We start from the raw sequence: 144179 nt of genomic DNA on the forward strand, positions 1-144179 counted from the left end.
AGATGAGATAAACTCTTGAACTGGGCAATGATGAGATAAACTATTAAACTGGGAGACGATGAGATAAACTATTAAACTGGGAGACGATGAGATAAACTTTTAAACTGGGAGACGATGAGATAAACTATTGAACTGGGTGAAGATTAGATAAACTATAGAACTGGGTGAAGATTAGATAAACTATAGAACTGGGTGAAGATTAGATAAACTATAGAACTGGGTGAAGATTAGATAAACTATAGAACTGGGTGAAGATTAGATAAACTATTGAACTGGGTGATGATGAGATAAACTATTGAAGTGGGCGATGATGAGATAAACTATAGAACTGGGTGAAGATTAGATAAACTATAGAACTGGGCGAAGATGAGATAAACTATTGAAGTGGGCGATGATGAGATAAACTATAGAACTGGGTGAAGATTAGATAAACTATAGAACTGGGTGAAGATTATATAAACTATTGAACTGGGCGAAGATGAGATAAACTATTGAAGTGGGTGAAGATTAGATAAACTATAGAACTGGGTGAAGATGAGATAAACTATAGAACTGGGTGAAGATTAGATAAACTATTGAACTGGGTGATGATGAGATAAACTATTGAACTGGGCGAAGATGAGATAAACTATTGAAGTGGGTGAAGATTAGATAAACTATAGAACTGGGTGAAGATTAGATAAACTATAGAACTGGGTGAAGATTAGATAAACTATTGAACTGGGTGATGATGAGATAAACTATTGAACTGGGAGATGATGAGATAAACTATTGAACTGGACGATGATGAGATAAACTATAGAACTGGGTGAAGATTAGATAAACTATAGAACTGGGTGAAGATTAGATAAACTATAGAACTGGGTGAAGATTAGATAAACTATTGAACTGGGTGATGATGAGATAAACTATTGAACTGGGAGATGATGAGATAAACTATTGAACTGGGCGAAGATGAGATAAACTCTTGAACTGGGCAATGATGAGATAAACTATTAAACTGGGAGACGATGAGATAAACTATTAAACTGGGAGACGATGAGATAAACTATTGAACTGGGTGAAGATTAGATAAACTATAGAACTGGGTGAAGATTAGATAAACTATAGAACTGGGTGAAGATGAGATAAACTATAGAACTGGGTGAAGATTAGATAAACTATTGAACTGGGTGAAGATTAGATGAACTATAGAACTGGGTGAAGATTAGATAAACTATAGAACTGGGTGAAGATTAGATAAACTATAGAACTGGGTGAAGATTAGATAAACTATAGAACTGGGTGAAGATTAGATAAACTATTGAACTGGGTGATGATGAGATAAACTATTGAACTGGGAGATGATGAGATAAACTATTGAACTGGGTGATGATGAGATAAACTATTGAACTGGGTGATGATGAGATAAACTATAGAACTGGGTGAAGATTAGATAAACTATAGAACTGGGTGAAGATTAGATAAACTATAGAACTGGGTGAAGATTAGATAAACTATAGAACTGGGTGAAGATTAGATAAACTATTGAACTGGGTGATGATGAGATAAACTATTGAACTGGGAGATGATGAGATAAACTATTGAACTGGGCGAAGATGAGATAAACTCTTGAACTGGGCAATGATGAGATAAACTATTAAACTGGGAGACGATGAGATAAACTATTAAACTGGGAGACGATGAGATAAACTATTGAACTGGGTGAAGATTAGATAAACTATAGAACTGGGTGAAGATTAGATAAACTATAGAACTGGGTGAAGATTAGATAAACTATAGAACTGGGTGAAGATTAGATAAACTATAGAACTGGGTGAAGATTAGATAAACTATAGAACTGGGTGAAGATTAGATAAACTATAGAACTGGGTGAAGATTAGATAAACTATAGAACTGGGTGAAGATTAGATAAACTATAGAACTGGGTGAAGATTAGATAAACTATTGAACTGGGAGATGATGAGATAAACTATTGAACTGGGTGATGATGAGATAAACTATTGAACTGGGTGATGATGAGATAAACTATAGAACTGGGTGAAGATTAGATAAACTATAGAACTGGGTAATGATGAGATAAACTATTGAACTGGGTGATGATGAGATAAACTATTGAACTGGGAGATGATGAGATAAACTATTGAACTGGGCGAAGATGAGATAAACTCTTGAACTGGGCAATGATGAGATAAACTATTAAACTGGGAGACGATGAGATAAACTATTAAACTGGGAGACGATGAGATAAACTATTGAACTGGGTGAAGATTAGATAAACTATAGAACTGGGTGAAGATTAGATAAACTATAGAACTGGGTGAAGATGAGATAAACTATTGAACTGGGTGATGATGAGATAAACTATTGAACTGGGTGATGATGAGATAAACTATTGAACTGGGAGATGATGAGATAAACTATTGAACTGGGCGAAGATGAGATAAACTCTTGAACTGGGCAATGATGAGATAAACTATTAAACTGGGAGACGATGAGATAAACTATTAAACTGGGAGACGATGAGATAAACTATTGAACTGGGTGAAGATTAGATAAACTATAGAACTGGGTGAAGATTAGATAAACTATAGAACTGGGTGAAGATGAGATAAACTATTGAACTGGGTGAAGATTAGATAAACTATAGAACTGGGTGAAGATTAGATAAACTATAGAACTGGGTGAAGATTAGATAAACTATAGAACTGGGTGAAGATTAGATAAACTATAGAACTGGGTGAAGATTAGATAAACTATTGAACTGGGTGATGATGAGATAAACTATTGAACTGGGAGATGATGAGATAAACTATTGAACTGGGTGAAGATTAGATAAACTATAGAACTGGGTAATGATGAGATAAACTATAGAACTGGGTGAAGATTAGATAAACTATAGAACTGGGTGAAGATTAGATAAACTATTGAACTGGGTGATGATGAGATAAACTATTGAACTGGGAGATGATGAGATAAACTATTGAACTGGGTGAAGATTAGATAAACTATTGAACTGGGTGATGATGAGATAAACTATTGAACTGGGAGATGATGAGATAAACTATTGAACTGGGTGATGATGAGATAAACTATAGAACTGGGTGAAGATTAGATAAACTATAGAACTGGGTAATGATGAGATAAACTATAGAACTGGGTGAAGATTAGATAAACTATAGAACTGGGTGAAGATTAGATAAACTATTGAACTGGGTGATGATGAGATAAACTATTGAACTGGGAGATGATGAGATAAACTATTGAACTGGGCGAAGATGAGATAAACTCTTGAACTGGGCAATGATGAGATAAACTATTAAACTGGGAGACGATGAGATAAACTATTAAACTGGGAGACGATGAGATAAACTATTGAACTGGGTGAAGATTAGATAAACTATAGAACTGGGTGAAGATTAGATAAACTATAGAACTGGGTGAAGATTAGATAAACTATAGAACTGGGTGAAGATTAGATAAACTATAGAACTGGGTGAAGATTAGATAAACTATAGAACTGGGTGAAGATTAGATAAACTATAGAACTGGGTGAAGATTAGATAAACTATAGAACTGGGTGAAGATTAGATAAACTATAGAACTGGGTGATGATGAGATAAACTATTGAACTGGGAGATGATGAGATAAACTATTGAACTGGGCAATGATGAGATAAACTATTAAACTGGGTGATGATGAGATAAACTATTGAACTGGGTGAAGATTAGATAAACTATAGAACTGGGTGAAGATTAGATAAACTATAGAACTGGGTGAAGATTAGATAAACTATAGAACTGGGTGAAGATTAGATAAACTATAGAACTGGGTGAAGATTAGATAAACTATAGAACTGGGTGAAGATTAGATAAACTATAAAACTGGGTGAAGATTAGATAAACTAAAGAACTGGGTGATGACTCCTCGGAAGTCCGTTGCCATGCACAACCATTCTTCCCTCCATCTTGTGATTCTTAGCAGCGTCTCGCGTGGCGAACTGAGAGAGAGAGAGAGAGAGAGAGAGAGAGAGAGAGAGAGAGAGAGAGAGAGAGAGAGAGAGAGAGAGAGAGAGAGAGAGAGAGAGAGAGAGAGAGAGAGAGAGAGAGAGAGAGAGAGAGAGAGAGAGAGACAGACACAGACCTTCTTCATCTCTACTTCTTCTTCTTCCTCTTCTTCTTCTTCTTCTTCAGACAAAACCTTTGTATTTGTACTCAGCTCTTTTCTGTGCAGGACCGGATCTCCTTAAATCCTAAACACCTGTACACATCCTCGCATTGACGGTGCCTTTTGAGAGCGTCTATCATGAAGTTTTAAATTTATTCGGACATTTGCTTTAAAGTTTCGAAAAGTTCACGTTACTATTTAAAGATTATTACATTTAATGTGTTGTCATTTCGTAAATACACTATTTATATCGTAAATGTACTGTCTTTCGTTAATACACCATAACGGGTCTCGCTATTGGCTTAATCAAGGCACGTGACGAAATATCGGAAGTTGTTGTTGTTGTTTTTTTTGTGGTTTGTTTTTTCCGCCGACACAACTTTTCGGACGCTGCTCTTGGACACATTTGTCCTTGTTTTTTTAATATAATTAACGACTCAATCGCCATTCGTATGAAACTGGACTTTAGGATTAATGGAGAAACCGAATACAGTTCACTTTCATCAGGTATAAAGTGGAGGGGAAAAAACAGGATATCAAAATGGAGGGGAAAAAAATTAGAATGCCGTCTGCTACACCGCTTATATTCATATAACATCCCAGAGAGAGAGAGTAAATACAAACTCAACGAGGCGGAGAAGCAAATAAAAAGTTAATCAAATGAAACATTACTTTGGTTTTGGCGAAGAACGAATCTAAACAAGCGTCGGGTGAAAACTGTAAATTTAAGAAAGGGAGTCCACAGGGCTTCAGAGGCTGCAATTCGAGGGAGAATCACTGTTCCAACAGCCCTCTTTCTTCAAAGGCAGGCAGAGGAGAGTGGGTGGGGGCGGGGCGGAGGAGAGTGGGTGGGGGCGGGGCGGAGGAGAGTGGGTGGGGGCGGGGCGTAGGAGAGTGGGTGGGGGCGGGGCGTAGGAGAGTGGGTGGGGGCGGGGCGGAGGAGAGTGGGTGGGGGCGGGGCGTATGAGAGTGGGTGGGTGGGGGCGGGGCGTATGAGAGTGGGTGGGGGCGGGGCGGAGGAGAGTGGGTGGGGGTGGGGGCGGGGCGTATGAGAGTGGGTGGGTGGGGGCGGGGCGTATGAGAGTGGGTGGGTGGGGGCGGGGCGTCGGAGAGTGAGGGGCGGGGCGTCGATCGTCAAGGGCAGAAGAGAATGAAATACAAAAAAGAACGAGTGAGGAGTAAAACAGTGTGGGTGAAGGATTGATGACAAGTAACCGAATAAATGTGAAAATAATAAACCTTTGGATATTTTTGAAGCACTATGTGCGATGTTTAAGACTCACCAGAGCCTCGGAATGAGAACGGAACAACGCGAAGAACGAGGAGATGTTGTGATTGAAAAAGAGAAAGTGAAGGAGAATGGACGTGCCGTGCTTGTGTCTCGTCTGGCGTTTTGCATCGCGCAGCTGACGTTGCATTCGGGACGTTTCTCTTTGCGGAGAGAGAGAGGGAGAGGGAGAGCGGTGCAAGATTTAAAATTGACACTGAGGAAGAAGAAGTGCGGTGTGTGCGAAGAAGAAGAAGAAGAAGAAGAAGAAGGAGGAGAAGGAGGAGAGGTGTGATTGTGGAGATAGTCGCGGCGGTGTTGTCCAAGCATGGGCCTCGGAGCCCGGATTGTAAACAGGCGGTAAGTGTTTACTTGAACACGAGACGAAGGGGATGAGTGAGCGAGCGGACACGTTGAGAGATTTATAACAACTGTCTTCGTCTGAGCTGAATGGAGGGTTGTTTTGGAAGAGCGGAACAGAGATTTATTTATTGACGTTGCCTGGGGAAATGTGAGGGGGGAAGAGAGGAGGAGAGGAGGAGAGGAGGAGAGGAGGAGGAGGAGGAGGAGGAGGAGGAGGAGGGGGGAGGGAGGAGGAGGAGGAGGGGGGAGGGAGGAGGAGGAGGAGGAGGAGGAGGGGGGAGGGAGGAAGAGGAGGAGGGGGGAGGGAGGAAGAGGAGGAGGAGGGGGAGGAGGAGGAGGAGGGGGAGGAAGAGGAGGAGGGAAGGGGTATTATTATGGGGGAGGAGGGCAGGGAGGGAGGGGTATTATTGTTGGGGGGGGGGTTATTATTGTTGTGGGAGAGGTATTATTATGTGGGTGTGAGGAGGGGTATTATTGTTGGGGGAGGGGGTTATTGTGTGGGGTGGGAGGGGTATTGTTGTGGGGGCCGGGAGGGGTATTATTATGTGCGGGTGAGGAGGGGTATTATTATGGGGGGTGGGGGCAGGGAAGGGTATTATTGTGGGGGCGGGGAGGGGTATTATTATGGGGTGGGGGTGGGGAGGGGTATTATTATGGGGGAGGTGTGGGCGGGGAGGGGTATTATTATTGGGGGAGGTGGGGCGGGGAGGGGTATTATTATTGGGGTGAGGTGGGGGCGGGAAGGGGTATTATTATGGGGGAGAGGTGGGGGTGGAGAGGGGTATTATTATAGGGGGGAGGTGGGGGTGGTGAGTGGTATTATTGATATGAGGGTTTTCCAGAACTGGTAATAACAATGGAATGAGCAGTATCCAGAATAGGGTATTATGATTGGTAATTGATTATTTCTAGAATAGGGTATTATGATGAGGTGGTGATGATTTCTGGAATGGGGTATTACTACACAGTACCCGCCCGTAGGGCGGGGAGGGAATGCAAAGGCAGTGTTAGGGTTGGGGTTGGGGTTAGCTGTTAGGGTTAGATGACCCTAACCCTAACCCTTACAACTAACCCTAACCCTAACCCCAACAGCTCAGGTATGTCATTGTATCCAACGGTTTGGCCATCTATAAAGGACAAACAAACATGAAAAATTGACATTTTAGTCAATTTAGGACGTCATAACTCGAAAACCGGAAGTCGGAAGTGAATGTCATCAATCAACTGTCATTTAATTTTGATGATCTGCCGAATGGCGTTGGTCCCGTCTCGATCGGATGAAATTTACACGGTGACCTTGACCCCGTGACCTTCGACCTTGAACTTGACCCCCCCCCCCTGTCCATTCTCATGTCCCAAGGATCACTCATGCCAAGTTTCATCTCATTCCATCCAACGGTTCGGCCGCCTATAAAGGACGAACAAACATATATATATATATATATATATATATATATATATATATATATATATATATATATATATATATATATATATATATATATATATACAAACATATTCTGTTTTTTTAGTATAGTAGATGATGAGGTGGTGATGTTTTCTGGAATAGGGTATTATGATGAGGTGGTGATGATTTCTGGAATAGGGTATTATAATGGGGAATTGATTATTTCTAGAATAGGGTATTATGATGAGGTGGTGATGATTTCTGGAATAGGGTATTATGATGAGGTGGTGATGTGTTCTGGAATAGGGTATTATGATGAGGTGGTGATGATTTCTGGAATAGGGTATTATGATGAGGTAGGTGATGATTTCTAGATTGGGTTGGTGATGATTTCTAGAATAGGGTATTATGATGAGGTGGTGATGATTTCTGGAATAGGGTATTATGATGAGGTGGTAGTGATTTCTAGAATAGGGTATTATGATGAGGTGGTGATGATTTCTGGAATAGGGTATTATGATGAGGTGGTAGTGATTTCTGGAATAGGGTATTATGATGAGGTCGGTGATGATTTCTGGATTAGGGTATTTTGATGGGGTCGGTGATGATTTCTGGAACAGGGTATTATGATGGGGTACGTGATTATTTCTGGAATAGGGTATTATGATGGGGTTGGTGATGATTTCTAGAATGGGATATTTTGATGAGGTCAGTGATGATTTCTGGAATAGGGTCTTTTGATGGGGTAGGTGATGATTTCTAGGATAGGGTATTATGATGGGGTTGGTGATGATTTCTAGAATGAGGTATTATGATGAGTTCGGTGATTATTTTCTGGAATAGGGTATTTTGATGGGGTAGGTGATGATTTCTAGAATGGGGTATTTTGATGGGGTGGGTGATTTCCAGAATAAGGGTATAATGAATTTATGATAAAGTCGGTGATGATTTCTAGAACAGGGTATTATGATGGGGTACGTGATTATTTCTGGAATAGGGTATTATGATGGGGTTGGTGATGATTTCTAGAATGGGGTATTTTGATGAGGTCAGTGATGATTTCTGGAATAGGGTCTTTTGATGGGGTAGGTGATGATTTCTAGGATAGGGTATTATGATGGGGTTGGTGATGATTTCTAGAATGAGGTATTATGATGAGTTCGGTGATTATTTTCTGGAATAGGGTATTTTGATGGGGTAGGTGATGATTTCTAGAATGGGGTATTTTGATGGGGTGGGTGATTTCCAGAATAAGGGTATAATGAATTTATGATAAAGTCTGTGATGATTTCTAGAACAGGGTATTATGAGGATTTCCAGAGTAGGGTATTGATGTGGGATCGGTGAGGATTTCCGGAATGAGGGACCGGTACCTCTCATTTTTTGTGGGGATTGTGTTCTTAAATTTTCGCGCGTAACTTAAAATCTATCAAATTAATGTGTGTGTGTGTTGTTCATGAAGCATATCTATATTTGTTTGTCTCCGGCTAGCTTGTTTCTGGACGCGTCCGGGCCGTGTTTGTCTCTGGACAAGTCCGGGCGGTGTTTGTCTCTGGACGCGTCTGGGCGGTAATTGACGCTCCACCGCACATCTGCCTTCCCATCCCCCTCCCTCCTGTCTCCTTTCTCCCTGTTCTCGCTCCCTCTTCCCTCCTCTTTTTCTCCCCCCCCCCCCTCTTTAGTATCCCTGTCAGCGAAGCGACGGGTGGCATTTGCTTGTAAGAAATGTTTGGGGTTAGGGAGAACACGCTTTCGAACTTTATTCTTATATCAACATAGTTCACTGTTTACAGTACTTAGATATTACAATTACAATATGTACTACCACACATGTACTGTATTAAAGATAGCAACAGCCTACTTACAGAAAGAAAAAATACATAAATACTTTTTTTAGCAGCGTCTCGTGTAACGGACGCTGCTCATAGAGAGCTCGGCGTTGTTGTTCTTCTTGTGAAGAGAAAACCTTTTATATTAGGACTCGGCTCCTTTATATACACGATCCGGATCTCCTTAAATACTAAGCACTTGTACACATCCTCGCATTAAGTGTGCCTTTTGAGAGCCTCTATCATGAACTTTTAAATATATTCGGACATTTGTTTTAAAGTTTCGAAAAGTTCACGTTACTATTTAAAGATTATTCCATTTAATAAATTGTAATTTTGTAAATACATTATTTTTTTCGTAAATACACGATATTTCGTAAATACGTAAATACACTATGACGGGTCTCGCTATTGGCTTAATCATCGGCTTATTGACGAAATATCGGAAGTTGTTGTTGGTTTTATTTTTTTATTTTTTATTTTTATTTTTTTTAGGACGCTGCTCTTGGACATATTTGTCCTTGTTTTTTAAAGAAAAATAAAGATTTTTTTTTTCTTTTTAACACATGGTGCGACGCTTGAGTGTGCATACTGTAGCTGTGGAAGGGGCAGAGTGAAGAGTAGGTACCATGGTTTGGCAGCTATGATTTTTTTTTTTGAAAGATAAACCTTTAAAAATCCCCTCTGCAACAGCTTGACAGATCGAGGGGAAACTTCACCCACATGTTCCCCAAACCTTTGGGGATACAAGGGTATTCGCAAATAATTAATAGGTCACATGGCTTGGCAGCCATATTGGATTGAAGAAAAATATTGAATAATGCTTTCTCTGGAACTGCTTTGTCTTTCCATATGAAACTTCACAGTTATGATCTAGTAGTCATGGAGAATGTATGTTTTAAATTTCAACCTGATCGGACACATGGTCTGGCAGCTAGAATTATTTAATATTTTGAATCTGGGTTCAGGGATTCAAATCAAACTTGGTACTGTAAGTATGTATAATGATGTAAAAATGTGGGCAGAGGCATATTTGGTGACGTCGAAGAGTACTCTTCTATTGTTTATTGATAAACACTTAAATGGTTTAAAATTTATTCGGGACTTTACTTAAGTTTCCAAATACGCCGAATGCAGATGTAACATAAATAAGTATTGCTGTAATATGTGGGCTGACTTGTTCATTCCCATCTAAGCACTTGCTTCATTATCCACTTAACTTGTATCTCTTGTGCTAAGTTGATTTATCCTTTGTCTATTAAGGGGCCATCTGTTGATCGCAAATGCATGGTGGGGTGGGAAGAAATGCGTGGAGATAAAAGGAGAAACCTTTGATATTGGGAAAATAATAAGTGGGAGGTTTGGGTGGGGAGATAAGAAAAGAGGAGTTTTGGGGGAAGGGAAAGGAGTCTGGGAAGTCTTAAGAGGAAGGAAGGGGTATGTACAAAGTTAAGTGGATCAAATAAATATTCCACCATGTTGCTTATGTACCTATTGTGGATTTGGGGTTGTAGGGATCACGAGGGGGTTCCAAAATCCTCAAACAGGCTGACGATCCTGCAAGCCGACGAACTTTGGATAATTCCACGGTGCAGTGGGTTGTGAAGCAACCATAGATGCCATCCAAGACATTTAATTCAGGCAGGGTCCAGCGTCTAAATCCGCTTTACCTCTCCAGTGGATTAAACCCTCCAGATAAGAGTACCATGCTCTCAACGTTCCACTTTGATTAACAGATGGCCGAGCAATACCGTAAGAGGAAACATTGGCTAATGGTGACCCATAATGAAACGGCCGGGGTGAACTCCCTGTTACTACTCGCACACTATGTCGAAGCAATGGAAAATGACAATTGGACAGTTTGGGAAACGCTTTATAGAGTTAACAAAAGACAGGTATTTACATTATTCAGTTACAGTCACAGTTCTACACCACAGGCGCCTCAGTAGATCCTTCGGTAGATCGCTGGCTTTGAAATGTGGTGTTTGACTTGGTTTTGTAATGTTGGTTCGAGCATGTTGCAAAGCGTGTATGGATGCGCTGCACAGGTGTTGACAGAGAGAGACAGACACAATAGGGTTCAATTCGTGCACGAACCCTATGCATATTCCCTTAACACTGATACGGGGGGAGAGAGAATTTAGCTGCACAATATACTACGGAGATAGCTGCACTCCGGATCCTCCGTGTGTCTTGTATGTGCCTCTCTGGGGTATCTGAAAACCGTCACAATATTACACATCCTCCAATGATTTGGTCATCCCTTTAAAAGTACACTAATGGTGATATTATTGTCCTTCACATGTTATAACCACAGCATTTTCAGTATTCCAAGAGTAAGTAACATTGCATTAAGGAAATAACCTTGAATGCTCTTATGTGTGCAGAGTGTACATGATGTAAAATTTTCAAGGTGTTAAGGGAATCGGTGAAAAACTTTGTCGAATGAAACTGATGCTACATCCTGCCGATGGATTTAGCCACTCGAGCAAATGGAGATTTCCACAGGGCATTTCCACGTACCACTATTCTAAAGGGACAGTATGCAATTTAGTGGGGCAGATAACAGCAATTTTTGAGAGGAATCGTGCAAATGATGATGCAAGCATCAAATTTGGCACATTTGTTCTCCAGGGGATTCTAATCAAATCTGCCTGATTGGCCATTTGAAAATCCAAATTTTTCAAAATTATGATGGGGTATTATGATGAGGTCGGTGATGATTTCTGGAATAGGGTATTTTGATGGGGTCGGTGATGATTTCTGGAACAGGGTGTTATGATGGGGTACGTGATGATTTCTGGAATGGGGTATTATGATGGGGTCAGTGATGATTTCTGGAACAGGGTATTATGATGGGGTACGTGATGATTTCTAGAATAGGGTATTATGATGGGGTTGGTGATGATTTCGAGAATGGGGTATTATGATGAGGTCTGTGATGATTTCTGGAATAGGGTCTTTTGATGGGGTAGGTGATGATTTCTAGGATAGGGTATTTTTTCAAAATTTGGATTTTCAAATGGCCAATCAGGCAGATTTGATTAGAATCCCCTGGAGAACAAATGTGCCAAATTTGATGCTTGTATCATCATTTGCACGATTTTTATACTGTCGACTACACTAATTGTCATATGGATTTGCAAAAGTTTGATCAACACTAGTCTTGGACAGCATTGCTTTTGGACTTTATGACCTCATCAACAGCAAGGCATAATGGTTGATTAAAGTCCTTTTGCACAGTTATGCATAGAGGACATGTCTGACAGCTGAATGGGAGAATCTCCAAATCGTACAACCAAAAAAGGGGTAGTTGGCATTGGCTTCATGAATTTGCAGAAGTTTTTTTAGCACCAGCATTTGGGTCGCTTTCATTCAGACCTAATTCTATCTTTGTTGGGAATATAAATTATTTTGATAGAACTGAAGACTCTTGCAATAGTAGCACAGCTACAAAAACTATAGATTTAGCTGAAGAACACGAGAGAACACCCAGCTTGATATATACATCCGAGGGATGGCACACTTCGTGAGGCAACGTCCTGTCTGCAAAACATCAATGTGACAATTTACATTTGGGTGGAGAATCAAACCCAGACTAAGGACAAAGACCCATTGTCAGGCAGGTACCATTGGTGAGCATAACACTCTTGAGGGAAAAATGGACTCCCATCTTTCTTTCTTCTATTTTTTTTTTTCCAAATGGGAAATATATACTGAAACGCAAAAGAAACTTACCACTTGTTTGAAATGTAATAAAATTGTAACAGTTCAAAATCAAACAAACCAACAATTGCTAATTGAAACATCGGCATTTTATTGATGACATGTCAAGTTTTTGTCCAAGATACATCATCTCATAAGTTTGTTCTACAGTACAGAACAGCACAGGGTGCAATGTCAGTCCCCTTTCAATAGCGTGTGTGGCCACCATTGTTTTGGAAAGAGGCAGTGCATCGTCGCCGCATACTGCCTACCAGTCTTTGGATGGATTGCTGCTGGATTCTGTCCCACTCAGTCCTCGATGTCTGAAGCCATCTGACTTAGGACCATCTGCCTGTCCTGCCTTGCAGTGGTGACTCTTGGCCTCCCTGATCGAGGTCTGTCATCTGCAGAGTTGTGGAGGGTGTCTGTCCATCAGGACCGATATCGTCTGGTGTGAACAGCCAAGGCGACGTGCCACCTCACAGTAGCTCAATCCGCCTTGAAGTATGCCCAAGGCACACTGCCGTTGATCCCTTGACAATCATGGCATGTTGATTGAAATGCCCATTTTGCACTGGCCTTTTTAAAGCAAACATCAAGACATCACGTGCAGCTCATTAAAATCATCCCGTACCCCTTGGCTAATCACTGACAGTCAAAACGGCTGTTCAACAGCTGTGCTATGAAGTGACCATTAAAGGTTCAAGTGACCATCCGTGACCGTTTTGTCTGACAGTGAGGACACTATTGTCCACAAATAAGTTCACACATTTACTAAACACAGTGTTATTGTTGATATTTGAAGGTTTAAAAGGTGGTAAGTTTCTTTTGCGTTTCAGTATATTTTTGTGGAAATTCCTTCTTGGGGTTAACACTGCTTCGTTTGGTTATATCCTTCGCATATGTTTCAGCATAAGCAGGAAGTAATCAATTGTGATATTAGATATGTTGCTTATGTAATACATAGATGACCTCTCACCATCATAATGTCTGTTTAAAAATCATGATCCTCTTGACCCCATTTTCATGTCCTTGGTTCTGTAAATCTGTCTGTCTCTTTTAAGTGTTCTCTTGGCAATGAGGCACTAGTTCTGGTGCAAAACGAATGTTGCACATACCACCACACCGAGCAGTCCGAGTCGTTGGCAGACACCGAGGTGAAAGGGTCACGGACAAGTTTGCCCTGGCGACCAATGGTGAGAGGAGAGGAGAGGAGAGGGGCTTGGCTCACCAACAATGTCGTATTCCGAGGGGATGAAAGGGCGGAGCAAGGAGTTCTCTGGAATCTTCAGAAGAGAATCTTCACCCCTCTCTCGCTCATGGTGAGCCAGAGCCATGCCTCACCAGAGCCAAGAACGCACCCTCTCCTCACCTCAGCCTAACAAGCAGATGGGAAGATCGAGTGCCGGGACTTGCGGCGCATCGTCCTGCCGGGAAATCGAACCACAGTCTCCCGTATAACTCTGACGGGTTTACCCGGGAATTATTCTTGTCTGGTGGATTCCCTATTGTCTATCTCTTGTGGTGTCTGTCGGGCCCTAAGGCTTAGATATTTCAGGATTTCCGATTGTTTGGTTCATTGGGCACATCGGTTGTGGGTAAGGGGTATTGGTTTGTTGTATCATTATTTGTTGATTGCTCCATTTATTCCCTTCCCCGTGACCTTTGGTTATTGCTTAATGATATCTATATATATATATATATATATATATATATATATATATATATATATATATATATATATATATATATATATATATATATATATATATATATATATATATATATATATATACCTGCTCTCGGGGTGAATTCAGGTTGTCATGGTCCCTCCTCTGGTAATTCAGGAATGCCCGTTGAGGGTTGATTGGCAGTGGATATTTACACTGCCCATCCATACAGTGCCTCTCGTCTCCGGCTAGTTCGGCCTAATTAGGACAAGATGTGTGTTGCTAAATAGCGTAGCGCTTGGCTGGCTCTGAGACCCCGTTCAGTACGGTATCCTGACTAGTGGACATGGGATCCAGCTGGGGGTCTTCTTCAAACCGGTCGACCGTTACGGTCGCATTGAGGTGACTCGCCGGATCTCTGTCAGGAATCGGGCACAACCCGACAACTACATCAATATCACTTTACTTAAGTTTGAAATTGTATGTGCTTACGATGTAAGGAAGAGCATCTTAGCCCCCAATTGATTACAGAATTTTACTTGGTTAATTGTCTTTTTCCTTATATTTTCTTTGTGTGGCAATAATCTCTTCAATAGTTTAGGTGTCTGAGGTCTTTAAAGACAAGTAAAGGGAAATTGCTGAAAATTGAGGTGTGTTCAGTAAATTGATGTGAAATTGTGACAGGATAGCGCAGTTGGTAGTTTCCTTATTATTGAGTTATCATGTGTTGGTTCCCTCCCCAATGGGATTGGGTATGTCCTGTGTGCTGCATCTTGGAGCAAAAATCATCCTTTGGATTGAGGTGTTAAGCTGGCTGTCCTGTGTGAAATTCGGTTTTGGACTCTCAACGTGTTATTTCTAATTTTTCAATCAAGAACAAGGCATCATTCCAGCTTTCTTATTAAAGATGTAGTCTTGTTTCATGAATTAAAAAACAAGCAGTCATAGACTGGTACTTACGAAATCGTCAACTTGACCTCTGACCTTGTCCAATAAAAGCTGTCTCTTGAGAAGGTAGCGACACAAACCAGAAGTTTATACGATGATTCTGTACCAAACCATCAAAAATCGAATGTTTTGGATGTTTGACCTCACTGTGACCTTGACCTTTGACCGATTTTGACCAAAATCTAATCAGCGCGAGCAACCACCCTCCTGAATCACGTGGTTTAATTTGACATTGGAAGCCTCTTCCGTTCTAGAGTTATCATTTTTTGGATGTTTGACCTCACTGTGACCTTGACCTTTGACCGATTTTGACCAAAATCTAATCAGCACTAGCCATCAGCCTCCTCAATCACGTGGTGTAATTTGACATTGGTAGCTTCTTCCGTTCTCGAGTTATCTGTACCAAACCATCAAAAATAGAATATTTGACCTCACCGTGACCTTGACCTTTGACCAAAATCTAATCAGCACTAGCCATCACCCTCCTGAATCATGTGGTGTAATTTGACATTGGTAGCTTCTTCCGTTCTCGAGTTATCGTGCCTACAAACAAACAAACAAACAAACGGAAGGCATCAATATACTTACGAAATCTTTAGATTTCGTAAGTAACAAGCTGTCATAGACTGGTACTTACGAAATCGTCAACTTGACCTCTGACCTTGTCTAATAAAAGCTGTCTCGAGAGAAGGAAGCGACGCAAACCAGAAGTTTCTACGATGATTTTGTACCAAACCATCAAAAATCGAATGTTTTGGATGTTTGACCTCACTGTGACCTTGACCTTTGACTGATTTTGACCAAAATCTAATCAGCGCTAGCCATCACTCTCCTGAATCACGGGGTGTAATTTGACATTGGTAGCTTCTTCCGTTCTCGACTTATCGTGCCTACAAACGAACAAACAGAAACGGAAGTCATCTATATACTTACGAAATCTTTCGATTTCGTAAGTAAAAAAAATATAGGGGCAATGTCACTGGGCGCTCACCTGGTAGTGGCTGGAGAAGAAAACCAGGGAACCACTGATAGGTGTGGAAGGGAACCGCTGGTAGGTGTGGAGAGAGATTGGGACCATACTCTGTGCAAACCGTTGGTGCTGCTTAAGCAGTCTCCTTGGCTATTGGGCACAATCCTGGACGGGTCACCACTCCGACACAGTATACCAGCATGCTGGCACTGATTTTGCTGACCTCGGAAGGATGACAGGCCGAGTTAACCCCACCTGGTATTAATTCAACAGCTGGGCGGGATTTTAACTCAGGAGCCGAGGATCCAATGCCCGCCGCCCTAACCATTAAACCAATACAGGCATGGTCGGTGTGGATGACTCAAATATGTAACGAAGAAGAAAGTAAACTCCTATTGTTTTTTGTTTTTTTTATCTTGCCAAAACAAAGTTTTTGCAAGATATGTTAGTCAGCTTGTATGTTTTTATCTTGCCAAAACGAAGTTTTTGCAAGATATGTTGGTCAGCTTGTATGTTTTTTTTATTTATTTATTTATTTATTTCTTTTTTTGTCTGTAATCACGTATAAAAAATTCTGCAGAGCACAGTTATCATTGGAAATTTTTGTAACTTCGCATATCAGAGGCCTATAGAGGTCCCTTTCAGTGCACAAAATTTTGAAGGTCAAAGGTCAAGGTCACTTTGTCGCAAATCAGGGGAGTCGACGAAACCCTTATTTTTTGAGTAATTTTGATCGGATCGTCTTCAAACTTCATGGGAATATAGTTCATGGGCTGGCGCTCAACTGATTAATTTTTGGTGGTGATTGGCCTTGACCTTCATGGTTAGCGCCTAAGGTCAAACATATTTTACCCCAAGGTCAAATTTTCAAGTTTTAGGAACCATATCGTGTAGTACCTCAAATTGAACACCTCGATGAGTGCTTTCTCTATATGTCAAGCTTGAGACATTATGACGTCATTTGGTGATGTTATGAGGCAAAAGCATATTTTTCATGGTTACTCTGTAGAACGATTCTCATCGGAATCTCTCGTAGGCAGATATTCCTCAAGGAGTCGCTCCTGGTGGATAGCAGCTCTGTTCACCTCAGTGTGACCTTAAAGAAGTCACACGTGGTCACCTTTTGGCAAGATACGGGGTTTTTTTACTTTATTTTTTATGCAGTGAATAAACTTTGGAACATGACAGATGAAGGTTGTGGTCAAGTTTCATCGAAATTGTGTGTGTAGTTTCTGAGAAGAAAGCAAATACCTATTTTGGGGGGCAACACCTTTGTAGACCTCCTTAGACCCCGTTTTAAAAAAAAAAAATTTATCATTATTATTTTTATATGCCATGAGCAAACTTTGGTACATCCCGGGTGATGAAGGTTGTGGTCAAGTTTCATCAAATTCGGGTGTGTAGTTTCAGATAATTTGCAAGTGTTTGTGGACGGACTGAATGACAGACGATGTGCCATCGCATAGGCTCCCTGGAACTACGTTGCAGGTGAGCTAATAATAGCAAAGGTGTTTTTTTATTATTATAATTTTATTTTTCTCAATATCCTGCTCCATCGACCAACGCTGCGGTATTCGTCTCTCCGACAATCACATGCAAGTATGTGCTGAAGAAACGGTTGCACCTGCATCTTTACTCTTGCTCTGAGTGGAAGAGGGTAATGCATGGCACCTTAAGTTTCTTCGTTTCTCTTTAAGTTTTGCAGGTTTTGTGGCTCATTTTTCACTACCGAACTTATTCAGGGTACCAGCGTTAACTCACCTGCTCTATAGCCATTTGTCCACTCCGTCAACACCGTGGCATCTTCAAGGTCCATTAGCTATGCAACACCCAGTTCAAATTGACAAATTAATTGTGATTTCTTCGGTTTTTTTGGTTTGTTTTGTTTTTGTTTTGTTTTTTATCCCAAACTGCCAACCCTCTGATGGGAGCATCAAACTGGCCGCTCCAGTTGATGATAATTGGAGCGTTTGTAGAATTGAATTTTAAGAGGCCATAGATGTTGATTGATTTAAAAAAAAAATAAAAAAATATTTATTTATTGTTCTTGACATTTTTGGTGAAGGAATGATGCGATATATTATACTTCAACATGGGTCTAATGGTTCCCAATTGTTTGCGGATCGTAAATGTTCATGGATTTATTGTTTTATGATGGAAGCTCAATGTAAATTATTTGGTGACTACTGTACATTCCTTAGCCTCATGGTAGATAGCGCACGGGTCTCTTGCAAACCTGCAACGCATCAACCTGTGGTACTTCAGGTTTTACACCTTCCACTGTGAATAGTCACTTTAAATGGGTTTTTTGTCGTCGTGTTCAACTCTGTATATTATTGTTAATGATTCTAGAATTTAATATTTAACTTTTTTTGTTTTTTCTTTTTTTTATTTTAAAATGGCTTGTGGGGTGAAGGGGAGGGTTATTGCGGCCTTTTCAGTTGAGTGCCTGACCTGCGGCCTTCTGATTAGCTTAGTTGCCTGCCACTGCTGAGCCACTAACAAGTACCAAGCTCCATTGAGAAACTTCATGCCATCTGCCATATTTTAAAATACGTCCTTGGTCTTTTCATTGTGGTCTGTTTTGTTTTTTGATGCATCTTGAATTTTTTTTCACATTCTTGCTTGGATTTTGTATTTTTGTGAGATTAATATCATAATGTTTTGGTGTGTTTGTTTCCACGACTATTCTGATGAGTGTCCTGAACTATGGATACCTCCCCCAACTCATGAAATAAAAAAGTGAAGTTGTTTCGGGACATTAATCTCACTAAGCCTGATTGCAAGGCAGCTTGCAATGTTTGTCTCATTGAGCTGTGTGGAAACTTCTCGAGAATAACATTCTTGTTCTAAATCCTTTTTTTGAAGAGAAAGTTAAAACTTTTAACCAATATGAGTTGGGTTTCTCGCTCACCATCCCCTGCACATGATCAGTCTCATCTCATCGCCGATCCACTTCACAACTCTCCCGGCTGTAGAAGAAACGTAACGGCAAAGACCATAATGGCTAAAGCTTTCCTGTTTTGAAATCGCCGCAAAGATTAATGTTATCCACTGTTGTATCAGTACCACGGTGTAATTAAGTATCTTTTTGAGAAGCTGATGAGCTGATGCGATCTTGAGATTTGCTTTATTTCTACTGAAAGTTTCTTTAACATTCTTGTGTTCCATCCATCCCATCCATCCATTGGGACCATACTCTGTGCAGAGCGTTGGTGCTGCCTAAGCAGTCTCCTTGGCTATTGGGTACAATCCTGAATGGGTCGCCACTCCGACACAGGATACCAGCATGCAGGCACTCATTTTGCCGACCTCGGAAGGATGACAGGCAGAGTCAACCCCACCTGGTATTAATTCAACAGCCGAGTGGGATTTGAACTCGGGATCCTCGGATCTCAAGCCCACTACCCTAACCATTAAGCCAACACCAGGCACATTCTTGTGTTGTAGCATAGGAAAATGCATTTTTTTGGTTCGGCATTCATTTTCTAGTTTTCGTACCACTTCTTCTTATTCTTATTCTTCCCAACTTATTCCCACATTCGACTGAAAAGCATTCTAGTTCAAGTCTCTCTTGTACTGGCTGGCCAGGCCTGACGTTCCACCATGGCAGGGATATGTGATTTGTCGAGAGTGCCAGGATTACTCGCGTAATCTTCAGGAAAGGTACCAACGTTCATTAACGTCCACCAACAAGTTGTGCTGGCATATGGCTTAACCTGTTTGATGGATTGTGCACGCATTGATGTCTTGCCTTTGTGCGAAACACCAGGGTGAGAGTTTGTAACTGTGGCTCAAGATTCAAACCCAAGCATGCCGGCTCAAAGGCGAGGTGTGCATACCTCTCAGCTTTCTTGACAGCCCCTTTTAACAGTGTTTTTGTTTCTGCCTAATTGGGTTTGCGACATGGAGCTGCATGGTGAAGCACATTCCTCCAGAGAGAGAGAGAGTTTTTCTTCAATTTATTGGAGTATTGACGATGGGCAGAGTATGAGCGAGTGCATCGTGCCTTTCCTTGTTCAGAGTCCACTTTTTATTGTTGAAGCATGTTTCGTCCCAATGGTACGGGAAGTGCTGGCAAATAAATAAAATTAAAAGGCAATAGTTCAGGGTAGGGCAAAGTCAAATGATAAACCAAGCATCTGCTTTTGTTTACCATGTTTATTATGGACAAAAGGCTTTTTTTATTTGATTTTTATTTTTTGCAACAAAATTGGCTGAAAACGGAGAGCACCTTCTTCAACAAATGCATTGGTTATAAATGGATAAGAATAATTGTTGAATTGATGATCATTTTGAACAGCGAGCAAGGCAATATTGGAGTTTGATCATAAATGAAATGCCTCGATGAAGTTGACTTGTCGACTCGTTAATTCAGCCGAACCATATTCTCTGTGACCAGTGTGCTCAAAGCCCTGAATATTACAAACATTTTTTAAAAAACAACAACAAAACATTGGTTCATAAATTATTTTGTTTATCAAGCGTATACTTGAACGATGACAAGTGATAACACTTACCTGCGCCCTCACCATCCGTCCCCTATCAATTGCAACCACTCGCCACATTGAATATCGTAGAGAAACTCATCACTTTTGCACACAAGTAAGTCGTCACAGCAGGTTTTTTTTTTTTGAAGTGAATTTTATTTGGTGGTTATATACATGTATTAAATGAGAGTAAAGGGGCTATTCTGAGAGCTTGGAGGTATTCAAAATCGTCTTTTGAGCTGTCTCGTTTGAGTTTGAATCTCGACCCAGCAATAAACTGTCATCGTGGTGTTTCACAAGCAGGCCATCGTTATGTGCCGCGTCCATCGGAATGACGTTCAGCCAGAAGACTCTTCGACCAGCAATGGTCGTTGATGGATGTTGTGTCTCTTGCGAAGAGTAGGCGAGTTATCCCTGGCATCCTGAATATATTACTAATTCCTCACCTGACTCTCTGTTGGGAAGGCCACAGAAAACCACCCATCATAACCTTTGCCCAGGACCTGCTTATTGTTAACGCCGACATTGTGTGAACTTTTGTATGCATGTATGTATGTATGGGACATTTGATTGATCGATTTGGTTTGTACGAGATACAATAATATTTGATAATTTTACCTCCTACTTTGCTTTGCTTTATTTTTCTTCTTTTCCTTTTTGTTCTCTTATATTAGTCTCATGGTGATTTTTCTCTTTTTCCCATCCCCACCCCACCTTTTTCCATACCCTTACCCTCATTTGGGTAACAGGACAGTTGTATTGAAAATGCCGCTCTTGGAATGAACATTCCGGCACAAGGAATGTGGCAGAGGCTTGTCGAAACAGCAAATGGCTTGGGATTTTGACTGGAATGGTTTAGGGGTGTTGGATGGAGGCTTTCAATGTGATCTGGCAGTTATGGCTTTTGTAGTGGATTAATTTTGTATATAAAAATCACAAGTTGTGCTTGTTATAATGTGAATTTGTTCCTGAGTATTACAGCATTAGTGGGCTGGCAGTATAGCTTTCGAAGTACACACCCTCGCCTTTGAGCTCTGTCTCATCTGGGTTTGAACCCCGACCCAGCTATTCATCCCGCTGTTACACAGGCAGAGTTATTCAACAATGTGTGTGCTGTCCCTCTGATGGACGTTAAACTGGGAGTCACATCTGTCAGCATTAGTTGGTGAACGTTAAAGATCGCATGGTGCCCTTGAAGAGGAGGCGATATTGATTTGCTAACATCGCATTCGTATGCTTTTGCTCAAACTTGAATCTTTTTTTTTTTTTAAACAGGACACATACGTAATATTGTTGCGGGGCTGGGTATCTGTGACGAGCACGGCCGCTAGATGGAGCCGTAGAGTCGACTCCGCCGATCACCCGGAATTTAGATCGTACTTCTTCGGAAAACTCCGAAGAATACGGGTCCCTTATCGGACCATGAAGCGTCAATATTTCTACCACGTGGTACAGGGTTATTTGCCAATTTTCAAAATACCGAGATATCCACGTGGCGATTTACCGAGTCTCCACACCCTCGACTGCACCCGTACGGAACGAGCCGCAAGGGTACTCGAACCGTGTGTGACCCGAGCGGATGGTCACCGAGATCTGTCAGTCCAAAGGTCCCCTTACGGTGGCACGATGGCCTTGCTAATTTTCCAACACTCAGCACACTAAGCCAATGGAGGAAAGGACACGAACGAGCTGATACATTTCACAAATGGGGATATTTATTAAACAATAGGGAAATGAGGGGAGCACGTAAGGGCAGAGTTAACCGAATATTGATAAATGCAGTCAATGTACAAGCAAAAAGCACTTAACAGTTGCTACTTATAGACGGACACACGCACACACACACACGCACACACGCACACACACAAATGGACCCCAATGGTCTTTATTGAAGTCTTCCAGCTCGAGGAAAGGGAGCTGGAGACCAGAGCCTGTGCTTGGACCTGTCCACCTCGTGTGGTCTTCGACAATCTGGCTCGACGGGACTCGAACCGGCAACATGATGCCACTCCAGGCACCAGGGACGGAGAAAAAGCGTCGGACGCCAGGTGGATGAGACGAGAGACGACCCGAGCACTGCCAAGCCGACCAGACTAGACGAGTCGATCTCCGGCACCTTGAACCCGATCGCTGCCAAGCCAACCAGACCAGACAAGTCGACCTCCGGCACCTCGAACCCGATCGCCCAACCCTGACACTCTTTCCAAGGCCCAGGCGTTCCTTATATTGCATTTCTCCTGCGGGCTGGGGTGTCGTGGGAAGGATCGCCGTCTGAGACGTCTCGCCTCCCATTGGTCCTGGGTTCGTGGGAACGTCGGTGTCTGAGACATCTCACCTCTCATTGGTCGAGAGGCCGTGGGAAAGTTCGCCGTCTGAGATGTCTCGCCTCTCATTGGTCGCGGGGAACATTCCATCTCTCTGGGGCGGAGTCGGAGCTCTGGTGGTCGAGGAAACTCTGCCCATGTACCTACTGACACGCACGTAGACAATGGTGTCGGTGTGAGGAAGCGAGGTGAAGGCGTGTTGTTGTAAACAAATCTCCGCAGCGCACACATGTAATTCCCGTTCGACACAGGTAGGGGGCCTAACCATAAACACACACTTCCCGATATAACTGTTCTATCGGGACATCGAATGTTGGGTGCAGTAAGCTTCCAGATTCGTAACAATATATATATATATATATATATATATATATATATATATATATATATATATATATATATATATATATATATATATATATATATATATATATATATATATATATAGTGTTGTGGGATTGGGGGCGAAGACCACAAGGGGTGAACTTCCTTGGGTTCCCACCAGACTCACCGGAATCACTGGCTGTCGCACACGAATAACTTTGTGACGCGGTGGGTCGCTAATCGACCGCGAATGCCAATAATTCGACTACGTGACTTAGGGTCCTCCGTCAAATAAATACCGTTTACCTAAAGGTCACATGATGTAATTAACGGGGAACATACCCTCAGTATGCACTTGCTCAAACCGGATCATCTTACCAGATCTGATGCAGCCGAGCAGAACTGCCAAGCATGTACCGGCTAGTAAACAGATCGTTGAGGAATAACGTCCCAGCTAAACTAGGGTGCGGGCCATGCTGGACCAATGGATGAAAACACAACAACGAGCTGGGAACATTTCTACACAATGCATTTAGTTACAACCAAGCAAGGAAAAGTATGTGGCACAGTGAATGGGGTTTTATTTTATGCACAGCAGGGGAGAGCAAGGAATTTGTGGGGTGCGGCAAAAGCAACAACTTACAAAAGCGGACACAGCGCAGGATTGTCCCGACTATCTTTCACAATCTTACTTTATCTCGGACAGGCTCTCTCGCTCTCGCTCTCGCTATCTCTCTCGTCGGAACTCGAGGAACATGGGCATGCGAGCGTCGGAACCGGTCCTTTGAGCAGTGGAAGAAGGTCGCCTGGTTCGATGAGTCTCATTTTCTTTTAGATCACGTGGATGGCCGTGTACGTGTACGCAGTTTACCTGGGGAAGTGATGGCACCAGGATGCACTGTGGGAAGACGACAAGCCGGTGGAGGGAGTGTGATGCTTTGGGAAACCCTGGGTCCGGCCATTCATGTGGACGTCAGTTTGACACGTGTCACTTCCCTAAACATCGTTGCAGACCAGGTACACCCCTTCATGGCAATGGTGTTCACTGATGGCAGTGGCCTCTTTCAGCAGGATAATGCGCCCTGCCACACTGCACACATTGTTCGGGAATGGTTTGAGGAACATGACGAAGTGTTCACGGTGTTGCCCTGGCCTCCAAATTCTCCAGATCTCAATCCGATTGAGCATCTCTGGGATGTGCTGGACCGACAAGTCCAATCCACGGCGGCTCCACCTTGCAACTTACAGGCCTTGAAGGATCTGCTCTTAATGTTTTAGTGCCAGATACCACAGGACACCTTCAGGGGTCTTGTAGAGTCCATGCCTCGGCGGGTTGGCGCTGATTTGGCGGCACACGGAGGACCAACAGCATATTAGGCAAGTGGTCATAATATTTTGGCTCGTGTGTGTGTGTGTGTGTGTGTGTGTGTGTGTGTGTGTGTGTGTGTGTGTGTGTGTGTGTGTGTGTGTGTGTGTGTGTGTACATATATATATATATATATATATATATATATATATATATATATATATATATATATATATATATATATATATAATATTGTTGCGGGCCAGGGTCTGGGAGAGAGAAATGACCACGAGGTGGGGGAAGTTACGTCGTCTCCCACCAGACTCCCCGGAATTGTAGGCCGTCGCTCACGGATAATTCCGTGACGTGGCGGGTCGCTTAGCCGACCGTGGACGCCAATACCTCAACCGCATGGCGTAGGGTCCTCCTGTCTAGAATCAAGTTACCAAATTAACCACGCGGTTTTCAACTACTGGGGAACCATGCCCTTGGTACACCTTGCCCGAACCGGATCATTCTACCGACTACGGTAGAGTACCAACTACCAACTCTACCAACTACTTTTCCGGATCGGATGCAGCCGAGCGGAACTGCCAAGGACGTACTGGCTGGAAGGAACGGATTATCGGGAATAAAGACCCAGATAAACTCATATCCGAACCATGCTGGACCAATGAAGGAAAAGACAAAGGTGAGCTGGAAACATTTTCTACAATGATTTATTTACACTAAAGTGGGGAAAAGCATGTGACACAGGAAAAAGGTCCCCTGTTATAAAAGAAGGGCAAGATGAGAGAAATGTGGTGTGACAATTATGCAAGCAACTTATAAAAGCAGACACGGTGCAGACTTGACGTGAGATTAATACAAGCAACAATCGCAACAATAAAGATCTTACACAGACAGGCGCCACACACTCAGACACACACTCAGACAAAATAAACCCAATGAAAAGAAAAGGGGACCTTTTGCAGCCAGGTAGGGAGGGAGTTGAGGTCAGAGTTTCTGGTACCTGAGCGTTTCGGGGGAAAGGGTGCTCCCTGGTGCGGCACCTGACAAAGGTCGTGCAGTTCGGTCCACAGCCGCACGTGTGGAGATCGTGTCCGTCAAGGAGCTTGAGAGGAGAGAATAGAGCAGTCGACAGGACCAGGCAAGAGACCCGGTCGATTGTCGGGTGTGCGTGGACCTGCAGTTGGGCCGTCGAGGCGGGACGTGGTCAGAGCCAAGCAGTGGAACGCCTTCACAACGACCCCGTCAATAACAACTGCAACCTTCCAATCCTTCTCCCACTCCAACGAACTCCTTTTCATCCCATCCCACCCCACTCTACTCTGAGGATTGCTTCGTATTTTATAGATCACGGAGCTAGGGGGTAGAGCCATGGTGAAGCCGACCTCATCATTCATCCTGATTGAACCGGGCCTTCATGCGGTCCGCCTTCCTGGGCAGGGTCTCGCCAGAGCCAGCAAGGCCCGCCCACACCACATGTCTGGGTTTGGGAAGGTGGAAGCCGAGATGGAACTGCCACAGCGAACGTCAGGATTCTGACTCGGAAAACGAGTCTTTGGGTAGGCGCTCGTCAGGCTGTGGTAAGCGAGGCGAGGGTGCGAGGCAAGCGAGATAAATACCGTGGTTCAAATAAAAGGGGAAAATGATTTATAATCCTAACTAAAAGCCCATCGCAATGCACCCCCGTATTTTCCCACTACACACAAGGAAGGGATCTATCTGTACGTATACTAATGGAATAACTAACTCGGGACAACTGTATGTTGTATGCATACGGTTCCGAGAACCGTAACAATATAAATGTACATATACATACAGGGTGTTTCAAAAAGATTTATACAACTTGGACTTCCTGCCACTTCTTTGACCTATACCATTTTCCTTTTCAGGGTTTGGTGGTGTTATCGTGGTATTTGTTCCCTGGGATTTCTAGCTCCATAGCTCAACTATGCCTTTGACACTGAAGCAGAAGACAAAAGTGGTGGCTCTGTGGTATGAGACTAAATTATGTGTTGACACCCTTCGCCTGAGGTTTTGCCGGGAATACGACCTCAGAACACTTGATGGACCCACAAATTGTGCCATTCAACTTTGTGTGAAACATTTTGAGCACAAGGGTACACAAAGAGCTGTGTAACGGGTGGACAAACAATTTGGCTCGGTAATTTAGAAAATACGGCAAACGGCTCAGAAATCGGGTGTTATCAAATATATTTTGCTTTGAAACTCACAAAGGGAAACAAATATAACCTTTGTGAAGCAAATCTGATAACCAAATACTTTAGAAACAGGCGCGAAGACAAAGGAAAAATCTGATTAAACTTCCATAAGATACGGGATGAAACTGCCACTACAGCACCCGTAACAGGCATGGCATGTCCACATATCCATGGAGAATCCTTACAAATCCAAATCTACCCATATGTATCACGTCCGGGTGTGCTATATACATACCTCTACCTTGTCATAACTCGACTGTACATCCCGATCAGGACACTAACTGTACCGCTATCGATTGTCGGGCACTCGGTAAGTGGCTTAAGCACTCGAGCAAGTACTCCAGTGGAACGCCTGGCTTGGCAAGTAATTGCCAATGGTTGTCGATAAAACTATGCACCTGGAAATGCCCATGCAATGTCCGAATTGGACAAATTAACACCTTTTTTAGTAATCGGAACTGCTGCCAAGTTCGTTTCTGGAGCTTAAATTTTGTAATTCACCTTTGTTTAAGAGATTCTCGAGGTTGTCGCATGTGCGGAAATTAAATGATGCCACGAACGTTGGCGTCTCCGGGCTTTTATAAGCATTGCAATGTACCCGGTGATTCGATAATATGAGGGACGAAAGTGAAAAAGAAAAGTTTATCATTGAGAAATCATTGTGGCCTGTTCAAAGTGAAACTATGGTTGAGCAGGCCAAAAAACATGGCGGCTTCAGACCCCAGCGAGGTCACCTAGTATACGGCTTGAGACCCCAGAGAGCAAGATGGCCGAGGATTGTATGCATGCAAAGTTTCAGGCTGCTAGGTTTCATGGTTTTGGCGTTATGGAGGAGACAGTTATTATTTTCATGTTTTTCTTGTTTTATTCTTCTCCCCTGAGTGAATGATGGACAAGTCTTTTGTGCAAGTAAGATTGAATAAGAATACGTGTTATGGTTAAATCTGCTCTGACGTGCCTTTTGCTTTCTTGCTTATAAATACTTGCTTTTAAATGATTACTTGCTTGTGTGTTTTGTAATAATTGTTTGTTGTTATTTCCGATCTGTCTCGGTTGTCTTTTCGTTTATTGGTCCGACAGTGCACAAGTGTAGTTCGGCGGGAAGTTGTACCCCAATAATTTGGCTTGTTAGCCAGTGCACACTCACTAATTCTCGGCAGGAATCTGAGTGTGCGCTGAGGGCAAGTGACCCTAATTAGCCAGCCGTCCACAAGTAAGGTATCACTTGAAGTTGTGTAACCCTGCCATGATTGGCCGTACCAATTGGCGTTCATGATTCCCTAGCAACCTGCTGGTGCACGGTGTTCTCTGTGCCCGGCGGCCTCAGGACCGGGTGTTCGGGAGGGATTCAAGTGCTTCCTCTTGTGGCAAGACTTTAACCACGGATCCGTGGAAAAAATATGTACATGTGTATGTATTCGTTTCCAGTATACATAAATAGAAATATAGATATCAAGGTATAAATTTAACTGTTTGATTGCAAGCTTGCACTTTTATTCACATCTTTGTAGTAAATGCAAGTTTTAATTGTCATCTTCCACTTTTACGAATTTGAGATGAGATGGTCATCATTGTCATCTTTAATTGTCATATTTGTGTCAGTTTTAATTAAACATTGTCATCTTTAATTGTCAAGTTTTAATTGTCATTTTTAGCCCCGTCAAACTTTGTCTGAAATGGGGTCTTGTGGATTTAGTCTCGGTGTGTGTGTGCGTGTGCGCGTGCGTGCGTGCATGCGTCCGCAACCATATCTCAGACATTTATGGAGTGATTTTATTCAAACTTGGCACAAATATAACACGTGGTAGTATACATATGGGTCAATCCGTGCCAACTCACCTAAGGGTCCCCAGGTCACCTCCTCAGATTTTGCTGGAAAAATTCTTAAATGTAGATCTATATGGCTCTACCCACCTTGCAAAAGACTAGCTTTCAATTCCTCATAGTTTAAAAAATATCTATCTCTAGAGACCTTTGAAATTTGGCCCTAAAAATGCCAAATGTGAAAAACGCATTTTTTTTTTTACAACTTCAGTGGCTTATAATTTTATAATGGACTCTTCTAGAAAGCTAATATTGCAAATATTTACTAATTGGCATCCAAATTTTTCAATTATGGCATCGGATAGCTTCTGGGATGCATATTCCTCACTCTATAGGAAGCTAAAAATGGCGTTTTGGCCAAAACGAGCTAAAATAAGGTGAAACTATAGGAGCCCTCCTGAAAATATGGAATAACTTAGAATTTTTTCCTCATAACACAGTGATTATAGGGTCATTATCTATCCATAGATACATTTTTGCTGGGATAATACAGTTCGGTGATTAATTATAAAAGTTTTAACATAAGCCTTTTCCTCCGAGGGCTCTAAAATGGACCAATTATGTTCCCTGGTTTGACCATGTGGCTCGGGGATTAGGATCTTCATTTTTTTCGAAAGATTGCCTCATATAAGATGTATCTACTGACCAAATAATTTTATCTAACTCCAATGGCTTCATAGTAAAATAAATTTTTATTTACATGCACGTTTTTTATATTTATTCACTTTTTCATATTCAGAAGTTTATAAATCTTAAATGGAACTATCCAGGAAAGAGTTACTGCAGAATTTTATAAACTGGTATGCAAAATTTCAGATTGTGGCATCAGAATGTCTCAAGAAAGCACATACTCCTAGTTTTAGGAAGCCAAATATGGCAATCTGGCCTACTTGGTAAAAACAAGGTGAAGTTGCAGGGGTATGCATGAGGCTAAATTATGCTTATTAGACATTAGTGATAAGGATGTTATTTATTCATAAATACATGCTAATGATTACTTTCGTAAGTGATTGCAAATTATAAATTAGAACAAATTTGATTAGTTGAGTAGCAGCTTTTTGTATTTACAGATATACAGAGACAATGAATATTAGTAATTTTTATACCTTCGAAAACTCTTTAATGACCTTTAATCTTTTATGACATTCATTATCATGATTATCTTGCACTCAGAGGCACAGAATTTTACATCTTAGTAAACAGGTCAAATTAAAATAACAGGTCTAAAAAATAACTAAAACAGGACATGTTTTTAAAATTAAAACCCAAGCATATATTTGGATTATCATTACAAGAATTTATTTTTGAATAAAAAATGTACTTATAATTATTAATTTATGAGAAGAAGAATCTAAGTTATTACATAACCTCAGTTAATGCCCCCTGCATATTCACCATTTTTGGTCAAAACGACATTTTCAACTTCCTACAGATAGAAACGTATGCATTTATCAGGCATTCTAATAACAGATCCTTAAATTTCATATGCCAGTTTATAAATATCTTCAGTATCACTTTGCTCGAGTGATCAGTTTCAGATTTATAAGCTCATGAATATGAAAAAAGTAAATAATTATAAAAAACGTGCATGTAAATAAAAATTTATTTTAATATGAAGCCATGGGCGTTAGATAAAATTATTCGGTCAGTAGACACATCTTATATGAGGAAATCTTTAGAAAAAAAAAATTAATATCCTAAACCCCAAGCCACATGGTCAAACCAGAGGACAAAATTGGTCCATTTTAGAGCCCTCAGAGGCAAGGGCTTATGGTAAAACTTTTATAATTCATCACCTAACTGTATTATCCCAACAAAAATGTATCTATGGAGAGATAATGACCCTATAATCACTGTGTTATGAGGAAAAAATTCTAAGTTGTTCTATGTTTTCAGGAGTGTTACTTATAGTTTCACCTTATTATAGCTCGTTTTGGCCCAAAAGCAATTTTTAGCTTCCGATAGAGTGAGAAATATGCATCCCAGAGGCTATCTGATGCCATAATTGAAAAATTTGGATGCCATTTTGTAAATATTGGCAATATTAACTTTTTTAGAGGAGTCCATTATAAAATTATAAGCCCCTGAAGTTGAAAAAAAATGCGTTTTTCACATTTGGCATTTTTAGGGCCAAATTTCAAAGGTCTCTGGAGATGGATATTTTTTAAACTATGAGGAATTGAAAGCTAATCTTTTGCATGGTGGGTAGAGCCATATAGATCTACATTTAAGAATTTTTCCAGCAAAATCTGAGGAGGTGACCTGGGGAGGTTTTTGAAATTTAGGTGAGTTGGCACAGAATGACCCATATGCACATTATTTTGTTTCGTGATGCGATCAAAGATGGCTGACTGATGGCCATCTTAAGGCCCAGTCACACCTTGACGTTTTAGCCAGCGATGGCAACGTATTAAAATTTATGTAAAACGCTGGCTTACGTTGAACTTTTGATGTTTTTTTTAAAGATTCGGACGTATTCTTAGCGACTTGGTCTTATGTATAACGCATTAGTAACGGACACAGAACGTTTCATTGTGTTATAGATAACTTATACCAACGAATGCTGAACCTGTTGTCGGCCTACACAACCTATGCCCAACGATAGTCTAACTTAGGCATAGCGCGTTGCACGCATCGCCGACGATGTCGTGACGTAGCCTATTAAAAGGCTGACGCACAACGATTCGAATCATAACTGCCGTAGAAATGGAAGTGTCAACATCGCAGTCACACCTTGGCGATCTTGCCAGCGTATGCCGACCTAAGAAAAATGTGTCTAAAACGTTGGGGCACGTCAAATACGGTATGAGTAAGTTTGGTATACGTGAGTAGAACGCTAAAGTACGCTATCATACGTCGTAGTAAGTAGAGTACGTCAGGAAATTTTAAACATGTTCAAAATTTTACGACGTACTTGGCGTATGACACGTTCCGCATGCGATGGGGATAAGTTGTACACACGATATGCGGACGCTTACACACGTCCACAAAGGCTACTTATAAGCTACTCATAAGTCGAAACATGTCGCGGTAATGTCTTTTTTTACGCGAAACTTATTTCTAACTTATGTTTGACGTGCTTTGAACCAATTCTTTACGTAGTCCCAACACACATTGACGTATGTAGACGTATTCCAATGACGTCTTCCGGTCGACAAAAAAAATAAATGAACGTGTTTCTAACTTACAACTGCCATATAAAGACGTGTTCCCAGCGATTTTGGGAATTGGTATATAAAAATGGTGTTCATAAAAGGGGAACCCAACAGTGTTTTTGAGTCAATGTCCATGTCAGCAGTATCAGTATTAGTATTAGCATTAGTAGTAGTTTGTTCATGTTGGCAATAGTAGGTGAGTGTGAGGGGGAGGGTGTGGGTTATGATGGATCCTCCTTGCGTCCAGGTGTCCACGGGTAGGAGACATCTTTGCACCATTGTTCGAAGTTCTTCGCGGCTAATTTTTTATGGGGCTTTTTCAACAATGAGCTATGGCTTGTTTTTACGATTTAGGTCTATTCATAACGGGTTGGACAAATGCACAATGAACTAATAATGTGCATAGAGCGCTTCGATAACTTGTAGATACGGTATACCAACGAATAATTATCGTGTAGCCGGCGTTCACAAACTATGCCCAACGATAGCCTAACTTATCCATATCGTGTGGCAGTTTATCTTTGCCGGTGACGTGGGGTTTGCTATTCATAGGCTGCCACTCAACGATTTAAATGGCTGCATCTCCACTATTGAAAGTAGACGCTTGCGCTCAACAATTGGATTTTTTTTTTTTACACTCAACGACTTTTAAACGGTACCACTCAGCTATTTTCATTGTTTACAATGAACGATTTAAATTGCTGTCACTCACCTTTGTTTTTTGACGCTGGCGCTCGGAAATTTTAATCGTTTCTATTGAACGTGCTAAATCGCTCAAACTCCACTATTGAAAGTTGACGCTTGCGCTCAACAATTGGATTTTTTTTACACTCAACGACTTTTAAACGGAACCACTCAACTATTTTCATTGTTTACAATGAACGATTTAAATTGCTGTCCCTCGCCTTTGTTTTTTTGACGCTGGGGTTTGGAAATTTGAAGCGTTTCTTCTGAACGTGTTAAAACGCTCAAACTCGACGATTTTAAATAGACGCTGCCGATGGACAATTGGAATCATAGCCAAGATAGACATCGAAGTGTGAACATCCTCGTCATGCCGAAGAAAAGTTTGAAGAATGCTGCAAATAAGTGTCCTGGCCGTGGCCGTGGACGCTGACGCAAGGACGATCCATTATACCGACGTCTTTCAACCTATGAGTAACTTAAAAGTAACGTCTGTCGATGTCTGGCAACGATCGCGTAACGTGCCAACAACACGTTAATCATAGGTTAGAAATAAGTTTCGGGTACGCTAAACATTACCTCGGCGTGTCTCAACTTATTATTAACTTACAAGTAGCATGTGTTGACGTCTGTCAACGATCGCAGACCGTGCATACAACTTGTGGCCAGCGTAGCGGAACGTGTGAGTCATACGCCGTGAAATTTCAAACATGCAAAAATTTGAGGACAACCGAAAAGTACAACGTTTAAAGCCAACGTACAACGACGTATGGCAGTGTTTTTCAGCATGCTCTCAATGTTATCAAAACTTACCCATAACGTATTCAACGTGTGCTAGCGTTTTAGAAAAAATTTTCAAAAATCGGCATACGTTGGCTAAAACGTCAAGGTGTGACTGGGTCTTTAGTTGTAAAGAAAAGCGGTTTATAATTTTTTTTATTTTTGTGTATGAAGTCGAGGCTCGTGTCAGAGCGAAACACGTTCTTAACCATTTCTCAGACATGCCTTTACCGATGTTGTTCAAACTTGGCACACAGATAATGAATGATGGCTTGCTTACATCAACAAGTCTTTTTTTTTTGAGATCAGGTCCAAGATGGTTGACTGGCAGCCATTTTGTTACTTAAACGTGTCCCCAACCATTTCCTGAACATGCATGGTCCGATTTTTGTTCAAACTTGGCAAAACCACAGTAAGTGATGGCATACACATATCCCTCACTTTATTTTACGATCTGATCAAAGATGGCCCGGCCGACTGGTAGACTGGTGGCCATTTTTGTTGGAAGAAACAAAACAAAACAAAAAACCAGTGTTGAACTCTCCCTCGATCATTTCTTGGACATGCATTTACTGATCTTGTTCAAACTAAGCACACAAATAACGAATGATGGCTTATATATGCACGTCATTGTTTTTCGAGATAAGAATAAAGATGGCTGACTGGCGGCTATTTTGTTACTTAAGTGTCCCCAACCAATTCATCTGACATGCATGGTCCGATTTTGTTCAAACTTGGCAAATGGCATATGTCACAAATGTTCTTCTATGTCGCATGACAACTCAAGTCAGTTGTGCATTCACATAAATCTTGTAAATATGGGCTAGCCCTTTAATTCCATGCAGCAAAATTACAAAAACCATGGGGGCTATGACATTTTGTTTTTCTCCTTTTTTATTTTTTTGCTTTCTTCCTTGTTTGTGGTGCCATAGACATTGATGTATAGCTTTCTTTGCTGATTTCCAGCAGTCCATCCCATTTTCTTTCTTCCTTTTGTAATATTCCTTTCTGCCCAAACACAGTCACCTTTTGTGTGATAGAAAATTATGTTAATGTTGTGTGAAATGATAAATATAAACCGGCCATTATAATGAAATTCTGTGCTTGCAGTAAACACCATGGGGTCAAATTTACGAAAGGCACTTTTTGAGTGTCTTACACATGCCTAACCCTCAAACGGTGACACAAACATCGTTGTTCACTACATGGCCAAAAGTATGCAGACACCCCTTCTAATTAGTGATTCAGCTATTTCAGCCACACCCATTGCTGACAAGTGTATAAAATCAAGCATACAGCCATGCAATCTCCATAGACAAACATTGGCAGTAGAATGGGCCGGACTGAAGAGCCCAGTGACTTTCAATGTGGCACCGTGAGAGCCACCTTTCCAACAACTCAGTTCGTTACATTTCTGCCCTGCTCGAGCTGCCCTGGTCAACTGTAAGTGCTGTTATTGTGAAGTGGAAACGTATAGGAGTAACCACAACTCAGCCGCAAATTGGTAGGCCACATAAGCTGTCAGAATGGGACCGCCAAGTGCTGAAGCGTATAGCATGGAAAAATTGTCCATTGTTGGTTGCAACACTCACTAGCGATTTCCGAGTGGCCGAACAGCCGCACACAAGCATAAGATCACCATGCGCATTGCGCATTGCCAAGCTTCGGCTGGAGTGGTGTAAAGCTCACCGCCATTGGACTCTGGAGCAGTGGAAACACGTTCTCTGGAGTGATGAAGAAGAGTGGAAGACTCTGGAGTGGAAGAAATGTTTTGTTGAGATCGGTGTGGAAGAACTTGACTGGCCTGCACAGAGCCCTGACCTCAACCCCATCGAACACCTTTGGGATGATTTGGAATGCCGACTGTGAGCCAGACCTAATCGCCCAACATCAGTGCCTGACCTCACTCATGCTCTTGTGGCTGAATGGAAGCAAATCCCCACAGCAATGTTGCAACATCTCGTGGAAAGCCTTCCCAGAAGAGTGGTAGCTGTCATAGCAGCAAAGAGGGGACCAACTCCGTATTAATGACCATGATTTTGGAATGAGATGTTGGACGAGCAGGTGTCCACATACTTTTGGCCATGTAGTGTATGTGTACAGTTAATCACATCTCAGTAGCGATTTACGAAGGGAGATAAACAGCCGATTAGCTGTGCATGACGAAGCAGCCAGTTAGCCTGTGGAACACCACACACATCCAGACATCCGATTAAAATGATGCACTTGCATATAATCGCAGCACCACGGACAATTGTTGGAGAGGATTCAACGCATTACTACTCATCTTAGTTTGATCCAGGTCATCTTGCACTACATTCTGCAACCAACAAAATGATTCCTTCTAACATCTAACGCCAGACAAATTTGATGTTGTCATATTTCTCCAGATGATTGCATCTATCCTCGAAGATTCTCGATGCACATTGGCGAACTGTCTTAGTCCTATCCTCTTCTGCCTCCTCATGCACTAATTCAAGCAAACATCCCATGTAAAAGACCAATTATAAGCCATGCAATGCTTTCTTCAAGGCCTTAAACGCACTCTTAAACATGCCCTCACCAACATGTAAAAGTTTGTTTGTTGTTTAAACGCTTGTGATTCGGTTTTGATCGTGCAATCGACAATCACTCTTCGCTATTGGCGACTCGGTTTGAACTGGTGATCACGCACGATTCGCGATTCCATACGCGTCTGACTCTTAAACGCCTTTCGTAAATTTGGCTCCATCTGTTTAAGATGCTCCTCCAGCTGTCTGTAGAACCAATTGTACATTTTGCCAGCAAACTCAATTTATCTGTTGAGCTGTTGATTGTAATAGTCTGTTGTCACCTGGTTTCATTTGATTTTACTTGATCCTTTGGAAAGGGATCAAGATTCGAGGAGAGGTGGGTTGAAGGGTGAAAATACTGAGGTTTGTCAGACAAAGTTGGGATCAGGTGTTTGTTTTGATTTATTGCACTGAATGCTTTGTTGAATTGGCCTTACTGTTCTCTGTATGGTGAAAAACGTGCATTGTTTGATGTTGGGGGGGTGTGGGGGTTGAGGGGTGGGGATGGAGACGGGTGTTAGTGGGGTGGAGGAGAAATTATCATTGCTTTATTAAACCATGATAACAGAAAGCAAATAGTTGTAATGTTTTTTTTCCTGTTATTTTAATTCAAGATCGAAACATTTTGACGTGCACATGTGCGACACATTAAAATGTGGGAAGATATCACGTTCGTCAATTTTACAATCGTATGCAATGGCTGGAAACATCAAAACTAACAATTGTGTGTCCATCCTCAAGCGATCCAGGAAATGCCGCCTGGTTAATGTTAAGGCTGAACTCTCGAACCCATTTCCTTCCTAAATGTCCTGGAGGCACCTTGTTAAGTCCCTGTGATGTGTGCGCCCCCTCCATCACCTCAAATGGCTTCACAGCTAACTCCACTTGAGATGAGGCTGAATGGTTTAACTCTGTGTTTGTTTCCAAAGCTCATGCACCAAACCCATCCCTGCGAGAACTGATGCTTACCTGCAACCACGTGCTGCATATGGACGACGACAGTTTCCTTCCCTCTCCTTTCTTCTTCTTCGTCCAATCTCTTGCTTTCTGCATGTGCATTTTCCACCCCTGTGTCATTGTTCTTGGTGCATTACCTTTCTTCTGTTACCTTGTTCTTCCATGAGCTGAAAATCTGTTTTAAAATAAAGCCCATTAAGGCAATTTTGTGTAGCTCGAAATCCTTAAAAAAGTATTATCAAAACTGCTTGACGAAAATGTTCTTCCTATTTTGCTCTCCCTCAATTTCAGTTTTTTACCCCTCAGCCAGAATTGGCTAAGGGGTATTGTCGTCTTGGGCGTTGTCCGTCCGGGCGGGCGTCCGTCTGTCATCTTTTGGTTTCCGTCAATTTCGAGAACGCCTTGTCCAATTAAATCCATTTTTGCAGGATATGTTGGGGTTGAGTAGAGGAAGGTTCCTTTCGAAAATGGGTGCGCTGCGATTTTCAATCTGGCCTTCATGGCAGCCATCTTGAAATTGGTTTCCCTCGATTTCGAGGAGAACGCCTTGTCCCATTAAATCCATTTTTGCAGGGTGTGTTGGGGTTGAGTCGAGGAAGGTTCCTTTCGAAAATGGGTGTGCTGCGATTTTCAATATGGCCTCCATGGCAGCCATCTTGAAATTGGTTTCCGTCGATTTTGAGGAGAACGCCTTGTCCGATTGAATCCATTTTTGCAGGATATGTTGGGGTTGAGTAAAGGAAGGTTCCTTTCGAAAATGGGCGTGCTGCGATTTTCAATATGGCCACCATCTTGAAATTGGTTTGCGTCAAGGGGCTGAGGGGTTACGCCCGCTTTGTGGAGCTATTTTTTCTCATTTGTTTCATGTTTCAAGCATGCGACACGTTCTTCTGACGCATACCTTTATTTGGGTGGTGTATAGGCAACTGACAGCTCTGTATAGGCAACAAAAAATCTGGGTTATGTGCATGAAGCAAAAACATACTTCCTGCTTATCATTCAAAATGCCTCACTGTACAGGAAAACATGGGGACAGGAATATTGCACTGTAAATGGTGGAGACTTGTAATACCCTCCCCCACCTGGAGGTGGCGCTTCACGATACACATTTACATCGAGAATTTGTGTAACCCCCTCCCACGATCACCAAGTAAAGGAAAAACCACCACTATACATTTGTGGTCATGCTGATCCTATGTAGCAAATATGGATGTAATCTGCCCAGAACTTTTTGAGGAGTAGCATGCAAAACACACGCACACATACACACACCGGTCCATGAATTAGAGTAAAGATATGCCTAAGTTGCAGTGTAATTTACCACATTCCTTTGAATCGTTTTCTTAATCGTGTTTAACATCTTAAAATCCCAAACCTCTTGATTTAAAGTTTTATAAAATTTGTACGATTTGACATAATACAGTAGGGGTATCGGGGCAACATTGGGCACAACCGGCAAGGGGATAAATGAACAGGAAAAGAAAGGGAGAGAAGGGGAAACACTGAAATCGGCAAGTTCGAGGGTTGGGTTAGGGAGGGTGGGGGTAATACAGATCATTGGTCATGATGGGGGATGATGATGACGAAGTGGTGTTGCACTACCTGCTTGAATTAAAGCCTTGGAGGGAAGAGTGAGACAGAACAGCCTCTGTTGTTCCATAGAAGGGAGTAGTGAGTAGTCATTTGTGTTGTTGGAATCAAACGTTAATTGGATGAAGGCTGCGTCGAGTTTTGATTTGAGTTCATAACTTATTATTATTATTATTATTATTATTATTATTATTATTATTATTATCTTGCCAAAACGAAGTTTTTGCAAGATATGTTAGTCAGCTTGTATGTTTTTTTTTTGTTTTTTTTTTTTGTTTGTTTTTGTTTGTTTGTCTGTAATCACTTTAAAAAATTCTGCAGAGCACAGTTATCATTGGAAATTTTTGTAACTTCGCATATCAGAGGCCTATAGAGGTCCCTTTCAGTGCACAACATTTTGAAGGTCAAGGTCACTTTGTCGCAAATCAGGGGAGTCGACGAAACCCTTATTTTTTGAGTAATTTTGATCGGATCGTCTTCAAACTTCATGGGAATATAGTTCATGGTCTGGCGCTCAGCTGATTAATTTTTGGTGGCGATTGGCATTGACTTTCATATGTTTTTTTTTTGTTTGTTTGTTTTTTTTTTGGTCTGTAATCACGTATAAATCACTCCGCAGAGCACAGTTATCATTGGAAATTTTTGTAACTTCGCATTTAAGAGGCCTATAGAGGTCCCTTTCAGCACATAAAATTTTGAAGGTCAAGGTCAAAGGTCAAGGTCACTTTGTCGCAAATCAGGGGAGTCGACGAAACCCTTATTTTTTGAATAATTTTGATCGGATCGTCTTCAAACTTCATGGGAATATAGTTCATGGTCTGGCGCTCAGTTGATTAATTTTTGGTGGCGATTGGCCTTGACCTTCATGGTTAGCGCCTCAGGTCAAACATATTTGACCCCAAGGTCAAATTTTCAAGTTTTAGGAACCATATCGTGTAGTATCTCAAATTGAACACCTCGATGAGTGCTTTCTATATATGTCAAGCTTGAGACATTATGACTTCATTTGGTGACGTTATGAGGCAAAAGCATATTTTTCATGGTTACTCTGGAGAACGATTCTCATCGGAATCTCTCGTAGGCAGATATTCCTCAAGGAGTCGCTCCTGGTGGATAGCAGCTCTGTTCACCTCAGTGTGACCTGAAAGAAGTCACACGTGGTCACCTTTTGGCAAGATACGATTGGTTTTTTATTATTATCTTGCCAAAACGAAGTTTTTGCATGATATGTTAGTCACCTTGTATGTTTTTTTTTTTTTTTTAATAATTTTTTTTTTGTTTGTCTCTAATCACGTATAAAAATTCTGCAGAGCACAGTTATCATTGGAAATTTTTGTAACTTCGCATATCAGAGGCCTATAGAGGTCCTTTTCATTGCACAATTTTGAAGGTCAACGTCACTTTGTCACAAATCAGGGGAGTCGACGAAACCCTTATTTTTTGAGTAATTTTGATCGGATCATCTTCAAACTTCATGGGAATATAGTTCATGGTCTGGCGCTCAGCTGATTTAATTTTTGGTGGCGATTGGCCTTGACCTTCATGGTTAGCGCCTCAGGTCAAACATATTTGACCCCAAGATCAAATTTTCAAGTTTTAGGAACCATATCGTGTAGTACCTCAAATTGAACACCTCGATGAGTGCTTTCTGGATATGTCAAGCTTGAGACATTATGACATCATTTGGTGAGGTTATGAGGCAAAAGCATATTTTTCATGGTTACTCTGTAAAACGATTCTCATCGGAATCTCTCGTAGGCAGATATTCCTCAAGGAGTCGCTCCTGGTGGATAGCAGCTCTGTTCACCTCAGTGTGACCTTAAAGAAGTCACACGTGGTCACCTTTTGGCAAGATACGATTGTTTTTTTATTATTATCTTGCCTAAACGAAGTTTTTGCAAGATATGTTAGTCAGCTTGTATGTTTTTTTTTTTTGTTTTTTTATAAAAAATTTTTTTGTTTGTCTGTAATCATGTATAAAAAATTCTGCAGAGCACAGTTATCATTGGAAATTTTTGTAACTTCGCATATCAGAGGCCTATCGAGGTTCCTTTCAGTGCACAATTTTGAAGGTCAAGGTCAAAGGTCAACGTCACTTTGTCACAAATCAGGGGAGTCGACGAAACCCTTATTTTTTGATCGGATCGTCTTCAAACTTCATGGGAATATAGTTCATGGTCTGGCGCTCAGCTGATTTAATTTTTGGTTGCGATTGGCCTTGAGCTTCATGTTTTTTTTTTTTGTTTTTTTTTAATCACATATAAATCACTCTGCAGAGCACAGTTATCATTGGAAATTTTTGTAACTTCGCATATCGGAGGCCTATAGAGGTCCCTTTCAGCGCATAAAATTTTGAAGGTCAAAGGTCAAGGTCACTTTGTCGCAAATCAGGGGAGTCGACGAAACCCTTATTTTTTGAGTAATTTTGATCGGATCGTCTTCAAACTTCATGGGAATATAGTTCATGGTCTGGCGCTCAGCTGATTAATTTTTGGTGGCGATTGGCCTTGACCTTCATGGTTAGCGCCTCAGGTCAAACATATTTGACCCCAAGGTCAAATTTTCAAGTTTTAGGAACCATATCGTGTAGTACCTCAAATTGAACACCTCGATGAGTGCTTTCTAGATTTGTCAAGCTTGAGATATTATAACGTCATTTGGTGACGTTATGAGGCAAAAGCATATTTTTCATAGTTACTCTGTAAAACGATTCTCATCGGAATCTCTCGTAGGCAGATATTCCTCAAGGAGTCGCTCCTGGTAGATAGCAGCTCTGTTCACCTCAGTGTGACCTTAAATAAGTCACACGTGGTCACCTTTTGGCAAGATACGATTGTTTTTTTATTTTATTATTTATATTATCATTATTATTCAGATTTTTTTTTTTCAGTTTTAATCATGTTGATGTACATGCCTTTACTTCTCTGTAAAGTGATCCATATTGGTCATGTTGCAACTTAATTAAATTGCTTTGTCAACAAGGGAAGTTTAAATGCTGTGATGTCTTTTTTTTTAAATCAACTATGACTTCTTCTTCTTCATTTTCTTTTTTTGTTTTTACATTCAGTGCCCAATGGTTCAAGAAGCAACCATGAATGGCAGCCCGGAAGAAAACACGACAAATCGCATCTGTCCGGTGACTCCACCATCTGCAACGCTTGCGCCACCCTTTAACCCCATCTCCACACCTTTGCGACCTGACCCGGCTCCACCTGCCCAGCTCCTTTATTCACCACCCCCGCGCCAGCCAACCGGAGGTGATGAAAAGCCCAACTGGAGTGCGGGGGATAGTGTGGCATGGCGACTATTCTGTGAAAGGCATGCTCGCTCAGCTGCTGCCAACTTTGCTCAACAAGTGTGTGTTTTTGCTGAAAAAGAGCTGCCATTGCAGGATCATGGTGTGAAAGGACAGCCTTTTGGCCCACTTGCACAGCTGTCTCTTTCCAATCACTTTACGCAGGCCTTCCTTCGGCACTTTACTCATGAACTTGGTCATGCTAGAAGCTTACAATGTCGCAACAATAATGATGGCAATGAAGATTTTGCCAATGTTGGTAGAAGCTCTGTAGCATCACCGGATGCCCCTATTGAGTCCGACATGAGTCCCTGGAGTGGAAGGATGCATACTTTGGAGTGGGACATGTACGCTCCTTGTGGGAAAGTGACGCACGAACGCACTGTTCGTCCTGTTTCAGCTGATTTCACATGTGTGGCAGAGAGGCCACCACTTGCCAGGTTAACCAATCTCTGTCCCCGTTCTCGTACTGTTCCAAAAGCTCACAGCACTGATGATGTGCTTGATGTGAGACCAGAGATAACCAAAGCTGGTACAACAATGGTGCGAAGTCGACAAGGAGAAGGACACAGGTTACTCAAGCGTTTTTCGCTTCGCAATGTGGGTCGCAGTATGCGAGGTCTGCTTCGTCGGAAAAGTTCCTCTGATTCCCTGGGAAGTGGAGTGACTGGTACTGGTGGGAATGGGGCTAGCAGTATCGGAGAGCGAACGAGTTCTGACTCTTGGAGTCGTAGATTTGAGCAGCTGCAGCTCACAGGTCGCTCTCATTCAGTAGACCTGCAACTGCCGATGTTGCCTGGTGCAGAGGTAAGCAATGTAATGGACAGCTAACGTGTTTATATGATTTGTTCAAGGTTGACATGGACTTTTTATTATAGAAAATCAAACGGCTCAGGGAGGTTGATGACATATCACCAATTTCTTTAGGTATTCCCCTCCTACAATGTTCGCACTTGTCTCACTGAGATTGTAGCATCTTCATGATTAAGCCTGGTGTTGGCCTCATAGTTAGGGTGGCTGGCTTAAGACAGGTTCTTGAGTTTGATCCCCTGTTTACCGTTGAAATAACACCAGGTTGGTTGACTCGGCCTGTCATCCTTCTGAGGTCGGAAAAATGAGTACCAGCTTCCTGGTGACCGGGGCACTGCATTAGTGGCACAGCCGCGCTTCCAGAAAATGATGCAACCAGCAGCCACAGGTTACAAACGAAACAACAACCTTCATCATTTGCGTAGAAATCTTTCAGATTTTCTGAACTTTGTTAGTACCCACCATGCACTAGCCTTTTCGAATTTCAAGTGATAGTGAATGATTGTTTCCACAATTCCAACAATGACCTCGAAATCTTCCTGAATTTCAGAGAATCAGACTTGGGTTAAATGTTTTGACAGTAATCGGTTTCATGTGAGTGCTCAAGATCGCTCGCCATTTATCGGCCATTTTATTTTTAACCTCTCGCCATTTAAACACAGCACAACGTGAAAGTTGTGGTTCACCAAATTGTGCCGATAGTCTCCTATCATTTGAAGTTGGTTTGATGTTCTCCTTCACAAGGAACTTGATGATGCAGCTCCTTTCCACACTACCCATGGTTATGTTGGCCACCATCTTGGGTTTACCCATAATTGTTTGACCGGCATTGATGTCACTTCCTGATGTCAGGGTAGACAGTATTTTTATTCAAAACTGCGGCATTAAAAAAAAAAAATTAAACTCTTTCTCCAATAAGAGGTTTGTGTCATTGTATCAATAAAAAAACAAATAATTGTCCAGAGGCAGATTATGTTAAAGTAAAAGAACATGTATGACTTTCAAGAGATTTCCATGTTTCTTATGTTTCTAGCAGGCAGTGTGTGTGGTGTACGAGAGCACTGTGAATTTGGCCAGAGCAGATAAAGCGAGTTCTCCCGGCCGATTACACTGGCAGCGCTATATCGCTGCACTGCGCAGAAATGGACAATCCTTCTGTCTGGACTTCCATGTACCAGCAAAGGTGCCTTGTCCTTATTTTTAATTTTTTTTTCTTCTTAAATTTGTCTCCATTTTTGGTGTTTGATCATGCGCCATCTACAGCCTGGCACATGTTTGGTTTTTCTGAGAAATGGGGTGGTCTGCTTTATAATCATAGCACTGAGCTGTGTGCTCTATGCAGACTGGGTATCCTAAACTGAGCATTCCATGTGAGACGGTGACTGAAGTGAGACAGGCAACAGTAACAGAACTTCCTGAACACACTCGTGCTGTTGTGTTGAAGGTAAGCACTTTTTTTTTTTTTGAAGTATGGGGAATTGCCTTTTTGCTCTCTGCCACCTTTCTCGTCTATGAGCATGAAGACCTTGCACACCAACAAAACCCCTCGAGTCTGTCGAACCAATGAATGGGAAGTAACCATGACCACCCTCTCGTGCAGTCCTTACGATAATTCATGGATCGGTGTGTGTTTGTTTGTCGCGCTACTCCTACAGTTCTGGGCCTTTTACATCCAGATTTGCTACATGGGATCAGCATGACCCCAATTGGTGCATAAGGCTGTTTTATCTATGCCGGTGGTCTTGGGGGGGGGGGGGCGAGGAGGGGGACATAAATTATTTATGTAAATTTGTATCGTGTGGTGCCACTCCAGGTGGGAGAGGGTATTAAAAGTCCCCGTCCTTTATAGTACAGAGTTCTTGTCCTCAAGTTTTCCAGTGCAGTGAGGGGTTTTGAATCGGGCAGCAAAAGGAATTTTGAATTACACATTTGAATAAGGATAATAACATAAACCCCACCTCTGGCCGCTCCCAACGGGAGTGGGTGCTTCGAGTTTATGAGAAAACAGCACTTGGTACCAAGAAAATGTTTTTTGCTTCTTTTTTGTTTTGTTTGTCTGTGAATAAACATCAAGCACTTGGTGGTAATCAGAACACAGGTGTCTTAGCTGGGCTGCAGGTGAACGACTGATCAGCGACGTTATCTGGGCTGTAGGTGATCAGCAAACAGTTAGCAAAATACCGCTGCTAAGATACCACTCTAGACCTGTAAATATGAAGGCACCCTCACAGAACCTTTTTCAAAACTAAAGCAATGTGTTATTTTGAAGAAAAAAATTGGCAAAATAAATAATTTGCTCAAATGTTTTAACTGTCAGATTAATTTATCTTCAAAGAAAGCTCCACCCAATGTGCGGTGTTCTGCTGCTATGACTACACAAATTTTAATTGGATTGGTCTCGAAGTCATTCTTACTTTTTATAGACTCCCACCCCCCTTTGAGTGTTCTCTACCGTCTAGGTAACAGACTCCATTGAGTACATAATGGAAGCTGCTGATCCAGCCCAAGGATTGACTTGGTTGGAGAAACTTTTGGATGCCACCAGACTTGGGTGAGAGAATGGACTAATAAATTGGACTGTACAGGACAATAAGTGAGAGGTAGATGCTGATGAAGCTTTTATTCATTTCATTTTGCTCCATCTCGCCCTCACTTAGTTTGTATGAAGATCGTGATAGAAGCTGGCGAGATGATGGAATGTCCAACCAAGACTTCATGATGTCTGCAGGCACTCCTGGACTGGGTATGTTCAGTGATTGTTTTGATGGAGTTGGAGCAGGAAAGTTGCTACTTTATGAATCCAAAATCCACATCCCAAATCAAGATACTGGCCCATCTGCTCATGCAGTGAAAGACTGTTTTGCAATCGCGTGCGTACGTCCGTCAGTCAAGGGCATAACTTTTTTTTTTACCATTTGAGCTTATATCATCAACTTTTGAACAAACCCTTATTATGAGAATATGGAGAAGACTAATAATTGTGTCAAAATGTCAAAGGGCAAAGTCACAGTAGTAGAAATGAGCCTTATCAGCCCACCCGCTGCTGCGCAGTGCGAGATGCCTGGGTTTTGGAATCGCTTCTGTGTTTCTTTATTTATTTACCATTTGAACTTCAGTGTGTGTCTCCATATCTTTCTTACCATTTGAGATTTTTGTCATCAAGTTTTCAACCTAGCCTTTTTATGAGTTCATCGATATATATAATGGAGCAAGTGTTTGTATGAATGTATGTCCACTACAAACTCATTGTTGGACAGCTGGCCTGACGCCACCCTCAATTGTAACCTGAAAAAAAGAAAAATATGCCCACCATTTTGGTAAGCCCAAGACATCTTCGGAAGTGTCATATTCATAATCGCCATGCCCTCCCTAAAAGTTTTCTGTTCAGTGTAAAAATACACAAGCGACTGTTAAAAGTATCATCACATATCGAAGAGTTAGAGCAGAAAGGCATCATAGGACTTGTGAAGGCAATAGTACGCATTAGCCTCAGGCTTTAGGTCTTCTGGGTTTCGCGCTGTTTGGTGGCAGCCTACCGGCCAGTTCAATTGAAATTATCTGAGCTCTCTCTCTCTATTGAGTGTAGCCTGTGGCTGCTGGTTGCATCATTGGTTGGGACGCGGCTATGATGCAATGTCCCCCTTACCAGTGCACTGGTACTCATTTTGCCGATCTCGGAAGGATGACAGGCTGAGTCAACCTCCTGGTGTATTAATTCAGCGGCCCAACGGGGCTTGAACTCGGGACCCTAGGATCCCAAGCCAACACCAGGCTTATTATCTGAGCTATATAACCACAATGTATTATATTTATGCACATTAGCAGTAGGCATGGTTTTGCTTCTTGTACATAATTGGGTTATTTCTATTTTTTGGAGGGGATCAAGGAAGCGGTCTGTTTCTGATACACCGCACAAATATAGTATGTCGGAAGGATGTATTGCACATTTAGAATAAGATTGCCCATAGGGCTGCTACGCTGTTAGTATGGAGAACGCTAATCAATAAAATTTACTGCTTTGTTTCTTTTCTTTATTTTTTTTTTATCTGTTGTTTTTGTTGTTTAGTTTGATTACAAACAGACGTGGACGGGCCTTTGCATTTTGAGATGCTTTCTAGTTTCAGTTTTGTCCCTGTTTTAATCTTCACTACATTATGTTTGTGTTCTTCTCCACCATGAAAGGCTTCCGTTGTGTTATAGGTGATCCTGAGAGTTTAGCCAATCTTCCTCCGCTACCTGATTCATTTGGATCCTCGGAGCTCCTTCCACCACCTACCAGCCTTGGAGATAACCTTTCCAGCAGAACAAGACCATTTCAGTTGCCTGTGGATGCAACAACTGGTGATTTTTTTTTTTATATATATATATAAAAACAAACACAATAAAAGTCTAATAGTTTCACTGGGGGGCATAATGGTTGGAGCATCCGTTCTCGGTCTGGGAGGTCAGTATTTTGATCCCCGGCCGTAGTTGTACCAAAGATTTCTAAAATGGTATGTGGGTAACCTTGCTTGACTCTGAGCATGAAAGTCGGATAGAGCACGGACAACCATAAGTTAGCAATTGTCACGCAGGCTTTGATTTGATGGGCCGAATGGCCTCTTGTGTTGAAGTTCCTTGCAACGGAGCAATATGTGTGTGTATATATATATATATATATATATATATATATATATATATATATATATATATATATATATATATATATATATATATATATATATATATATATATATATATATATACATATATATATATACACACATATTGCGCCATTGCAATTGCAAGGCGTTGCATATATATATATATATATATATATATATATATATATATATATATATATATATATATATATATATATATATATATATATATATATATATATATATATATATATATATATACACATACATATATACAGTGGGGAGAACAAGTATTTGATACACTGACGATTTTGCAGGTTTTCCCACTTACAAAGCACGTAGAGGTCTGTAATTTTTATCATAGGTACACTTCACTTGTGAAAGACGGAATCTAAAACAAAAAATCCAGAAAATCACATTGTATGATTTTAAAATAATTAATTTGCATTTTATTGCATGAAATAAGTATTTGATATTTGATTTGATATAAAACAGAACTTAATATTTGGTACAGAAACCTTTGTTTGCAATTACAGAGATCAGACGTTTCCTGAAGTTCTGAACCAGGTTTGCACAGACTGCAGCAGGGATTTTGGCCCACTCCTCCATACAGATCTTCTCCAGATCCTTCAGGTTTCGGGGCTGTCGCTGGGCAACACAGACTTTCAGCTCCCTCCAGAGATTTTCTATTGGGTTCAGGTCTGGAGACTGCCTTGGCCACTCCAGGACCTTGAGATGCTTCTTACGGAGCCACTCCTTAGTTGCCCTGGCTGTGTGTTTCGGGTCGTTGTCATGCTGGAAAACCCAGCCACGCCCCATCTTCAATGCTCTTGTTGAGGGAAGGAGGTTGTTGGCCAAGATCTCGCGATACTTGGCCCCATCCATCCTCCTCTCAATACGGTGCAGTCGTCCTGTCCCCTTTGCAGAAAAGCATCCCCAAAGAATGATGTTTCCACCTCCATGCTTCACGGTTGGGATGGTGTTCTTGGGGTTGTACTCATCCTTCTTCTTCCTCCAAACATGGCAAATGGAGTTTAAACCAAAAAGCTCTATTTTAGTCTCATCAGGCCACATGACCTTCTCCCATTCCTCCTCTGGATCATCCAGATGGTCATTGGCAAACTTCAGGCGGGCCTGGACATGCGCTGGCTTGAGCAAAGTGACCTTGCGTGCGCTGTAGGATTTTAATCCATGACGGCATAGTGTGTTACTTCTGGTTTTCTTTGACACTGTGGTCCCAGCTCTCTTCAGGTCATTGACCAGGTCCTGCCGTGTAGTTCTGGGCTGATCCCTCACCTTTCTCATGATCATTGAGGCTCCACGAGGTGAGATATTGCATGGAGCCCCAGACCGAAGGAGATTGACTGTTATCTTGAACTTCTTCCATTTTCTAATAATTGTGCCAACAGTTGTTGCCTTCTCACCAAGCTGCTTGCCTATTGTCCTGGAGCCCATCCCAGCCTTGTGCAAGTCTACAATTTTGTCCCTGATGTCCTTAGACAGCTCTCTGGTCTTGCCCATTGTGGAGAGGTTGGAGTCTGATTGAGTGAGTGTGGACAGCTGTCTTTTATGCAGATAACGAATTCAAACAGGTGCAGTTAATACAGGTAATGAGTGGAGAATGGGAGGGCTTCTTAAAGACAAAACTAACAGGTCTGTGAGAGCCGGAATTCTTACTGGTTGGTAGGTGATCAAATACTTATTTCATGCAATAAAATGCAAATTAATTATTTAAAAATCATACAATGTGATTTTTCAGGATTTTTGTTTTAGATTCCGTCTTTCACAGTTGAAGTGTACCTATGATAAAAATTACAGACCTCTATGTGCTTTGTAAGTGGGAAAACCTGCAAAATCGGCAGTCTCAAATACTTGTTCTTCCCACTGTATGTGTATATATGTATATGTATATATATGTATATATATATATATATATATATCATCGCTTCCGGTTCCGGTTTTGAGCGGCAAGAGGTCTCCTTCGGGGCTCCCTGCTGACATTCTCAAAGTTAAGTTCCGGTTGTTATTTGTCCCGTTTTAACTGTTTAATTTTCTCACCTACATGTTAATGTGTGTTCCTAGTTCGGTTTTGTTTCAAAAATCGTGCTATTTTGTGAGTATTTATGTCGACGTTCTTACTTGGTGTTTGAGGCCTAGTCCTAGGTTTGAGGCCTACCGGTTCCACTCGGTGTTCGATCGTTTTTTTTTGTTTGTTTTTTCTCCCCATTACCTTCAATTTCTATCCTCCCCATTACCTTCAATTTTCATCCTTCCCACTTTCCAAACATCCCCCATTCTCCCAACTAATCTCTTTCTTATCTCAAAAACAAAAAAAACAAAAAAAAAAAAAAAAAAAAAAAAATACCCAACAACAACAACAACACGCTCACCTTCTCCCGATTCTGCTACTTCTTCTTCCTCTTAACTTCCTCCTCGTCTTCCTCGATTTCTTTTTTTTTTACACTTCCATGACCTAATCTGTTGAACTCTCTCATACATTAATATTAACAACAAAAACGATCTTATAATGCTTCATCTTCCTCTCTCACACATGTGGTACTCTTTACTGTTTCACAATGCACTTCTCTTCTGCTATTTTAACAGACTGCTCTCATTTCGACCTCTCCTTCATTCCTTGCCTAAAAAATCCAACTATTACAGCGCTTCTTCTCTCCATGCTCTGAATTAGCCTTCATTGCATCCATCAAGAATTGTGTTAAATCGCATCTCTGACCTAAAACTTTTAAAAACCACAGTTTGCCATGGATGCTCGCTTTCCATCAACCATTCTTTTTTTCCAACTTCAGTGCCAACTCACCCCCCTCACCCCTCACTCTCACTCTCAAAGCAACCATCCCACTCTTCTCCTCCAAGCCTCCCTCTCACCTCTTTCAAAAATTCCCCCCTCACCTTTCTCCCACCTTTCATCCCCCTCACTCTTCCTTCTCTAAGTTGCCCCCCTCTCATCCACCAACCTGCCTCCTCCACTGCCCTCTCACCTCCATCTCTTCACTCCACCTCCTCAAATCCTCAACTGCCATCTTCCTTGTCTCTTGTCCCCCTCTCTCCCAGCACCACAGAGCCTTTTCTCCTCCTCATTCGGCCCCCTCCCCTCGCTATTCTGCAATACCCCACACTCCTTCAGCAACCCTCCTTACCTCCCCCCTCGTCCCTCGTCCTACCCTCCCCCGCCCCTCCACCTCCTGCACCCAAAGCCTCCTCCCCTACCTCTTCATTAAAAGTGTGGACCTCAAATATCCGGGGCCTTCGCTCAAAACCTTCAGATCTTTCCATACAGGTTGCCACTGACAAACCAGACATCATCTGCCTAACAGAAACTTTCCTCTCCCAAGACGTGTCTGACTCCCAAGTATCACTCCCTGGTTACTCCCTCTTACGGTATGACAGACCTGAGCCTCGTCCTGGTGGAGGTGTTGCTCTCTTCATCAAAGACTCTATTCCTCACTCTCCCTGCACTGCTCTCACTCCCCACACCCCCAGGAATACCTCTGGCTTCGGCTTCCTCCACTCCCACCTCATGTTTATATGTGTACTGTACCGTCCACCGAACAGTGATGACTCCATCTACACCTCACTCTCCGAAAACATGGACCATCTTCTATCTTCTCATCCAAACTCTCTCTTCCTCTTATGTGGCGACTTCAATTGTCATCACGCCAGTTGGCTAGGTGTGGGTACCTCTCTCACCTGCCATGGGACATCAGCAAAAGCTTTCTCTGACTCATTGGGACTGACTCAATCGGTCAACTTCCCGACCCGGATCTCAACCAATGGTACTCCATCTCTTCTGGATCTGATTTTGACAAATTTCCCTGACAATATCTGCTGCTCTTCCTTCGCTCCAATTGGTTCTTCTGACCACGTCCTTGTTAAAGTGGACATCTCTCTGGCTGTCATCAGAGAACCACCTCACCGCCGTCGAGTCTGGCATTTCACTCAAGCCGACTGGCAGGGTCTCCGAGCAGCCATCAAACTTACAGACTGGTCTCCTATCACTACTTTCTCAAACATCAACTCATCCTGGGAATTCTTTCAAAGAAACTTGCTCTCCCTCATGCACAGATTTATCCCCTCTCATGTTCAGTTGTCTTACCCTTCCTCCCGCCCTTGGTTTACTGAAGCTTGTGGTGAGGCAGTTGTCCTGAAACAACTTGCCTTTGCCTCATGGAAAGCAAACCCAACTGAGGACAATCTCAGTTCTTTCCACAAAGCTCGGAACAAGTGTGTATCTACCCTCAGGAGAGCCAGAAAACAACATCTTTCTCATCTCAAGTCTGAACTCTCAAACATCTCTCCCTCCTCAAAATCCTGGTGGCGTTTAATCAAATCTGTTTCTGGTGTATGTTCCCCCTCCATCCCCTCCCTTACCTCAAATGGCCGCACTGCTGATTCCACACGTGATAAAGCTGAATGTCTAAACTCGGTGTTTGCAGCTAAATCTTGTGTCCTAAACCCATCACTATCTCTACCCACTTTACCCAGTCGCACCCAACTGTCCCTGGACTCTGTATCCTTTTCTCCTGACAAGGTGGAGAGCTTGCTTTCAAACCTCGAGTCAGATTCTGCAACCCGGTCCAGCCGGCATCCCAGCCCACGTGTCCTCAAAGCCTGCTCTTCTGCTCTTGCTCACCCTCTCTCTGTTCTATTCACCCTCTCATTTTCCCAAGGTCATCTGCCATCTGCTTGGAAATCTGCTAACATCACTGCCCTGCATAAAAAAGGTGCAAAAACAGATCCCTGTAACTACAGACCAATCAGCCTTCTCCCAATCATCAGCAAGGTTATGGAATCCATCATTGCTTCAGACATGAAAATCCTTCCTCTTCTCCAATGGCTTGATTTCCAATCATCAATTTGGTTTCAGACCAGGTCACTCTACCCTGGATATGCTGCTACTGCTCTCCCATCAATGGATGGAGGTCCTCAATGCCAGACAGGAAATCCGAGCATGTCCCTGGACATATCACGTGCTTTTGACACAGTCTGGCACCCTGCCCTACTCACCAAACTCTCTTCCCATGGTATTCAAGGCCATCTCCACTCATGGCTCGCAGACTTCCTCTCCTGTCGCAGTCAACGTGTGGCCCTAAATGGAGTTCTTTCATCCCCTCTTCCTGTGCAGGCTGGAGTTCCTCAAGGTAGCGTTCTGGGCCCTGTTCTTTTTCTGGTTTTCATCAATGATCTCTCGGACTCTCTGGAAAATCCTCTATTTCTCTTTGCCGACGACTCCACCCTCTGCCGTACCATCTGTCATCCCTCAGACCGGCAAGCAGCAGCTTCTTCGCTCACTGCAGATCTGGATAAAATCACAAACTGGTCCAACACGTGGAACATGTCTTTCAATCAGACAAATCTCACACTCTCACTATGTCTCTTCGAAAGGACCGTTTACAAAACCCCCCCATCCACTTTCTCAACAATCCTCTGGAAGAAGTCTTTTCTTTCAAGCTTCTGGGTCTCACTATCTGCCATGACCTTTCCTGGGAAAGTCACATTTCCAACCTTGCCTCAAAGCCAGTCGCCGACTGGGAATCCTCCGTCGTGCAAAGTCCTTCCTCGGCCCTCTTGAGCTCCTGACTACTTACAAAGCTTTTGTCCGTAGCCTGATGGAGTACTGCTCTCCCCTCTGGGCTGGTGCTCCTGCCTCCCACCTTTCTCGACTTCACGCTGTCGAAACCAGGGCTTTAAGATCATTAGCATCTCCCGCAATGAAGCTGAGTCTTTGGGCCTCTCACTCAATCACCGCAGGTTGGTCGGTGGTCTTTCTGTCTTCTACCGACTCCTCTCCAGCCTTGCCCCCCTGCTCTCTCTGCGATTTGTCCCAACCACATTTCCACAGGGCGCTCAAGGTCCGCCAACAACCCCCTTCTGGTAAAACTACCAAAATCACGAATCACTGCTCATCTTCACTCTTTCATTCCTCTTTTTCCCGCCTTTGGAATAAACTTCCTCACTCTATTCTTTCCCATTCTTCCCTCCAGGCTTTCAAAACAGCTGTTCACCACCTCTTATCTTCCCCCATCCAAATCCTGGAGCTTTTCTACCCCCGATAATCCACCCAGGCTCACTTCCTTCACTTGTGCTGCTTTCCTTCCTGAAAGACCCTGTAATGCCCATCTTCGCGTCGCCATGTTCCCCGTCCCATCCCCATCCCTCTCCCTTCCACAGTTCACCTGTGTCTGTTCCCCAATGTTTTGTCCCTTCCACTCCCACCCCTCTTGTCTCATGCCTCCTTGCTGTGAGTTGTGTGTTAGCTCTCATACGAGCCTCGACCAAGGTATACAAAAAAAAAAAATAAAAAAATAAAAAAATATATATATATATATATATATATATGTGTGTATATGTGTATATGTATGTATATATATATATATATATATATATATATATATATATGTATATGTATATATATGTATATATATATATATATATATATATATATATATATAGCCTGGTGTTGGCGCAGTGGTTCGGGCAGCGGCTTGGGATCCAAAAGGTCCTGAGTTCAAGCCCCGTTGGGCCACTGAATTAATACACCAGGGGGTTGACTCAGCCTGTCATCCTTCCGAGGTCGGCAAAATGAGTACCAGTATACTGGGCCGGTGTATACCCCGGTTAAAATAGGTGTACCATATCCCTGTGTCGTAAGAGGCGACCAGGGTTGCGTCAGGAAGGGCATCCGGCATAAAACATGTGCCAAATCACTATGCGGATCATACGGATGATCCGCTGTGGCGACCCCTAACGGGAGCAGCCAAAAGAAGAAGATATATATATATATATATATATATATATATATATATATATATATATATATATATATATATATATATATATATATATATATATATATATATATATATATATATATATATATATATATATATATGAGGCCCCGTGAGGAGGAGTGATGTAAGTGACATTTTTTAATGATATGATGATGATAGGGTAAGGGTTAAAATAGTGCTATATGGCATTAACTGCAAAATGGCCGATGTGTCCCTTACATCACTCCTCCTCGCAGCGCCTTATATGTATATGTATATGTGTATATATATATATATATATATATATATATATATATATATATATATATATATATATATATATATTGATTTATCGTTACGACTCAGGCAGACATGAGCACACAACAGACAGGTCCCCGTAGATCAGTTATATCAGTATGTTTCTAGTTAGAATCCATCCCCTGTGTCTAATGGGAATTAAGTGTGTGTGCACTGCGGAGTTATTTTTATAGTTGGGTTATTTAAATCTCCAGATCCCCTCCACTTGCGGCCACAGAGTCTTTCAGCACTTGCGCCCTCGCCTCGTGGCCGTTGCATATGAGGCGAGGTCCTCGCGTGCCTGATTCGACTTCCTCGAATTGGTCTGCATTCCAACGCCACGAGGCAGAATTGTTGTTTCTCTAGCAAGAGGGGTACAGACACGCGTAGAGGGGCGGGGTTTTCCCGGCTCGGCCATAACCCCGCCCAAAAACGGCTGATCCATGGAGGTCCCTGTCCAATCAGGGCGATCAGCGCGTGAGCTCCACCAAGGCCCCGCCCCGCTCAGAGCGGTCGATAAAGGATGACGCGACCCTCAGTGAGTGTGTGTGGAGAGTTTCTTGTGGTCGTTCGAGTTCGGAGAGTTCAGACTTCAGAGAGTCCTTGCGTGTCCTTGGGAATTCTTAAGAGTTCTCTGAAGTTCTTTGGAGGGAGTAGTTCTTGGAAGGCAGTTTGGGTGTGATGTTGTCATTGCTGGAGCTCTCAGGCCTGGAGTCTCCGTTGGCCTCCTACAAGGAGCGACCCTGGATTCACTATCCACAATCCAAGCTCCCACCGACCACGGGTCCCACACGTGCAGTCGCGGGCCAAGTCTCACGAACTCGGTCAGGTACCCCAACAGACCTCTGACCCCCAGCTGGACTATCCCCTTGGCTGTAAGGGTCGAATAAAGACCAATTGGGTCCTATTTCTTTTGAGTGTGTGTGTATGTGGCGCCGTCCTATAAGTAAAACTGTTTAAGTGTTTATGATAATTGTACATTGCATTGGAATATAGTCGGTTAACTCTGCTCTTCTGTGTTCCCCTCCCTGCCTATCTATCTATAATTCCAGCAATCTCTGTGTGTCTGTCTGTCTGTCTGTCTGTTTGTCTGTCTGCGACCACAGTTTCTCGACGACCGCCGGTCCGATCTCATTGAAACTTGCCAGGAATATTGCCGGGGACCCGCGGATGTGCCTTTTCGGGGTTTGATATCTATCGGACGAGCGGTTCCCAAGTTACGGCCATTTATCTGTCGACCAATGACAAGACACGGTCCTATGACGTCACGAACAACGTCACAATGTTTATTAATTTATTTTTTTGCACGATCGATGGTCAGATCTGATTGAAACTTGCCAGGAATATTGCCGGGGCTCCGCGGATGTGCCTTTTCAAGGTTTGATATTAATCGGACGAGCGGTTCCCAAGTTACGGCCATTTATCTGTCGACCAATGACGAGACACGGTCCTATGACGTCACAAATGACATCACAATTAATGTTTATTTATTTTTTTGCACGATTGACGGTCCGATCTGATTGAAACTTGCCAGGAATATTGCCGGGGCCCCGCGGATGTGCCTTTTCAAGGTTTGATATTAATCGGACGAGCGGTTCCCAAGTTACGGCCATTTATCTGTCGACCAATGACAGGACATGGTGCTATGACGTCACGAATGACATCACAATTAATGTTTATTTATTTATTATTATTTCTTTTGCACGATTGAAACTTGCCAGGAATATTGTTGGGGACCTGCGGATGTGCTTTTTCGAGGTTTGAGAGAGGGAGGCTGCACATACTGGCACGCACCTACGGGCACGCACCTATGGGCCCGCCCCTACGGGCCCGTACTAGTTGTAAATAAATACCCCTATTGTTGAATGTATCAGCTCGTTTCTATGTTTCTTTCATTGGCTTAGCATGGTGCGTGTTGGGAAATTGGGAAGCGGCAAATTGTGCATTTGGACCGACGGGTCTTGGTAACCATCCGCTTGGGTTACGCAGGTTCGAGCACGAAAACGGCTCGTTCCGCTCGAGGCCTGCCAAGGGTGTGAATTCCCCGGTAGCTCTGCCACATGGATACTTAGGTATATTGAAGTTGGCAATCAACCCTATTCCACGCGGCCGAATTATTGGCGATTCACGGTCCTGTAAGGGACCCGTGCCTTTCGGAGTTCGCCGAGGAGCACAATCTAAATTCCGGGTGTTCGGTGGAGCCGACTCTACTGCTCCACCTAGCGGTCGTGCTCGCCGCCGACGCCTGGCCCACAACAATATATATATATATATATATATATATATATATATATATATATATATATATATATATATATATATATATATATATATATATATATATATCCTTTTAGCTGTTGAACTCTGGGAAGGGTTTGAAACGGAATAGCACTTACCTTGTGAAGGTCTTCTTGGGTTGCTTTATGCGGCTTCTTTGGCTAGAGGAGTGTGGGAGGGGTCGTGTGTGTGTGTGTGTGTGTTTTTGTTGCGGGCCGAGAGTTTGGGTGAGAGGACCACCAGAGGGTTATGCTATCTCGGGTTCTCACCAGACTCCCCAGAATCGCAGGCCGTCGCACACGGATAACTCCCTGATGCGGCGGGTCGCTAACCGACCGTAAACGCCAATAACTCAACCACATGACTTGGAGTTCTCCATCTAGCTTATCTGGTTACCTAAAAAATAATTAGGGGACACGCCCTCGGTACGCCTTGCCCGAACCGGATCACTTTACCGGATCAGATGCAGCCGAGCGACACTGCCAAGGACGTCCCGGCGAAAAGAACAGATCACTGGGAATAAAGTCCCAGCTTGGCTTGGATACGGAACATGCTGGATCAATGAAAGAAAAGATGAAAACGAGCTGGGAACATTTCTACAAAAGGATTTATTGTAGGCAGGTGAGGAAAGATATGTGGCACAATTAATAGTTTTTATTGTTTATAAGTAGAGATAAAAAGAAAAGTGTGATGCGACAATAAAACAAACAACTTACCAAAGCAGACACAAAGCAGAATTATCCGGATATAATTCTTCTGCAATCTTAACTTGAGCGAGGACAGGCGCCATGACATATACACACACACACACACACACACACACACACACACACGCACACAAATCCCGATGAAGAAGAGTTAATGAGAAGAAAAAGGAGAGGAGATGAGGCTAACGGTCTCGCAATACCTTGCATGATTGACCGACCACACCACCCAGTACGTTTTGGGGAGATGCTCTGCTGGACGATACCTCCCTGACAGCTGGCGTGTCGTCTCCTGCTTCGTGCAGCTAAGCGTCGATCTTGAGAATGGGGTGTGACCGTCAGGCGTGAAGGAGGGACTTTGGGTGGAGCCAGCAGCGAGTGGGTGGAGAAGGCGTAGTCGAGAGCGAGTGCAGGACGAGCAGGAACTGCAGACGGCCTCAAGACCCGTCCTTTATAGACCCTGTGGTGCAGGGCATCACCCCGAAGTGATGTGTCGTCACCCGAATCGGGCGCTCTGATTGGGCCCCGGCCACCGCACAACCCGGCCGCCATGACCGGAAGCGGCCTCACTGCACATCCAGCTCGCCATAGCTGAGCTGCGGAATCGTCTCGCTCCGAACCCCGTGATATAAATCGCCCTGCATCTAACTCCCGGGCCGTGCCCCAGCGACCGGCCAAGGGTCGCGTCGGTCCCGCATGCCCGCCTGGGCACCCCCGGCGACCTGCGGTTAGCGCTGGTCAATGTGCTTGCTTTGTCGTTGTGGCCATTGTGGTGTGGACATTTGTGGCCGTTGTGGTGAGAGAAGACCGATGGTAAGATGTTTTTGTAACCCCATGCACAGACCCAAATGAAGATATGCGCTATGCATACAGTGCGCGCGGACCAGCTACCATACATGCAGTTATTTATCAAAAGCTGCGCCAGTGTCTGCTCTGATCTGTGTCAGGAATTGAAAGAAAAGATTGGATATAATTATTAGATGGAGATTTGGATTGAAAAAAGTATAGATGTAATTATTTATCAGACTCAGAAAAGGGTTGAAAATAGCATGCCACGTGCATCCTGTACATTAGGGGTGAGGTTGTTTGGTTCTTCTGTTGGCCTCCGACACCGCATCCTCGCAGCGGCACCGTCGTATAGTTGATGCTTCTCTATCCCTCCGGGAATGGTACTCCTGCTTTTCCCATCGCGCTGTCGATGCTTGTGCTGACTTTTGCGAAGACGCATTCTAACAGTGAAGGGCGTGGCCGCGGCTTTTACAGGTGGCTGTTGCTTGGATTCATCTCAAGAATAAGAGAAAAATAGTAGGAATGAAGTTAGAGATATAATCAGACCTAACTATGAAATTCAAACAACGTACTTGTCCCGTTTGACCCATTAGACATGAGGGAAAGGTCTAACTGTATGTATATTAATGAAATGACTATCTGGGGACCACTGTATGATTGATGCCATTGCCTTGGAAGCATACGGTTTCCAAAACTGCAAATATATATATATATATATATATATATATATATATATATATATATATATATATATATATATATATATATATATATATATATATATATATATATATATATATATATATATATATATATATATATATATATATATATATATACATATATACATATATACATATATACATATATACATATATACATATATACATATATACATATATATATATATATATATATATATATATATATATATTATTATTTTCTTTTATCGGGGCATTTTCAATGAGCATCAACTTTCATCATTTCTTGGTGCATTATTTGCTAAAAATATGAATAAATAAAAATGTATATAATGCTCACAATGTATGGCCAGTGTGATGTTTACCCTGTTCAATATGTGTCCAAGAGATAGAATCTGGGTTTAGCATCTGATCCTCCCTTTATCTTTTTCAAATGAAGCAGAATCCAGCTCCATGCTAAAGTCAAATGTATTGTGCTCATGGAGCAGATACTACTGAGGCAAATCGAATGATTTTCACTGGCACTCAAAGCCACCATTTTCAGGATATCTGGTGGGTGTGGACAAGTGTTGGAAGTGCAATTTGAAGATTTGGTTTGGGTTCAAAGTGCATTTTTGTTCATCCACATTTGCACCAATTTGGTGTGGGAATTGAGCATCTGCAAAATAGGAAAGCTTTAAAAGGCTCACACCTATTAACTTTGTAGGCTATAGATAGGTAGCGGGCCACAACAATGTGCGCGTACATGCAGATGTGTGGTTTGTATCGTTTTGAAACGATTCACAGTATTGTTCAGAAAGTTGTGAATTTTGTGTATTTGGATGGCTTAAGTGATGCCGTGTATTACTTACTTGATGATTTTGTTACAGCTGTAAATATTCAATTATTGAGCCGTGCAGGTTAACTTTTAGTGGTCCAGCAGTTGGTATTTAATTTTGTAGGTTCATTAGTGATTTTTTTTTGTGCCTTTTCACTCACCTTGTGTTAACTTTTGGCCTAGTGACGTGACGGGAACAAGCGTTTGCACGTCAAGAGCTATGGCCAGTTCCAACTGATCATTTATTGAGGTGGCTGACTGATTGTTGGGCTGGTTGGAATGGGGATTGGTGGTGAAACATGGGGAAAGGGAACTTGAGAATTCCCTTTCCCCATGTTTCACTGCAATTCCATGCACGGGAAGCATACTGGGTTTGGTTGGTGACAGACGCAATTTGATTATTTTTGCAAAGTTTCCCGATAATAATCAGATATGGATCAAGTCTAAATGTCATGCACTCACAAAAGTTCTTCGATATAAATTTTTCCCAACTATTGACTGTATATTTTGAAGAGGAAGATTGCACAGACATTTTATCCTGTTACACTTGTGAACAAATCAGGAAGCACCTCCCTTACAGAACTCGGTGGTAAAGATTTGTATTGTACTAGTGTTCACATGAGACAGACTTCTGCCTCGTAGTGTATTTCTTCTTAATCTTTTTTTACTTTGGAAAATTGAGTCAATCGGTGGATTTTATTATTTCAATTCCAATGTTCTGCTAATAATAGCTGTCTTCAAATCAGCTTGTACATACCCACCACATACCTTCAGACTTCCCTCTGTTATTAAAGCATCGATGTCAATCAAGCTTGCATGCAAAATTGTCATTTTAAAAAATTCACCCCTCCCTCTCCCACTCGGTCACCACTTGCACACCTGCAGATTGTGATATAATTGTGCTTATCATCTGAAACTCATGCTGGTCAAATGTTTTAATGTTTCTTTCACAAATGATGCACCTTTCTGCTAGCCGTAACTTTGAACCGATAGTCCGATTTCTCGAAATTTATAACTATCACTCACATTCCCAATCATGTGCGTAGAATTTCTGCAGGACGGACCTCACCCACTCACAACTTTCCCCTGGTTCCACGGAACGCTGTCTCGGCTACGTGCGGCTCAGCTGGTGCTGGCCAGGGGGCCAAGCGGTCACGGAGTTTTCTTGGTGCGGCAGAGTGAGACACGTCGTGGGGAGTACGTCCTGACTTTCAACTTCCAAGGACGTGCCAAGGTCTGTGCTAAGTTTAATGAAGGTGGTCATTTTCTATGCACTAGCTGTTCAAAAGTTTTGTTTGGTTTCATTTATTTATTTTTCGACAATTATTGAATTTGCATTCGTTATTGACCCATGTGATAAACAACGGACTATTGCATTATCACAGCTGGCAATACGACTCACACTATCACCTCGTATTAGTCGGGAAATGTTCATAAGGTTGAGGGGAGGAGAATGGAAGGTGTTGATTCTGAATGAAGCGGTTGTGTTGTCCCATCCACAGCACCTGCGCCTTTCCTTGGCAGAAGAGGGTCAATGTAGAGTCCAGCACCTGTGGTTTCAAACGATATTGGACATGCTGGAGCACTTCCGGCTTCACCCCATCCCACTCGAATCTGGAGGCACCGCCGATGTCACCCTCACCAACTATGTTCTCGCTCCCCTGTCGCTCGGATCCCATGGTAATTTGCACGTTTTGCTCATATTCGTTGTTGATCCTCCATCTGACTAATTTTGCATCCTTGCTTAAAATGGGGGTGACAAAGTATCCCAGTGGTCTCGTGTATTCCTGTAAACTCTTTGGTTTGGGTGTAATCTTTAGTGGAATGTAAGCTGACTGTAAATCAGTTTTATTTTTATACAAGGGTTTTGGCTCCGAGAAGAGCTGAATGACAAAACCCAGCAAATTCTCAAACTACCAAAGGTTATTGGGGGAGAGATGGACATGCACAAAGAGAAAAGAAACGAGTAACAATGGTAGATTGGGAATGGAGAAGGACATTTTGGGGATGCCGTTGCATTATGCTGTCTATAGGAAGCACTGTGTTGTGGCACATGCTGTTCTTCAGAAGGATGGCATGCTCTACAATGATGCATCTTAATGGCAGCACAGACTGGCTCTCCCACCTGAAATTGTGTGAAGTGGTTTGTAAAAGATGACATATCAACCTTTCCGATATGAATGCTAACGTTCATGGAGTAACTTTGACACCTGGTTTAAATCATTGGACACAAAAGTATTGTTACGAATTCTGGCCCGCCTGGCGTGCGATCGGCCGCGTACCTCTAATGGCAGCCGCGTCGCCCACCGGACGGACAATTCAGTCGTGACCCTCCTGGAACTACCGCCAGGAGCCAGTCACGGGTGGGGGTTTAACCTCACCACAACCCAGTCCACATTCTACCCGCGCGAAATAGGGTGAATCGCCGAATGCCGATATACCTAAATACCTGCGCGGGTAACCTACCGAGGTGTTGCACCATGCCGCAGGTCGACTTAGGACACGACCCGCTTAAGCGTTCGTTCCGTGCTACAGGGATAACCGAGCGGTGTTATCGCCGACCTCGACGGTTCAGTGATTCTTCTTTAGTCGGGTGTTCAAAACCCACTACTCATTCCACGATGCAAGATGGAACTTTCAATGTGGTGAAAGGTGGACGCGACGAATGGGATACGTTGCACACAAGGACATTTATTATAGAGCACACGTATTACACACACAACACAAGCAAGGGCAGTCATGCAATTTACAAGCAAGGCAAATAGAAAGCAAGACAACCGACTATAATTATTATTTACAAGCACTTAACAGTTTTACTTAACAGACGGCGCCACGACAACATTCACACAGAACAAAAGAAATGACCCCCTCATAGGCAAAGGGGTAGACGGGGTTCGTAAACCTTTCTGGCCGTGAATGACCGAATGGGCCCACGAGACCGACGCTGGTTACCTGCACCCTCGTGGTGCGACGGTCGGCGAGCTCTCTCCGGCACTCCTCACCAGGCGCGCAGGTTCGCACCAAACCGCCGGCAGGGCTGCGCCTCCCGTCTGCGTCTCCGAGGCGTCGCCCAGACTCGCCACGGGCCCGCGCCATCACCGACAGGTCGCTCAACGCCAAGACGAGAGGGAGGGAGAGAGAACTCAACCTCGACGACAAAGAACGACGAAGGCCACCCTGACGACGACGAGAGAGAGAGAGAGAGAGAGAGACAGAGAGAGACAGAGAGAGACAGAGAGAGACAGAGAGAGACAGAGAGAGACAGAGAGAGACAGAGAGAGACAGAGAGAGACAGAGAGAGACATATATAGAGATAGATAGATATCCAGCACGACCCCGACAGAGAGGATGACGACGACCCAGACAAAAAAGGACTTGACCTCGACCACCGAGAGAGAGAGAGAGAGAGAGAGAGAGAGAGAGAGAGAGAGAGAGAGAGAGAGAGAGAGAGAGAGAGAGAGAGAGAGAGAGAGAGAGAGAGAGAGAGAGAGAGAGAGAGAGAGAGAGAGAGAGAGAGAGAGAGAGAGAGAGGTAGAGAGAGGTAGAGAGAGGTAGAGAGAGGTAGAGAGGTATAGAGAGGTATAGAGAGGTATAGAGAGGTATAGAGAGGTATAGAGAGGTAGAGAGAGGTAGAGAGAGGTAGAGAGAGGTAGAGAGAGGTAGAGAGAGAGGTAGAGAGAGAGGTAGAGAGAGAGAGAGAGAGACAGAGACAGAGACAGAGACAGAGACAGAGACAGAGACAGAGACAGAGACAGAGACAGAGACAGAGACAGAGACAGAGACAGAGACAGAGACAGAGACAGAGACAGAGACAGACCGAGACAGACCGAGACCCGCGTGCGGTCCGCCTTATATAGCGTGGGGAACCGCCCTTCGCTCCTCCCTGTTTTCGGCTCCGCCTCCCTTCGAGAAGGTTCCTGAAAAGGGGCGTTCCCTCACCCCGACCGCCTCACGCCGTGCATCCACCAATCGGCAGCGAGCTGCCCTGCCCCTTCCCTTCACACCAAGCGCGGGGAAAATAGGCGGGAAAAAAACCCCACAGGCTTCACAAGAGCTTTTGTTCTGCCAATCCTTCCCGGACAGTTTCCGACGTGGAAACCGTCTTACCGTGGTCCACGGAGGACGGTGTTTGTAAGTGGGCATAGTGGCGAAGATGGTGGTGATTGTTGTGGGGGTGGTGTGAGCGTGGTGGGCGTTGTGGCATAGTTGGTGGCGGTTGTTGTTTGCGTGGCCGTTTGTTGCAATGGTGGCTCAAAATAACGACAGATAAAGAAAAAACGGCTATCTCAAAGAGTCGCAGCCCGGTGAACACGAAGAAAGCCCTTTATACAACGGTGGGGACCTATCTGAACACTCACTTACCGGCATAGTTAATCTAAGGAACCTTTATGGTGTATTGCAAATTTCCACAGCCGTAACAGTATCTAAGGTAATTACAAATAAAAATAAAACACTTCTTTTCCTGAGCTTGGCAAATAATATTTTGGCTTGGGGATAACTGTAAAGCTTTTAAATTGCAAATACATGTTTTGTTGTTTAAATTGCAGACTGAAAATGTTAGCAGCTTGCATCCTGGAGTAGCTGGGAAGAGGTCATGTGGAATTTGGATGTAGTCATCAAGCATTTCATTTGGCTTCTGATAATAATTGAGAACAATGCTGTTTTTGAGTGTTGTTTCTTCCTTTGCCCTTGTTAGGAGCTGATGCCAACCCAGAATGTTTGTCGACGTCCTCTCAGCTCCCAGCCCCAGAAGATGGGCTCGACCTATCCCACTACAGCCTTGGGAGCTCGCCAGGAGAGGCCACAGTCGATGGATGTCCACTTTCTCAAAATCTGACACAACCAGCCATGCAAGTGCAGTCTGACCTGCTGTCTGAGCCTGACGCTGAGCCTGACATGCCTCCTGTTGGTTTAACAGTACCTAGTGTGCCGTTGCAACAGGATACGAATGCCAGAAGCATAGCGTCGACTCGTTCTGTTTCAGAGCAACCACCAGGCCAAAGCCGGCAGGACAGAGACAGCCCACTGGCCAGCACAAGCTCGGTGGGTGAAGATTATCATGAGGTGGATATGGACAGACAAAGGGAAGGTGGAATGGCTGGACGACTGCGGGCTGTCGATAATCAGTACTCGTTCATGTAACTGGACTAAATGCTCTCTTGCTCGAACCGACAATGCTAACGGTTTCATTCTTGCATTGCTTCCTGGTGTCATCTCAACCGCAAACATTTCACCACTTACTCTGATTTCCTACACTCACCGCCCCTCCTTCACCCCTCACCAGCACACCAACCAGAAGGTACCACATGCTCACAGGCTGTGTACAGTTGTATTGACATATTTTGGTGTAAAGACGATGGTACAGACTTGCATACAGTGCCTATAGAAAGTCTATACCTCCTTTCAAAATTTTCACCTTTTGTTCCCTTGTAGCCGGGAATTAAATTGCATTAAATCAGACTTTTTCCACCTTTACTTACACATCGTAACCCACAACTTCCAAGTGAAAAATAAATTCGACAAATTTCAGAAAATTAATTACAAATACAAAACTAAAATACCTTGGTTGGATAAGTGTCCACCCACAACCACAACACCACAAGGTTTGGTTTCATCAGACCACAAAATGTTTTGCCACATGGCTTCAGAATCTCCAGAATATTTTTGTTTGCATACCTCAAACGGGACTCAAGGTGGGCTTTTTTGAGTAATGGCTTCCTTATTGCCATCCTACCGTACAGGCCAGACTTGTGGAGTGATTGGATATTGTTATCACATGCACACAGTGACCAGTCTTTGCCATAAAGGCATGGAGCTCTTTCAAAGTTGCCATTTGCCTCTTGGTGGCCTCTCTGATCAGTCTCCTCCTTGCTTGGTCATCCATTTTGGAGGGACGGCCTGATCTGGGCAGGGTATTGGTGTTACCATCTGCCTTCCACTTCTTAATGATTGTCTTGACTGTGTTCCAAGGGATATTCAAGGTCTTTGAAATAGTTTTATACCCATTCCCTGATCTGTGCCTTTCCACAAGTTTATCCTGGAGGTCTTTTGAAAGTTCACGACCCAGCAGAGAAAACCGACAGAAACAGCTGATTTTATTCTGAAATAATCAGAATCACTGCAATTTAATACAGGTGGAGGCCAATTAATGTGGTGTGTGATTTTGAAGGTGATTGGGTACACTTGAGCTAATTTATATTTGATATTATAAGGGAGGTGGACACTTATCTAACCAAGATATTCTAGTTTTGTATCTTTATTTTTCTGAAATTTGTAGAATTTGTTTTTCACTTGTAAGTTGTGGGTTACGATGTGTAAATAAAGGTGCAAAAAGTCTGATTTAACGCAGTTTAATTCCAGGCTACAAGGGAACAAAAGGTGAGAAATTTGAAAGGAGGTGTGGACTTTCTATAGGCACTGTACATACATACCATAAAACCCAAGTTTAATCGACAATATCTGACCAGTTTCATGGTGACCTGCTACCCTTCCCATCATTGACGTGTTCCCTGGCGTTTTGGCTGGTCATTGGTATGGATATCCATCGAAACATTGCTGCTATCAAACGGTGAGGTTGGGAATGGGGGGGGGAGGGGGGACGTGTTGCCTTCACTTTTGTTGTTCATACCACCAAAATTTGCATATCAGATCATGTGATGGGTCGCCTGACCTATTAAGAGAATTTTCTCAATTTGTTTCGTAGCATTTCCGTTTGTTGATCACAGCGATTGTGCCTTGTCATTGTCACAATCCAGAAAGCTCCATGTGTACCATAGTTTTCTTCATTTTGCGAGCGTTTTAATTTTCGGATCCATACGCAACTTAACAGTTTGGCAAACTCCGACCCTCCACCCCCGGTGGCGTTTTTAGTTTTTATTTTTATTTTTTGTGAATGGGGATTCAAAGGGAAGCAGTATTTTCTTTTTCACTCGAATGCTCATATCGTCGTACTTTGTCGAGCGGTACAAACCCAGATGAAGCTATTGTTTTGTGCGCTCTGCTTTCCCAGCACATATTGTTTACTCTGTATAAGAACGGTACTATATTGGCCAATCGTGGTACTTTTTTGATACCAGTTTTGTCTTCATTTTGCATGTTTTGTTTTGTTCTCTCGTTCCTAAACTATTTGCCACAAAAGCAATCCAGCCAGCGAAAAATTGTTTTTATTTATTTTTAATCTCAGAGGCTACGCTTTTATTATGAGTTTATCATGTCAGAGATGATTGATGGAGCAGTGCGGCACTTGTGGAACAAAAAGTCTTGAAACGTTTAGTCCTTCCGACGTCTCAATATTGTGAGAAGGCTAAACCGATTTTTCTCGCAGCACCAACATTGCATAACGATGGTGTGATGCAACATGCCCACTGATTCCTAACACGCTACGTAACATGTTGTATAACAGTGTCGTTTGTATAAATCGAGGTCTTGCCATTGGTACTTTGGGATTCCCTGCTCGCTTGCTGTGGGCACAGGAATTGGTGTAGCAACTTCCACTGCTCACCGGCCTGTTTTACACAACTGAGTGCGACATCTCATTAAAAGCAATTGCTTTCAAATAACCACTTTTTTATTTTTTGTGAGGGTGGGAGATGGGATGAGAGGATTTGTTATGCGAATACAGTTTATACAGTACATCGAAAAATCACAAGTGTAACCAGAATGTATTGCTCCCAAGAAGCGATTGATTAAACTCGTGCGTTATTCATAACTGATTGTTACAGCCGTACACAAAAGGCTTCTAATGTGGGTCCCCCATTTCCAAAATTCTCTATTGTAAAAGACTGAAAATGAGAAGCAGTCTGCGGTATTTTGGAATTTTCTTGCTTTTCCAAAGTGAAAGTTGAACTATAAATGTAAATTAAATTGCTCTTCTTGCATGAACCCCAAACCCCACCCACCACCACAATGCGTGAACTCTTTCCCCTTCACTATCCTTACTTAACCTTCCAACAGAGCCTTGTGCTTGCAAATTGAAAACTGACGAACATCAGAAATGCAATATTTTTTTTTCCCAGATGCTCTGATGGTGGGACCTCAAAGACCCCATAGTCCTGGTGGAATGGAATGCTTCAATCTTGCTTGTCGACAACATTTGAAATCGCCAATTCTCAGACACTTTGTGGCCATCTCTATTGGAAAAGCTGATGCTATTGGTGCACAAATGCTAATGATTGTTCGTCACCACCTGCAGTCCCACTGCCCAACCTCCACCTGCAACCCCATCATCCTGCACATCATCCCCTTTACCTTACCCACCACCATCCCCGTTATCTCACCCCGCATCATCCCCTTTCATATCCACCCCCCCCCCACACGTTACTTCTCACCCAACCCACATTATCCTCCCACACCTCTGCCTATCCCACATGAACACCATCCCACACTCCATTGGCCACCACCTCCCCAATTTTACCACACCACCACGCTCACCTCACCTACCCACACCCCCACTCCAATTGTAATGAGCAACTGTCTATTAACTTCTTAAAACGGTCTTGTCAGTCCGAGAGATTTTTTGTTGCCCACCACGCTCACCTCACCTACCCACACCCCCACTCCAATTGTAATGAGCAACTCTCTATTAACTTCTTAAAACGGTCTTGTCAGTCCGAGAGATTTTTTGTTGCCCACTCAGTGGCCTCTGCCCTGAACACCACCACGAGTGAGAACTTTGCCTCATCAACTTGTACAACTCAGTTTGGTGGTCTTGCCTGCATCATTTTGAATGCAAAGCAGTCACTATTGTAACTGTAATTCCCAGGCGAATCATCCTTCTGATTTGGACACTGGGAAAGCCATCGTGTGGTTAGAGAATGCCTGGATCTCTCGGCTGGGCTCATGCGTACACAGCCACATCCCACCCTGGAGTGCTGTTCAACCTCCCACTCTTTGCACTCTCTTGCATTTCATGATCTCTTTTTGAGCCGTTACCTCACCTTTATTCGGTCGTCGTCATGCCTCTCTCACTGGATCCTCATCCAGCAGAAACCTGCATTCACAGATGAACCATTGATGAGCTGGGGTGCTGGGCCCCTTTTGCTGCTAACTCGTCTTCCCAAAACTTGGAATTTTAAAATCTTCATACAGTTTAAGCATCTCTGACCTGTTTCATTGGCCTCAAACTGAGGTTGCTTATACTTTGAAGCAAGGATACTTTGATATCTAAATTGAGGACTGTCACAGCACACGTAAAAGCAATGAGGATTAACTCTGTGGTGTCTTTTTATTTCTACATGGTCAGTTCCAATAACTTTTAATTGCTTCATATTTGCCTGATTATCCTTCAATTTCCATTGCAGATCATAACAGGAAGATTCTGTTTGTTAAATGCTATTTTATTATTTTTTTGAATACAAAATGAGAACCAAATGACTGAGAGAATTTTGACAAACATCCTGACTAATGGTGGTTGAAGGGGGATGGGGAGGGATCTTTTATAATGAGCACAATTTCAGATTTGGTTTTCATTTGGTTGCCACAATTGTAGTCCTAAACATTTCCACTGCAAATGAGAATGCGTGTCATGACACGCCACCCCCCTCACCCATCCCCCCCCTCCCCGCCACCACATCCCACACAACATCCCCCCCAAATCACCCCTCCTTCCCCATATCCTCACCACACCACCCCCAGCCGTACTCCCTGCCACCACAACCTCCATCACCCTACCCTACCACCACACCCCTCTCCCCACCCCCTCGGCAAGAGACCCTCCCCTCACCAACCGATCCTCCCCCGCCGCTTCGCCAACCGACCCTCCCCCTGCTGCCTCGCCAACCCCCCTTCCCCGCCACCTCACCAACCCACCCCCCTTATTGCTCATTTTATGTGTTCATTATTGCTAGTTTTATTCTGAATTATTTTTAAACCCCACGCCCTATCATTTGACGAGTATGTGTCCAAGTCCTATAATGCCTTAAATGTTTACAACAGCACATTGTGATGGTTCTGGCTGACTTGAGTTCACATATCCTGTCCACACAGGGGCAGCAAGGCCTAATTTTTATGACTTTATTTTATTACCCCACCTCCTGTCTCATTTTCTTTAATTTCCTGATTGCAAAATACAGGTTTTGTAAAGGTTCTTGATGCAGTTTAAATTTTTTTATTTTCAATCTGTTCCTTTTCTGCTGGTCCCTGTAACCCAGTTTGTGCCACCACTTCCAGTTTTGAAACGGTTTTTGTACCCACCCAGACAATTCCCTCCGTATTTTTGTCTAACTTTTTTTTTTCCTTTTTTTTTTTTTTTTACTTGCTTCAACAACTATATTTGTAATAAAAACAAACAAACAAAAAAAAATTAAAACTATTGCAATAAGAAAATGGACAAACGTTATTTATTAAACCTCAGCAGATGCATTTAGAAGTTTCATAGTACAAGTGCTAAAATTACTTGCAGAAATGTATTTGTTTGAAAATTACATTAAAGGTACATAACTGTGGCTTTGTTTTGTCCTTCCCGGAGATGGGGAACAACATTAGTGCAAGCACGTAAAACGTTTTTATCCGTGACCAACGCAGTATTTGTTGACTTTTTTTAATGCTTGTGAACCCGTCCGCTCGCACAGTGCGAGGATGGGTTTTGTAGTCTCTTCTGTATATGTGTTTATCCATCTGTCCAGGCCATAACATAACCATTTCAGCTTTTGTCATCAAATTTTCAACAAACCTTAATTCATGACAATATGGAGAAAATAATTTAAAAAATTGGGTCAAAAGGGCAAAGACGATAAATTGTCCTCATTCGTCTCACCACAGTGGGTCAAGCGTGAGATTCCACGTTTACCATCGAGGTTAGGGTGTCTTCTGCACAGGTAATGGCATTTTTACCATTTGAGCTTTTGTCATCAAATCTTCAACCAACCTTTATTATGGGAATATGGAGAACACAAATTGATAAAATGTACAATTTTTTATGCTCTTTTATTTCGTCAACTTTGGTTCGAGTACAAGGCAGACGTAGGTGGGCTTTTCATTTTGCAATGCTTTCTAGTTTGCTTTTGCTGTATAAATGAACCTTCAGGGCAAAAACCAAAAACAAAATGTGATTTACCATGCGAGAAACTTCACCGACAAATGTCTTCTTGATATTATTCCCTTGTACGTTGCAACCCTTCATATGTGAAGTCATTGAAATGCCCTCAACAATGCGAACAAAGATAAAGTATGTAATTGTTTTCATTGTAAGACTCTATCTCTGAAAGTGCAAAAGTTTATTGTTGTGATTGCGATATTCTCCCTATTAAACTAGTTTTTATTCCAGAAATTACTCTTTTGCAATGTAGGCTTAGTGGAATGTTGTACTCGCATTTTCATGCATTGCACCATGCTCTTTACAGAGTGGCTGTTTTTCTGAAGCGGTCTCTTGGCAAGGGTCACCACTCTGACAATGTGTCGGGTCTTGTAGTTTTTCTTCCTTTAACCTTTGATGAACATTGTTATAACCCTTTGTGCAATAATACTGTTAGGTTGTGGGGTCGATGGAGGAATTTCATAGCAAAGTTAGGATTGTGTGGAGTTGTTCAGTCCGTGGACGAGTAGGAGACATCTCGATGTAAATTACTTATGGAAACTGAGCTTGAGTGTTATGTGTCACCACATGAGGAGTGGGGGGGGGGTAGTGCTGTGTTTATTAGATAGGGATTAAGACCAACTTTCTCCCAGTATGTAATTGCCCCCTGTGACCTTCCCCTACGTTTTTGTATTTACAAGCAAGCCATGAAAAAAGTGCGTTTTTATAACAACCACCATACCATAATACCACGCCAAACATGCCGAGCAGGCAGAAGCACCACCTTCCTGGTTTTCTTGCCAGCAAGCCATCCATGCCTGGAGGTGGATGACTGATGGGTGTGACATCAGAAGGAAGAGGTTTTGGTTTGGTTGGTTTTTGGAGTTCGGTGTAAGGGACACATGCGGTCGAGAGACGAGGGAACTTGGAGATGGCGTACAAGATCAGGGAATTATGGCTGGCTTTCCTTCGACATTTGAAGAAGACGGCACGATTCTCGTATTCATGCTGAGGCCAATTGGCTCACGTGATGGGGCAAGACTCTGGCCATTGACTCTTGGATGGTCGTGAGAGATGGACCTCAAAGCCTCGTGTATATCACCAAAGGGAGCGGCGCCATTCTGCAAAGCAGCGGGTCGGTGAGGACGATCGAAGCAAGAAGCTGCACAGCGTTTTCTGAGCCTTGGCATTGAGAAATTGCCACCCAAATTACCTGACATGAGTTTCCCTCCCAGAGAGCGGCTCGGTGCCATTTTGGGGTGCATCTTCCCATTCGGGGCGAAGCACCTCGATCCAAAAGTTCAGTAAAGACAATCTCTGGACAAAGCTAAGTGCCAGCATAAAGGGAGGATTTTCTTTTCTTTCGTTTTCCCCTTGTCTGTATTAAAGTCCATGTGTTGAGGTGCCTCGACTTTCGACCTTAATTTGCTTCACGTATTATTATTATTACTTTTTGAATTATTAACCTTGTAAATATTTCTTCTATTTTCATTGAATCTCCGTTTATTTTAAATTGCTGTGTCTATGTATCTGTCGTGGGGTTCAAGTATAAACCCCTTGTGCTGTGCTTTCGTCGCTCCACCCGTGCCTCCAATGCCTTCCCGCATGCGCCATAATCTCTGAAGATCACGTGTCCACCTCCGAAAGAAAAACGTTTGGCGATCCGGGCCTGGTCGGTGTTAACCATCCGGGGGGATTAAACTTAACCGCCAGACCTGCGACAATACTTTCAGAAGCTACCCATGAAAATAACATTTTGAAAACAGATCGCTCGATTGGCAATAAATTGTCCTGAGTTACATCCATGACTGGTTCAGATGAAACAAAAAACTGCCATTCTGGTGCATTGCCACTCGAGGGTTGAACATGCCATCCTCTGGATGATTGCACCTATGTTTAGGTTGTCGATGATTATTTCACCTATGAAAGATTCTGAGGTATTTCTGAGTAGGCTATTATGTACTGGTACCCTGGTCAAATCTGCTTGGGTTGTTGTATAATTAGCACTATCTGCAGCAGGGGAGAGTGGTGTGGTATTGGTGACGTGAATGGGAAAAATGGTGTTCTCTGTATTCTGGTTTTCTTGGACTCTACGATTATAGCAGTCTGTCTTTGAGACAAATTTTGTAAGTAATCACAAAGTGATGTTTTTTTTTATTTTTGAAAAGTAAAACAAAATGTTGCTCAACCTTTAGTGATAATTATCTGGAAGATGATTCCTCCTAATGAGACTGCTATAGTGTTGTAGAAATGACTCCTCGGGGTTAATAATGGTTAGTATAATGCAGTTATATCCTTAATTTATGTAATGCCGTAAGCATGACTTAATCATTTGGGATATTAGAAATGCGTCTCTGTTAGCGGTCGCTGCTCTATTGTTGCTCCATTGTTGCTGCTCCATTGTTGCTGCTCCATCTAGCGGTCGTGCTCGCGGCTGACGCCCGGCCCCGTAACAGTATTTGGAGGGGGATCATTTATAAATCAAAAGAGGTGGTGTTAACATTGTACAGGAATTTAGTGAAGGCCACATCAAGAACATTGTGTGCAGCTTTGGTCACAACTCAGGAAGGACATAGTATAGATGCCATAGAGAGGGTTCAGTGCAGGGCCACTGCATTGATTCCGAGCCGAGCGAGATTTAACTACGAGGAGTGGCTGAAGGCAACAGGGCTTTATTCACAAGAAAGGAGGCGGCTATGAGGAGATTTGATAAAGATGTTTAAGATAACTAGTGTGGGCCCGTAGGGGCGTGCCAGTATGTGCAGCTTCGTGCCTGCAGTATCAGGTCCCCAGCATCAATTGTGACGTCATATCAAACGAGGAAGAAGAATTGTGATGCCCCCCCTCTCTCCCCCCTCCTCTCTCGCCCCTCTGTAAATTGTGACGTCATATCAAACGAAGAAGGAGAATTGATGCCTCCTCTCTCTCGCCCCCCCTTTCGTCCTCCTCTCTCATCCCCTCTCTCGCCCCTCCTCTCTCCCCCTCTCTTGAATTGTGACGGCCCCTCTCTCTCGCCCCTCCTCTCTCCCCCTCTCTTGAATTGTGACACCCCCTCTCTCTCTCGCCTATCTATAATTATAGATAGATAATCTATATAACTCTCCTCATCTCTCTCGCACCTCTCTCCCCCTCTCTTGAATTGTGACGCCCCACTCTCTCTCCCCTATCTATAATTATAGATAGATAATCTATATAACTCTCCTCCCCTCTCTCGCACCCCTCTCTCCCCCTCTCTTGAATTGACGCCCCCTCTCTCTCTTCCCCCTCTCTCTCGCCTATCTATAATTATAGATAGATAATCTATATAACTCTCCTCCCCTCTCGCACCTCCTCTCTCCCCCTCTCTTGAATTGTGACGCCCCCCTCTCTCTCCCACCCTCTCTCCCCCCCTATCAAACACACATACATTAATATTAATATTAACACAGACATTAATATCAAACCTTGAAAAGGCACATCCACGAGTCCCGAGCAATATTCCTGGCAAGTTTCAATCAGATCGGACCGTCAATCGTGCAAAAAAACTAAAGATAATAAAAATAAATAAATAAACATTAATTGTGACGTCATAGCGCCGTGTCCTGTCATTGGTCGACAGATAAATGGCCGTAACTTGGGAACCGCTCGTCCGATTGATATCAAACCTTGAAAAGGCATATCCGCGGGGCCCCAGCAATATTCCTGGCAAGTTTCAATCCGATCGGACCGGTGGTCGTCGAGAAACTGCGGTCGCATACAGACAGATGCACACACACACAGATTGCTGGAATTATAGATAGATGAAAGGTTGAGATAAAATAAGTGCAGATTAATTATTATTCAACAGAGTGGACAGTGATAGGACCAGGTGCCACAACCTAAGAGTAAAGAAGAGGAGAGTTAAGCGGTAGCAAGGCAGGGGACTTTCACTCAGAGGGTAGTTAATGCATGGAATGGTCTCCCTGGAAAGGTTGTGGCAGCAGAAACACGAGATAAGATTAAATTACAATTGGATATGTACCTGGAAGTATTGGAGATAGAGGGGTGTAGGGATGTTTGCAGGACTCTTGGATAGCTTGAGCATTGATGGGTGATTGTGTGCATGTGTACAGAGTGCTGTTGGTGGGGGTCTCGCCAAGGGGGTGTTGTGTGGTTGATGTGTGTTTTTCAACCAAGCCCACGCCCCCTCCCCTGAGGAGAAAAATAAATACAAAAAACCCACAAAAACACGATTTAAAAAAACATATATATATATATATATTTTGCATTTTCTTCTTTCGATGTTGTGTTGATAAAGTAGTGTGGTATTCACACAGGCATGATGGGCTGAATGGCCTCCACCTGTGTCTGATTTCCTTTTATAACACCTTCCCTACAGTCAAACATGGAGGAGGTTCAGTGATGTTTGGGGTTGCTGTGCTGCCTCTGGCACTGGGTGTCTTGAATGTGTGCATGACATCATAAAATCAGGAGATTACCAAGGCATTTTGGAGCGCAATGTTCAACCCAGTGTCAGAAAGCTGGGTCTCCGTCGAAGGTCATGGGTCTTGCAGCAGGACAATGACCCCAATCACACTTCAAAAAGCACCCAGGAGTGGTTCAAGACAAAATGCTGGACTGTTCTGAAGGGGCCAGCAATGAGTCCAGATCTAAATTCCATTGAACACCTGTGGGGAGATCTGAAAACAGCAGTTGGGAGAAAGCACCCTTCAAATCTGGGAGAACTGGAGCAGTTTGTACAAGAAGAGTGCGTCAAACTGCCAGTAGAAAGGTGTCGGAAGCACATTCATGGCTGTAGGAAGTGCTTGACTACAGTTATTTTGTGCAAAGGCTGTGCTACCAAATATTAAGTTGAGGGTGTCAATAATTTTATCAGTCATTTAATTTTATTTTCTGATTTTTAAAGGATCTATTCTATTACATTCTGAATCAAAAACAATGGTTCTGTAATATTAACAGTGAAATAAAGAATTGTGGAGACCAAATACTTTTGTCAATTTCAACTTAGTTTTAGAGGAAACTAGATGACCCGTGAACTTGGGTTCCCGTTGTGACAGCGGTTGATAAAAAAAAATCATTTAAAAAAAAAAAAAGATAGCTCCAGCAAACGATACCGCTGAGGTTGTTTGCATTGATCAAATTTTCCCGAAGAGTACTTGACTGAATCGGGAATTGATTTTTAAATAATTTTTTTCGTTGCCCGATTTGAACGAAACTTGATACTGCACACCGCAGGAGAATGGTGAGTGAGGTGGGCTGAAATTTTTTGCTCTATCGTGTACCATTTTGGCTGTATTTTGGGAACATACACACATATATACAAGATGAGAGTTTTAGTAATATATAGATAGATATATAGATTGTGACTTATTTGGAAAAAGTGCAAGGGTGCCAATATTTTAGCCACGACATTATATAATTGGAGCGAACCCCGCTATGGTCATGAACAGGCGGCAAGTGGTCCCAGCGACCCGCCATCTTGGAATACCCAAGAAACTGGTCAGCTTTCAAAGAGTTGAAAGTGAACAGAAGCATCACTTTTCACAAGTAAGGGAACTTTATTTTATGTTGAATAAGATTTTGAAGTGTTTCACGATGTTATTTTTATTATATTATTGTTTAGCTCTCAGTGTTGAAGTTTCAACTCTAGTATTTGCCTGATCAGTCGCTGATTTGTTTTATGTTTATACTGATTTGTTTCAATTACCATGTTAACATATATTGCTATAATCACCAATAAAGTGATTCACAGTTGTGTGCGTGCGTGTGTGTTTTTATATTTTGTTTCAAAGCTGCCTTCAAAGACATATCTCGTGCTTTCGATACATTCTGGCACCACGGCCTGTTCACCAAACCCTCTTCCTGTGGTATCCAAGAACGTCTCCAATCGTGGCTCGCAGACTTCCTCTCCTGTCACAGACAAAAGTGTGGCCCTTCATGGAGTTCTCTCATCCCCTCTTCCTGTCCAGGCTGGAGTTCCTCAAAGCAGCGTTCTGGGCCCTGTTCTTTTTCTGGTTTTCATCAATGATCTCTCCGACTCTCCGGAAAATCCTCTTAATCTCTTTGCTGATGACTCCACCCTCTGCCAGACCATCTGTCATCCCTCAGATCGGCAAGCAGCAACTTCTTCACTCTCTGCAGATCTGGGTAAAATCACAACCTTGGCCGACACATGGAAGATGTTTTTCAATCCTGACAAATCTCACAATGTCTCAAAGGATCATCTGTACCCCCTACCCCCATATACTTTCTCAACAATCCTCGTGAAGAAGTCCTTTCATTCAAGCTTCTGAGTCTCACTATCTGCCATGTTCTTTCCTGGGAAAGCCACATTTCCAAACTGGCCTCCAATGCCAGTCACCGACTGGGCATCCTCTGTCATTGCAAACTCCTTCCTTGGCACACCTGAGCTCCTGACCACATACAAAGCTTTCGTCTGCAGCCTGATGGAGTACTGCTCTCCCCTCTGGGCTTGTGGTCCTGCCTCTCATCTTTCTCGGCTTCATGCTGTGGAAACCAAGGCATTTAGGATCATTGGTATCTCCCACGATGAGGCTGACTCTTTGGGTCTCTCACTCTCTCACCGCAGGCAGGTCGGTGCTCTTTCTCTCTTCTATCATCTCCTCTCCAGCCTATGACAACAAAACACGATGGCATACATGTGACATCACTTTATTTTGTGATCTGATCAAAGATGGCTGACTGGTAAACTGGTGGCCATTTTAGTTGACCATAAATGTGGGCTTGCCCTTTAGCACCGCACAGCAAAATTAATAAAACAACGGGGACTTTGACATTTTCTGTCTTTTTCACTTACGAGTGCATGCCCGTACGTGCAAAAAAAACTCAAACCGCATGCTTGAAACAACCACACAAGCCGTTCCTTCGCTCTCGCGTGCCCGTAGGTGCGTGCCCATACGTGCGTGGCTGTACTTGCAAAAAAAAAAACAAAAAAAAACTTTCAAACCGCGTGCCAGAAACAACAACCACACAGGCTGTTCCTTCGCTCTCATGTGCCCATACGTGCAAAAAAAAAAAAAACTTTCAAACCGTGTGCCAGAAACAACAATTACACAGGCCGTTCCTTCGCTCTCGCGTGGCCGTACGTGGAAAAAAAAAAAACTTTCAAACCGCGTGCCATAAACAACAACAACACAGGCCGTTCCTTCGCTCTCGCATGCCCGTACGTGGGTGGCCGTACGTGCAAAAAAAAAACTTTCAAACCGCGTGCCAGAAACAGCAACCACACATGCCGTTCCTTCACTCTTGCATTCCCATACATGCAAAAAAAAAAAACTTTCAAACCTTGGGAAACAGCTGTTTCCCTTGGGAAAATTCAAACCTTGGGATTAATTAATAATTTGAACAATTAATTCAAACCTTGGGAAAATACAGCTTTATAACCTTGGGAAACACTTGGGAAACAGCTGAAACGGTTGAAGAAGGATATTGTTGCGAATTCGCGCCCGCCGGCGTGCGAACGGCCACGTGACTCGAATCGCGGCACGTCGCCCACCGGACGGCCAATTCTGTCGTGACCCTCTCGGACTAACGCCGGGAGCTAGTCACAGGTGGGCCTTTTGGCCTCACCACGATCGTGCCAATCGGCCACCCGCGTGGGATAGGGTTGTTCGCCAAACTCGACCTACCTAAGTACCCACGCGGAGGGTAGACCGGGCGATCGCACCTCGCCGCAGGTCGACCCCGGACACGGGCCGCTTAAGCGACCCGTTCCGTACTATCGGGATAACCGAGCGGTGTTATCGTCGGCCTCGACGGTTCCGATTAATTATCGGGCGCATTAAGCCCACTACCAACCCTTTATGTGAAGCAAGATGGAGATTCAATTAAAGAAAAGACGAAGCGAAACGGGAAAACAGTTCAACATGATGCACATTTATTCCGCGGCACACGGAAAGCACACATATACAATTAAACAGAATGCACATAAAGCAATTGCAACAAAAGAAACACAACAACGCACATCTACAACCGACTACGCATACACACGGCAACACTTACACAGTTTTACTTTACAGACAGCACCAACAACACATTTACTCAAAAGTAAAAGAAAAGGGCCACCCTCAAAGACAAGGGGGGCAGATGGGGCCTGTGGGCCAATATTTGCGTGGGACCTGAAAGAGCGGTCAGGTCCGCGAGACCGGGTGGATCCTACCCGTGTCTTTGTGATGAGCCGCAAATGTGGCAGCGCGGCGGTGCCCCGACTTCGTGCTCCTTCGCGGGTTTCGTTGGCACTACTTGGAGTGGGGTGGGAACGGGGCCCCCTTTTCGCACTATCTCAGCGCGGGGGAAAAAAGGGGGGGGTTGTTGATGCTCTGGGGAAAGCGGATAGCTGGCTTGCTTGGGTCCCGTGACGAGCGATTCCACCGCGAACTCGTCGCCGACCGCCGTCTTCCTTGCCTCGGACCCGAGCTCTTCGGTCTCTTCCCCAATTCTCCTCAGCCGACTGCAGCAAACCACCTGTACGCCCTCGCCTCCCGACTCCACTCCGCGCTCCAACCCGACTCTGCCCAAAACACTCTCCGCTCTTCTGAGGCCGACTCTGCCCAAACCGACTCGACCGAGACCGACTCGACCCAAACTGACTCTGCCGCTGCCACACTCCGCTCTACAAAACTGACCCAGATTTGCCCCGCGCTCGGGCTTTATAGGCCGGCAGGAGAACCCATATGCAAATTTCAGGATCAGAACGAGCTCGGGGGTGGAGCCACGCTCGCCCATTGGACGGAGAAAAAGGGGCGTGAACCTCCCCTGATCCTAGAATTTGCATATCGAGATTCAAAACCAACGCGCCTGGAGGCGGGGCCAAACCGCCCCGCGCTTGTTGATTGGACGGATCAGAAGTGGGCGTGTAGCATTCCTGATCCGAATTCTCCTCGGAAAGGCCGCATTTCGCATTCGCGGCTCGGCGCGCGTCCCGTACGAGCCCAGGACAGCCTGACGCTTGGTGCTCACAGGTGGAGCGGGAATGGCGGTCGAAAGAGGAGAGGTGAAGGTGGTGGAGGGTTTATGGTGGTGGTTTATGGCCATGGTGCCGTTTGGAATGGCGGTGATGCGATGTTTGCGGGAGCGAGTTGTGAAGGTAAAGGTCATGGCCGTTAGCGTTGTTGTTGTTGTGAAGCGGCGTTGTGGTTGGTGGTTGTTGGGTGATGGCGGTTGGTTCGTGGTTGGTTCAAAATAAAGATAGAACAGAAAAACGGCTATCTCAAAGGGTCACAGCCCGAATGAATCACATTTATTCCCTCTAAACAACGGGTTTGGGGCTAACTACACATGTACTTACAGAGATATCTCACCTACGGGACCTGAATGGTGGTTTGTGAATTTCCACAACCGTAACACTACCCCCTCCCCTTTTTACAGACTCGTCCCGAGTCGTCAAATTCTCGTGTGCCATCATGTGTAGTTCCCCCCTAGTACGTTTTACCTACGGATTCATGGTATTCGTGTCCCCAAAATAAATAACCTGAGGGGTGAGTAACTAACTAAACAAACCCACTCACACGGACGACTTAAATAAAATTGCCGGCGCTAAGACATGCATGCCGGGGGCGCACTCATATGTACAGTATATCTTAACCTTAACTTACAAATTTTACACTAAACTATGGCCCAGGATCAATGGACTCTGCAAAAAAGAAAGCAGTTCGCAGGGAGCCAGGTTGCTCGCATGCAGTCTCTGGCCCAAGCAATGCAGGTGGCAGGGAACGTGGCCAGCTGCTCACACGCAGTCCAAGGCCTTCCCTTTTGAACTGAACGCAGTGAACCACAACGGTGCATGGGCTGCACAAACGCAGTCTCCTGGTGCGGCTGCCCGCAAGGCAGTCCCTGCAGAACACTGAACGGGCACTGACGCAAGCAACAAAACGGTGCACGGGCTGCACAAACACAGTCTCCGTGCCAGCTCAAGCGGCACACGCAATGAACACAACGGATGGATGGATGGATGGATGGACGCAAACACGGTGCACGGGCCGCCACTGCAGGCCTGTGTTGTAGCTGCCAACAGGGCAGTTCTCGCAGCTTGCAAACTGTTACCTTGATCCTGGCGCACATTGAAATGAACAGGGGGGGGGGGCAAAGCAAAAATTGAACGGGGGGCTGGTGAACATGGGCCGTGGGCATGGCATGGCAAAGGTAAGCAGGCAAACAAAGCCTGCAGAACCAGGCCGCTGCAGGCAAACACAGCCGGCAGACGAACTGGCCGGCACAGGCCTTGCAGAAAACAGCTGCAGACGATCCGGCCGGTACAGGCCTCGCAGCAAAACAGCCGGCAGATGAAACTGGCCAGCCTTTGCCGTTCAGTGGAGGGAGTGCGGTGGTGCTGGCCACTCGGAAGGCGGGCTCGGACCTACCCTACGGTCTCCCTCCCAACCTATCGCCTTTGCCTGTCACTGTCCATACCCACCCCCTTGATTTGTAAAAAACCCAATTTAGCCCCCACTTATTTTTGATTTTTTTTTCCTTTCTCCCACTATAAAATTCGTCCCTTAACCCCCTTCATCGTCCTTGTTCAGCTAACCTATCGTCTACTAGCCTACTCCCAACCCCTACGTTCCCTTCCCAGAGGGGAATAAGGGAGAGCTAGCGTCCTGTGTCGAGGCCCAACGAAGCCTCAGAATGGCCTCCCCAGAGTTCAGCGATCTACAACACAAAGTGGGTCCAGCGGCCCACAACGAGAGCGAGGGGATGGATGGTGCGGAGGGGTACATCTCCTAATCTACCCTATCCATTTACCTTTAAACTACCCCGGGGCTTTCAACAAGCGCCTCTCGCTTAAGCTATTGGTTCTAAAAACCCAGATTCCCATCGCCTGTGTTGGGTCCTTACAATTTCGGGCCTCGCCCCCCCCCCCAATTTTCTTCCCGTGCCCTCACACGGTCTCATGGCTGGGACGCGTGGCTCCCCTTGGCAGGCACTACCCTCTGCCGATCCTCCGGCCATGGCACCCCCGGGCACTACACTGCCTCCGAGCCTACCAGCTCCCTAAACACCGGGGAGTGCCCCCCATGGCACCTCCCCTGAAACGCACACGTGGCAGGCTGGCTTCCCGGGCCCCTTTCCAAGGGTCACCCGTGCCCACAACACTGCCCACGCGGCTAATGGTGCCCCGGGCCCCCGCACCAAGCGGACGCACCCGTGTCCACTATGCTATCCCGGCCCCCCATGGGCCCTTGGCCTACTACGGCCGACTTGCCTGGTGCCCGGGGTACCCACTCAGCGATACTCACCTTTCGCAGCCACGCTCCCAGCCCGTCAACAGGGCTCTTGCACCCCTCCAAATGGGTTTCGAGCCTACTTTCCCACCAACAACAAAACGACCTCCATTTTGTCAATTTGACTAACCCCCTAACTCACTCTACACTGACCCTGGGGGTCCCTTGGGCGGGAGTCACTCCTCCCCCCAATCACTCATCGCACCATGCATTTCTCATTCGCTCCATTCACACAGACCCGCTGGCCTCACTCACTCAACATGTACACATTTCCACTTCACAACCCTTCAACACACACACCGCTGAGCTCTGCCATCCTTCTAACTACCTCCCCTAACTCGTGCTCCCATGTCGTCCCTTAAACTATAGCACGTTCCATTTAACACTACGTAGCTAAACTACGTCCCCTCTACACACTCACTGCCAGTCACTGTCTCCAAATAATCCCTTTAAATCCATTCCCCATCCTAAATCTCAACTACAATCCCTGTAACTAATCCATTCCATGGGCCCCATGAGGACTTACCCCTGCTCCATGGAGCCGGTCTAGCTAAGCTAACCCTTCCCCCTAGCTGGTGTCATCCTGTGCCCTGGCCAAGGGGATCATCCACCCCTTGCCCAGGGAATCCTGTTCACCCGAAAGCGAGGCTTGCTGTTTTTTTTCCATCGCACAGCACCAGCGTGGAAACTCACAACCTGCACACAAGCGGCAATTCACAGCCGCGCACCTGTGGCGAGACGTCATGGCAGCTGTTCGCGTCCCTTGTCCCTCTTGGACGGTACCATCCGGCAGGGTTTCACTCCCCTGCCGGATTCCAACTATGCACGCAGCCATGACGTCACCCGGCGCATAAAAAAAACACAAGCCTCACGTCTTGAGGGGTCCCCACGCGAACACATGTGCTCTGCCCGTTGGAGCTTAACACACACGCCCGCGTGGAGAACCCGTCCGGTCCAAATCCGAAATCCTGCCTCAACTTTTGTCCGTCGCGGGATCAGCAACATTCACCGCGCTCGTTTCCGGACCGGGCTTCACTCCCGCAAGCGAGCACGTGGCGGCCTCGTGCGTTGCATAGCACGGACCTCGCGCTCGCTGCTGTGTGAACCCGGCGCGGTGCTCAAAACCTCTACAGCCGCTACCCGGCTTTTGTCCCTCTGTCGCCGTCGTCGTCTCCATTCCAACCTCGCACACCTGCGTATTACGACGCTCACACACCACTCCATTACATTCACACCGGGAGACACGGCAGCATGCTCACGCATGCCGACCGACATCTCCCTCACACACAGCGACCTTGCACACGCTGTATCCCTCACACTCGGCCGCTCACTCACGCATGCCATTTCCCTCACACAAACCATACCACTCACACACGCGGGGGTACTCGCCCGCGGTGTCTCATCCACACACGGCGTGCTGGGAGCACGCCCTTCGGCACACTTGCCACCACACCACTCACACACAGGGTCGCACTCACACCTGGGGTCTCATCCACACACGGGGTCTCTGTCACCCACCCGGTCGCTCTCACACACGCCCTTGCACCCGCGCTATGCTTGCGTTGCAGCACGCATTTCGCCACACTCGTGAACACACAGGGGAATCGTGTCCCCACAAGGGGCTCCGGGGCCTCTATACCCCCAAGCTTTCCGTGCACCTGTCCACAGCACCCGTCCCCTCAACCTCGCAAAGCACGACCGAACCCACCTGGTCGTGACTCGCTTCAAGGGAGCATACTCCCTCCCCTCGTTCCTGGAGGAGGCCATCCAGCTGCTCGCACTGGGTCTCCACACAGTACGCCAGCTCACTCCCATTGTCCTCCACTACGTGTGTGTGTGTGTGTGCGTGTGCGTGTGCGTGTGCGTGTGCGTGTGCGTGTGCGTGTGTGCGTGTGTGCGTGTGCGTGCGTGTCTCTAACCCCGTCCAATTCATCCTATCTCCCGTGTCTCGATACATTTTATTCTTTCTGTCGTCACCTCGTGTCTCGTCTCACACGTTTTGGTCTCCCCATTTAATTTTTCCCTCTCGGTCACCGTCACTTTTTCCGTCACGACCCTCGCCCAACACGTCTCCCAAATTATTTTGTCCTCACCCGCCTCCACCGCGGGCCTGACAGCCGTTGCACCCCCTCCCAGCTCGTTCGTCCCCACACGTGGCGTCGCCATTTTAAGCTCCCCGGTTATTGCCTTCATGCCCGCCTGCAGGCTTCGGCCCATGTTCTGCGTCTCACCCCGCAGTTCTTTCATTTCTTCCTTCATTCCTTGCGCATTTGTTTCCATTTGCTTGTTCATGCCTTTTATTTCCTTTTTCATTTCATTTGTGTTTGTATCCATCTTCGCATTAATTGCCGCCAGCATGGTTTATAGCTGGACCATGTCGGGTGCACTCAGCTGAGCCGATTCGGCAAGGATCGGGGGGTTTTGGCGGAGGGGGGGAGGAGAGGTGTCATACACCGCGGCCTCTGCCACTGCCGCGCCCATTTCGGGTTCTGGGTTCGGTCGAGGGAGAAATTGTTCCTGCACAAACATCATTTCCTGCACGGGGATTTCATCCTGGACCATGGATTCTACACATTCTACATTTATTCCTACTACCCCCGGCTCCCGCTTGCCTTGAGACGCCATCTTATTTCTTGTAAGGGGTTAATTTGAATCGCTCGTAATTTGGAGGGAATCGGGAGTCGGTCCTCTCACCCCTGGACCGATTCCCGTGAATTTAGCTGGAGACAGGAGAGCCCGTTTTCCCGCTCTCCGACACCAGTGTCGCGAGGAGGGGGATGAGTTTGTATCCCACTCCTGTCACCAGTGTTGCGAATTCGCGCCCGCCGGCGTGCGAACGGCCACGTGACTCGAATCGCGGAACGTCGCCCACCGGACGGACAATTCTGTCGTGACCCTCTCGGACTAACGCCGGGAGCGAGTCACGGGTGGGCCTTTCGGCCTCACCACGATCGTGCCAATCGGCCACCTGCGTGGGATAGGGTTGTTCGCCAAACTCGACCTACCTAAGTACCCACGCGGAGGGTAGACTGGGCGATCGCACCTCGCCGCAGGTCGACCCCGGACACGGGCCGCTTAAGCGATCCGTTCCGTACTATCGGGATAACCGAGCGGTGTTATCGTCGGCCTCGACGGTTCCGATTAATTATCGGGCGTATTAAGCCCACCACCAACCCTTTACGTGAAGCAAGATGGAGATTCAATTAAAGAAAAGACGAAGCGAAACAGGAAAACAGTTCAACATGATGCACATTTATTCCACGGCACACGGAAAGCACACATATACAATTAAACAGAATGCACATAAAGCAATTGCAACAAAAGAAACACAACAATGCAGATCTAAAACATATACAATTAAACAGAATGCACATAAAGCAATTGCAACAAAAGAAACACAACAATGCAGATCTAAAACCGACTACGCGTACACACGGCAACACTTACACAGTTTTACCTTACAGACGGCGCCAACAGCACATTTACTCAAAAGCAAAAGAAAAGGCCACCCTCAAAGACAAGGGGGCAGACGGGGCCTGTGGGCCAATATTTGCGCGGGACCTGAAAGAGCGGTCAGTTCCGCGAGACCGGGTGGATCCTACCCGTGTCTTTGTGATGAGCCGCAAATGTGGCAGCGCGGCGGTGCCCCGACTTCGTGCTCCTTCGCCGGTTCCGTTGGCACTGCTTGGAGTGGGGTGGGAACGGGGCCCCCTTTTCGCACTATCTCAGCGCGGGGGAAAAAAGGGGGGGATTGTTGATGCTCTGGGGAAAGAGGATAGCTGGCTTGCTTGGGTCCCGTGACGAGCGATTCAACCGCGACCTCGTCGCCGACCGCAGTCTTCCTTGCCTCGGACCCAAGCCCCTCGGTCTCTTCCCCAATTCTCCTCAGCCGACTGCAGCAAACCACCTGTACGTCCTCGCCTCCCGATTCCACTCCGCGCTCCAACCCGACTCTGCCCAAAACACTCTCCGCTCTTCTGAGGTCGACTCTGCCCAAACCGACTCTTCCGAGACCGACTCGACCCAAACCGACTCGACCGAGACCAACTCGACCCAAACCGACTCTGCCGCTGCCACACTCTGCCGCTGCCACACTCTGCTCTCCAAAACTGACCCAGATTCGCCCCGCGCTCGGCGCTTTATAGGCCGGCAGGAGAACCCATATGCAAATTTCTGGATCAGAACGAGCTCGGGGGTGGAGCCACGCTCGCCCATTGGACGGAGAAAAAGGGGCGTGAACCTCCCCGATCCTAGAATTTGCATATCTCGATTCTACACCGACGTGCCTGGAGGCGGGGCCAAACCGCCCCGCGCTTGTTGATTGGACGGATCAGAAGTGGGCGTGTAGCATTCCTGATCCGAATTCTTCTCGGAAAGGCCGCATTTTGCACTCGCGGCTCAGCGCGCGTCCCGTACGAGCCCAGGACAGCCTGACGCTCGGTGCTCACAGGTGGAGCGGGAATGGCGGTCGAAGGAGGAGAGGTGAAGGTGGTGGAGGGTTTATGGTGGTGGTTTATGGCCATGGTGCTGTTTGGAATGGCGGTGATGTGATGTTTGCGGGAGCGAGTTGTGAAGGTAAAGGTCATGGCTGTTGGCGTTGTTGTTGTGAAGCGGCGTTGTGGTTGGTGGTTGTTGTGTGATGGCGGTTGGTTCGTGGTTGGTTCAAAATAAAGATAGAACCGAAAAACTGCTATCTCAAAGGGTCGCAGCCCGAATGAATCACATTTATTCCCTCTAAGCAACAGGTTTGGGGCTAACTACACATGTACTTAGAGATATCTCACCTACGGGACCTGAATGGTGGTTTGCGAATTTCCACAACCGTAACAATATCAAACCTTGAAAAGGCACATACTCAGGTTCCCAAGCATCAATTTTGACGTCATATCAAACGAAGAAGAATTGTGACGTCAATCGTGCAAAAAAAAAAAAGAATTGTGACGTCAATCGTGATGTCATCGCACCGTCTTCTGTCATTGGTTGGCAAATAAATGGCCGTTGAAATGAGAGCGAGAGATGAACCTTCAGAGTTTAGGCTTTATTCCATTTGATTGGAGCCGCTTCTGTGGGCACACCAGGAAATACAGGTTCAGCTAGGAGTACATAAGCAGTAACGTATACATGTGCAGTTAACCATTGCAGACTAAATCCGCGTAAGCACGGAGTTCGATATAATCTCCATTCTCACCAGTCAATGAGCACCTTCAGTTAACGAGCATCAAGTGGACAGCCGATGTCAATAGCAATGCCCCGGGGACAATCACTCGTGCCGCAGAGAGACATCCCCTTATACGCGAGACGCACAACATGTGATCCCGCGTCATGTCCCTCGATTCACGTTAATTCACCACATTCTCCCCACCTTTAAAATGTAACTAGGGGCCCATCTTACACACCATGATTGCTTTAGCACTATAGGAGTATACATTTCAAGCAACGCGGACTAATAGATCTACAGAAGCATACATGCCAAGCAGTGATTATTTTGAGTTGTAGGAGCATGGAAATGAGCATCGATATATGATATAATGGGCATATAGGAGCATGAGCAGCGAGAATGCCGATAATCCCCTTTACAGATTGAGTCGTCGAGGGGGCCTTATTCGTCGACCTCTCCGGGAGTAAACGGCAGTTTCACTTGAGGGAGACTCCCGATCCTCTTGGTGAGCCTCGACTTGTGCCGGGGATGACTCCTCGATCGCTCTCGGGTGGAACGCGGCAGCCCCGTCGCCTGGCGGAGTTCCTGGGGGGGAAATGTCAGAAGGAGGAGTGCCAGGAGGTGGTGTACCGGCGGGAGGAGTACCTGAGGGAGCCAGATGGCGAACCGACACAGTGGTCTCCCTGCCATCTGAGAGCCTGACATGAGCATACTCTGGATTAGTGTCAATGATTTCGACCCCCTCCACCAGCGGTTCATACTTGCTTTGTCGTACCGGGCGTTTCATGAACACTGTACCGGGGTGGGTCAGCCAGTTGGGCACCGTTTGACCGTCAACATAACGTCGTTGGTGAGTAAACATACGTTCGTGAGGAGTGGCATTTGTGGACGTGCAGAGCAAAGAGCGTATTGAATTCAGAGCGTCAGGAAGAGTAACCTCCCATCGCTCGGGGCCCAGTCCTCTCGATTTCAGCGCCAGAGTTACGGCTTTCCAAATTACTCCATTATACCGTTCCACCTGCCCGTTTCCCTGTGGGTTGTAACCCGTCGTTCGACTAGTTGCTATGCCGTGCTCTAATAGGAATTGTTTTAGCCCGGCCGACATGAAACACGGCCCTCTGTCTGAATGTATGTACGAAGGTCTCCCAAACATAGCGAAGAGGTCAGAGAGACATTTTACGACAGTGCCCGAGGTCATATCCGAGCACGGAAACGCGAAAGGGAACCTTGAATATTCATCAACAACGGTGAATATGTATCTGTTGTCTGTTTCGGTCGGTAGGGGCCCTTTGAAGTCGATGTTTAGTCTCTCGAAGGGGGAAGTAGCCTTGATCAGTCTGCCAGAAGCCGCGCCATAGAATCTGGGTTTTAGTTCAGCACAAACAGGGCATGAAGCATTCATTTGTTTAATATCTTCAACAGAATAGAGAAGATTTTGTCTGCGTACGAAATGTGCCATCCTGGTTACCCCTGGGTGGCACAGAGACACATGGAGGTCTTGCAAAGCCTGACTGATTGTTGCCGAACTGTAGACCCGGGAGAAGGTATCTGCAGCAGGGTTTTCTTTCCCGGGCCGGTAAACAATGTCGTACCTGTAGCAAGCTAGGTCTATCCGCCATCTCATAATTTTTTCATTCTTAATTTTCCCGTTATTTTTCCCATCAAACATGAAAGCCACGGATCGTTGGTCCGTAACGAGCGTGAAGTGGTTTCCCAGTAAATAATGTCTCCATTTACGCAGCGCTTCGACGATGGCGTACGCCTCCTTCTCTATTGCCGAGTGTCTCTGCTCGCTTCTAGAGAGAGTTCTCGAGAAGAAAGCGACCGGCCGCCCAGACTGATTAAGTGTAGCAGCTATGGCGTGATTTGAAGCGTCGGTCTCCACCACGAAGGGCACCGAGCTGTCGATCGATAAAACCACGGACTTACTGATATCATCCTTGAGATCGTGGAAAGCTTTTACGACAGCGGCATCTGGTGGAAAGTTTTTGCAATGCACTAGGGGATGTATTTTCTCGGAGTATTGCGAAATCCATCTTGCATAGTAAGCAAACATCCCGATCACCCGGCGCATTGTTTGCAAGTCCTGAGGTGGTGGAAGCTCACGGAGCGGGCGCAATCGCTCAGGATCAGGCTTAATTGTGCCGTCGGCTATCGTGTAGCCGAGAAGGTCAATTGACCTTGCCGAGAATACGCATTTCTCGTAGTTGAGAGTCAGATTATATTTTCCAGCAATGCTCAAGAATCTGTCCAGATTCCTATCATGTTCCCTCTGATCCCTACCGCACACTGTGACATTATCCACGTAAACAAAAGTGTCTTCGAGGTTTTCATCTGAGATGATGTCGTCCATAACCCGTTGGAAGCAAGCTACTCCATTCGTGACACCGAATGGTATCCTTCTGAACTGGTAGAGGCGCCGCCCTGCCTGGAATGCAGTGTACGGTTTGTCTTCCTCTCGGATGGGAATTTGATGATAGGCGCTTCGCAAGTCGATGGTACTGAATACCTTATAATTGGCCACGCGTTCGACCATCTCATCTATGCGCGGCAGGGGGTAGGCGTCGAGTTGGGTGAAAGCGATTGACCGTTTGGGAATAATCGACAACCATCCGTTTCTTATGGTTCTGACTGCTGGTTACTAACACCTGTGCGCGCCATGGCGAATCGCTCGGTTCTATAATTCCCTCCTCCAGTAATCGCTTGGTTTCCGAAGTGATGAAATTCATGTCAGCAGTGGTATATCGCCGCTTGATTTGATCGCTATCGGTTTGCAGACCGGCGACAAGTTAGCGAACAGCTGGGGGGACGTCACCTCCGCGGTGGTCAACGCATTTAAAATTAGACGAGGCTTGCTTCCTCCAAAGGGTATTTCGACACTCGTGTGCTGCTTGAGGACATTATGACCCAGAATTACGTCTGCGCACAAATCACGAAGCACCAGCACCTTTACATCCCGATGCGTGTACCCTTTTACGTCCAATTCAACATTGCAGTACCCTCGTACGCGGGATTGTAGTGAGGTGGCGGCCATGCATACCGTATTGTCAGTCGGGTGGATTACCCATTTCCTGCCCTTCACTAGCGAGCTATTGACGAAACTTTCAGAGCTACCGGTATCAATCAGTGCCTCAGCCATATGCCCGTTAATTCGCACGTTGATGATAGCCTTGGATAGATTCCCCGGGGAGGCTGCAGTCAATTTATTTTGCGAGTAGAGAGCCGCAGAAGTGGGTTTATTCCTCCTTAGAGTAGATTTACATACCCTGGCATAATGCCCTTTCTTGTCGCAATTCATGCATGTGGCATCTCTGGCGGGACATTTTTGACGAGGATGCCTTTTGTACCCACAAAAGAAGCATTTACCGACCGGAGCAGTTGCTGAGGAGTTTGACGAGGTCTGGGTATCCGGCTCCTCGGGTGTTTCTCCATCCCTCATGTCTGGCTGTGTCTGTGCCAGTGGGGTTCCTTGGGTTCCCATCGTAGCAGCGTTCATGAGCAGCATCGGTGTCCCAAATGACTCAGATTGCTGCTGAGCCGTATCCATCGCTCGAGCCTGATCGACTACCTTGTCAAGAGTGGGTTGCGCTTTCTCTAGTAAGCGTTGCCGTATGTGGGCTGATCTGAGTCCTTGGATGAATGCCTCCCGGGTCGCTTCCTTTCGGTGTTCCTCGGCGCTTACCGCCCGGAAGCTGCAGTCTTTTCCCAGCTGATTCAGAGCTTGCAGGAACTGATCGATTGTCTCCCCGGCTGCTTGCTTGCGTGTGTTGAGAAGATGTCGTATGTATACCTCGTTCTTGGGCTTCACGTAGAGCGCCTGCAGCACGTCGATCGCTGCTTCGTAAGTGTCGCACCCCGAGAAGAGCCTGTACACGCCGGGCGAGACATGATTCACGAGAGCGGCAAATTTGTCAGCTCCCTCCGCGATGATGGTCAGATAGTGTGAGAAGGAGCAGAACCAATGTGACCATTTCATTTCTGCGTCAGTCGCGTTCGGGTCTGCGTCGAACCTCTCTGGTTTGTAGATCTTGTCCATCTTTGGTTGAGAGAGCCGAGAAAATCAAATGGAATAAATTGAAATGAGAGCGAGAGATGAACCTTCAGAGTTTAGGCTTTATTCCATTTGATTGGAGCCGCTTCTGTGGGCTCACCAGGAAATACAGGTTCAGCTAGGAGTACATAAGCAGTAACGTATACATGTGCAGTTAACCATTGCAGACTAAATCCGCGTAAGCACGGAGTTCGATATAATCTCCATTCTCACCAGTCAATGAGCACCTTCAGTTAACGAGCATCAAGTGGACAGCCGATGTCAATAGCAATGCCCCGGGGACAATCACTCGTGCCGCAGAGAGACATCCCCTTATACGCGAGACGCACAACATGTGATCCCGCGTCATGTCCCTCGATTCACGTTAATTCACCACAGCCGTAACTTGGGAACCGCTTGTCCGATTAATATCAAACCTTGAAAAGGCACATACTCAGGTCCCCAGCAATATTCCTGCAAGTTTCAATTAGATCGGACCAGTGGTTGTCGAGAAACAGCGGTCGCAGACACACAGAGATTGCTGGAATAAGATAGATTTTTTACTTAATTACGGAACACAAACACCATACAAAATACACTCCACAAAACTACACAAACACCACACAAAACAAGTCCTGGTGAGTGAGGGTCTGCAATATCTGATTACTCTTTTTTCAAAATGTTTTTAAAATGCAGTTTTTGTTCCAAAATGGCCGTGTCCATGGCAACCATCGGTCAAAATTGATGGAATTCGCTCAGAAGAAATTGCAGATAGTTAATTAAAACCAACCCAACAGGTAACCCTGTCACCAGGTAACACCTGCAATCAAAAAACGAAACCCTGTCACCAGGTGTCACGGAGAGATCGTGGATCACGCCGCTGACACCAGAATGATGAGTAAAACAAACACCGAATGTATCGCAGGAAAACAAACGGACACCAAATTGGGTATTTTAGTCTGATGCTACAAGTTAGGTCCCAGATTCGAGTCCACATGTTAAGTCTCACCAGTCTATTGCTGACAATTCCATCATTCACTCATTACCACCGCCACCAAAGGTAGATGGATGTTATATTTTCACCCCTGTATGTCTGTTTGAGAATATCTCATAAAGTTAAGGATGGATTTCGACGAAATTTAGTGGACAGTTTGGGTGTGTGGTCGGGAAGAATTGATTCGTTTTTGGTTAAAATCCAGATCCAAGAATTTTGTTTGAGTGATTGAGACATAGGGACAAAAACAATATATAGCATATACAAAAACAATATATAGCATCTATCTATAATTCCAGCAATCTCTGTATGTGTGTCTGTCTGCGACTGCCGTTTCTCGACGACCACCAGTCCGATCTGATTGAAACTTGCCAGGTATATTGCTGGGGATCTGAGTATGTGCCTTTTCAAGGTTTGATATTAATTGGACAAGTGGTTCCCAAGTTACGGCCATTTATCTGTCAACCAATGACAAGGCACGGTGCTATGACATCACGAATGACGTCACAAGTAATGTTTTTTTTGTTTTTTTTTGCACGATTGATGTCACAATTCTTTTTCTTCGTTTGGTATGAAGTCACAATCAATGCTGGGGACCTGAGTATGTGCCTTTTCAAGGTTTGATATTAATCGGACAAGCGGTTCCCAAGTTACGGCCATTTATCTGTCAACCAATGACAAGACAGTGCTATGACGTCACAATTAATGTTTATTTATTTGTTTTTTTGCACGATTGACATCACAATTCTTTTTCTTCGTTTGGTAGGAGGTCACAATCGACGCTGGAGACCTGAGTATGTGCCTTTTCAAGGTTTGATATCCTTCTTCATCCGTTTAAGCTGTTTCCCAAGTGTTTCCCAAGGTTTGAAAGCTGTTTTTTCCCAAGGTTTGAATTAATTTTTCAAATTATTGATCCCAAGGTTTGAATTTTCCCAAGGGAAAGAGCCGTTTCCCAAGGGTTTGAAAGCTGTTTTTTCCCAAGGTTTGAATTAATTGTTGTGCTTGGTCGACATTTGTGAATAAATTTACAGAGAGAGGGTCGGGGAGGGAGAGGGGGTGAGAGAGAGGGGGCGTCACAATGCGAGAGAGGGGGACGGGAGAGGGGGCGAGAGAGGAGGAGCGAGACTCGGGGGAGAGAGGGGGCAAGAGAGAGAGGGGGCGAGAGAGAGGGGGGCGAGAGAGAGGGGCGTCACAATTCTTATTCTTCTTCGTTTGATACGACGTGACAATTGACACTGGGGACCTGAGTATGTTTCCCAAGTTATGGCCATTTGTGATACGGTTGGTCCGATCTAATTGAAACAATTCCCCAATCCAGTCGTCGTTTACGAGAGCGAAGGAACGAAGCTGCACTTACTGGCCGCACCTATGGGCCCGCACTAGTATACAAAAACAATATAAAGCATATACAAAAACAATATATAGCAGGAACAAAAACAATATATAGCAGGAACAAAAACACTATAAAGCATATACAAAAACAATATATAGCATATACAAAAACAATATATAGCATATACAAAAACAATATAAAGCATATACAAAAACAATATATAGCATGTACAAAAACAATATATAGCATATACAAAAACAATATATAGCATGTACAAAAACAATATATAGCATGTACAAAAACAATATATAGCATGTACAAAAACAATATATAGCATGTACAAAAACAATATATAGCATGTACAAAAACAATATATAGCATGTACAAAAACAATATATAGCAGGAACAAAAACAATATATAGCATGATATCTCAAAATGTTATGGCGCATGCCTGGGCAGGGTGTGTGGAGATCATGGGTTGCCCAAGCATCAGAATCCCCCTCTCGACCTTGCTGGCGGAATCCAAGGGAGTGCAGGACATGACGTTTGGCACCAGTTTGATTGCAGGAGTTGCCAGAGATGTGTAGAAAAACTACCACGTAACCACCTTTGGGGGTCCACTCCGGGTTTTCTGTCAGGGTTTGCTCCCTTAGTCTTGGTCTATCCCAAGACCCCCACAAGGAAATGGGGATACTTACCTATAGCTCGAGATCTGGTTCATGGGCACCAGGGCACGTCCTCACGCCGGAGGGCTTCCATGCCACATATCTCGAGCCAGATCTCTTCCGTGTCCCTTGGAGTTTAGCCTGAGCCCGCAAGGTGCTCAGTTTGCGTGTGTCACCTCGAGGAGGGACTACATGAGGCTTGCTGATGGAGAGGCTATGTACTGACAGGGAAAGGCTTACACACTCTGCTCTCCTTTTCACATTACTACTAGTCAGCGGTGGAAGCTACACTGAACTACCACACTAGACGCATCACACCAACCATTTTGACACACTCAGTAATACTCGTACATGGTAAAATCCCTTATGTTGAGCGAGTTAAGGTATAGTACCACATGGTAAAATCCCTTATGTACAGCTAGTTAAGGTATAGTACCACATGGTAAAACCCCTTATGTAGAGCTAGTTAAGGTATAGTACCACATGGTAAAACCCCTTATGTAGAGCTAGTTAAGGTATAGTACCACATGGTAAAATCCCTTATGTAGAGCTAGTTAAGGTATAGTACCACATGGTAAAACCCCTTATGTAGAGCCAGTTAAGGTATAGTACCACATGGTAAAATCCCTTATGTACAGCTAGTTAAGGTGGAGTACCACACAGTAAAATCCCTCATTTGGAGCTAGTTGAGGTGTTCAAGTCAGGATTGCCGGGTAATCCCGTTTGGTTGTTTGTTTTCTGGAGTAAAAGACGACGTCGTTGAAAACGTGTTTCGGGATCCCACTCGCTGTGTTTCTTCTCACTCAAACACTCACATTCCCACCGTTTCTCGTCCCGTCGAGCCGAAGCGAGGTCACAATTCATTGGAGAATTTGTTGAGCGTTTCCACGACAGGAAATCTTGTAAAAACGTCATTGTTTAAATTCCCTTTAAACTATGGTGTACGAGGTGCAGTGGAACACGCGAAGCAAGAGTGTCAGCATCAACTCTGCTTTATTGCGCGTCCGGATGTACATTCCTGCCACCCCTAGCGGGCGAGGCATGATTTACGAAAACCCAATCACGTGATACAACACACTCCTCCCCTCGTAAAATGACAAGTCAAATGATGAAAGGACAAGCATAACATGACCACCTGAAACCAATCAACACTCATAATCCTCCAAGTACCGCGGCAGCACCCTGACCCACCTCGGACGGGCAGCGCCGCCAGACAGCCCAGGCTCAGACGCCTCCCGGCTCGGTCCAGGTGACACCCTCGCCGGACTCGCGCCATCCACAATAACAACCGCCCCTGGCCGACCAGCCTGCCCGACGTCCCCGGGCAGGACAGAATCAGGCGAAGACCCCCTGAGCGTCGGCACATCCGGCCCTGGCGATATAACGTCTGGCCTCGGCGACATTACAGGTGGGGGTCCCACATCGTTCGGCCCGGAGGGGTGTGGGGGTGACGCTGGACAGCGATCATGCATTTGGTCCACGTGCCGCTTCCACACTTCCTCACCATCAGTCCGCACCATGCAATACACCGGCCCCAGTACCACCGAGACCACAGCCGGCACCCATTTGGAACTGTGGAAATAATCGCGCACCATTACCCGCTGCCCCACATCGAAGCCGCGGAGCAGCGTCGGACGCGACACCGCCCCACTCCCCGACCCTCCAGGTCGCAGCAAATCCAGTCTGGACCGAAATGCCCGTCCATAGAGACGAATAGCAGGCGAATCACCCGTGACAGGATGAGTTGCGTTCCTGTAATGGAGCAAAAAGACATCGACCACCGTCTGCACAAGTGCAACACCCCCTCCCCCCCTGCGCAAAGCCCGTTTCAACATCTTAACAAACGACTCAGCCTGCCCATTCGTCTCAGGATGATACGGTGCGGACCTTAGATGTCGAATACCATTTTGGCGCATAAACTCATCAAATACACCCGCGATGAACTGCGGACCGCTATCAGAGACCAGGATCTCCAGTAATCCTTTATTAGCAAAGATCGTCCGCAGTTTCTCTACTGTAATGTTTGCTGATGTATGCTGCATTACTACAACCTCTGGCCATTTAGAGAATGCATCGATCACAATCAAAAACGTTTTGCCATTAACCGGCCCCGCAAAATCTACATGGACCCTCTGCCAGGCTCTGACTGGGGTAGGCCATCATCCCGAAGCTCGACGCGGGTTATCAGCATCTGTTTGACACGTGGCGCAACGCTTAACCAACTACTCAGTGTCTTTGTCCAACCCCGGCCACCACAACAGGCTACGAGCAAGACTCTTGGTCTTCACGATGCCAAGGTGACTGACATGCAGTTCTTCCAAACACCGCAGCCTGAACTTCAGTGGAATCACCGTCCTCATTCCCCACATAACGCACCGTTGGACCAACGACAGCTCCGCTGCGCGTGACGTGAAAGGTTGAAATGCCGGTGTCGAAGGCAGATCGCTCCAATTCCCCGTAGAAATCACCTGGACGACACGGGCGAGCACCGGATCACGAGCCGATTCCACCGCGACCTGTCTGGCCGTGATCGACCCACTTTGGACCTGGCCCAGCGCGAACACATCGACCCGGTCGGCCGACTCAGACGCCGCTGGACCCTCCGCACACGGCAAGCATGAGAGCCCGTCGCAGTTAGCATGCTTCTCGGTGCTTCGGAACTGAATATCATAATCGTAAGCACCAAAAACAGACACCACCGCTGTATTCGCGCGGCTGCTACCACCGGCACCCCGCGTTCGGGTCTCAGGATGAATTGAAGCGGTTTGTGATCCGTCTGCAAAGTGAAATGCCACCCCAGCAGGTATTGATGAAACCTCCGCACACCCCAGACGAGGCTGAGAGCCTCGCGCTCGATCTGGGCATATTCCCGCTCTGCTGCGGACAGGGTCCGGGATGCAAAACAAACAGGCCGCTCGGAACCATCGTCCATCCTGTGGGAGAGCACTGCCCCGATGCCATATGCAGAGCTGTCGCATGCCAATAGGAGTGGACGCGCAGGCTCGTAGTGCACGAGGACCGTATCCTCTGTGAGCAGCCGCTTGACGCGGTCAAACGACGCCTGGTGTGCAGGCCCCCAAGCCCAGCGCTCGTTCTTCCTGAGCAAACGTGTTAACGGTGCAAGTTGTGAGCTGAGCCCGCGCACGAACCTTTGGTAATACTGGGCCATACCAATGAATGAGCGCAGCTGCGTCTTGTCGCGAGGCAGTCATGTGTTGAATCGCCTCCACCTTCCGAGGACCTTTCAACAGCCCCTCCGGCGTGATGATGTGCCCGAGGTATTCCAAGCGCTGCTTGAAGAACGCGCACTTGTCCCTGTTCAAGCGCAGGCCGCACGCTTCTAGCTTTGTCAGCAATCGGGCAATGTTCGCAAGGTGCTCGTCCACCGTTTTCCCCACAATGAGCACATCGTCCAGGTAGGTCTGAGCGGGCAGGCCAATGCAAACCTGATCCATGGCTTTCTGCCACAAGGCCGGGGCTGAAGCAATCCCAAAACAGAGTCGGGTATATCGATAGAGCCCTTGACACGTGTTGATTGTCAAAAGTTCGCTACTCCCGGGATCCATCGGAAGGTGAAAATATGCATCACGCAGGTCTAGCTTCGTGAAGTATTGACTCCCCGCCAATCACGCATATATTTCATCGATCGACGGCAATGGATATTGCTCCACGCTGAGCCCCGGGTTAACCGTGGATTTGAAGTCCCCGCACAATCGGACGTCTCAATTCCGTTTCAGCACCGTGACAACCAGGGTGGCCCAATCCGAGCACGACACCCGTTCGATCACTCCACAGGCCTCCAGCCTATCCAGTTCACCCTTGACCTTGTCCCGCAGGGCATACGGCACCGGACGCGGTTTACAAAACCGAGGAACCACCACCTCCTTCAGGAAGAGCTTTGCCTCCATGCCCTTGAGTTTCCCAAGGTCGTCGCAAAACAAACCTTGATGTCTTTGAAGAATCTCCTCCAACTGATCCTCCCACCGGCTTGGCACGGGTTGCACAAGGTGAACTGTGGCCCAGTCTAGCCTGATGCGGCCCAGCCAATCTCGGCCGAGGAGAGACGGCCCCCTCCCCCGCACGACGTACACCCGAAGCGTGGTGACCTGGCCTTGGTACCGCACAGACACGTCTGCCATCCCGACTGGTGTTATCTTCTCGCGGGTGTACGTGAATAGCGTGAGGTTTGACCTGATAAGCTTCTGGCCGTTGAGTCTACGTGCGGTCTGTTCACCTATGATCGACACAGCCGCTCCCGTATCGACCTGAAACGTGATCGGCGTTTCGTTCACTTCGACTTCCACAGTCATCGGGCGCGCCGTCGCCGGGCCAATTGAAAACAGGCTCAACAACGGCCGCCGGTTCCGCCCCGGGTCGCCTCGCACATTGCCGTCCATGACCTTAACGGTGGCCGGCGCCCCACGGCACACACGCGTCAGATGACCCACCTTGTGACAATTCAAACACACGTTGCCTTTATACGGGCATGCACGGCACAGGTGTCGACCTCCGCATCCCAAACACATCCGCGGGGTCACCTTGCCGCATGTGCGGCCGCGTGGCGACGTCCGACCCGCACCGAAGGTCGTGCGCGCGTCCCGGGGTGCTCGCGACCCCGCGTGGCCGGTGATGGCTCGAACATCCCCTCGAGTCTGCTCGACCGCCGTAGCCGTGCTGACCGCCGAGTCGAATGTAATGGCTTCACCCTTCAGCCGTAAAACCGCCGAAACCATCTTCGCATCTCGTAAACCAGCAATAAAACGATCTCTGAGCCGAGCTGGCCGCTCCCCCGCCGTGAACTTGCAGGCCACGGAAGAACGCTTAATCCGCGCCACGAACTCAGCGGCGCGTTCCTCCGCACCTTTCGAGAGGCGATCGAACTGGAATCGAGCGAGCTGCAATGACTTCTCCGGCGCCATGTGTGCTTTCATTTTCTCCACAATGTCCCGAAACGACAGCTCGTCATCCCAGGGCCTGTCCGGCGCCACCAAATCACTCAGTAGTCGATAATGCTCCGGCGAAAGCGAAGCGAGCAAGATCGACTTCTGCTTGCTCTCGTCGACCACATCGTTCGCGTGGAAATAGCATCCCAATTGTTCTGAAAACAATCCGAAGACGTCTCCGACGAAAACGGGCATAAGTCCGTATTCAACCATCCTCGTCGCCAACTAGAGTGTACGAGGTGCGGTGGGACGCAAGAAGCACGCGTGCCACCATCTACTCCGCTTTATTGCGCGACCAGAAGCACACTCCTGCCACCCCTAGCGGGCGAGGCATGATATACGAAAACCCAATCACGTGACACAGCACATAAACATCCTCAAGAGTTTGTAAAACGAGGATCGTCGAACACAAATAATCATTTTAATATCTCGAACCTCCTTGAACCGCGTTTTTTCCCGCAAATCAAATAACCACGTGTTCCTAATTTAATTTTGGTTTAATTAGAAGACGGCACACGTCACGTTTTCAGGGTGTCGACGTTTACATGAACGAGTCATCGTTTAACGGTTAATTAAATAACACACACAATGGGAGAGGAGGCGTGGCTTCACAATATCCCGGCATGCTTCGCGCCTCCAACATTTGGTTGTTGTTGTTGTTTTAATTATCGTTTACCGGTTGTTTATTACAATTAATCCTCGAATCTGGTTGTGTATTGATGGCACTGCGCATGCCTGACCGGATCACCTCACACCAAACGTGATAAAACGCCATTTTCGGGAGCAGATTGAGGTGAAGTTCCCGGATGCTGCTCCAATCGCGAATTCGATGTTCCCAGAGTACATGAGTGTACTTTAGTCCCGTGTCGTCGAGTTTGCACTTTCATTGAATCGTCATGGCGTCTGTCCTCGACATCCCCACACGTGCAGAGTTGTTGTACTCCGAGCGGTTGCACCACAAGATGATCCTGCCCTTGTATTCTTCCATCATGAGGCACGTGTGGCACGTCGACGTCACACTTCGTCACACTTATGTCACACACGTAAGAATCGAGAATTGTAGGACATGACGGTTAAGAGGAAGTGAAAGAAAGTGGGACGTAAGTAAGGTTCATGTGTTGTTACAATGCGTCCAAATGCAATATTGTTACGAATCTGGAAACCATTTGTATTCACACAGTCAGCAGTCCCACAGTTCAGTTATCTCGTTAAGTATATGTGGATAGTTAGAATCCCTCCCCTATGTCTAATGGGTTAGTTTCATGTGTGCGCTGCGGGTTTCTTTTATAGTCAGGTTTTTTACATCTTTAAATCTGCCAACCCCCTCACACTCCTCCTCCCACTCTGCGGGCGAACAAGCGCTCCACCCGCCCAACCTTCACTTCACACCACGGCGCCATAAAAGGCCACGAACATCGACGGAGTTTCCATCGCTTCAGGGCCGACTCCGCCCTATCAAAGAAGAATGTCTCCCCTCTCGACACTGGGGAAGACAGAAGAGTCTCTCTCGGGGGAGGAGCACCGAGACGCCGACACGCCCCTTCTTCTCCAATCACGGCTGGCCACCACGACACCTGAAAACGCCCTGTCCAATCCAGAGGCGAGTTACCCGAGAGCGGATCCCTCCACCCCGCACGGGGGAGGGATAAGAAGGATCGCGAGCTGTATCCAGTGTGTGTGTGGTTCCTTGGAGGTCGCTCCTTGCTTCTGGTCTGCTGGGCTCTCCTGGTCGTCGATCATCGTTCGTGGCTGGCCGGGTCGTTCGTAGGATCCTGGCTACGCCCATTGGATTCCGGTTCATGGGTTCGAGTCCTACCGTGGTGGGTTGTGTTTGGAGCGCTTGAGCTGGGGATCCCCGTTCCTGTCGACGGACTCCGAGCTCCACAAGTGCGAGTCGGTAAAACCGCACAAGGTGGCCAGGTACCCCACCAGACTCTGACCGCCAGCTTGCCTATCCTCCGTGGCTGGAGGGTCCAATAAAGGCCAGCCAGCTCCATTTCTTTTTGGGTGTGTGTGTCCATCTGTGGCCAGTCTTGTAAGTAGAACTGTTGAGTGATTGCCATTGTACATTTACTTGCATTAATATTCGTGATTGAGTCTGCTCTTTGTTTCCCTCCCTATTGCCTATTGTAAATAAATAACTGTTAAATGTTCCAGTTCGTTGTCTGTTTTCTTTCATTGACCCAGTATGGTTCGAACTTGAGAATTAGGGAGGCCGATTGTGCCGTAAATTGTTATTTGGACCGGTGCGGCTTTGGTAATTTCCGCTCGGTTATGCCGGATCGAGTCGGTAACAGTGACTCTGTTTGGACAAACCCGGCCAAGGGTGTGGCTTCCCCGGTAGCTAGACCGCGTGGCTAATTAGGTAAATTGGAATCGGACAAAAAGACTCTAACCGCGCGGTCGAAGTATTGGCGTCCACGGTCCATTAAGCGACCCGTCGACTTTGGAGTTATCCGGAGTGATGACCTTCAATTCTGGGTGTTCAGAGGTGAGACGGCCCAACTGCTCTATCTAGCGGTCATTCCTCGCCCCCGAATCCGGCACTACAACAATATCTCTGGATCAAGAGCTCTGATGTTGATAGACATGATACAGGATGATTTTAGATATTATGTTGCATCATTGCCCAGGTACTGATTTATTGCACTCGTGTGGTGTTTCATGTTAACTTTTTATTATCAGCACCATCAGAACATGAAACATATCATTGAAAGTACAGAACTCTTTTTAACAATTTGAATAGGAGGGAAAATGTACTAGGTGGTATGGCATGTATCTTAATAATTACATATTCTGCTTCAAATAAATGTTATTCTAAGGAGGTACAATGTACACTTCAAAAAAAATCTATATGGTGTGCAGATTTGAATGCAATTTAAGTAGTAACTTCAATCAGTCACACTCAGCTGCATCCCTGGTGAATGAAAAATTGCAACAAGGTGAAAATATGTTACTTTTGTACAGCGATTGATGGGGGCTTGAGACGTAATACTGTTGTGGTGCCGGGTTCGGTGGCGAGGACGACCGCTAGATGGAGCAGTTGGGCCGTCTCCCACCGAACACCGGAATTGAAGGTCGTCACTCCGGATAACTCCGAGGTCAACGGGTCGCTTAATGGACCATGGACGCCAATATTTCAACCGCGCGGTTAGGGTCTTTTTGTCTGATTCCATTTGTGGAGCTCGGAGTCTGTGGATGGGAACAGGGATCCCCAGCTCAAGCGCTCCAACACAACCCACCACGGTGGGACTCGAACCCACAAATCCGAATCCAACGAGCCCACGATCCTGGCTGCCACGAACGACGATCGACGACATGAGCACCAGGAAACACCTCCACCACCACGAGCACCAGCACGACCACCGACCACCAAGGAACCCCGTACAAGACCAGACCGCTGCTGAGACAGCTCGCCACCCTTCTTATCCCTCTGAGGTAACTCGCCTCCAGATTGGTCGGGAGATCGGTGTCCTTCCCTCATTGGACGAGGCGAACATTCCATCTGGCTGGGACGGGGTCGGCTCTGAGATGATCTCTTCCCCGATTGGACGAGGGGAACATTCCTAATTGCTGGGGCAGAGTCGGTCCTGAGGTGATCTCACCCCCGATTGGACGAGGCGAACATTCCATCTTGCTAGGGCGGAGTCGGTCCTGAGGTGATCTCACCCCCGATTGGATGAGGGGAATATTCCATCTTGCTGGGGCGGAGTCGGCCCTGAGGTGATCTCGCTCCCGATTGGACGAGGAGAACATTCCATCTTGCTGGGGCGGAGTCGGCCCTGAGGTGATCTCACCCCCGATTGGACGAGGGGATCATTCCATCTTGCTGAGGCGGAGTCGGCCCTGAGGTGATCTCACTCCCGATTGGATGAGGAGATCATTCCATCTTGCTGGGGCGGAGTCGGCCCTGAGGTGATCTCACCCCCACCTATGTCCGTGGCCTCGAACACGTGTGTGAAGTGAATTGATGTAGAAAACTACCTAGAAAGAAACTCACAGCTCACACATGAAGTTAACCCCTTAGATATAGGGGAGGCATTCTAACTATCCACATATACTTAACGAAATAACTGAACTTCTGGTCAACTGTATGTGTGAATGCGAAAGGTTTCCAGATTCGTAACAATACTTCAATAATGAGAAAGCAATATGTTTGACTATGAACTGAAAAGATTTTTTATTTCCTTTATCTATTTAAACAAAGAGCACCTTGAAAGTCTTGGAAAGGAAGGCAGTGTGTCATTGTCTGTCTTGAGTTAGACTGGAAAATGCTGTGCATGGCTTTGTGTATATGTTAGGAACATGCAATCACCCTTTCATTATTATTTTCATGTTTATACAATGTATATGTCACCAAACTTGCCAAAACTGTGCAACTTTGTCTCGATTCCAAGGATGAAAGAATAATTTATGTTTATTCTTTACTATGTTATTTGAAGTCAACCAACAGCATTACAAATGCCAATGACGGGATACGTCGATTCATCAGATATTTACAATGTTATGCAGATTCAAAGCATTTTTTTTCTTCACAATTTGAGACAAGGTGTATGAAATTTATCTCAAGTAATAATTCAAGAAAGTAGTCATCCAAAAAGTGGGAATAACTTTTTCAACTGACATTATTTAAAACCATAGAAGCGTCTAAGGGACGGAATGCCACAATAATTATTATTTTCTTCACGAGGCATGTTTTCCACACAAAATTATGTAAATTGTGCAAGTTTTAATGGTTATTTTCTTTTTTTAGTTTACATGTTCCCCCTGGGGTGGCCGGTGGATGAGGGGATGTGTCTCAGAGCTGTTAAAAAAAAAATAAATGTGCATCGCTTTCTGAATGGAAATTATTTTCTTCACTCGGCCTGTTCCCCAGACCAAAGTATGTAAATGCATGTTTTAATGATTATTATTTTCTTTTAGTTGTATATTTTCCCCCTGTGGTGGCTGGTGGAGGAGGGGGTTTGACGAAGAACTGTTTTAAAAATGTTAAATTTTGCATCGCTTTCTTGGGTTAGATGATGTACAACCCTTTATATCACACACACTGTATGGCTCTTTACCATGAATGATGAAACTTTTTTTAAATGCCATGCTTCTTTATGAAGTTCAATTATACATGTATGTAAAATTCAAAACTAAAATATGGCAGAAATGTAAATTTTCATTGCTGGATCGAGCACTCTTGTATCAATGTATGTACATGCATTACATTTTATCACACGGACATAGAATGAAAAGGATGAAAGAACTTGTCTATTCTTACTTATTTTATGTACAATATCAAGAATATGATCATGATTGCAGCAGATAAGATTGGTGATGATATTGATTCCAAATGTGTATGGGCAGTGAAATCTATGTGAGAGAACATTGATCATCAACGAGGATGAGAACCATGCAGTGAGAAAGTGTGTGTCTGATGATTCTGATTGAGGAGAGAGAGAAAAAAAACACAACGGTTTGCAAACAAGATGAAAAAAATTAAGAAAAAGGAAAATGAGAAGAGAGCAAGAGAAACCAGGATGCATGTGTATATAAATATATAGACCAATATATATGTGTGTATATATATATATATATATATATATATATATATATATATATATATATATATATATATATATATATATATATATTTTTTCTTTTTTTTAAATTGTTTTTACTCGTACTACTATACATTTGTGCATAATGTTTTACTTTAGTTATGGCGACATGGGGGCCGGGGAGGAAGGATGGGAGGGGAATGGGCATAAACAGTAAGAAAGAATCAATTAAGAGATTCTACTTCCATGGATAAATTAAGCGGAGAGGGGGAAAACATGTAAAACAACAAGATAGTGATTTCATAGATGGGGTATATTCTACATGTTTTAGGCTATCATCACACTCCGTTCCCAGATACCCACTATATCAATATTACTCTGCGGCGGGGCGAGCGCTAGTGCGTGGGGATCAGGAAGTTGCTTCCTAAAATGCCGGATGTTCCGCTCTGTTGCGTACTATACTCTATTGTGCGTAGTTTCGCCTGAGTGGACCATCTTGCGGTTACGGCGCTTCATCATCTTTGCTTCACACAGATCACGTCAACATTTCCCTCCAAAATAACGACGTGTTACCCAGTAGACTCTCACTTGCTCGTTAACTCAGACACAAGCGTTCGTTTGGGGTTTTTATCTGGAGTTATTTTACTGTGCAGTCGAAAATCATTAAAGTAGTTTGGAATTTCATTCAATCTTTGCAAAACAAAGTCGAGGCAATACCACAGCAAAAACGGTCGTAATGAATCACGTGTTGCATTACCTCCAAAACAAACACGAAAATCTCAGGATTCCACCCCCCCAGGATGGCTGACAACGCAGCCCCGAACAGGCTTCCAAATATCCGTTACAATCCTGACTGATCTTCCTCAGTTCCGCTCACAATTGCGTGTGGTCAACTCTCTTAAAGGGACACTTAAAATGATGCGCTGCTTCACATTTTGTGGTCAAGTTGGCCTCCAAAGCCAGTCGGCGAGTGGTCATCCTCTGTCGTACAAAGAACTTCCTCGGCACATCTGATCGCCTCACCACGCACAAAGCTTTCATCTGTAGCCTGATGGAGTACTGCTCTCCCCTCTGGGCTGGTGCTCCCGCCTCAACTTTCTTGGCTTCACGTTGTAACCAAGGCATTGAGGATCATTGGTATCTCCCTCGATGAAGTTGAGTCTTTGGGTCTCTCACTCTCTCACCACAGGCAGGTCGGTGGTCTTTCTGTCTTGTACCTTCTCTCTGGCCTCACCCCCCCCCCCCGCTCTGTCTGCTTTCTGTCCCCCTGCCCCTGAAACCCTGCACTTCCGCAGGGCGCTCAAGGTCTGCCAACAACCCCCTTCTGGTAAAACTACCAAAATCACGAATCGCTGCTCAGCTTCACTCTTTCATTCCTCTTTTTTTTTTTTTTTTTTCCCTGCCTCTGGAGCAAACTTCCTCACTCTCTTCAATCCCACTTTTCCCTCCAGGTCTTCAAAACAGTTGTTCACTACCATCTCTTGTCTTCCCCCATCGAAAACCACGATCTTTTCTACCCCTATTAGTCCACCCCAAACCCACCTCCTTCAAATTCCCTGCTTTCCTTCCTGAAAGTCCCTGTAGTGTCCATCTTGTTTACTCTGTGTACCCTGCCCCATCCATCTCCCTTCCACAGATCTCATGTGTCTCTTCCCCACTGTTTTGGCCTTCCCTGTCCCACCCCTCCTGTCTCCTGCTCCGCTTGTTATATGTTCTAAGTGTTGTAGTCCGGCAGATATGTGAAAAAAGTGCCTTTAGTGATACAACCATGAAATTTGGCACACTGCCAGGGCAGTATCTTACAAAGATTTTTGGATATAGGGACATTCCAGATTCTTCCCAGAGCCAAAATGGCGGCCATTTTACAAAATAGCCGATTTTGTGTTGTACAAGGAGGATACAACTATATTTAAGAAGCATACCAGTGGTTTAATTTTAATAAATATAGATTCTAGCAAATAAGAAATAGCAAATAAAGGTGACAAAGCGTGAATGAACCATTTATTTGGTCATTTTTTGGTGCATTTTTGCACTTTTGGACAGTTTTCTACAACAATCTCTTCAAAAAACTGTTATCAAGCACCATGGAATGACTGTTGTTCATTTAACACTCTTGAACTCGGAGGAAGTGCTTCTGTTTGATCCTAACATCAACTTACAGAGTCAAAATTATACAGTGGAACCTCTAGATCCAGGTAACAGAGTCTACTATGATGCATGGATACATGTGTACATGTTACATAATTATCATCTGTGATCTCTCTTGTCCCAGCTATACTCTCTTGTACACTCCCCACCACAGTGACATAGAGCTGTGCACTGGAGTGCAGCCTTGACACACTTGCACTGTCCTCTGCATCCCTTTTTGCAGCCGCACCTTAGTAGTTGCCGACATGCCTCAGTTGCCTCTGGGAGGGTTGTCCAGTATATGTCCCAGCCATTATCGGTGTGAACCCACCCCCAGTCACTGGGCGATGGGAGCTCTGGTGTGGACACCATCATCTGGCCCCAACAGTAGCCGGCTTGGTAGGTAGCTCTCTTGATGTGCTGTTTCAGGGCTTCACGAGTTGGTGGGAGAGCATCTATTGATCTGCCATTCTGGGTGAACAGATGCTTGCGACACTCGTTGACATGTTCCTGGCTACTGGTGCGATCATAGAGCACAACAACAAAACGCTCCAGTGCATCCATGTCGTCATCTACGGCTGAAGGAGTTGGCGTGGCAGCCAAGGCACAGAATGCTGCAGTGACATCAGTGACCTCATCACAGGCTTTCCAGGTTTCCCATGCTTTTTTCTTCCCCCTGCCTCCGAAGCTTGAAACGGTGTCGCATCCAGTGAGGCATGGAAGAATGGCAAACCTCGACACTTGTTAGGTCCCAGTGCCACAGACATCTCGTGAGCTGCCAAGAACCTGAAGTTCTTTCCTGTGCCAAAAGCAACCCAGAGCTCATCAATGTCCAGACGTCCAGCTGCTGTCACCGCAAGGACCACGACATCAGTGTCTACTGTACGGATCGACACTTTGCTGTATCCCTGCCTCACAGTGTCTTCAGCATGGAGTAGCATTCTTGTGTCAGCCTCTTCATGGCTACAAGGGTCATGACCAGCAACATCTCGGGCCTGCATACAAACCACATCTTTGTGGTGGGTGCTGATGACTTGTTTGTCTGTGTCTGTTGTTGCTACTCTGGTGGCTAGGAAGTCAAACAACTCCATCTTGTTCTCATCTGTGTGAAGAAAGGTCTGCCAGTTTCCAGGAATGGAACTAGATGGCTCGACTCGTCTCCTGATGCCTTTGCCTCGCTTCTTCCTAGTGTCTGCCTTCAAACTGTCTGTGAGGTATTCATCCCAGACAATATCCATCCTGCTCGTATGCTGCAGCTGAGATGTGATGTATGGCAAGAATACTTCTGATGCATACTCGTTGAAGGTCTTTGCTGTGCCAGGTGGCAGCATACTGATGATCGCTGCACCATCAAGGATGATGACTTCAACTGCTGGACTAGCAGCAGCAGCAGCATTCTACTGTTGAGGGGACCAGATCTTCTAAGCAGCCAACCAAATCAGACTTTGTTCCAAGTCTCATCTTGCCCATGTGTGACAGTGCAGGGGGACATGCTTGGTTCTCATGTGCGAAGAACTCATCAAGATCTCCATCACGTATCTGGGACGCAATAAACAACCTGGAGAACAGGGAGCAGTCGTTCTTCAGAGATGAAACCTGCAGCTGTGCTCTTGACTTCTCTCTGACTGGAGGTCGGCTGAAGAGAGGGAGGTTGTTTCTCTTGATTGGGTCGGTGATGGGCTTTGTCTGGTTGATAAGTCTCTCATGGACATAGGAGTCATGCGGTTATTGTCCCAGCTTCTCGATCTGGCGTACAGTATTGATAACTGTTGGGTCTGCCAGGCCTCTGCTGTCTAGCACCAGGAGATCCTTGCTGTCATCACAAAATGGGTTGCCCATCTCCCCCATGACTTGAGTGAGTGAACGCACATCTCTAGCAAAGGCTACCTGTGTGTGCTTGGTCTGCTCGTGGTGTTTGTGAACAGCCTTCATGGTCTCTGATGTGGCCTGGAACTCAGCGATCACTTTGGCCATCTCTGGACCAGACACCATCCAGCGGCGTAATGCAGCGGGATTCTCTGTCAGGCCTACAGCTCCTCCGTCACCCTTAACTAATGCGTTATTCTGCTCGTGGGCTTGGTCGATGGCCATCGCAGAAAACGCATGAGTGGTCTTCTTTACTGTGAAGCTGCCGGCAAGAAACTGCATGTATACACTTGCATGTTTGGTCGCCAGTGTCACCATGTCGTGCAGGTGAACTGGTATCCACCTGGCATAGTTGGTAAGAACCAGGGGACAATCTTGCTCAGGGCATCAATGTATAGCAGGAAGTTCCCTTCACAGACCGATCTGACGTAGATTAGGACAGTGAGTTCCAACTGTAGAATGATCCACCAGAAGTGGAACTGCGGACTGGCTTGCACACGTTCAGCACACCAGTCTTCTAGATCCTGTCCCTCATCTGCTCCTTGGCTGAAGGCTTTCTGTAGGAGAAGATAGAGGCTACTGGCTGTGACCTGGTGAGCTCACCGAGTGCGTGTAACATGGGCAGCCTTCAAGAAGGAATCAGCAGTACCAGTTGTAGCAACTCCTGCCTGCACCAGAGCTCCTGTCCACCCACTGCTATCCAGAAGATCACCCAGAGTTTTCAGTGCAGCCATCTCAATGTGGAGTCCACCAAATAGGATGACGAAGTGATCTTCTCCATGTGTTTCTGGCCATCTCCACTGGATCTGTTTGGCGAGTGCGTACAGTGGCTGATCGACTGTGAGGACTGGGATCTGACCAGGGTTCAGAATCTCAACTGCTGTCTTGATGACGTCCATGGAGTGACGAATCGTAGCCACGGACTTGGCCTGGTCGTCGAAGAGAGGCAGCAATGAGGTGAGGGTCACGCCACACTCTGGTTCCTCTGGAATGGACTGCTTGCTGGCATGATATGCAGCCCATGACACAGTCTCGTCTCCCTGTAGTAGTGTCTGATGCTACACTAACTGCCATCTGCTCTAGCCACCTGTCAAAATGACAAGAACTCATCAACACAATTAACAAGAGACAGGACCGGACCTCAGCACCACACACAGTTAACAAGAGATTGAGGCACATATATGAATACAGATTATGTACAACTTTCAGATTATATATTTTCTGTGGCGTACCTGTATTCCACCTGCATTGCTTGAGGGATCAGTTGGCAGTCACTTCTGTTGGGACCAGCCAACTTGGGCATCGGTGGTTCACGTTTACCGAGAACCACAGGAGGTACAGTGGTGTATGACTCTGGCAGGTGTGCAGTGGTTGCTGTTGTAGTAACATCATCTGAGAGTTCTACCCGCAGCCGTTGAACTCCACGCACTTCACTATTCGGGTGCTGGAACAGCGAGATGCCAGTGCCGTGGGACGAGTCTTGAGCACTAGTTGAGCTGGGATTGTGGTCGATGTCATCCACTGCGCCAGTCGTGAACAGACCACTCTTCAGTTCAGGTGGGCAAACTGCACCCTCCTGCTGGAAGAAGCGGCAGATACTGTTCCCCAAGTCCGTAGAGATGCTCAGCACCCTATCATAGGAGACGGAGAGACCCAAGTGGAACAGAGTGTCAACCAGGTCTCGTTTGCGAGTGTTTGTGTGCATCAGCATTCCCAGGTACACAGGCACGGGGGTCTCCCGATTGTGGCCGTGCTTGGTAAACTCAATACTCGTACTCTGTCGGCGGCGTGCGTAGCTGTTGAACATGAGGAGCTGTGAGATTGTAAGAGTGGGTGTTGATACAGATGAGTGGTTTGACTGCTCTTGGATCGTGGGACCATTCAGGATCATCACAACTAGTGCCACGAGAGAATTTGGCACGGATTGTTCTTGGCAGAGGGCGTCAAATGAACCACTAAAGGCTGTCTTCATCTTCAACATGTCTCTTCGGACTATGTTCGCGGCTCTCGCAAGATGAACACTATCAGGATCGTGTTCACGGGCCTTGTGAAGAGCTGATCCGATGTCCTCGTTGAAAGCTAGCAGAACATCTCGGCCAGGCTTGTGCTCCTCCGTGTCCGGAAAATGTCATGATCCGGTGCTTGAGTTTGGTCGAGTGAACACGTCCAGTCAAGACTGCTCCAAGCTGTTTCAGCCGGTTGTTGTACAGACTTGTTAGGTCTGCCAGCTTGAACACTGGTACCACAAGAGCATCCATGCGGGCATCATCGATGTAGGACACCAGTTCTCCGAGAGCTATGCCATGATTGATATCATCCTGGTCATCCAAGGTTCTCTTTGTGTCCCTTGCTTTGTTATAGAGGGAAACCAGACACTTCACACGGTACAGGGCATGTTGCGCCATCATATCTCCAGCACTCAGTTTAGCAATAAGTGGCTTGTCTTCTAGTTTCAGAGCACATTTCCTGACTCGTCTGTCCAGGTCAAAGGTAGAAGCTTTGCGCAAAGACTCGTTACCTGCTGGCTTGTCACAAAAGAAACACGTTTCGAGCAGTGACTCTGTGCGGTCCACAGTCTGACAGGTATACTTTCGTGTCACGCCTTCGGTATCCCCACTGGTTGCTTTCCTCTTCTCTGCCCGAATCAATTGAGTTTTGTTGTATTGTAGTCTGCACGAATCATGCCACTTAGCCCTGTGGTGCTGGAAGGTGGACTCAATACCCTCACCATCGTCCAAGCGGGACATGTCGAGAGATTTTGGCAAGCAGTCGATCTCACTGAACCTGAGGAGGTTGTCTGCCAGAGTCTGGTATCCAGACCCTCCTGTGCTTCGCTTGGAGTCAGCTGGACAATGAAGAGGCTTAGTTGTGTCCATCTGACACAGCACACATAGGTTCCAGTCTGTCTGGTTAATTGATGTAACAGATGTACTTGGCCCTCACTGTTGGGGGTCTAATAGTTTGAAATGCTTGGCCATTGTCTTGAACCACCACCAATCAGTCACTGTAAAATTGGGAAGAACCACCACCAAGCAGGGGATTAGTCTTTGGGTACACTACAGTGGAGTTATCACCTGAAAACAGAATAGCAGAGTTAAAATGTTTTCAACTACGAACCCCAGCCCAGAGGAGATGCATATATACACAATGGCGATATTGGGTGATTGTCACTCGATGTCCCCAATAGGCCACCATACATTATTTCTTTGCGCTGGACAGGACCATGTTAAACCCAAATCAATATGAACACACCATTGTAGTTTGAACATTTCTATTATGCAATCATGAAAATTAATACAGTGAGTACATCAATATCGATTTCGCAAATTTATGCATTTAATCGCGACATTGCCAGTATGTAATTAATAATGGAAATATTCATGGAGTCTTAGTTCCTTTCACCAAATTTGATTTTTGATCTATTTATATTTCCAGAAACAATATTCAGGTAACATTCACATGCATGATCATATTGCAGAGCTCTTGTTCCAGCCATGCATTATTGCGATGGTAAACTGTTATCTGTGTCCCTCATAGACCACCGTAGATGCATTTTTTAGTCAAATATGAAGTAGATAATGAAGCATGTGCATACTAGTTGATAATAATCATATTATACTCACTACATTGTGTTTTGCACCAAGCACATATGACTTTGCTGACCTTGTAGGCAGAATTTGTTATTTGTGGCAGCCATTTTGTAAAATGGCCAACATTTTGACCCTAGGGGTAATCTGTAATGTCCCTATATCTAAAATGTTTCCTAAGGGTATGCTATAACTGTGTACCAAATTTCATGCTTGTATCATCAAAGGCACAAAACTACCAGAATATTTCACATATCTGCCGGACTATTGGCTCTTAAACGACCCTCGACATTGTTTTGTTTAATCCCCACATTACAATGAAAAGATGTGGAGGGTGGGTTGTGTTCTTTATAGGGTTGGTGAAGGAAGACAAAGAAGGTTACATTCACACAGAGGAACCAAGGATCTGGAGACAGCAACAGGCAATACAACATGAAATGCAGAAAGGAGGAGAAAGAAGGAGAAAGGTTCAGTCTCATAGTTTTTGGAGCATGTATCATGTATGTGGGAGCTGTTGATCAAAAAGACCCTGAAGAAAATACCATGGAGAAGCATGCTTAGACAGGGGCAAGACAATTTATGTGCAGCCCCCGTTTCACTCAAATGACCACTTGTGCAGCTGTGATGCTAGCCCGTCCACTGGCTAAAGGACAGCCCAGTGCAGGCCGTACTAGTATCGCAAAATGAAGCAGGAGACAGATTAATGTATGACCGACCAGATTCTACACCGTGAATCGCACAGCAATGTGGCTCCTCAAACAGTGAACAAAAACAGTTTCCAACAGTCTGCACCCAGAACAACAACCAACTTGTACCATTGTCGTGCAACCATCAAACCAAATGGCTGACCAAAGCTCTCTTCATCCAATAAAGTGATTACCACTGGCAAGTACATGTGTCATTTAATGACCTCATGCTTGGGCTTGTACATCATCTTCTTAATGCTTGTGTTCCTGTGGTTGTTTCATCAGCATTCTAACATGTTATCTCATCTCCTTCCTCTCTTCACCAGATCAGATGGAATGCAACGTAATTGCATCACTAGCTTTTGTAAAGCCAAAATGTATTTTTCATGAGTATTTTTTTCCCCAAACTTTTACAAGTCTCAGTGTACAGCTCTGTGAAAGGCACCTCCTCTGGTATGAGAACTTGTATGCCATTGCACATTCATCTATCACTAAAAGGAGCAGCGTCTGTCCATGTGTGTGTCCATCACGTTTTATTCGTAATGGTTTCTGTTGTGACAGAATCATAAAAAGCCACTAATCGATTTGGAACAACACTTTCAAAGATGAAAATTTCCGACCCAGCTATAAACTGTCATCCCGATGTTTCACAGGCAGGGTGGTCCATCAATGTGTGTGCCGTCCCTCAGATGGACGTTAAATGGGTGTCCTGTCTGTCGGCATGCATTCGTTGGTGAACGTTCAATCCCACGGTGTCCTTCGCGAAGAGTAGATGAGCGAGCACCCTGAACAAATTCAAAATTCCTGCCCTAACCAGCAGAGGGCATTGCATCAGGGGGACAGCCATGCTCTCAGCCTTGTGCTGCACATGGAACGAAAATGAGTTCCAGAAAGGAGGGTGTAACATTTTCAAAGATCCTAGTTGGGAAGTTCACGAATCAGACCGATGGTTTTACATGAGGCTAGAGCAGCTCCAACTGGCTGGTTGTTGCAGTGCAAATTCCCAACCAACTGGCTTAGTGTGAGTTGAAATCACTGCAAATGAGGAAGAGAGCAAGAGCGAGAGATAGATCATCAGATGGATGGGTTGTTAGTAAAGAGGGAAGTGTAAATGGAGGAATCATCTTTTGGTAGATTATAAACTGTGCAGATGAACATTAGGTGGTTGTGAAGAGGAATGTGAGACCAGATATATTCCAGAGGGTTATGAGAGTTAGTATAAAAGAAGAGCTGTGGAGGATGGAGATCTTGAAATATCTGACAGCACCACCATCACTGGAATAGAGGTTTAGAATGTAGAAGTGGTCAAGAAAAGAGCCACCGAATCAGGAATATCCTGTGAAATAAACAAGCTGTTATGTCGGACACAATGGCTGGAGCAACAGCAGCAACAAGTACATGAAGAGATCCCTAACGTTAGCTCAATGTTGCAGATTCAAACTGTTTGAAAAAGGTTTTGCTTTAAGACCCTTTTTTTTTTTTTTAGGTCACTAGACCTCTGACATCTTCCAGTTGTAGGTCGTTTGTTGTGATATTTCCGAGGATCTTTTTCAAGTAATACTCGGACATGATGGTGCAGGGATACTGCAATGACGTTTGAACGGTCATCTTGGACCCTCGGTTCGATTCTCAACCCGACTATAAACTGTCAGATTGTTGCATCGAAACGCACGTAGTCCTTCAGATGGACATTAAGCCGGCTGTCCCGTATGCTGGAATTATCTGGCGGACTTGAGAACCCACGGTGTCATTCACAAATGATCGGCAGGTTATCTCCGGCATTATGAACAAATTACAAATTCCTACCCAAATCAGCTCCAGTCGGACCAGCTGATCTGTGAAAGACTTGGGCCAAAAACTTTTCTGGCCGATTCCACAATAATGGAATATAAGATAATGGAATTCCACAATAAGAAGATTAAAATAATGGGATGTTGTTGTTTTCTAAACCACAACTATTTGTCATGTGACGTCGATGTGTGGTGCGACGTCAACTAATTGAGTTTACACGTTCTCTTTATGTGGTATCGAGGTTCCTGTACTTGACCGTTTCAGTTATTTCTGATGTATTGAAATAAAAAGCCACTGGGTGCAGGCATTTCAACATGTTTTTTAGCCCTTCTTAGACCCCTGTGTAGTCCAAGGTGTTTATCACTGGATGCACTTCTCATCCATCATCTCAAATCTATCTATACAAATAAAATTGTGTGTGTGTGTTTTCTATAACTCCAAAACTATAAAGCCTTGCAGCTTGAAACTTTGCATGCATACGAAGAAAACTCCAAGGATGGTACAGGAGTGAAAATTGGGTGTTTGGGTTAATTAAAACACCCCTTTTGAAGATGATTAACGGCCTTATTTAATTATATCCTTCATCAGGTGATCCTCGGCCACCTTACTGTCTGGGGTCTTAAGACGTTTCCTGGGTAACCTTGTTGGGGTCTGAAGCCGCCATGTTTCTTGGCCTGCTCAACCTTACCTAGACTCGGAACAGGCCGCAACGACTTCTTAATGATAAAGTTGTTGTTTTCACTTTCCTCACTCATTAATTATTATTGAATACCTGTTCATCATAGCTCCGAATTGCTGGGTATGTTGCAATGCTTATAAACATCCAGAGATGTCAGCGTTCAGGGCTCGACATTTTGTGTGCCAAACTTGCCCTTTCTTTAATCGCGTGCCAAACTAGCCATTTCTTTACAACCATTTCGTTGGAGTGCTTGCTTGAGCACTTAAGCCACTTGATGAGCGCTCTCCAAGCTGTTTAGTTGTTCGTTTCGGGAAGGTACCCATGCTCTCAAGGGAACATCGATTAAACAGACACACGTTTCCGCCTGTGTTGGGCCCTGCGGTGCCGTACAGTTGGTGTCTCGCGAGGTGCAATTATATTTTATAACGGAAGTATGCATGTGTGCATTTGCAAGTTGCTGTTGCCTGCTATCTCTACATGTGGGTTGGGTTTCAGGAGGTGAAACAGAGACCAGCCAGGTGTGTGTGTGCGTGTGCGTGTGTGTACCTATGAGGTTTCAGAATGTGTAATGGAGTCCTCCCAGGGTGGGCTCAAAGTATCCACCTTCATTTCGGGAAAGGATCACGATCCACGGACCAAGGTGAAGTGTTTTTGTATATGCGGGTTTCAGAAGGTGGAATGGATCCCTCTCAGGTCTCGGAAGTATCCACTATTGTGTGTGTGTGTGTGTGTGTGTGTGTGTGTGTGTGTGTGTGTGTGTGTGTGTGTGTGTGTGTGTGTGTGTGTGTGTGTGTGTGTGTGTGTGTGTGTGTGTGTGTGTGTGTGTGTTGTTGATTGGTATCTCCATATATGGGTTTCAGAATGTTGAATGGAGTCCTCCCAGGGCGGGATCAAAGTATCTACCTTCATTATGGTAAGGGGTTACGATCCACGGACCAAGCTGTGATGTTTTCTGTTTTCAAAGTTTTGTGCTGAGGGCTCTCTTAAGGATTGTTACTGAGCCCCGGATGGCTTTCAACCGCAGTTCCTTTGTAATAATATTCCCAGGGATGGTTTTTAATATCTCTGTGAGGTTTTGTCATCACTGGTACAACTTTGGCATTCTTCACCTTCCACGATCTTTTCACATCATGCTTGAGATCTTGGCATTTGGTCATTTTCTTGATTTCTGCATCGTTAGTCCAAAATCACCAATATTAACGTGAGCAGTTCTTCAATGTTTTTAGTGATTGCTTTTGATTTGATTTTTTTCAGTGATTACCATAATGGAACTGTGTGTGTGTGTGTGTGTGTGTGTGTGTGTGTGTGTGTGTGTGTGTGTGTGTGTGTGTGTGTGTGTGTGTGTGTGTGTGTGTGTGAGTGATCACGGAACCCACCATCAGGCAGAGCACTGTTGTGATGGCATCAAGGAAACAAGTTTTTTCCCAACACTTTTACAAATCGGTTTATATAATAAACTTTATTTAAATAAAATATAAAAAAACCAAAGTTGATCCGAAGTACAGCCACACATTTACAACAAGCAAAAGGACAAAAGGCCGGTCACCATTGTGAGGAAGAATGAAGTTCTAGTTCCAGCGAGTTGGACCTCCCATGTGGCTGCACAGTTTGAGTACCCGGAAAATGGCAGAAAGAAGTCAAGAGGAGCCTTGTCTTCAATGGCTGGTATGGAGCGGGCAAGAGGAGGAGGCTGAGATGTGTCGGTGAAAGAGATAGCAGTTGTAAGTGACAGCGACAGGAATGGATGGCACTGGTGGTTGGAGAGAGTGGTGTCAGCCATTTTGTTTAAACATGCAACCTGAAGGGCCATCATGGTCCTGAGATGTGGTTGTTTTTTGCTTTGGAAACAATGTGTAGCCTCAGTACGGAGTGCATTCTGGTTTGTTAAAAGTTAATAGCAGGATTCATCCCAGAAATGCACTGGCATAAAAATTTCATTCATGTGTTAATTTAAGAACAACACATGAATGACAGTAACATCTTAGGAAAGACACTTTTGCTAAAATGATGAAAGGAATTTTTTTTAACTACTTAGCGATTCTTAACCTTAAATGGGTCTGGTTGACTGGTTTTTATTTGTTGTTTTTTTGTTTTTTTTACTTACCGAGATGTTTACAGGAGGAGAGAAGGCGTAATGTGCTGTCACTAAGTGAGCCTGGGGATTGTACACTGTGCCTGTATATGCCCAGAATACTTGCACTTGCACACCCAGCACCAGGCTACAGGCGTCCTCACACGTTCCTGTCTGCAGGTGGGGAGTGGATATAATCACACTAATCACTAATCGCAACACTAGAGACATCCCTTATGATAGAAATACTTATGGCAAATGTAACCAATTCTAAAAGAAATAATACAAGTTTGCAAGAACAACCCAGGAAAAATGCTACAATTAGAACTATAGTATACGAGAGTTGTACTCTTAAGTACTATAGTTGGTAATAGGTCCCACTGCAGTCGTCTGCACAGAATTACTACAGGAAAGGAATGCCTGGGGAATCCCGCACCCCACCCCCATCGTCAGAAATGAAGTCTTACAGCATTGGGAAGGGAATCTGCACCAAAAATTGTCAACCATTGGTCAGGATCTGTGGGGTGAGAATTCCCAAACTTCCCGAGCAGTGATGGGATCTCGTGGCCCAGTAGCTGTGAAGTGATGACTCGTTGAGCTTCACTGCATGTTTTTTCATGTACCCTGCCCACAGCACAATTGATAAAATAAGTTATGTACACAAAATCAAAGCTTGTGGAAGAGCTCGAACACAATGGGTAAGAATGCAACAGAAATGCAGGGCTGAGAGACAAAATAGATGGAGACGGAAAAAAACAAACATTGCAGGTAATAATGAAGGGTAGGAGAGATGCTGCATGGGGGTGGCCAAGATGGATACAGTAGCAAACTCTCAGGAAGGAAAAACTGGAAATTCAGGAGGAGGTGGGTTTGGAGATGGTGGGGTGGGGGGGGTGAGAGGTGAGGAGAGTGGACGTGGGAGGGGGTTTGACATGGGAGGGGGTTTAACGTGGTGAGAAAACATCATGGTTTTGAATGGGGGATGGTCTGATATGGTGGTGAACAGCTGTCTTTAAGACCTGGAGGAAGAATGAGATTGAAGGGGATGTGGAAGAAGGTTCCACAGGTCAGGTCAGGTCAGGTGTGGGAGCATGCGCCGGAATAGCACGTTGTTCCACAGGTGGGGAAAATAAGCTCAAATAAGCTAAGATCCTCGTCCTCTTAATGATGACGTCATAAAAACAAATATGACGTCATTGTGATGTATCAGGTTTGCGATAAATTATCTGTGCTAATGCCCGGCTTGATTCCCGCAAACAAAATTCAAACAGCTTGCCTCGATTCGGAGATAATGGTATAGGCGATTTCCATTAGCGGTGCTATTGTGACGTCAACTTTTTTTTTGAGGAAGACTTTCCAAAATCGGAGATGGTTACTGCCTGCGCGTGGGCTTTCTGCTTTTTCTAGCAAGTTTCACGAAGATCCGATAAACTCTGGGGTGTGAAACAAAAAATGTCAAAAAATAGGAATGACGTCATAAAAATTGATATGACGTCATAGTGATGTATCATATGTGTGGTAATTCATCTCTGCTAATGCCCTGTTCGATTCCCGCAAACAGAATTCAAAAAGCTTGCCCAGTTTGAGAATTTTTTTTGCGATTTCCATTAGCGGAGATATTTTGATATCATAACTTTTTTTCGAGGAGGAATTTTCAAAATCGGAGATGGTTACTGTCTGCGCAGGTTATTTTTACATATATATGCCAAGTTTCAGGAAGTTTGGATGAAAACTGTAGGCTGTGAAACAAAAAAGTCCCCAAGAAGAAGATGAAGAACAACAACGTAAGTAAGACTTAGAGATCCTCCACGAGGATCTAAAAACAGGAACGAACAAACAAAACAACGAGAGGGGGAGCACTCGGGAGAGTGCAAAACCTCCGCCGCCAATACTGCGAGGTCACTCAAGTGAACCTGATATCCTATTCATTCAATTTGACATCAACAGTGCTCACTGAGTTATGGTATGCAATTTTCCCTTTTACTTTTAACTTTTACATACTCAATTCATTTGTCATAACTAGATTCCTTGAGACAGAAATTGATTTTACGTGGGTATATCCACCTGAAGTTCCGAAATCAGCCGCAATTATAATTTTGGCATGTTTTCTTTGTTGGAAATCACTTCTAACATGTAGAAATGCAAAAAAAAAGAATTCGAAATTTTTTTTAAAAAAAAAGTTGCAAAAATTTTTTTTGGGGGGGCGGGGGGTGTTGGAAATCACTTTAAACATGTAGAGATGCAAAAAAAAAAAATTTCTCTAAATTTTTTTTTTTGGGGGGTTGGAAATCAAAACATGTAGAAATGCAAAAAAAAAAAATTTTTCTCTAAATTTTTTTGGGGGGGGGGGTTGGAAATCACTTAAAACGTAGAAATGCAAAAATATATATTTCATTTTTGGGGGGGTTGGAAATCACTTAAAACATGTAGAAATGCAAAAAAAAATTTTTTTCTTCTCTGACAATTTTTTTTGGGGGGGGGGACCAAGTCCAAAATTTAATGGCATGATCCTTGGACCATACCTAACCCCCCCCCCCACCAAGTTTCGTCGAAATCCATCGAGGAGTTTTTCCGTAATACTGTTCACAAACAAACAAACAGAAAGGGGTGAAAACAGTAACCTCCATCCATCTTTGAAGATGGTGGAGGTTAATAAACAGGAAGGGGTGAAAACAGTAACCTCCGATCTTCGATGGCAGAGGTTAATGAGTGTTGGTGAGCAGTGACACTGGATTTTGTGTTTCAACAAAAAGGGGTTGATGGGAGACAGCTTGCACCCTGTAGAAACCTGGGGGGTGGTGGTGGAGGGATGGAATGAAGCACGGAAAGGTCAAAGGGTCCAAGACCAGAAAGAAGGCAGTACAAAACTGAAACCACCGACATGTCTGCGATGTGAAAATGATGGACACATCGACTCAGTTTCATCGTGAGAGATTCAAAAAAATATTTTTTATTTTTGTATACCTTGTCAAGGCTCGTTTCAGAGCAAACACACAACGCACAGCAAGGGGGGTGGGCATGAGACAAGAGGGGCATGGGAAGTACAAAACAGTGGGGAACAGAGACATTCAGAGATCTGTGGAAGTAGTCCAAGAGTCTGGGCACTTTTATTTACCCGTCTGAGGCCATAAGGTTTGAGGATGTTTTCTAATTCAGAATTTTATGCAGATTCAGAAAATCCATTTCTTAATGGTCAAAGCCTCTGCGTTCTTTGCGAAAATAACGTTTTCTTTTTGTTATGAGTGGTGTTTTTGGTGAAAGTGAGAAAAAGCGTTTTTGGTCTACTTGATACAAAATTGCCAGACAACATGGCCATTTAGGGATCAAATCATAGGTAGTGACCTGAACAATACAAATATGTATAAACAACATCATTACATTGTGTTTAGGTGAATTCATAGGCAGTTTCAGCTCAAAATAATTGATAAAAATTCACTCGCTAGTATATATTTGTATTAAAATATCGACATGATAACTTTATCTTTCTCAGACTAGCTGTTATTATTCCAGTTACATAACAAGTGTCTGGTATAATTCGAAATATTTCAATGAAAATACATAAAGGAAAATGAATATTGACAACAATGTTTGAACACTACTTTTCTGGTTTTCAGGCAAGGCTGACAATTCAGTTGCATCACACAAATATGAGGATGAATTGTCATATTTATGATAAGTTTAAACATACTGATATTATTATTGAATTTCCAAGGTGAAATAGACAAGTGCATTTGAAAACCATTAAGTGTTAGCTTAAGAACCATAACCATTAATATATCTTCCCCAAAGTTTCTAGCTTAACCATCACCAAGCAAGTATGTATGGTACAATCAAGCATGATATATGTTTGTGCTTTTTTTTTGTTGAGATGTGTCACTAATTATTCAAAGTCATCTTCAGATTCATCTGAGGAAGAGTTGTATTCCACTTGGTCATAATCATCATTGATCAACTCTGCATCTAAGTCATCATCAATATGATTGCATACGTCTTCTGGTACTTGTCGGCCTTCAAACCACTTTAGGGCATAATTGCCATCCTCGAGTATCCATCCATTTTTTGTGGGTCCCAGCTGCAGGAGTGTGAGATTATTGCTGTTTTCCACACTGATACTACCAGATTGGTACGTTTCAACTTCTCAAGTAGTACAGATCTACAAGGAGGCAGGTTGCTAGGATCCGCTCCTTTGATTTTATACAAAGGTTGAAACCGGTTCTTTGGGGCAAAATATTGGTGAAATAGTGCATTCCTGGCTAAATTGACTGATGTCAGATGTGGTTTCCCATACATGCTACACAGAAAAGCTTCAAAGTCTGTCAATAAATCGAGTGGTATGACAGGAGATTCACCAAGTTTCTTGAATGCTGTCAATAACTTTTCATTTTTTTCCATCAAAGCCAGAGTGCACACTTTCCCTTTGCATAAGAAACTGGCTGTAAAGTCACAACCTGTGAAGGCATGCAATCCTGCAATGGCACCACACAACTGGGCCCACACTAGTAGCTAACTGAGATACATCAATGTATCTTCTGGTGTTGTTGGAGCTAATTCCAACATCAAGCCATAGATGAGCTGGTAAGAGGTGGCTATGTGTGAGCAAAATAACAAGGACATCAGTGTCCGAGGCTCTGATAATAATGTTGCCATCTTTGAGAGCATCACACATGTTTTATGTGCCAAATCGGCCTGGTATCTGCCTCCTAATGATTGCAAAACAGACCGGGGACCTCTTCCATCTGGACTTTGTCATCAGTTACTTCATACTTGTATGCTTTCTTACCCAGTCCTATAAAGAGTACATGGCCACGGAGTTGCCCTGTGTATGGTTTTGTTTGCCACTCTCTAAAGAGGAACTTCAAAAGTGCTGTCTTGAATTTAGGGGACTTGAGTGCAGATTGAAAATCTTTTGGACACTTCTGATCTGGTCCCAAAATACTGTATTCAGCCTGTCTGCTTTCAGACCCACGGATGCCATGCTCTATATCTTTAATTGATTGAGTTTTGTATGAATCACAAACAAAGTCTCTTCTCTTGGCAAATTCAACTAATCTTGTGAGGAGAACTTTAGCAATTCCACCAAATGTCACAGGCACATTCACAAGCGTGTGTATCAGAAACATGGCATCAACTGCATATGCATCTCGAGTAACTGGTTTATCACTTTGAACTCTTCTTGCTTGTGCATGTGTTTTGATTTATCAGTTTTGTTGATGAAACTGGTAAAATGTACGGAGTGAATTCTGGTTTGCATCGACTGCTTAGCACATATTATTGCATCATCTTTAGACGTATTTCTGTTGTTCAAAACATTACCCTCCTTGTTACTGGACTTTCCTCACACCAGATCAGTTCCAAAATGATGCAGTATCTTTTCAGATAATAACTGAACTTTATATGCTGCATCATCAAGTCCGAAGTCATCCAATATTGATTTGTAACGAGCATGAATGGAAGTTATGAGCTCAGCACGCTTGTCATCTATGACATGTTCTTTTATGTACTGGACAATCATCTCAAAGGCTTTTGTATGAATGTCCCTTGATTTTCCATAATCAGTCTTTTCACTTGATGAATCTACTGCCCTGTGGGCTTTGTTGACATATGCTTCACCACAAGAATGGTGATATTTGACTTCCTTTGCAACAAAGTCCACATGTCCGATCTTGGCAAGAAGATGTGTGTCCTGAAGTATAATCGCAGCATCTTTTATGGTCTGCTCAGCATCTTTTGTTTCACAACTGCCTATCAATTGAACTTGATGAATCACAGTTTTACATTTGTTGTTACAGAAGATACAAATGGCTTGAAACACCCCAGATGATGAGGCTTCCTGATGCTGTATATGTGATCTTCATAGTTTGTTTGGCAGATCTGTTAAAGGTGTGCTAATGGGATTAACTGTGTCTTCTGTAGTTTTAGGAATTCCTGTGAAATTTTTGTAACAGATTGTGTGATATCCTATACTGTCACTGTCATTATAGTCTGTGGGTAAACTTTCACATATTGATGAATATTTGGAGCTTGTACTGAGTTTGGATAGTCTGGAAGTTTTAGCAGCCATCAATTTATCCCAGGTTCTACTGTCAAATGGTTTGATTTCATCTTTGCTGCGATCTCCCGTGTGCAAAACACAAGAACGTGTTGTTGATGGTGATTTTTACCACGTCAGCTTCTGAAAAATACAACAAACACTCAAAGTAAATTTACAGCAAAAACTTCTTCATTGCTCTGGACATGCTTTAACCACCAAAGGTTCTATGTGCTCAGCAGAATTGGTGCACATCCAAGACATCATTATTGATACTAGTCGACTTATTTATACAAAGGTTTGGAGTATTTCATGATGAAAATATAGCACAGATTAATTTTCAAAAGACCTTTAATGCTAATGTTCTATTGACAAGGCTTCAACAATTCACTAGATATATAACGCCAACCCTAGTATGTAAGTAAGAATGTACACTTAATGATTTTTCCAAAATGACATCAAGAGATTGGATATTTTTCTCTAATTTTTGGCCATAAACAGCACTAATAACCATAAGGATCATCCCATATGCCATTATTTATATATAGTATCCTTCCCCAGGTCATTAGCTTTAATTTGATACCCTACATGCCTAGGTTGCCATGTGATATTGGATCATGAAAGCTGAAACTGATATTTTCTATTTTTGTAGAAAATGCAACCCGCAACAATAAGAAAATGGTCTTTTTCACATAGAACGCAGAGGCTTTGACCATTAAGAAATGGATTTTCAGAATGTACACAATTGTGATTTTGAAAACATCCTCAAACCTTTTGGCCTCAGACGGGTAAATAAAAGTGCCCAAGCTCCTGGTCTAAAGGGAGAGGGATGGGGCAGGGAACATTGGGAATACAAGATGGACATTACAGGGACTTTTAGGAAGGAAAGCAGGGAATTTGAAGGAGGTGGGTTTGGGGTGGACCAAGAGGGGGAGAAAAGATCATTGTTTTGGATGGGGGACAATAAGAGGTGGTGGTGAACAGCTGTTTTGAAGGTCTGGAGAGAAGAATGGGATTGAATGGAGTGAGGGAATTTATTCTAAAGGTGGGGAAAAAGAGGAATGAAAGAGTGAAGGTGAGCAGTGATTTGTGATTTTGGTAGTTTTTCCAGAAGGGGGTTGTTGGCGGACCTTGAGCGCCCTGCGGAAATGTGGTGGGGACAAATCGCAGAGAGAGCAGGGGGGGGGGAGGGCGAGACTGGAGAGGAGACTGTAGAAGACAAAGACCACCGACCTGCCTGCGGTGAGAGTGAGAGGTCCAAAGAATCAGACTCATTGTGGGAGATACCAATGATCTTTAAACCCTTGGTTTCAATGGCGTCATTCCATCAAGCTCAGCAAGATGTGAGGCAGGGGCACCAGCCCAGAGGGGAGAGGGGTAGACATCTCCCACAGACAGGGCCGGATATACCATGTGGGGGGCCATGGGCACAATGATTGTGGGGGGCCCCCAAATTTGGAGATTAATCAACAACTTAAATTATAACTGCTTTTTCATCAACAACTGAACTTGTATCTATAGATTTGGCAGATCCTGATCAGGAATGATTTGGCATATATGTTCACAAATTACAATTAAATATGACAAGATGGACGGATTGTTCTTGATATGGCTGGTGACTTATCTATGAGGTGATGACTTATCTCTGAGCTCATTCTAAAATCAAATCACAAAAATGCTGTTGCTGCAAGAGTAAGAGATAGAGATGGACTAATACAAGAAAATAACAAACGACGAACTTTGACTAAAAATCTTCTAACTTCTAAAAACCTCTGGGCAAGAGAAATCCGAAATGGTGATTAATAGCCGACTTCCAGCGACCGCAAACATACGGCAGTGTCATCCACATCAATGAAAATACACATGGTGCCTTAATCAATGGACAAGCTTCCTGCACGACTTCACGGCAGCGAACTCGGATATGATACTGTCAATCTGCATGGAATTGAGCACATCGGATTCGGTTGAAATGATGGTCAGATTGACCAGTCTCTGCTGCCCCATCGTGGAGCGAAATGGTTCTTGATAAGCTTGAGTTTCGAAAACGAGCACTCCCCGGAGCAGTTCGACACCATCAGTGAGAGGTAAATCTGAAGCAGCACTTCCACGTTTGGGAACATATCGGTGAGTTTTCGCTCGATGAGAAAACTGTACATCTCGAGTTCAGTACGACCCGAGTCTGGCTCTGACTCCTTCATCATGGCTTGGAACTGGATCATTTCTTCTGTGAGGTCAGGTGATAGATCTTCCTGATACCGCTCGACGAGCTTCGAGCATGGCTTTCGAATCTGCTCCACTTCGAGATGAACAAGAGCATGCAGGAATCCAAATCTGTCACTCATCTCGCTGTAAGCGTTCGTACGCTTTTCCAACTGCGACAGCAGTACGTCGATCACTGCAACGTATCCACTGATGCGAAAGGACTCCTTGGCGTCTAGTTCTACTTCTGGAGTGTCCGTAGTCCAAGGGAGCGAGGCGGACATTAAGCTTTCGTCTATGCGATCCGCGAGTGAATTCCTCCTTACCTGAGTGCTCCACTCCATCAACAACGAATGTATCAAACGGATCATGTAATGACTGTACGAAGCTCGCCAGTGACTTGAAGAGCTGCACGGCTGTGTTGAGATCGGTCGCTTGCAACTGAAGGGTTTTACACGTACGATCAAATCTACCAAGGACTGTAGACCAGAAACCAGCATAGAACCCTATCTCGAGCGTGCACATAGTTTGGTGAAGTGTCTCGGCGGTGTTTCTTGTTTCACTATTCAGTTGTTCATCGTTTGCGACTTCATCGAGGACATCCATGATTTCTCTGGAACCATCTACAAGAGTTCGGGTTGCATCAGAATGAGCCGACCAGCGAGTGTCACTGAGGCGCTTTTGTACGTGCAGACCTTTGGCTTTCAGGACATCAAATAATCTGGCGTAGCGCGACGTGGAAGTTGTAAAAAAATACATACACTTGTTCAAAGAATGCTGCTGCAGGTCTACAGCATCCCACAGCCGACTGACCGACTAAGTTCAGTGAGTGCGTCACGCATGGCACAAATATTGCGAGAGGGTTCTCTTGTCTGATCATTCCCTGCATCCCATTGTATCGGCCACTCATATTGGATGCGTTATTGTAAGATTGTCCTCAGCAGTTAGCGATGTCCAATCCAGTGGCTTACAAAAAATTCAGTAATGCCATCGCTTGCTGGAGTCCAGTGTGTCCTGTGTTGCTCAGAAAGGTCATGAAACACTCCACTGGAGCCTCGTTCTCGATGTATTGTAGAATAACTGTGAGCTGGTCGATGTGGCTTATGTGAGGAGTAGAATCGACTGACACAGAGAAGTATTTTGCCTCTCACACGAGCGACGATGTTATCCAGAACAGATTTTCCGATGATGGAGACCAACTCTTCACATGTCGTAGATGATAATTAGTTGGTGTGGCCACTACCTTGGGTTGGCATATTTCTGAATGTGCTGCGACAAAAATGGATCGTATTCCGCAAGTAATTCCATTCAACCAAGTTAGTTACCGATATCACGATTGTGGTGATATCGGTATCAGCGAGAAACGATATCACGCTCGCACTTCGTTTCAGCACCTCCCTCCAATAGGACGCAATCTCACCTGTTTGACGAGTTCAGTGTCCACACAACCTGCGGATGTTTCTCTGTCTGACAAGCGGATGATATTCACACAATGTACATGTGAACGCTCATGTACCTCGATAGAACGACTGGCATGCTTCCAGTCATTGAATCCTTCCCTGCCCAGGGCAGTAGCGCCTCCAAAGAGCTTGCAAGCGATGCAGTACAGTTTTCCGGTTGATATGGAGAAGCAAAGCCAGGACCTTTTCACGGCCTCTCCGTTTTGTAGTCTACGGTAAAAAAGATTCTTGGAGCAGCAGCGTTTCCTACCTTCAACGAACTGTATGGATGAATCAAAGGGACCAGTCAAATTCTGCAGGGGCTCTAAATCTCGTGATGCCCAGTAGTCTATCATCTCTAACGACGGTCGCTCAGGAGGCTAACATCCAATGCAATTGGCAAAGCCAGATCCACGATCAGTCAATATATCTTGCGCTTCTTCATCTGATGCATGTTCTTCATCGGTGGAACCTTCCGAGATGTTGGGCGAATCTTGACGCGGGGATTGCGTTGCCAAATCCGCTTGTTCTGTCTCTGTTGGTGTTCCAGCCTCTGTCATGGACGAATCCCCTATTTGTGCAGGAGTGAAAAACACTGAGATTTTCTCGGTCTTGTCGACGACAGCCTTGTGTCTTTCATCTTTTTCCTTGGAACGTTTCCGCTTTTGCGTACCACTGTCATATTTCCGTGTAACCTTGGATTTGTGCCTGTCGTCACCGAAGCCGCCCGTTGTGGTTTCTGCAGCTGGTAGGTATCGAGTAACCGAGATAATCAGAGTGCACGTGGGACGTACCAAAATCACGAACAACAAGTACGTTTCACACACCTGGAACATAGGAAGTCACACCGTGTTACTGTGCTGTGCGCGCCAGTAAGCAGGGTACTGACAGCGTTCCCTGCCAGCTGCAGTTTCAGTGTGTACAATACTACCCCTGCCGGCCGTGTGCTGTGCTGGCCTGGCCTAGTTTTACCACGTCGACTTTCACCTTTTCACCTCTCCTCTGGCTGGACCTCTGTATTCCGTCTGTGCTTGCTGGGCTCTGGCGGGCAGTGCCGTAGTTAGTTGGTCACGCTCAACCATCCGAAGCATCGATGATCGATCCAAAAAAAGATCCGAATGCGGGCCCCCAATGCCCGAGGGTTTCCCCAGGAATTTTTGACCACGTTGGATCCATTCTGTGGACCGCGGAAGAAACGGATTGAAAAAGTCAAACCTTGAAAAGGACCCTCACAATGCCGGACAATTTTGAAAAGATATCCTTACAAAGAGTTTACAATCTTCATTCACCGACAATAAAACTTTAGAAGCACATTTTCAAGGGATTTTCAAAATGTCATCAAAATTGTGGGGGGCCCCTAAATGTGGGGGGTCCCAGGGCCATGGCCCCACCTGGCCACCCCTAAATCTGGTCGTGCCCACAGGCAGTTATTTCAAAAGTATATGTCTTAGTTAGTCCCTTCCATATGTCTAGTAGTTAAAAGGGGAAAGATGCATTGTATGAGACTCTTGTAGTTGGGTCTTCTCAGTCTCTTTAACCTTTTCTTTAACTTTTGACATTTTCCTTTTTTATTACATGAAACATGCAAGCAAGCATGCATGCCAAGCAATAAGAATGAGCAACACGCTCTGAGTGTCTCCAGCATGTTCATGCTGCGAACGCTTCCTGCCGATAATGCACCAGTACATCGTTCCTTTGGAGTTTGCGCGCCCATTCTCCATTCAAATTTGCGTGACAATTCCCAACCACTACCTTACCTCAGATTTTATTCTGCTCACCAAACCTTACCACATTCACCACAACCGCTTCATACAACTGGTAAAAATACCCCCCGCAACAACTCATGCCAACACACGATTTTTATTCACCAATTTCACTACGAAAGCCATGTAGCAATCACCCCTCTCCATGGATGCTACGTGTGGCAATCATCACTTGCTACAAAAGTCACATTGTCACCATCTCTCACTACGAATATCACAACAAGAGCTCCCGACTCTACAACTGCCCCATTGTCGCCAAATCCGCACCGAAGCATCAAGGGACCCGGAGGCGATGCAGATTGAGCTATTTCAAGGCATAATGCGAGGCGTGAATGTGTGCTGCAGCTCGTAAAGGGACCGACGAGCAGCGTGGGGATTTCTCTACAATTCCATGTTGGAATGAAGTTCAGGGCCGGAAGTACTTGGCAGGTCTGCTCAGATGCATCTGACTCGGTAGGTAATCTGGTTAGCACAAGTACGTACCGAGGGAACGTTCCCCAGTAAGGAGGTAACGTGACTTTGGTAAACGATTGTTAGACGGTCGAGTACCCTAAGTCATGTGGTCGAGTTATTGGCGTTTGCGGTCGATTACCTGCCTGCCGCATCACGAAGTTATTCGTGTGTGACGGCCCCTGCCACGCAAATATATTGTTACGGATCTGGGGGTGGGGTGGGGGGTTCTGGACGAGTGTGTCAATCGCTGTCCAGTTTGGGTTTTCACACCCGACTCTCGAGGGGCAAAATGTTACAGATTCAGTGCCACCCTAACCACCGCCGTATCCGGGGTTATAACGCCGGCTGGTGTGGCACAATTCTCGGCTTACGCGTCTCGAATCACGATACCAAAGTACACCTGTTCCTTGCCAGCTGGGGGAATAGACCCCAGTTCCAGACTGGTTTTGTCAGAGACCGAGCGGAGTCTACCATTTTGGTTTTTATATCCAAATCAAGCTCACAGTTTCACCACCTTTTCCCGGCGCATGCTCGCCTCGAAAAAAAAAAAAACACTGGCTCCTCCCTTCAGTTTCACTTCCTTCTCTAGGCCACTCCCCCTCAGAACGTTGGGTGGGGACTATTGTCTGGAGAGGAAGGAAGAAGAAGAACCTCTCGGTCCACCACCAATGTACGAACAATGAACTGGTTCTTTCATCTCCCGACACACATGTTGTGTCCATTTACTGAACAACCTGGCTAAACATGCATTTAATGGGGGATCTGGGCTAATCCTATATTTAGTAACACACTTATACTTTACTTACTATATTTATATTTACTATATTTAGTAAGTAACCTTACTATATTTAGTAAGGGCCATTTCTGCAACACTACATATATATATATATATATATATATATATATATATATATATATATATATATATATATATATATATATATATATATATATATATAATATGGATTCAGCGGTGGCAGGACTCTCATCTGACTCTTGACCCCAGTGTTAAGGATTCGGACGAGTGATGGGGCTCGCACCCGACTCTCAACAGCCAAATGTTGAATATTCGGCGTCACTTAACAGCACTGCCGTCTCCGGGGTTATAACGCCGGCTGGTTCAGCACAGGCCTCTGGTCACGCGCCTCAAATCGCAATACCAACGCAGAGATGCCAACCTTTGGAAATCAGAATTAGGGAGGATTTGCAACCGACACCAAATAATGTGCGCGAAGCACACATCTCGAGCGCAGAGCGCTCGACCCTTGCGGTGGGGTCCAGGGCCCGCCTTTGGGCCCTGGAAGCTCTGGGGTTCTAGACGCTCTCTAGTGCCCTCTGAGCCCTATTTTGGAGCATTTAACATGTTAAGAATTCCCACTTTTTGAACAAAAAAAAGGGGAAAATTTTGCACTTTTTAATGTTACATGTATGTTAATATTAGTAAGTTAGGGGACAATCAAAGATTAACAAAAAGCACAAAAGAAGCAATATTTTTCTTACCTTACTGGCTGGTACTACTGCTGATTGCTTTTTCCATGGCAGCTTTGCTGAGTGACAGCTGTGTGGCTCTTTTAGCCCTTCTGATTATGTCTTTGCTGTATTCTCTCTGGTAGCAAGGGGTGCTATGAGCTAGTTTTTCAATTAAGAGAGCTTCCAGGGTTTTGACACTCAAATTGGGACGAAATTCAGTATGATTCTTCCGTACAAGACTGAGTGCCCGCTCACATGATGCGTTCGAATGAGGAATGACCAAGATTCCCTTCATCACTTTGCTCAAATTGGGATACTTCTTGGCACCAGTGCAGGGATCTGTGGGCTGTGAAATCCGATGCCACTGCTCATCCACTCTCACTGTCTCAGTAGCGATTGTAGCTATGGAGGCGTCTGCCTGGTAGTGAGCGAATTCACTCTCAAGACTGTCTATGTCACTATCACCGCCACTGAACAGACAGGGGAATTTCTTGATGAAAAACTCCACACAGTCAAACCCCACTTCTTGGTGTAGCTTAACATCCAGCACCTGAGCATGCTTGGCTAATTCATCATCTAGCGGCCAGGTTTGGAAGATGTAATTGCAGGCTTTCACATAATATGAGCGAACTGCACTGAAGAAACCTTGGATGTCTGACTCACTCAGAGTGAAGGTGGATTTCTTGAGACTCCTTTGTTCCCTTATATACAGTTTGGCATCGTTCCCAATCATGAGGTCCTCATCATTCTTCTGATGATTTCTGTCAGAGAAGGGTACATTTACCAGAGCAACCGATGACACCGATGGTTTCAAAAACCGTACGAAGATATCTTTCAGAAGACCATTCAATTCTCCGTGCAGGAGATGAATACAGGGTTTGTCTCTTTGGAGCAGAAGATTCCCCTTCTCAAAAAGCTTGTTAGCATATCGAAGGAAGAAACAATAGAGTTTTGTTTGTGGAGACAAGAACATCCTGTTGACACGTTTTTCTCTAGATTCCTGCATAGTGTTTGAGGAAGATGCGCTTTTAGTTGTAGAACTCGTAGTACACTTATCCGCAGGGTGATCACACTTGCGTTTACTGCCAGCAGAAGAGGTCAGACTCGTAGTACCAGATCCAATTTTACGTTTGAGGAGAGAGCTTGAGGTAGGTGCAGCCAAGGAAGAAGACCTCTGATTCGAAGGTTTTGCTGAGCTTCTATCAAGTGATTTGGCAAAAGCAGAACTTAACTTGGGTCCTTCTTTGCCTGTAGATGGGACTATCACAGTCTTTCTCGACTCTGAAGGGATCTGCTTTGTAGATGAACGTGATGAAGGGCCGGTGATGCTACCTGCTCTCAGCATTGGTTTTGATGCTGTCCCTGCTGTCTTCTTCGCAGCAGATACTGCAGTGGTAGTGGTGAATGCTGCTCCCCTAGTGCTTGATCCTGCAGTGCCAGTACTGGCAGTAGATACAGTGCCGTCCTTCTTGCTCGTTGTTAGAGTCTTGGCTACAGTTGGTTGCATTTTTCTTCGTACTTCTTCTTTGAAGAAGAGGCGAAGTGGCTCCCACTGTTCAATCAGCCTGTCTAGGCACTGACCAAGGGACAGCCACCTTGTTGCGACATGCTTCAGAATCTTGTGTGTCGGGGCATCACAGAGTTCTTGCGGTGCTTTCACTCCTTTGACGCGTTTACTACTTTTGTCCAAGTAGTAGTAAATATCGATGAGAAAGTCATCTAATTCAATGGGTAAGGCCTGAGCCGCCTTCTTGGCCGTATTGTGCATCATATGGCAAGGGCATCCCATGATGTAGCACTCTGGATTTTGTTTGTGGATATAAGCAGCGACTCCTTTGTGCTTGCCCACCATGACAGAGGCATTATCAGCACAAAAGTAAACACAATTTCCCCACGGAATTTTCCTGTCACTGAACTCATGATCAAGCAGTTTGAAAATGTTTTCTCCAGTGGAATCTTGTTTGCACGCAGGCAAACTTAGCAAACCTTGCTTCACAATCCCAGCACTGTTGTCATAGTACGAAATCAGGACAGGATATAGCTGGGCCTCACCACTGTCATTGCTACCGTCTGTAGCTAGGCTAAATGGAGCTAGTCTAGCAATATCGGCAATAGATGAAGCAGTAACATTTGACAACTCACCAATTATTGCTGAAGTTTTTGTTCTTGCACATCCATACTTTGAAGCAACTTTTGAATCTGGAAACATCTTTTGAAATAGAGGTCCAGCATGATCTGAGACTGATATGGGCAAGTTATGTTCCACAATAAATCCACTAAAGAGAAGTTCCGCTCGGGTAACATCCTCTTCCTCACTTGTCCCTTGTTTGGTGAAATAATTCAGAAGTGTACCGGTACTCGTGCTCGAAGATCTCTCCTTTGCAATGTCTGTGTGCCGTTTGCTTCCAACGTGCTTCCGAATATCATCGCGACCTCCGTGCTCAACTGAAATATCAACGCTGCATACTGTACAATACGCATGATGAATTCCTCTTTCAGACTTTCGAATACACGGGTATTGGAGACTGTATTCGGTCTTGTACTTCTGAGACCATTTCTTGGTCTTCGTAAGCTTCTTTTCTGCCATTTCGTAATCAACATCGAGGGCTTGAAGCATCGGTAACTTCGAAGTCGATGTTCCACAGCTGCAGCGCGACTCGTAGAACTCTAGCGGCTGTTAAACACCGCACGGTGGTCGCGACCGCCGGGCTGGTACGGGGCCCAGCTGCATGCAGTGAGCGTATCGCATGCATATACACTGTGCATACATACCGCATGCACTGTATTGCACACATACCGCATGCACTAAATCTCAGTGCATGATCGCATAAGCGAGATCCAGACCCAATGTTTCGCTGCTCCTCATTTGAATTTGCAATTTTTTACGTACAATTTGGTAGCAGCGAACGTTATGGAGTTACCACATGCTATACGTAGCAGACGATGCTTTTCATTCAATTCTCATACTAGTACATTCTGATTAGTGAACAGTGCAAAAATATCAAAATTTCGGGAGGATAAGGATAGTGATCGTAAGGGCGGGAGTTTGGGTGAATTTTCGGAAGCCTCCCGATGAAATCGGGAGGGTTGGCATTGCTGCCAACGTACACCTGGAACTTACCAGTTGGGGGAATAGACCCTGGTTACATACTGGTTTTGTCAGAGACCGAGCGAATTCGCCAGTCTGTAACCATCTTGGTTTTTATATACCAATCGAGTGAATTGTTTCTCAGCACGGCAAGAACAAACCCAAAGCGGCAACTTCATACGAATCAGCCAGATTTATTGGGGACAGATCGGGGAACACAACACAAGCAAGCATGCACGACAATGTTATAATCAATCTATAACCCATTCTTAACTAGGGAGCTGCGGATTATGGGTTTCGAAGGGGACCCTGGCGAGATAAAGCTTAGACAACATGCAGACAAGACACGGACAGCATGCAGACAAGACACAGAGTACTTGGTGATTCTTCATGGACGAGAGGAAAAGTGTCAAAGGCCCGAATGTGGCTCTTGACAAGCCGATGTCCACGGATTCGAGCACCCAAGCTCAAACACGCCGTGTGGCAAAATGGCGGCGTCGTCGTCCTTTTGTCACACCGCCCACGCACGCAGCCTCAGCACGTTCAGCCCCCGTAAGGTCGACGGTACCAGAGTGGAAGGTCCACGTATGCTCCAGCTGGCCCTTCACAAGGTCCAGCATATAAATCCAGGCCTGGCCTGTTCACCAGACAAGGCCAAATTGGGGTGTTGGGCTCTTCAGGCGGATCGACAAACGTGTCGAGGACCTCCTCATAAAAGTTGATCGCCGACTCCCCTCATGCAGTTCCTCCTGCTTCTTTCACGGAGCAGATCGCAGACTCGACACTAGCAGCCTCTCTTGCCTCTTTCACGAAGCAGATCGCAGATAGACACAGCCGTCCCTTACACAGCTGATCGCGACTCCCACTCGTTGTTTCTCTCCAGCAGAAGGCAGACTGACCTCATTCAGTCCCTTCCTTGCCTTTCTTTCAGCTCGCTCTTTACGAAAAGCCGATCGCAAAAACCCTCATGCAGTTTCTCCTACTGCCGATCACCCGACTCGACACTTGTCGTTTCTCTGTTACCTTCCCGGCGCTCGCTCGCCTCTAGGCCACTCCCTCTCAGAGCGCTGGGTGGGGCCTATTGTCCGGAGAGGGGAACCAAGAAGAAGAACCTCTCGGTACACCACCACCACTGCACGAACAAATTAACAGCCTCCTACACCTCCCGACACACATGTAATGTCCAATTACCGAACAACCTGGCTAAACATGCATTTAATGGGGGATCTGGGCTAATCCTACATTTAATAACACTATTAAGGCCATTTCTGCAACAATATATATATATAATTGAAACGTGTGGAGTGTGACAAGCACTCCCCCGACCTCCATTGTTCATAGCCCTACACCAAAGCATCACCTCCAACCCAGAGGCCCTGGCCTGGCGACTCTGTCAAACAGACAAACATTACATGGTCAACATCAGGTATTGAGAGGTCGTTTATCCTCACCTGCTTGTTTGTTTGTAAACATCAAACGGAGCCAACTATCCGGATTTCGTGCTTGTTTGCTCTAATCAAATGATGTATATAAAATGATCTACCAATTCACTTCATCTTTGCTTTTTGCTTGTTTTGGTTCCTCCATTCCTGCAAAAGAAGATCGAGATTCAAGATACTGAAGGAAATGAAAATTGAGGAGACATTCAAAGACTTTGGAAAGAGTATAAGGCAGAGCAATAGGATGGTAGTTGGAAGAGTTTGAATGATCATCCTTTATTGGCTGTACTAATGCAAATTTCCAGAAAATGGGGAAAGTTTTGGTTTTTAAACAGAGCGAAATAAATGAGCAAGCACAGGTGCAAGTTCTGAAGCACACTCCTTCAAGATGCCATCTAGTCCATAAACCTTGTTTGGAGAGAGACAGAGATTTTTTGATAGTCTGAAATGTCAATTATAGTGATGAGCATGGGATTATTGAGGCACCCACATCAGGGGGTGTTGGAATGTTAGTCATCCAATGTGGAATTAGAGGAGAAAAGAAGAATTAATTTTTTTTCTTCAGTTGGAGAGACAGCTATAGTATCATCGGGTGGGAAAAGCGAATGAAAGGTAGTGCCACAGAAGTTTGTGGAGATACTTTCAGCGAAGGACGAGAAATAACTATTCATGAAAGAAGGGGAGGGTTGTCAGTCCTTTGCATAAAGGAATGCTTCATCTCACGAATAACATATTTGCAAGGGCTTTGTGTGGGGATGAATGCTGAATACAAGTCAGAAGAATAAGACTTTTTCCAGGTCGATATGCCACATCCCTTCAGCAGAGACAGACTTCTGCTGCGTTCTTTGTTTTCACCTCTTCCACTGAAGGTGGATGGAGGTTATGTACTGTAGTCGCTCCTGTTTGTGAGCACGATATCTCAAAAAGTTATGCACTGATTCGGGCAAAACTTGGTGGACAGGTTGGCTGTGTGACAAGGACGAATTGATAAAATATTGGTGAAGATCCAGATCCGGATGCAGATATGAGAATTTAATTTTTTTTTTCATGATTTTTCACCATTGAGTGCTCGGGCCAAAAATGATATACAGCACGATATTTCAAAAGGTTATGGACGGATTCTGACAAAACTTGGTGGATGAGTTGGGTAGATGACAAGAATAAGCGGATTAGATTTTGGTTCAGGTCCGAATGCAGATCCAGCTTATCAGTTGGATTCAAAATGTAAACTGTTCAGCCTGGCGGAGTTATGCGATCTCCCGAGTGCCATTCTCGTTACCCTCACCGGAGGAGAGGGTAATTGCATTTGGGTCCGTTTGTCTGTCTTTCTGTTTGTCCACACAGAACTTTAGTGTTTTTATCAGCAACTGCTTGTTGGATTGAGACAATTTTCACCATATGAACGACTACTCATGTAGAATGTCTTTTAAAATTTATAATTATGACGTCGTAGGTCATGTGGTGTGGCAGCTATGATGGAAAAAAGAAAAACTTTGGACCTCTGTAACTGAAACCGCACCATGGAAAAATTTAAACGTGGCACACGGCAAGTACTCCTCATGGGGAAGAAGTGTGATTTTTATGTTTTCGGTGCCTTCATTAGATGTCATCATTGCATAAGTAGAATGCTACATCTGATCAGAATGAAAAATGTTGAGGGTCATCTAGCGATAAAATGATCCACAGAAAAAAAGTTGATGACGTCAGTTACGTGATTCGGCAGCCATATCGTTAACAAAAACAAAATTCAAAAATCTTCTCTGAAGTGGCTGAACAGATCGAGGCGAAACTTGACACGTATGACCGCCTATCCATGACAAAATGTTCACAAATATGTCATTGGTCACATGGTTTGGCAGCCATATTGGATTAACCCTAAAATCTATTTTTTAAAATCTCCAGAATGGGTGGATAGATCGAGGGGAAACTTCACACAAATGTTCCCCAAGCCTTGGGTGTACAAGATTGTTAAGGAATAATTGATAGGTCACATGGCTTAGCAGCCATATTGTATTGAAGAAAAATATTAAATAATGTTTTCCCTGAAACTGCTAAATCGATTGAAGTGAAACTTCACAATTATAATCTCGTAGTGATGGGGCATACATGTTTTAAATATCCATTTGATTGGACACATGGGCTGGCAGCCAGAATTATTTAATTTATTTGATCTGGGTTCTTTTTTCTTTTGAATATTGCTCACTTGTCTGTGCCTGGATGGTTTTGAAGATAGAGGAGTAGCAGCTGAAATGCTAATCTTATCCAGGTTACTCCTGATGACTTCATCTTTGCTTTTTGTTCATTTGGGTTCCTTCTGATTACTCCAATGCAGGACTGTACCTATTTGGTCTTCCATTTGATTTGAATTGAATTTATTTTTATCCCATTCTAAATTCAATTAAAAAATAATAAACGTCATGGGTCAGGGTCAGATGTCCCATCAAAGTGGGACGTCTTGGGACCCGGTCATCACTGCCAGCAGTTATAAAGTGGCAGTTCTTGTTATGTCTTATGATGTAACACACCAGTACACAAACACCACACAAAATACATTACACAAAACAAGTCTTGGTGAGGGTCTGCAATCTCTGATCGCTCTTTTTCTTGTTTAAATTGTTTTCAGTCTGTTTTCCTCATCAGCCACGAGACTTAGATTTATTTAACTTTAACAGAATTTATTTATTTTTTACAGAATTTAATTTATTTAACAGAATTTTGGAATTTGGTCAGGGTACCGGCACTATAGGATCTTTAACATCCACCAGCAAATGTTTAATTTATTTAACCATCTGTATTTATAAAAGCAGCCACAAGCAATTTTTCCCCATGTAAGCTGGGTAACAACGAAGACACTGAAATAAAAATATCCCTCAACTAAAAGCACCATTATTTTGCTGTTCAGGCGGAGTACTGCTGTTTACAGTACCCTCAGGAAGTGATGATCTCAAACCTATCTGTGCTTTGTTGGCCTGACTTACAGGTGGAAAAGCAGTGTTATTGTAAGTCCACAATCGTGTCTCATTCTCCAATAACTCATCATCACTTTATGTAATTCATTGTATCTGCGTTTAAAGCTCCTTGAGTTAGTGGTGGTATACAAAAGTTATGCAATGGTACATAGTAGAGGTAAAGCACCTCAGGGTGCAGCCGGTGATTAAATCCTCCCCAAAGGTTGCGATGGTCCTGGCACAGGTCTCACCCCCAATGCCTGATGGCACCCTAAGATGCCATCTCATGGTATCGGTCACCAACCCTGTACTCAGAGTGCACCACAAAAGGTTAAGGATTTCATTGTAGACTGTGGAGGTTCAAGGGCAAGGTATGTCTATATTTTTCAAACTGCATCAATGTGTTCCTGACAAGTCATCAATGAAAGTCTGTGGCTTAGGACCAACTCTGAACAGGTTGTTACTCCATTGTAGGGTGTTGCAGATTAGGGCAGAATTTTGGAATTTGGTCAGGGTACTGGCACTATAGGATCTTTAACATCCACCAGCAAATGTTTAGTACATCTCATAACCAACTTCACGTCCCTCTGAAAAATTATGTAAACCGATTCAACACTCTACCTGTGAAGCACCAGGATGACAGTTTATATAGTTGGGTAGGGAATCAAACCAAGACGAGATAGTTCAAAAGCAAATATGATAGAGGCTAAGTTTGATAAATTATCTTTGAAAAAGAAGGTTCCACTTGAGATTACATCTATTAATATGCCTTGACCTGAAACAGCATTTCTGTGGGGAATTCCATCCGGCAGTGGCCATCCTGACAGATGTATTTATGAGGGAAGGAATTTGGAATTTAGCCAAGGTGAAAAGAAAGCATGCAAATGCTTAATATTTCAGGTTTGTGGGGGTTTTTTTTTTTACATCCATAAGTGTCGGCATGCAGTCAACTTACTATCCTGAGATGGAGGAGGACTTGTCTGATTATAAATCATCACCTTAAACCCACTAACCCCTTTTCCCACATTGGCCTTTGCTTGAGGATATGAACTGCGTGTGGCAGCAAGCAGTGGTTTGCCCACCAAGTAGCCAGGGTTTCCACTGCGCTGAAACACATGATCCACTTGCACCTGCACGAGTACAAATGCATTGAATAACACATTCCCCAAATACACCACTTTATTCAACATCAATTTAGGTTTGAGGCTTTGGCTAACACTTATCTTGGAGAGAACAGATAATCAACTTGGCACTTTTGCATATGTTTACCTGTCGGAAGCGAATGGTAAAAGATTGTACGAGGCTGTGCATCGTAATTGGTACAGTCGTCAATGTAACAACAGCAGTAGCACCCACAATGCCCTTCATTCCATTGTAGAATAGCTCATATGCCACCTGGTGAGAAAACAAATTATTTAATGTAATATATGCAGAACTTTTAAGCAACAATGAATTCATATGTTGTTGTTTATAATTCTTGTTTATGGAAATAAAACACATTTCAAAAAGCTGAGAATTACACAATACCTGGTTGTTATCAAAATACCTGATTATCACCGACCAGGAAAGTCATGCGCAAGCTGACTGCTCAACTTAACTTAGCATGATGAAGATGGCTTTGAAAAAGGCCCAATACCAGAGCTGCTTTTGTCACCTTGTCAGCAGCATACTTCTGCAGATCTTCAGTTCAGCACAAGATGCCCACCCGAAAGAGTGCATACCAACCATGCCTGGGCATCACAACTTCTTTGTAGAGTTAAATGAAAAGAAAAGCCACTTGCCCAGACAATGGAATGGGCTCCCCGAAGGAACTATACTTGCACCGATGCTTTTCAACATATATAACTAATGATCGACCAATTAATCTTAACACCAGAGGTTTCTTATGGAGAGAAGACCTCCTGTGTTGCTGCTCAAAGCAGAAGTTTTGATGACCTCAAACCAACCTTGAACTCGAGAGTTCAAAGAACACCTTGCCCCACGCAGTCTTGAGAAAAAGGACATGGGAAGGGTCTTTTATGCTCTTGCTTTGCGTTTTCGACCATAATTTATATTTCCTACGAACTGCAATTTTGGCTGAATCTCCAACACAGAGCGTGAGTGACAAATTTGATTGGTCTCGATGGTATAAAATGGCATAATATTCTGTCCAAATAATGCTAAACTGGATGTTTTTGGAAGTGCCAACAAGGAGATTTGTATTCTCGTATTCAAGTAGTGTTACGAATCTGGAAGCCTTGTGCACAGACATTCAGGTCCACATAGCTCAGTTATTTTGATAAGTAAATATGGATAGATAGCTCCCTTTCCCTTGTCAAATGGGTAATTAAATGTACATGCGCTGTGAGTTATTTTTATAGATAGGATTTTTACACTTCCAACAACGATAACAACGCCATCTTCACTTCCATCCTGATGCCATAATGCTCGCGGCATTCTTCGCGCACTCGCCAGCAAGCGCACGTGTGGGCGGAGCCTACCATATGCATGGCATCCTGTTAGCCAATAGGCCAGGAGCGGGCGTCTCACCCACCCCGTTTCCGACTCCACACGATCGCCATTAAGCACACGGTCAGAGGTGAGCGGAGCCACGAACGCCTCCGCTCTGGACTCCGCCCAGAATGGTGGGAGTTTCCCTGCCTACCGTGCGTCTGTCCAATGGAGGGTGGCCAGAGAATCGCGCGATTGTTCCGGCCAATCAAGAAGCGAGTGGGGAGAAAAAGAAGCCCCTCCCTGCTGGAGGAAGAAGGTTGGTGATTTTGGACGAACGGGGGAGATTAATCTCTTCCTGTCGCTGGCGTCTGCTCTAATCTCGTCCTGTCGCCGGTGTCTGCTCTAATCTCGTCCTGTCGCCGGCGTCTGCTCCAATCTCGTCCTGTCGCTGGCGTCTGCTCTAATCTCGTCCTGTCGCCGGCGTCTGCTCTAATCTCGTCCTGTCGCCGGCGTCTGCTCTAATCTCGTCCTGTCGCCGGCGTATACTCTCATCTCGTCCTGTCGCTGGAGTCTGGTTCTCCGTCAGCTCGAGCGCGTGGTCTGCATCGCTCGACGCTTCTGGTCTCGTCCTGGCTCCCTCGTCTCGTCGAAGACCGCATGAGGCGGGAAGGTCCCTTTCGTTTCTTTTGGGTGTGCGTCTGTCTGTGGGCCCTGTCTGTAAGTAGGAGTTGTTTAAGTGCTCTTTGCTGTACATACTTGCATCTCTATTAGTCGTGATAACTCTGCCCTTACGTGCTTCCCTCCTCCCCCACCTACTGTTAATAAATACCCCATTTGTTAAATGTATCAGCTCGTTTTTGTGTTTTCTTCATTGGTTTAGCAAGGTGCGTTTTGGCGAATTAAAGGCCGTTGTTGCCGTAGTGGTGTGCATTTAGGACCGACGGGACCTCGGTGACAATGCACGGGTCGAGCACGGAAACAACTCGTCCCGTTTGAGGTCCATCGAGGGTGTGAATACTCTGAAGCTCGCCATGTGGGTCTCTCGGTATTTTGAAGTTTGGCAAATAACCCTGTCCCACGTGGTGGAATTGACTATTCACGGTCCTGTAAGTAGTCCAAGAGCCTGGGCACTTTTATTTACCCGTCTGAGGCCATAAGGTTTGAGGATGTTTTCTAATTCAGAATTTTATGCAGATTCAGAAAATCTATTTCTTAGTGGTCAACGCCTCTGCGTTCTTTGTGAAAATAACGTATTCTTATTGTTATGGGTGGTGTTTTTGGTGAAAGTGAGAAAAAGCGTTTTTGGTCTACATGATACAAAATTGCCAGGCTACATAGCCATATAGGGTATCAAATCATAGGTAGTGACCTCAATAATACAAATATGTATAAACAACATCATTACATTGTGTTGAGGTTAATTCATAGGCAGTTTCAGCTCAAAATAGTTGATAAAAATTCACTCGCTAGTATATATTTGTATTAAAATATCTACAGTGGGGAGAACAAGTATTTGATACACTGCCGATTTTGCAGGTTTTCCCACTTACAAAGCACGTAGAGGTCTGCAATTTTTATCATCGGTACACTTCAACTGTGAAAGACGGAATCTAAAACAAAAATCCTGAAAATCACATTGTATGATTTTAAAATCATTAATTTGCATTTTATTGCATGAAATAAGTATTTGATACATCAGAAAAACAGAACTTAATATTTGGGACAGAAACCTTTGTTTGCAATTACAGAGATCAGACGTTTCCTATAGTTCTTAACCAGGTTTGCACAGACTGCAGCAGGGATTTTGGCCCACTCCTCCATACAGATCTTCTCCAGCTCCTTCAGGTTTCGGGGCTGTTGCTGGGCAACACAGACTTTCAGCTCCCTCCAAAGATTTTCTATTGGGTTCAGGTCTGGAGACTGGCTTGGCCACTCCAGGACCTTGAGATGCTTCTTCCGGAGCCACTCCTTAGTTGCCCTGGCTGTGTGTTTCGGGTCGTTGTCATGCTGGAAGACCCAGCCACGCCCAATCTTCAGTGCTCTTGTTGAGGGAAGGAGGTTGTTGGCCAAGATCTCGCGATACATGGCCCCATCCATCCTCCCGTCAATACGGTGCAGTCGTCCTGTCCCCTTTGCAGAAAAGCATCCCCAAAGAATGATGTTTCCACCTCCATGCTTCACGGTTGGGATGGTGTTCTTGGGGTTGTACTCATCCTTCTTCTTCCTCCAAACACGGCGAGTGGAGTTTAAACCAAAAAGCTCTATTTTGGTCTCATCAGACCACATGACCTTCTCCCATTCCTCCTATGGATCATCCAGATGGTCATTGGCAAACTTCAGACGGGCCTGGACATGCGCTGGCTTGAGCAGATGGACCTTGCGTGCGCTGCAGGATTTTAATCCATGACGGCGTAGTGTGTTACTTTTGGTTTTCTTTGATACTGTGGTCCCAGCTCTCTTCAGGTCATTGACCAGGTCCTGCCGTGTAGTTCTGGGCTGATCCCTCACCTTTCTCATGATCATTGAGGCTCCACGAGGTGAGATCTTGCATGGAGCCCCAGACCGAGGGAGATTGACTGTTCTCTTGAACTTCTTACATTTTCTAATAATTGCGCCAACAGTTGTTGCCTTCTCACCAAGCTGCTTGCCTATTGTCGTGTAGCCCTTCCCAGCCTTGAGCAAGTCTACAATTTTGTCCCTGATGTCCTTAGACAGCTCTCTGGTCTTGCCCATTGTGGAGAGGTGGGAGTCTGATTGATTGAGTGTGGACAGCTGTCTTTTATGCAGATAACGAGTTCAAACAGGTGCAGTTAATACAGGTAATGAGTGGAGAATGGGAGGGCTTCTTAAAGACAAAACTAACATGTCTGTGAGAGCCGGAATTCTTACTAGTTGGTAGCTGATCAAATACTAATTTCATGCAATAAAATGCAAATCAATTATTTAAAAATCGTACAATGTGATTTTCAGGATTTTTGTTTTAGATTCCGTCTTTCACAGTTGAAGTGTACCGATGATAAAAATTACAGACCTCTATGTGCTTTGTAAGTGGGAAAACCTGCAAAATCGGCAGTGCATCAAATACTTGTTCTCCCCATTGTACATGATAACTTTATCTTTCTCAGACCAGCTGTTATTGTTCCAGTTACATAACAAGTGTCTGGTATAATTAGAAGTATTTCAATGAAAATACATAAATGAAAATGAATATTGGCAACAATGTTTGAACACTACTTTTCTGGTTTTCAGGCAAGGCTGACAATTCAGTTGCATCACACAAATATGAGTATGAATTGTCATATTTATAAGTTTAAACATACTGATATTATGATTGAATTTTCAAGGTGAAATACACAAGTGCATTTGAAAACCATGAAGTGTTAGCTTAAGAACCATAACCATTAATATATCTTCCCCAAAGTTTCCAGCTCAATCATCACCAAGCAAGTATGTAAGGTACAATCAAGCATGATATATGTTTGTGCTTTTTTTATTGAGATGTGTCATTAATTATTCAAAGTCATCTTCAGATTCATCTAAGGAAGAGTTG

The 144179-nt window shown here is 44.7% G+C and overlaps 2 protein-coding genes and 1 pseudogene across 6 annotated transcripts in view; 1 reads left to right on the top strand and 2 right to left on the bottom strand.

The window, feature by feature from the left end:
- The first annotated feature begins 5317 nt into the window (after positions 1-5317).
- LOC147028651 (SH2B adapter protein 2-like) lies at positions 5318-70104 on the top strand. Of its 3 annotated transcripts, none has more exons than XM_085879278.1 (11): positions 5318-5794; positions 41609-42643; positions 43683-43829; positions 43989-44090; positions 45106-45197; positions 45304-45389; positions 46847-46987; positions 60709-60896; positions 61165-61342; positions 64359-66230; positions 67678-70104. In XM_085879278.1, exons 2-10 carry the CDS (start codon positions 41615-41617, stop codon positions 64802-64804), a joined length of 2409 nt encoding a protein of 802 aa, XP_085735404.1. In that variant the 5' UTR covers positions 5318-5794; positions 41609-41614; the 3' UTR covers positions 64805-66230; positions 67678-70104. The 3 variants fall into 3 exon arrangements, with proteins under 3 accessions (XP_085735404.1, XP_085735401.1, XP_085735403.1); XM_085879275.1 differs by having other exon boundaries at positions 5320-5794; positions 43680-43829; XM_085879277.1 differs by lacking the exon at positions 5318-5794 and adding an exon at positions 25071-26772 and having other exon boundaries at positions 43680-43829.
- A 35849-nt stretch (positions 70105-105953) lies between these two features.
- LOC147028652 (uncharacterized) lies at positions 105954-111682 on the bottom strand (annotated as a pseudogene). The gene is made up of 2 exons (XR_015057652.1): positions 109788-111682; positions 105954-109642 (listed from the first exon to the last, which is right to left on the bottom strand). The product of XR_015057652.1 is annotated as an uncharacterized LOC147028652 (transcript).
- Positions 111683-116738: 5056 nt separating this feature from the next.
- Positions 116739-144179, bottom strand: part of TCTN1 (tectonic family member 1) — a 78961-nt gene continuing 51520 nt past the window's right edge. For both annotated transcript variants that reach the window (XM_085879279.1, XM_085879280.1), the window contains 6 exons: positions 139466-139591; positions 139244-139326; positions 138384-138512; positions 117837-117993; positions 117403-117543; positions 116739-117048 (listed from right to left, as the gene is read on the bottom strand). In XM_085879279.1, the coding sequence (XP_085735405.1) occupies positions 116812-117048; positions 117403-117543; positions 117837-117993; positions 138384-138512; positions 139244-139326; positions 139466-139591 (873 nt within the window). In that variant the 3' untranslated portion in view covers positions 116739-116811. The remainder of the gene's footprint in view (positions 117049-117402; positions 117544-117836; positions 117994-138383; positions 138513-139243; positions 139327-139465; positions 139592-144179) is intronic.

The sequence above is a fragment of the Eptatretus burgeri genome, chromosome 4 (genome assembly GCF_056783735.1).
Source record: "Eptatretus burgeri isolate ZD-2024b chromosome 4, Ebu_testis_v1, whole genome shotgun sequence".
Taxonomy (NCBI): domain Eukaryota; kingdom Metazoa; phylum Chordata; class Myxini; order Myxiniformes; family Myxinidae; genus Eptatretus; species Eptatretus burgeri.

Bases quoted from the DNA above. Each gene is read 5' to 3' on its own strand.
- LOC147028651 (XM_085879275.1), top strand. From the start codon at position 41,615: ATGGTTCAAGAAGCAACCATGAATGGCAGCCCGGAAGAAAACACGACA. The intron at 45,198-45,303 runs GTGAGAGAATGG...GCCCTCACTTAG, and splicing joins TTGGATGCCACCAGACTTGG to TTTGTATGAAGATCGTGATA. The intron at 46,988-60,708 runs GTGATTTTTTTT...TCATGTGCGTAG, and splicing joins GCCTGTGGATGCAACAACTG to AATTTCTGCAGGACGGACCT.